The sequence below is a fragment of the Pongo pygmaeus genome, chromosome 19 (assembly GCF_028885625.2).
Source record: "Pongo pygmaeus isolate AG05252 chromosome 19, NHGRI_mPonPyg2-v2.0_pri, whole genome shotgun sequence".
Taxonomy (NCBI): domain Eukaryota; kingdom Metazoa; phylum Chordata; class Mammalia; order Primates; family Hominidae; genus Pongo; species Pongo pygmaeus.
In genome coordinates, this window is record NC_072392.2 from 94,380,079 (window position 1) to 94,519,265 (window position 139,187).

The window sequence follows — 139,187 nt, forward strand, 5'->3', positions numbered from 1 at the left end:
GGCAGGGTTGAATAGGAGTGAGGGGCTCCTAGCCCACACTCTCGCCACTCCCCAGCTTGGCCTGCTGAAAGAGTCACGCCCTCTCCAGGGCCCCCTCTCGGTTTTGCTGCACATTGGAAACATCTGGGGACCTTACAAATGCTGATGCCTGGGTCCCACCCTGGAAATTCTGGTCTAATTGGTCCAGGGTGCAGCCCAGCAGTGGGATTTTTCAGGAGCCTCCAGGTGACTGTCAAGCTGGGGCAAACCTCGATCTGCTTCTCAGGCCTGGTGCTCCCCCAGCGGGGGGGTCCTGCCTGCCCCAGACATTGCCCCTCTTCCCCCCAGCACAGGCCTGGGGCACACAGCTACACGCCCCGCCTGTCAGTCCAAAGCTGGAGGCTGATCCTGTGGGGAAAAGGCTGGAGCCCAGCTTGTTCCCCCAATGCTGGGGTCCATGGAGAGGAAGGGGGCGGACAGTGGGGAAAAGGAGAGGGGAGTTGCTTGCAGGGTGAAGGGAATTGGGGTAGCCCTCAGCCTGCCTTCCTGGACCCTGCAGGCTGCGTGCCCTCCTGCAGTATTTAGAATAATTAGCAAGTGAAAGCAGCCGGTTAGCAGGGGAATGCCAGGTTGGCCTAGAGCCAACCCCGAGGACGGAGAAAGAAAGGGGCTTTGGGAGAAAGGGGTCCGTGGAGGCTGGGCAGGAATGCTTGGGACGTTGCCTGTTTGTGCCCCTGTGTGTGTGCGCCCGTGTGCGAGGAAGTGGCTCTCTGGAGGCGTCGTGCACCCATGAGGGTGTATATGTGGCGGGGACTGAGTTGGGAGGTGGCTCCCGGGCAAAGCAAGGGGGAGGGGATTGAAAGGTGCTGGCTGAGTGTCACCTAGACACAAATTTCCCATGCCTCAGTTTCCCCATCAGAACTCCGGTAGTCTGGCTCCTGCCAATGTAGGTGGGAGGGGTGGGTCTGAGCTCACTCCCTTCCCTGGTGGCCTTCCTCCTGTCCAAACCTGCGTTGGGCCAGGTTGTGTGGGAAGTGGGGGCCCTGGGGCTGGGTCCCTCCAGGAGAGGACCAAGGGAGGGAGGTGCTGGAGACTGGCCCAGGCCGGGGATGGCTGACTGGGGCAGGCGGGCCTGGGCAGGCCCTCGCAGTGGGGGACAGCAGGGGCCGAGCCCGGGGCACACTTAGCCTTTGAGATTCCCTGGGTCTGGGGGCGGGGGCCACTCCTCCTCCCTTTGTCTCCTGATCCCCCAGAGCTGTGGGCCCCAGTCTCCCCATTGCACAGATGGAGGCACTGAGGCCTAGGCTGCAGGGGACATCCGAGAGCCACCCCTCAGCCCCTTCCTCCCTGTGGATGCTGAGGTCGTGGGGAGTTGGTTAGCGCTCTTTGCAGGCCCTAAGTGCCCCCGCATCTTCCTCTCAGCCATCCCTCACTCCAGTAAAGAGAAGCGCTGCCCCTCCAGAACACTGAGCCCTCACCTGTTCCCAGAGAAAGTTTTGAGCAGGTCCATATTTAGATTTTTAAAAATTTTATTTTTAAAAACTTTTCATTGTAAATAACTTTCATGAAAAAGGTTAAATTGCCCCACGGGGCAGGAGGGTGGATGTGGGACACAGCCCAGGGAGTCCGGGTGGAGCAAGGCACGCCCCACGCCCCCGAGGAGTGCAGGCAGGGGCGTGGGGTACCCCGCCTCTTGGTCCCAGTAGTTCCAGCAAGCTCGGCATCCCTCCCAGTTAAGCCTCAGCTACAGCTACACTTACTACATTAGTCTGTCTGTCCTGCCCCCTACAGCTTGGCTGCCCCGGCCCCCAAACCGCCAAACCCAAACTTCCAGCTGCTCTCAGCCTCAAGTCGGGCTTAAAGATTAGGGATTTACGTCCCCTCCCCGTCCCCTAGGGATGGGGCCAGGCAAAGACCCCAGAGGCCTTAGAGAGGATCTCCTTGCTCCACCCTGTGCCGCCACCTCATTTTGGTCTCCTCTCTCTGCCCCCTCCCCCAGTCCATCTTCTGCCCTGCTCCACCTCATCCACTGTCTGCCCCGGCCCCAGGGAGGCTCTGCCGGGAGAAGCCTCCAGGGGGTTAATTTGCTGTCATCTAATTAGCATTTGTTGTACCTGGGGACTCTCTCTGGATAGAGACCTGGGGAAGCAGCGGGGAAGCGGAGGTGCTCTGGGAGGGCCCGGTTCTGTTCCTCCCCAGCCTGACCCGGGCCCCTCCAGGCCTCGGCTCTCATGGTGCAGGGCCCTTTAGCCAGTTTCTGGGGCTGGGAAGACGCGGAGCAATGAAACACTGTGTGTACAAGGCGGGGCTGGGGAGAGGAGGCAGCGATTCTGGTCCTGGGCCCTCGTTTTCAGCCTCCTGGGCTTGAATCTGATGGCAGATGGGGCTGGTGGCCATGTGGCCTGTGGGGCCAGCCTTGGAGCCCTGGCCCAGCCCCTGCCTGGGTGGTGGGGTGTCTGTGGATCTGTGTTGGGGGGCAGTTCTAGGCCCTGACTTGGGCACTGTCCAGAGGTGAGGCAGGGCCTGGCCTCTTACAAGAAGGCCCCCACGCTGGCCCAGTCCTGCAGGTCGGAGGCCAGGGTGGCGTCCCCGGCCTCAAACAGGGGCTCTGGGGGCAGGCAGCCACTGCCGCTCTCATCCCAGGGGTGTTGCAGGAAGGATGTGGCCAGGAAGGTCTCATCGAAGTCCAGGCTGTCGGCAGCCTGCTCCACCGAAGGCCCCCAGGTGGCGGGGCAGTCGATGTGGCGGCCGTGGATGGTGAGGTCCACGTCCACGTGTGAGGCGGGGCTCAGAGGCGGGCTCAGCTCCAGGGCCTCCAGCGCACCCAGCTCCCCGCCCAGAGTGCCGGCGTCGAAGATGGCCTCCCAGTCAAAGTTGCCTTTGAGGGGTTCCAGCTCACCCTGCTCCTCCGGGGTGGGCAGCAGGGTGCTGGGGGGCCGCGGGACCTTGGCCACCCGCTTGGGCAGCGGCTGTTTGCGCTTATGCCCCAGCCTGCCCTCGCCTGCACCCCAGCCCGCCTCCCCGGTGGCCTCCTCGAACTCCCGCAGCAGCTGCTGGGCCTCGGTGTTCACCGTCAGAGGCCCGGCCCGGGGGACAGTGCTGGGCTCCTGCGCGGCCTGGCGGGCAAAAGCTGGGTGGATGTGGACAGGCGGCAGTCGCCGCTTCTTGAAAGCCCCGCTCAGTAACCGCTCCGCGTACTGGGGGTCAATGCGCCAGAAGCCCCCCTTGCCTGGTTCGTCCTTCTCCCGAGGCACTTTGATGAAGCACTTGTTCAGAGACAGGTTGTGGCGGATTGAATTCTGGGTGCAGGGAGAGAGTGAGAGAGAGAGGAACCGCTGGGTCAGTGGGTACAGGGAGATGAAGTGGCACCTGGCGCTGCTGCGCACCCCCCATCTTTTCTCTGGCAGGGGAGAGGAGGGGGGGACAGACACACTGGTCTGCCCAGGCGGCTGCAGCTCTGGGACACCAGCCACAGGGCACTGGGAGCCCGGAGTGCTGTCGGGGGCTTTTGTTCCCTGTTGCTGGGATATCTGCCTGCTCAGTCATCCGAGCTCTGAGCCGCAGGGTGGCTCTCGGTGCCACCCCCGTCGCCTGCCCTCCCTCCCTCACCCTGCCGCTGACAGCCTCTGGCCAAAGCCCTCAGCTCCCCCAGGGCCTGGACCACCATCTCCCTTTGCCTGGGCCTGGCTGGCCCTGTCTGTGAGTGAGTGGGTCCAGGGAGGGGGCTGGGCAGCCGAGAATGGAGAGAGAGGGGGAGAGAGAGAGAGAGAGAGAGAGAAAGAGAGAGAGAGAGCGTGCGCAGGGATGAGAGGTGGGGGATCTGATGACTTTCCTTGTTTGTTGAGCCGGCTGCTGGCCTGGGCCTTCACCCCCCACGGCCCCCTCCCCCAACTCCAGGCTCAGTTGATTATTACCCAGCCAAGAGCTAGCAACATAGCACTCATTCCTGGGGACCGTTTCTCGAAGCCCAGCTGCACAGGCTTAGGGTAGGGTGGGGCTGAGGGTCTCTGCTTTTTCGGTGCAGCTACAAATGACACTGCTCTAGGGTCAGGGGCATTGGAAATGGCTTGGGACTGTGGTCCTGTGGCCTGCCCGCTTTGGGTGCTTCAGGGAAGAGTCTGGGCATCCTTGGGGGGGGGGGCTCTGCCTCCAACTAGCCGTTGATGGTGATGGCTGAAGACTCTTAGGGCACTGCCTACCCAGCCTCAAATCCACCATCCTCCTGCCTTGTCCATTCTTAGGTGCTTAATCTTGTCCAAAGCCTGCTGGGGGACAGGGGTCCTGGGCTGGGACGGCAGGGCAGGTGGGTGGATAATGCCCGGCAGCAAGGCTGGGATGTTTACATGGTGGCCTGGGCCCCTTGGCTGCTCAGCGCCTGGTTCCAGAGACGTGGAACATGAAGCCAGTGTGGGTAGGCAGAGCCCCAGTGGAAGGCACCTGGCTCAGGTAATTGTCCCCCCAGGGAGGTTGGCTGACAGCGGGGGTTGGAGGTAGGAAACTGAGCAGAGGTTGAGGTGGGGGCTGGGACAGCAGCTTTAGGAAGGCCCCTTACCCCCTCCACCCTCCATTGGGACACACCTGGCCCTCACATGCTACCCCTTCCATTCCACCCTCCCCAAGCCAACTGCAAAAGGGCAGGACGTAGAGGCTGGCAGGGAGGCCACGTTCCAGTTTCCGTTTCTGACTCCCGGCCCCGACAAACCATCCCGGGGCAGGGCAGTGTCTAGGAATTCTAGGACTTGGGACAAGAATGTGCCTTCAGTTCATCGCTCTCCCCAAGGAGACTCTGTCCACGCAGAGTCTAGCCCTGGTCTTTGGCCTGGGCCTGCTGGATGAATGGCAGGTTATTTCCCCTTGAATCTCAGCCTCTGCACCCCTAAAGCCCTCCACCTCTGGACATTCTCCCTTCTCTCTCTCTCTCTGGAAGTCAAAGGAGGGGCAGTTGCGAGAACTGGGCTCCTTTGCAGGGCTCCCTTCTGGGGCCCTGGCCGCACCGAGCCTACTTGGCCTGCAGATTTGGGATATGAATCCAGTGCGGCGTGGGGAGCGAGGAGGGAATGGGGAGGGAGCGGCCGCCGCCCGTGCCTCCTCTACCTGCCAGGTGGGATCTGCGTGGCGGAAGTAGCAGAAGTTGTCCGTGATCCACTTGTAGATGGCCGACAGGGTGATCTTGGTGGCCTTGCTGGCCTGCATGGCCATGCAGATGAGCGTGGCATACGAGTAGGGAGGCTTCACGTGCGGGTTGGTGGCGTAGTCCACGTCGTCGGGGGGCGGGGCCTGCAGCCCCGGGGGCGCGCTCCGCGACGTGCACGACGACGTGGGCTTGCCCGGCGTGTGTGGCTGCCCCAGGCAGGCGGGGTCGGCCGCCAGGGGGGACCCGGGCGCCGCTGAACCTGGCACCTGGTGGTAGCCGTGGGGGTCGGTGCCCCCCGGGGGCAGGGCGGGGGCCTTGGCGTTGAGAATGGAGAATTCCTGCAGCCACTGCAGGCTGGTCAGGCTGTCATCCAGGGCGTCGGACTCCTCCAGGCCGCCCTCCGGCCCGGCCTCCTCCGCCGGCCCGGCTCCCGAGAGGCGCAGCCAGCTCTCCGCCATGTCTGCGGGGACTCTCCGAAGGGGCGGTCAGCATCCACGGGCTGAGCCGGGGGTGGCCCGCCGCGCTCTCTGGCCCGCTGAGTCCCGCAGCTCCAGTTACACGGCCTCCCGGACGCGCGCTTCCATCTCGCGACCCCGGGGGCGCCTCCTCCGAATAAGTATGTGGTGCCTGCGAGGACCACGGTGGGAGCTGAGCACTACCCCACCCCCGAGGGGACAGTGTGTGTACGGGGACGCCTCCTTTAACATCATCCCTGCAGCTGGGGAGGATCTTTTAGTGCCGAGGTCTGGGAAACAGAAGCAAGGCCCTGGGGTCCCACCCCCACCAGATCCGCCTCCCTCTTCCTTTCCTCTTCGAGGTTTTATTAGCCAAATAAAGGAAGAGGGTAGGGGCATCCGAGGCTATCCTTTTCTCCCGAAGAGCAGGAAATCAGGACCCCCTTCCTCCTCGCAACAAATGGAAATGGGGCGAGAAGTTTGGGAGGGCAGTACGACGGGGCGGGGGCGGGGGCGGTGGAGGTCCTCTGATCGTTGAAAAGGAATATTATGATAGGGGATCATTGGGAAGGAAGGGGACGGAACAGTAATGGGGGGCAGGAGGCGAGTTTCCCCCAGACTTCTCCGTTGTCAGTCTCTGGGCCCACCACTTCCGTCAAGGACGAATGAGAGAGCGGGTTGGTACCGTCGCCCACCCTTCCCCCTGGCCTGCAGCCCTCCCCATCCCTTACCTGGCTCAGAGCGCAGCCCGGGCCAGAGGAAGGTTCTGGAAGAAGTTGCTCCCACCCCCTGCGGCTCTCTGCCCCCAGCTCGGGGGCCCTGCCAGCGCCTCTTGCCGCCCCCCCGCCCGACGGCGCTTCTCTGAGCTACCGCGGCCCCGGGACCGGCATTAAGTAGCCGCTCCAAAGGCTTCTCCTGCTGCCATGGCGACGCTCCGCCCCCATAAACAGCTTCCGCCACTGCCATTGGCCAGCACGTCTCCAAGGAGACCGCGGGCACTTGCCACTCTCTCTGGCGGCAACTCTCTTCGAACCCCCTCCTTCTGCCGCCCTCTCCCGCGCCACCCAACCCCCTACCCGCCGCTACGTCCCGGCTCGGCTCATTCCCGCCCGAGGGCCCCGCGCTGGGGTCGGAGAAGCGCGCGGCCCGCGGCACCGGGAACCGCTATGGATCCGTTCGTTCTGGGGAACCACGACTCTCGCCCCCACCCCCTTCCTGTCCCGTACGCTTTGAGGCGTCGACTGCTCCTGGGACCGAGCCTGGGGTTGGGGGGCTAAGGCTGGGAGCGGGCTCAGGCTCGGGAACCGTATCCTTGAGGTTTTCTTTCCTCTCCGCTACGAGTGGCACTTTCTCATGTTTCTGCAGCCTTTCCCTCTCCCCCGACTCTTATGGTCTTTCTCTGGTGTCCCAGGCAGGTCTGACTTTCCGATGCCACCTGCCGCTTACATCCACAGAGGCGGCAGACACACCAAGGGGGTAGGGTAATCCAGTGTGTCCCAGTAAGCAGCTCCTTCCCCACCCGTATCCTCGAGGTTCCAGGAAGCTGACATTCCAGAGGCTTCTGCAGAAGCGCACTCACTCCTCTGGAGACAGCTGATGAAGCAGAGCCCGTGGGTAAAACTCTGAAGTCATGGACTTGTCAAATTCTCCTAGCGGGGTCATTTGCCCGATTAATTTCACCAACCTTTAAGTGACAGGGATTAAGAATAGAGGAACTCTGGGGACTGTGTGCCTCCCTCCTGTCACCAGCTTTCCTGCTCTTTAATTAATTATTGAGGAGCTGCAGGGTTGGACGTTCTCCGGTTTAAGGCGGCTGCAGAGGCAGTGGTGGGGGCTGGGTTGCTTACCCCGCCTCTGCCCAGGAGCTGGAGAGCTGGGGTCGGGGAGCCTGGTGCCCAGACCATGAAGAAGGCCCGGCTATGGCGCATCACTCCCCCACCAGCATGCCTTTCTCTAGCCCTTGCCTCTCCCACTCCTCCAACTCCAGATCCTCTTGAGTAAAAATATTAAAGAGTGCTGGCTAAAGTCAGAAACTTTCACAGATAAGCTCACTTTGCAGTTAGCTCTCCTTCCCTTGTAAACAGTTTTATTCATTTTTAAGAATCATGCAGCAATCCATAAATATTGCATTCTTGATGTCCCCACTGTAGTGTGACCACAAGTGTACTCCAGGGAGAGGGGTACACAGATGGCACAAGCAGTATACACATGCACACACCAGGTGTGCAGATCAAAGCAAAGTGAGCGACCAGCGTGCTAAACTCCAGGTGGGCAGGACCCTAACTCCCAGGTGAGCCGGCTTAGAGTGTGGTGGTCTGTGCCCAGGAGATGCCTCAGTGGGTGTAGAAATTCTGGTGGGATGGAGCTGGGCAGAAGGAAAAAAGGGCTCTGTGAGGAAGCCAGGATCACACCACCTGAAGGCAATAGGGAGAGCACAGGCCTAGTGCAGCAGGAAGGAGCCCTGGGTCTCCATAGTTAGGCTGTGCCCTGTGGGAGAAGCCAGGCCCCACCTCTTCTCTTTGGGTGAACTGTTGACGTGACTATGTGACTGTCTCCAGATGAAGGACTAGGGCAAAAGGGTTGGCCACTGACCTGTCCTCATCAGGCTGACTGAGGACCACTCCTTGGATGGAGTATTTCTGTGGGCCAGAGAGCTAAACAACAGCCAAGAGAAGGCAGGGGGAGGGAGGAAGAGGAGAAATAGTAACCGAGAAACAAAGGACATTTCTAACCTAGGTATGCCTTGGACATGGGACTGAGGCCTTGAGGAATCTTTCCGTGCTTCTCCCTAGGAGAGGACTGAGCACCTGCTTCGAGGAAGGACAGGGATCCTCAGGAAGGGGGTCCTGGCCACTGTGGCTACTGTTTACCTGAATCTCCTTCATCTCAGCTCCTTCCTCCCTCCTCCCAGGTAACACCACACTGTGAATACTACCTGCAGGGGACAGGACAGGAGGTGGTCTGTGTGCCACCACCCCAGGGTAAGGGAAGCTCCCTGTCGCCTGCTGCTTCTGGGCTCATATTTCAGGGAAATCAGGAAGTGGGGTTATTGCTCAGCTTATGCATCTTAACTATGAAAGGGGCGGGAAGAATGTAGGGGGAAGGAAAGAACATTAGGTGGGGCCTGAAATGGTAAAGCCTACTGCAGTATTTCAGAGAGGGTGGATGATGGGCTCCCCTCCATCAGGGCAGGATGTGAGCCACAACCACTAGGCAGTGAGACGGTCACTGCACTCCTGGCCTCTGCAGCCACACAGAAGCGAAGGACCCCCTGGGCACCAGGCTCTTTTTGAGGCTATCTGCCTTGGAAACAGCCTTGAAATTTTTTTTTTTTTTGAGACAGAGTTTCGATCTTTTCGATCTTGTTGCCCAGGCTGGTGTGCAGTGGCGCGATGTGGGCTCACAGCAACCTCTACCTCCTGAGTTCAAGCGATTCTCCTGCCTCAGCCTCCGGAGTAGCTGGGATTACAGGCGTGTGCCACCACGCCCAGCTAATTTTGTATTTTTAGTAGAGAAGGGATTTCTCCATGTTGTTCAGGCTGGTCTCAAACTCCCGACCTTAGGTGATCTGCCCGCCTTGGCCTCCCAAAGTGCTGGGATTACAGGCATGAGCCACCGTGCCTGGCCGAAAAGCTTTTAGGGTAACAATTCCAAACCCTAACACAAGTCCACCACAATGGGCATAGCCTATAAGGCTCTCCCACATTTCAACCTCACAAATAACAGTTGTTTCTAGCTTTGCTTTCCAAATAATCTCATGCCCTACTAAACAACCACCTTTTCCAAAGGCCAGCAGACAACACGTCTAAGAGCCACATGGAAGCCACTGATGACACACACGCTAAGGAAGGCGGAGCAGCCACCACCTCACAGTCCAGCCATGCTGTTTCAGCTCTTGCATTTGTGCCCTTGCACTGGACCGGGGCAGGGAGGGCACATGAACAGAACACTGTTCCTGAACTGCCAATCAGCATGTGACTGGCTCCATCTCCCCCTTCAGTAATTAGGTTCAGCAGCTCTGGAAGGCAAGGGAGGAACACATGGAGGATAGGGAGGGCCCTTGAGGTGAAGGCCCTGAGCCCTGATTCCAACCTCTGCTCCCAGCGCACTGCTGCTGGCCACATGCTGCTGCCTGAACTTAGCTCAAGGCTCTCCACCACTTCCTTTGGGGACCTGGGCACCAAACTGAGAATCACTGGTCCACATTTCTCTCAACCATTAACAAAAGGGGGTAGAGATGGGGGCAACAGGGACAAGAATGACACCTCCCAGGTGAGTGAGGATGAATTATGGTAATATATGACCACTCCTCACCCAGTGCTTGGCACACAGAGGTGGTCAACACTTGTGTTTCTTGAAATGTCACCTTAGGATGGAGTCGCAGGCCTCCCTGAATGCACCTGATCAGGAGAAATGCTCCTTAAGGGAAATCATCTTAACTGGGGGATTCTCAGATTCAAGGGCTCCTTCTTTTTTTTTTTTTTTTTGAGATGGAGTCTCGCTCTGTCGCCCAGGCTGGAGTGCAGTGGCATGATCTCGGCTCACTGCAAGCTCCACCTCCTGGGTTCAGGCCATTCTCCTGCCTCAGCCTCCCGAGTAGCTGGGACTACAGGCGCCTGCAACCACGCCTGGCTAATTTTTTGTATTTTTAGTAGACACGGGGTTTCACCGTGTTAGCCAGGATGGTCTCGATCTCCTGATCTTATGATCCACCCTCCTCGGCCTCCCAAAGTGCTGGGATTACAGGCGTGAGCCACTGCACCCAGCCAAGAGCTCCTTCTTAAGCAGACAGGCACGTGAGGCCCGGAAGATTGGCTCTGCCACCAGAAGGAAGGATTGTTTCCTTCAACCAACCTTTTGGTTGCTACCATTTCTTGTCCTTGAGAAAGGTGCTCCTAGTGCTTGTGGAGGGAAAAGCCACATCGGTGCAGTATGGCTCTCCCTTTTCACAGGAGCGGTCCTCCAGCCCTACCCCAAACTGCAGGTTTCCAATTGGTTATGATGTGCCAGAGACCAGGAAATGCCAGACGGATGTTTGTAACAAAGCTGCCAAAACTCTAAGCCTTCTTGTTCTACCCCCTAAGGAGAAAAAAAGGTGTGTAAGAAATTAGCCCATGGACCCCAAGCTCCACCTGAACATCAAGATACAGTGGGGACATTCCAGAGTCCCTGCAAAGGGTCTCGTGAGCTGCAGTTCATTGAGTGGCTTCAGGTCACAGGGAGAAAGGAGGGCTCCAGTTCCCTCTGAGAGGTGAGGGATTGTGGTTACAGGTTGTAACAGCTGTCACAGGAGGGTGAAAAGTCTCCAGCATCTTGCTGAAGATGCCCAGTAGGCAGCAGCTGAGTGAGGATGGATGGAATGCAGGGCAGGAGGGGAGCCCAAGTGCAGAGGCCGGGGCTCAGACAGCCAAAGGGCCCCACACACAGGGCCTCGTCTCAGAGTCCTCCAGGCTGCTGGATGACAAGCGCCGGCGCTGGGCGTTCCGACTGACGGCATTGTCATCAGCCTGCCAGGCACCTGGGGAAGAGAAAATGAACATTACAGGAGCCAGACCTTTGGCCAAATCCAGATGGTGTCTCCAGCAGGGCAGCCCAGGAGCCGGTACGGAAAGAGCAGGATGCGTGTCACCTGAGACTCCGACGAGGGTGCGAGCTACAGCACTCGTGTGAGAACAGAGAGAAGCAGGTGCTGACAGATGCAGAGCCTGCTCCTGCCCCCTGGGCTAGGTACAGTCACTGCCACTGTGGCTCCCGGACAGGGAGGGACCTGAAAGATGTTCCTTGTTTTGTGAACTTACCCTGGGATCCACTTTTGTATTTTAATTACTTGGTTTTAAAGTTTGCCTATATGTTACAATAGACAGGAAAAGGAAATTGGGCCTCACTGAGCTATTTTCATCGGGGCAGGAAGAGGTGGGGGGAAGTGAGAAGACTGTTCTTCTGGCCGAAGTGTTAATGTTTTCTGTGGGGGCCCCGGTGGGGCAGGAAAGGACTGGCCACCCAGCAGGGTTCCTGGGATGGAAGGCTGCCTGGAGGGAGGATAGTGTGAGGCTCCAGTCCCCGTCACCTGCCGTTTTCCTCTCCTCCTGCACCTACGCAGCTGTTGAGATTTGCTACTAGTTGGTGCCATGGGCCCAGCAGACACCAGCCTGAGAGCCTCGGGGTCCCACAGATACCAGCACTAAACGCATCCTCTCCCCAAATCTGCTGCTTTCCCCACATAAGGAGTGCCAGCGCCTATCTGGAAACCCATTCTTGGTGCTTCTCTTTCCTTTGTGCTCTGGATCCAATCCTCTACAACCTCCTGTGGGCTCACTTCCTAGCTGTGTTGTGACTCCATCTGTAGTCACACTAACCTGGGCTCCACTCCTAGCTTACAATGGTGTGATCTTGGGCACATCAATTTACTGTGGGCCTTGGTTTTCTCATCCATCAGATGGGAGAGGAGTACTGACCTCACAGGCTTGCTGTGAGGACTAGATGAGGGAATGCGAGTGTTGGTGAGTATCTGACTCCTAGAATAGCCTGTGCTCAGGCTCCTCCAGGCCATCTCGCCTCTCCCCTGGCAGTCCTCTTCATCTGCCCACAGATGAGCTCGCTCCCTCCAGTGCCCTCCCTCCAGTGAGGCTAGAGCGCTCCTGCCTTGGGTCTCGGCCGCCTCCACTCTCAGGGCCCCCTGGCTCCCTGGGGTAGGGAAGGCATATCGTCCTCTGGACCCTGTGGGCCTCCCAAGCCATGTCTCCCAGTGCCCTCCCCTCACGAGGCATCTCTGGCCGGGGGAGGCCCAGTGTGCTCCTAAGTGCTCCCTGCAGCCTGACCTACTGCTCCATGCACGCCTCATATGGCAGAAACCGCTAGGTCCTGGAGCTCCTCCATGGGACGAAGCTCCTCCTGGGCAGGGGCCATGACTTCTCCACTGTTGCAGTCCAGAGCCCAGCACAACACCTGACCCATAGGAGGACCTGTTCAGTGGACAAGGCTGACCAACTGTAGAGTGTGGCTGTGAGGTTGAGAGAGGCCACTCACAAGTGTCCAGGGTCAGCCTCAGGCCAGCCCAGGACATGAAACCCTTTAATGGCACGTAGAGTCAGCAGGTATAAATGGCTTATTTCCATCAATGCCTTGGTGTGCTAATTCACCTCAGGCTCTAGTAACAGTCTCTCGTGCTTGACCCCAGGGGAACAGTGAGAACAGGAGAGTCTTGGTCTCTCTCTCACATCCAATCTGAATTTGGGATCTTTACTCCCTGGGGGTGGGTACTGGAGCCTGGGACATGAGTCAAGGTGTTTTTTTTCACCTCTAACGGTGGCACTATGTGTCTAAGTGTGGCAGGATAAATATAAGGCAATATTAATATTGCCTTTAAAGTGAGGAACCCAAAATAAAATGAGCTGTTTGTTCATTTATATAATTTGGTAGATCTCATACCTATTCCTCAATGTTTATGGGGCAGGACTCCGGAGCTGCGGCTGTTCAGTAGGAAAGACCAAAAGCAAATGGTAAACAAGAGAGAAGACACACATGCATGCACAAATAAAAACAGCAGCACCACCACCACCACCACCGCCGCCACCACTAGCAAGCCATGGAATGCTGGGCCAGAGAGGCTGCCCAGAGAGCTGTCCTGACTCTGAATTCACAGGAGTCCTTGCTACAAACTCCAGCCTTCTATACTATAGAAGCCTTAGCTAGGGCAGAACATCAGTTACTTGTGGAAGACTCAAGAATCAGATCTGAACTCTGCTCTCCTGGCCTCTTGGTATGCCCTGTGGTGAGGGAGATCCTGCAGCAAGCGGGGGGCACCTTCCCCTGGCAAGGACCCTGAGGGGCCCAGGGCAAAGCCCTGCTGCTGCTCTCTCCTCAGCCTCATTCCCACAGTAAGCCTGGCTGCGGAAAGTCAGTGTGGGTGCTGAGGGGCCTTCCAGAGCAGGTGCCGCCATTTTGTCTGGCTGAATCCAGGCCCCTCCAGCCAAAAAATGGAGCATAGAGATTTAAAATCCTTAGAGGGAAATGGATAAACGTGCTTTCCGTTCATGTCTCGGTTTTTGGGATATCAAAAATGGGAGTATGAAGAGACCTCTAGAGGTAGATTTTGGGAGTACATTCAGGAAAATTTCACAAGCCCCTTTCCTGCCTCTACGAAGCCACTTATTAAATATAAGGACTGTAATAGTTCAACTGTCTTTGTAGAGTTGCTCTCCAGGGGAAGGAGAAACTTAGTTTGAAATTTTCCTTAGTGCCCACAAAGTGCAAGTAGCATCTTAGTCTTGGGTTTTGAGGCCTCTCAAAAAGAGGAGAGAATTCAATTTCAGGTGTCCACAAACCTTTTTAGATTTCACTGGATATGCTCATTCCAGTGGAATGCAGTCATTTAAAAATCATATTGGTATTTCCACTAAAAAGACCCAAATTATCTTTGCCTTTTTTTTTTTTTTTTTTTTTGAGACAGTCTTGCTCTGTCGCCCAGGCTGGAGTGCAGTGATGTAACCTCGGCTCACTGCAAGCTCCGCCTCCCAGGTTCGCCTCCAGAGTAGCTGGGACTACAGGCACTCGCCACCACGCCCGGCTAATTTTTTTGTATTTTTGGTAGAGACGAGGTTTCACCATGTTAGCCAGGATGGTCTCGATCTCCTGACCTTGTGATCTGCCCATCTCGGCCTTCCAAAGTGCTGGGATTACAGGTGTGAGCCAACGCACCCGGCGTTTTTTTGTTTTTTGTTTTTAAGATGGAGTCTCACTCCATCTCAGCCTCCCAGGCTGGAGTGCAGTGGTGTGATCTTGACTCATTGCAACCTCCGGTTCCCTGGCTCAATCGATCCTCCTGCCTCAGCCTCTCGAGTTATCTGGGACCACAGGCGTACGCCACCAAGCCTGGCTAATTTTTGCATTTTCTGTAGAGACAGGGTTTCACTGCATTGCCCAGGCTGGTCTCCAGCTCCTGGGCTCAAGTGATCACTGGCCTCAGCCTCTCAAAATGCTGGGATTACAGGCGTGAGCCACTGCGCCTGGCCTATCTTTGCCTTTTTCCATCACTGACTACCCCAGGGCCTTCATCAACTATCACTTGCCAAGATGACTTTCCTGCCACCTGTGTAACAGTCCATCAAACTCCTCGGAGCCACATCTGCTTAGCGTGGTCTCGCGATTCTAGTCTTGCTACCACCTGTCACTCTTCCTTTATTCCTTTCAGAAGCAATCTCAGAACACACCACTCCCCAGTGAAAAACCAAAAATCCACCGTTGGTCTTGGGGCCCAGGAATACCCAGAAGCTTCTTAGGGGGAGAGGGCTAGAATGACAAAAGTGCCTCTAAGCCCCTCACCAGTGTTACCAGAGTGGTGAGGATGGGAACCAACAAGGTTCTCAGTCCTTGCCACCAGCCAGGTCTCCTGGCAGAGCCCGTGAGCAAGGTGCAGGGCACAGGGACAACATGGGATGCACCCTGGGCTCCATTTCCCACTGGCCCTACATGAAGGGAGTGGCACCCGCTTGAAGAGGGAAATAGACTCAAGCAGAGACTAGGTGCATGTGCAGCTGTCCTGACAGGAGAGAGCTGGCCACAGGAGCAACGAGGCGCCAAGACAGCCAGCGGTATCTCAGCCCTAGGATAGAAAGCTGAACTTACAGCTAAGTGTGAAGAGGCCTATTTATTCCACGGGACCTACCAAAGTGGATATTCCTGTCTGTAACCTAGCAGACACTTCCAGAGAGTTCTCCAGCAAATTTGCTACCAGTGTGATGCTAACAGTGGAACCAGAGACACATTTTGCCTAGAGAGATGTGCTTTTCTCTCTCAAGTAAAAAGGGAACCAGAGGTTTTGAGACATCACTTTCACCCAACTACTGACCAAGGATGCCAATTAAAAACAAATCATGGCCGGGCACAGTGGCTAACACCTGTAATCTCAGCACTTTGGGGGGCCGAGGTGGGCGATCACCTGAGGTCAGGAGTTCGAGACCACCCTGACCAACATGGTGAAACCCCGTCTCTGCTAAAAATACAAAAATTAGCTGGGCGTGGTGGCATGCGCCTGTAATCCCAGCTACTCGGGAGGCTGAGGCAGACAAATCACTTGAACCCAGGAGGTGGAGGTTGCAGTGAGCCGAGATCATGCCACTGCACTCCAGGCTGGGCGACAGAGCGAGACTCTGTCTCAAAACAAAAACAAAAACAAAAACAAAAAAACCCAAATCCTTTACATTGTCCTTGCCACAGAAGCATTCCCATTTTTACTGAACATAAATTAATATAGTCTCACACATATTTTTTTTTCTTGGAAAATCTTAGTATATTGAATACAGCCCCTTATCTTGAGGCCTCTAGTGAGGACAGTGCCTATACCTGAGGCCCTCTCCCAAGAGCTATCACAGGCATTTGATTGCATGTCTGGCACAAACTGTGAGCCCACCATAATCTCTAAATAGCTGGCTCCACAAGTCACCCTAAGGAACCCCAGGGCTTCTCTCTTCCTCCCAGTCCTCACTCTCCTCCCGTGATCCCATGGAGTAACTATCAACAAGCAGGTTAGCTGGGGGGAGTCAGGAAGAGGAGGAGTAAGCTCAGTTTCCACTAGCACTGTTGGCTAAAACAACTCCCAGCAGCTCCCTCTGCCAAAAAAATAGGGGTGGGTAAGGGAGTCCCTTGAGGGAGGCAGGAACCTAAATTTCTCTCCTAAAGCCAAGTAAGGGGTTGACCAGGGTAGAGCTGCCTCAGACACGGGGCACAGCTAAGGCAGAGACATCATCTTCACCCAGCTACTGACGGAGGATGCCAATTAAAACCAAATCCTTTCCATAGCCCTTGCCACAGAAGCAGTCCCGCTTTTGTAAAGCAGAAATTAATACAGTCTCACAAATATTTTTTCTCATAAGATCTTAGTACCCTGGATACAGGCCCTTGCCCATGAGGAATGGGAGCCTTGCTCACAGCCCCAAGCGAGCGCCTCCCAGGTGTGTGCGTGCCCAGCAAGCTTGGACAGGGTGAAGCATTGGCAGGGAGGACAGTGCTGGCACGGAGTGAACATGAACTTTCATACCAAGTCTAGAGAACATACATGAGTTTAGAAAATAAACAAACCAGACAGACAGATTTACATTTGGCAAAATGATGTGAAACACAAATGGACAGATGGAAGCTAAGCCAGCAGTGGGAAGGCAGGGAGTGAAGCAGCCCCTGGGCCCCAGCAGCTCCAGTCCAGGCCTAACGGGCAGGAGGCTGGCCCCGTGGTCAACGCTCCCTCCTCCACGCTCAGGCAGGAAGGGGGTCTTCCCTGGGCCTGTGCAGGAGAAGCAGGGGAACCAATACTGCCTCTTTTGGTCTCACTGAAGATGAAGAGGCCTGGGCAGTGTCTTTAGAACAAACTAAATAGAAAATGACTCAAGAAAGCCCTCTGAAGGGCTGGAGAAAGTATCTCTAGAGAATTCCAGCTTCCCCTGCCATAAGCTTGTGTGGGGCCAGAGCGTGCTTGGACTGTGTCTTGCACAGGCTGATGGAGAGTGGCAACCACAGAGGTCGTGTGGCTCCAACGCCTCCAGCCACGTCGCTGAGCGAGTAAAGCACTGGACCCGTGATGTGGCTGTTCTGAAGGTGAAGTGAGTCTTCGTTCAGGGCATGTTTAAGAGGATTCAAACACCACGATCTGAAGGACAATTTCTGTCGTGAAACCCGGAGGGGACATTTGACTGAGTCTGCTTGGGCAAGATGTGGATTTTAGAAAAACAGTTTTTGGAGCCTTTGAACGGGCACATTAACTAAAAAGGCACTCGGTGCTCAAAGTGTGATTAATGTGATCCTGTGTAAGGCATTACCTAGATTCGGTTTAGCATCATGAGGAGGAATAAGGGGCACACTGACAACCTGATCACCTGTGAAGTTACAGCTCCAGGGAGCATAGAGGAGCCCTAACTTGACCTCTCTGTTGGGATCCAAATCCGGTAGTATGTACAATGCAACTGGTAACCCAAAGCTCACTGGATCACAGAGCCATTCCCTAGCCTCTAAAATGCTGGCTTTCACATTCCTCTCTGATCCTAGCTGAAACACATTTCTTCTGAGGAGCTATAGCTTCACTTTTAAAGGGCACAGGCAATCCTTCCAAGACCTTCGTAGAGAGGTGGTGTCTGTCTGCTCAGACTTCCTGTTGATGAAAACAAGATTGGGCCACCTGACATGGTACCTGCAAGGCCGTGATGTGGGGTGGAGAGTGGTTAGGCCAAATCGTTAAGTTTCGTTTCTTTCTTCCTATCCTAATACTCTCACTCAGAGCAAGCCTGGCTCATTGCAAAAAGCTCGAGGCCTCTCCCAGGCCTTCTTACTTCCTTCAGCAGCTGGTCTCCAGCACTAGCACAGCCCAGGCCTTCCTGGCAGGAACTGCAGGGCAGGAGATGGGTGTACCAGGGTGAGAGCAGGGGTAAGAGCACAGGGATCGTCTCCCACCAAGTTCATGTTCAGCAGACTGCCACTCACCAGGTAAGCAGACCTCAGAGCACAGCTTATTGTCCAGTGCTTTCACGCTTGTGATGTCAAAGTCATTGTTATTGTCACACTCCATACCTAGAAATGCGCATGTCCTCTGGCCTGTAACGGAGTTAATGCAGTTAGAGAGGGGCTGGCTGTGTTTTTCTCTGCATTGCTGTCCTTAAAATAAAAATCTTAAGGATGGAGACAAAAAAAAAAAAAAAATCAAATCGTATGTTAAAAAAAGACAATAATTAAGTGGATAAAGAGTGGACAAGAAAGGAATCACGTTGTGTGGGCATGTCTGTGTTCTCGTACTATCCTGCTGTTTCCCTAGAGCCCTTTCCGTCTGCTGTTCCCTAACAAGTCAGATCACTGAGGAGGGCTGTGGGACACAGGCTCAACAGAGAACACTAGAGCGAGCAGAGCTGGGCAGAGGCCAGGCTGGTGAGGCTGCGACCAACCAGCAGAAGCTAGGGAGGGCCAGTGGGAAGGTCATCCTGCTCATGCCTGCATCTGCCTTGGGTGCGAGCTGGGTGTGTTTAGGACCACATGGCTCTGCAAAATAAGTACATGAAACAACAACTAAAGGTCTTAGGGTCCATAATTTTGCATATCAAATCACAATGACTACATTCACAAAATTATGATTTCCTTTCTTATGAGACCTGAGTTGTTATTTTCAGCGTGTTTTAAGTGGCTAACCAGAAATCTACAGACATGTAAGAAGGGAAGGGAAAAGTTTTAAAAGTTGTTTTTTATCAAGCTCCCCTCTTTTTTTCTTAGTGAAACAGAGAGAAGAAAACAAATCCATTCCACGGGCTAGGGAATGTCAGGTGAAACAACCTGGCCACACTGCACTTCTTAGAAGCAAATATTCTACGGGAGAAGCAATCACAAGGGGTAACTCTAGAGCCTCAAGCACTGAAGTCATCAGCTGAGCTGGTGACACTCCAAACCCCCTTGGGCTAGGGTGCAAGAGCTGACAGAGGCAGCCTTGGTGACCACCTTCTCCTTCAAGCTCCTTGGCCAGGCGGGAGCTGTCAGGTCCACATGCATACCTCCAACACTTCCCAAGCGATGGCCAGCGCTAAAGCAGAAGCAATAGGATGACATCTGCTGGCGCGTCTGCATCCAGGCCGGGCATACGTGTGCTCTGGAGGTGCCCCTGAGGGAGGTGCCTCAGAGCAGCAGGAGGAAGAGCCTGGCTCGTGGAACACATAGTGTTCCCTGCTTGGGGGAGACTTTCCTGCCCCCCTTCTTCCTCCTATGTCCTTGCTCTGTGGGCCATTCCTTCTCTTCTAGCCTTACTGGAAACAACATTCTTCCAACTGAAGATGTAACTGAGGCCTGAATTATGGTAAAGGAAGATTCTTACAACAGCCTTCAAAATACTTGCCTAAGCTGAGCTCCTGAAGAAACTTGGACCTGTTTCCTTGACCACGCCTTTAATATGCCTGCCGGCTCCTGAGAGTCTTCTTTTACAGTAATGTCGGCCATATTCCTAACTAAAGCAAGACCTGACCAGCTGCCAAATAGTCCTCCCCCTCCCCCAAGTGGAAGAAATGGCTACTGCTGTTCAACACTGAGAATGCCAGAACAGCTCTGTGGGGCTCCACCAAAAATCTGCAGCAGGGAGGCTGATGATGGGAGCTGCTTAGAGAGCTTCCGAATCTACTTCAGGTAAATATGGGCCTGTATGTATCTCCTGCAGCACCCGCACCTGACATCCATTGCTCTGAGGCCCAGAAAGAGCTGAGGAGGTCATAGACATCATCAATGCCCTGCTTGCTTTGATGTACCATTAAGAAGACGATCTTTCCTCTAACAGCCCCATACAACTGAGCAGTGCCACCAAGTCATACTGGTACCCTTTTCTTTACCCCTTAAAGAATACCCAGGAAAGAAAGATAACTAAAGGAAGTAAAGAACCAGATCTTTTACCATCTTCCTGCATGGGTGATCCATCCTCTTCCTCTATAACATCATTTCCCTAGGACAGAAGGAAGGCCCTGTGAGTCTATGAAGTGGCAAAATGAGTAAACTGATTGGCTGAAGACAGAACTAATCATCCTAATGGTATCTAACTCCAGGGCCTACGTTAATAGCATATATTTCCATCTGTGTTTAATATGCCTCAGAGGCTGAGGCAGATCTTGCTTGGTGAGGCACCATCTGCCTATAGGGATTAGATCCGAACCACATTACCCATATATGCTCAGAATGGTCTGTCAGGAACACCCTTGTTAATAGTTTAGCTGATACTGTTTCTCTAAGGTGGAAGTAAAAATTACTAAATGAAAGAGCAAATTGTGAGATCATAAGACTTTCAGAAATCCCTTAAGATCCCAAACCCCATCCTGATCCTCCATTCAGAGGAGCTGGCTCAAAAAGAGTTCTAGGGCTGTCACTGTGAGCCAGCGTTCCACAGCACACCACGGTCAGGGCACGTCTCACACTGAACTGTGGTCCTGTCTGCCTGCTAGACTGGGCTCCTAGATGGGTGCAGTGGGCTGGGTGTAGGCAGAAACCTCACCACACAGGTCTGTATAGGTCTGTATGTGCCCCAGCACTAGTAGAGCACCTGTGTCACAGTCCCCCATGTAAATACTAGCGGAATGAAGGACAATATATTCTCAAGGCCAGGGGCTGGCCAGAAAAGTTCCCTCTTGAACTCACTCCACGCCAGTGACCCTGCGAACCAGTGGCCCCACTCACTGGACAGTCCATAGGCCTGGGAGCAGCTGCTCTCATCTCTACCCACATTCCACTTCTCACTGATCTAGGCATGTCCCCTACGAAGGGCTTCGTCAGCACAGTCTCCTGGCCCTGGTTCTTATTGGCATCCCCAGCCAAGGCCAGCACTCCTCTGGCTGTGGGAAGGGGCACCACTCCGTGCTGTTGGGGTTACCTCTGCATCCTGCTCTCCAGCTGGGAGGCCAGCAAAGTTGCTGTCTGGAGACTCCGCTGGCAGCCCCTGCAGAAGAGCACAGTTTTTACAGGCTCTTCCATCAAGCTCTCGTGACAGCAAACCCAAACCTTCTTCAGAACAAAATTGGTGTCAAATAGGAGGGTCAGACCTAAGGGAATGCCTTGTTTTCTGCAGCACTCCTGGCATTTTGGGGGCTTTGCAGTCATGCATGGCAGACCTTTGGTTATGCTACTTTGGACATGTGTGCAAAGAACAGAGAAGCCAGGGCAGTTCCCGTCCCTTCCCTTACCTCTCCTTCTTCTGAGGGGGCCCTGCTGGCAGGCTGGGGGGAAGAGAGAGCCTCTCCCTCCTCTTCAGTGCCAGGGGCGATGTAGGAGCCAGACATGGAGGAGACGGTGTCAGTGCTGATCTGGGAGGATGCCATAGACATGACAGACTGGGCCAAGCTGCTGCTGGCAGGGCCTTTGGAGACAGGGGATGGGGAAAGGAGCCTGGAGGTCAGGCAGGGCTTCTGCAAGCTTTCTGGGGAGCAGAGCCCTCTCCCTGCATTCAGGCATTGAGGAGTGAAGTGGCCGTATCTTGCCCTCCCCTAAAAGTGGTTTTAGGTTTACGGTTTTCCAAAATTCTGCTCCTTTATATTTTAGAGCTCAGAACCCAGCCTTGGGGACAAGACATTTGCTTTTCTCTGTCATAATGCTAAAGGAAACCTTATTACAGCAGGACTGGGGCTGAGAGAATTGACACTGCCCTAGCTACAGGCAAGCCCGGTATCCCATGGTAGGAAAGCAAGTCCTCTTCCCTCTCAAGCCAGGGCCTACTTATCATGCAGCACAGGTACTAGCCACTTCCATGTCCCTTCCCAGAGGAAACGCCACGACACTGTGGGCTGGGTAAGAGGGAAGGACATGCAGCCACTCCCCGCTGCTTATGTACCTTCTGGGGAGGAAATAGTGGATGACAGAGGCGTCCCTGTGCAAGACGACTGGTCAATAGCTCCAGATGACGACAAGGTGAGATTCTCGCTTTCTGGAGTCACACCACATTCCTGGGGGTTGTGGGGGGACACAACAGGACATGGAGCAAGCGCCAGTCACCTGTGCTGGAGGAAGGGGTCAGGGCGGAGGTCTGGGTAGAGATGAGGAGGAAAGGCGACACTGGGAGGGACTGAGTGGCATGCAGAGGCCGCAGCTTCTCTCTTCCGTCCTCACTTCTCAGCCCAAGCCTGGAATGACTGCCTCCCAGGGGAGGCGCACACTTCAGTCAACACCTCCTGCCCAGGGCACAGCATCTGCTGCGGCCATACAAAGACTGCAGCTCGGGTGACACAGGTCACCCTGCAGCTGTGACATGGGGACACCCCAGGTTTCCCCAGGATTATGATCAGCTTTCCTTCTGTGGCAAAAGCATACAAAGCCAGCAGAGGCCTTCCTGCCTGCAGGGTATCTCCACACAGACCCCAGTTAACTCCTGCCCAGCTGCTTTCTGATACAAACACCACCTTGCTCTCCCAGCCTGCTGCTCCTCCCACGTCCCCAACTCCAATCCCAGCCCCCACCTGCCAGGCATCTGGGTGCACAGCCTCACCCATCCAAGACGGATGCAAAGTTCTATGAACTGTGTTTCCATAATCCCTTCCCTTTCCTCCAGGCACTCCTCTTTTGTCTTAGTTCACGCAGTCCTTCTTTTTTTTCTTTTTTTGAGATGGAGTCTCGCTCTGTCGCCCAGCCCAGGCTGGAGTACAGTGAGGCGATCTCAGCTCACTGCAACCCCCGCCTCCTGGGTTCAAGCGATTCTCCTGTCTCAGCCTCCCGAGTAGCTGCATGCCACCACACCCGGCTAATTTTTTCTATTTTTAACAGAGATGGGGTTTCACCGTGTTAGCTAGGATGGTCTCCATCTCCTGACCTCGTGATCCGCCCGCCTCGGCCTCTCAAAGTGCTGGGATTACAGGCGCGAGCCACTGCGCCTGGCCTGTCACACAGTCCTTCTTGCCTGGGCTACTGAAACCCTTTCCTGGCTGAGTCTGTCTCCTGTCTAGTCCAGGCTGCACGCTGTGGTCGGATGGGCCTTTGGGGAGTGAAGCACTCACTGTGCCCCTGGCTTGCTCCGAGCCCTGACTTCCTGCTCTGTGCCTTTGCATGCATTGTCCTCTCCGCATGGATGTTTCTCTCACCTTTTTCTCCATGTCTAAAAAACGTCAAGGTTTAGCTAAAATGCTCCTCCTCCATGACACATTTTCTGATTTCCTCCACTTACAATGATCTTTCCATCTCTCACACAGCAATTGATTGTCTCTGTTTTGGGCACACTTCTTTTTTATAAAATTTACTTAGTCATTTAACAAATACTTACTGAGCAACAACAATGTGCCAGGCACATGCTATTCCCATGTATATGTCCTGTCCCAGCCAGACCTGAGCACCTACGGGCAGGGACCACTTTATTTACCTTCCTATGTCCCGCTACCTAGCTCAGTGCCCTACAGAGAGAAGCTGCATAAACCTTTGTTAAGTGAGGTCTCTGTGGGACGCACAGAGTAGAAAATTCCAGCCTTCTCTTCCATTCTTCCACATGGGCCTCCCGGCACCCCCCACTTACCCCCAGGACTTTCTCCTTGCTGTTCCCAGGCCTAGGGCCCTCTTTCCTCGTATATCTCTGCATAGCTAGCTCTACCACTTCCCTTGGTCTCGGCTCCTGGACCGCTTTTTAAGAATGGCAGCCCCCACTTCCAGCCGTGACACTCCCTTCCCACATGTCACACATGCTGATCCACAGCACCATCTGGCACACGTGTATTTTTTTACTTATTGCCTTTTGTGCCCCCCACCCCCACCCCAGCTAGCAAGAATATACATGCTACAAGGGCAGGGACTTTTGTAGTGTCCCAGCTACTATCCTCAGCATATAGTAGTGCCTGGCAAATAATACAGGCTGCATACACTGTTGAATGCATGAATCCAGTGAAACCTTTGCCACTGCCTCAGAGGGTGTTGACAAGGTGTTTGATGAGTGAATGAGAGCAGAGGGACCTGACGAGGCATGCGGGTAGGAGGGAAGTCCCTGGAGTACAACACCCAAGAAGAGGAGAGGAATGTCAATTACCTCTCCGAGATGCTGAGCCGACGGTCTCTGAGAGAGCTGTGTCTCTGACTCACTGCAGGAACGCTCATCTTCCTCTTCATGCAGCACGGAAGAGTTTTGGGAAATGGATCTGTAGGAGTCCAGTGGAAAAGCAGCTATATCCCAATGTCCATTTAAAGAACAGTACTTACTGCAAGAGGAGCTGAGTGGAAAACCCAAATCTTTTTTGTTTATTTTTTGAGACAGCATCTCATTATGTTTCCGAGGCTGGGCTCGGACTCCTGGGCTTCAGCGATCCTCTCACTGACGCTTTAACAGAGGAGGAGTACAGCCTCCTGAGTAGCTGAGTAGGTCTGGACTAACTTGCCTGGCTCGAAACCCAAATCTTAAGTAGGACTAGGAAGATAGAAAAGAACCAGGGAGGGATGGACACCTCTTTTGGGTGTCAGAAGCACTAAGTTTTACTTTTAGCTCCTTTGACGACTTGCTATCTAAACCTGGGAAAAACCACTGCCATTTACAGGGTATCAATATTTTCATCTGTAAAATACCCTCCCCTTTACTCTGCCACAGAAACCTTGTCATGATTTGTGCCTAGCTGGATTTAGATGTTTAAGAGATATGGATCACAAGGTTCCTTCAGTCTTCAGACTAAGCAATGCTCCCAGGGGCCTAGAAGGCCCTATCCACAGTGTTCAACGTCCTCTTCCCTATATCCCATCCCCTATCCTTGAAAAAAAAAAATAATAATACATAAGAGATTTGTCTCATCAGAGTTTTCCTAAGTACCTACATACCATCTTATTTTCATCTCTTAATGGATGGGATAACCTTCCTGCAAGCAGCTCTGGGAAGAGCCCAGAGGGTTACTCTGCCCTAAGTCCCCAGGATGTGGGCCAGCACCAAGGAGGGTTGAAGCATCTCAAGTATTCCGGGGGCAACAGTGTGGAGCACTGGCTACTCACTTGGAGAGACTCTTTTTGAGTTTGAGTCCCTGGCTGCTGCAGTCAGACAGGCGGTCAAGAGGCGAGATCGTCCTGACGGGCGGCAGGTGGCCATCACTGCCATACGACGGGAGCATTCCTGAGAGGTGGCCATCTCCAAGCACGTGAAGTGGAGGAACTGCTGGGGACGGGGTGAGGGGCCCGTTGAGGGCCTCCAGAAGAGATACTACTTCATATCCTGGTGGAATATTCTCTGAGGACTAGGGGAATCAGAGACAGGTTGAAAAATTAATTAGGTCCTTTTTGTTTTATGATGTGATCATCCTACTTACTCTACACTGAAAAAAATGTTTTATATCTGTTCTTGGGGGGGGGGTCTGGTAAGAACAACTGTTCTAGAGGCAGAGATAAAATATCAAAGAACCACATATTGTAGATCCTGCTTATTGGTAAGCTTTTCCTTAATAATCTCTATTTTTTTTCTGATTATAATGGAAATTTGGAAAATACATAAAAGTAAAAGTAAGGAAAAAAAATCACCAGTAATCAAATCGCCCAAAGTTACTTTTGTTAGCATTCTGGTGTCTCTTCTTCCCATTTTTTTCTGTGTACTATCTACACAGTTTTGATCAATCTGTAAATAACAATTTTATATTCTGCTTATTTTATTATACTTTCCTCTTTTAAAAAAATAGAGATGGGATCTCACTATGTTGCCCAGGCTGGTCTTGAGCTCCTGGTCTCAACTGATCCTCCTGCCTTGGCCTCCCAAAGTGCTAGGATTACAGATGTGAGCCACCATGCCTGGCCAGAACATAAATATTTTCCTTTGTTTCTGAAGCCTCTTCATATATGTCCCCTTCTCATAGATCCCCTAAGTTTTCTAACTATTCTCCTAGTGCTGGGAATCTAGTTGTGTCTAACACATCCTATTGTAAACAAGTTTTGATGAACATCCTTGAATGCCTTTTTTTTTCTAATTATCTTCTTGTTATTAAATTATTAGCTCTTAGATGATGAGGTATAAATGTTTTTAAGGCTCTTAATATATACTGCTGTTTTCTGCCAGTGCCTTTTCTAGTTACACTCCTGTAAGTAATACAGAAGATGTATTCTGACTGCTTCCCCAAAAGCAGGGAGAATCGCTAAAAAGAAAAGTTTTTAAAATTTGAAAGTTGGAAAACAGTATTCTCATATTTGCATATCATTGACTTTTAATGTGGCTGAACTTTTAAAAAAATTCTATGTTGAGTATGTTTTGTTTATGCCCTTTGCCCTTTTATCTACTGTTTTATTCAATATGAGCTATGGCAAAGACACTAGCTTTTCCTCTGATACATACATTGTAAATAATGTATTTACAATGTATTTGTATTTTTTTTTAAAAAACCACTATTTGTTGTCTAACTTTTAATTTTAGTTACCTTTTAGACCTCTGAAGTGCTAAACTTTTTAGTTGGTAAAATGTATGGTTCTTGCTTTCAAGCTTAGAGAATCCTTTCCAATCCAAAGTCAACTAAATAATCATCTATAATTTATTCTAGGTTTTGAATGTTTTGCTTGGTTTGCTATAATGTTTGTTTGGTTTGATGCTTTTAATATAGTTAACTAGTTACTCCAGCTGGAATTTATTTGGTAAGGAGTAAAGTACTAAACTAATTTTTCCTCCTGAAATAGCTAACTAATTATCCCAATACCGTTCACTAAATAATCTCTCCCAGCAGTGCGTTAATCTAAAGAAAGACAGTACCTGCTGCTCTTTAACTGCAAAGCTTTGAGGTTTCACCCTAATATCAGCACTTACACTAGGAAACTGAAGTCAGTTACTTTATCTCAGGCACTGAGGCCACAAAACAGGATAAAGAAAAACAGTTACTTTCTTCGAGGATTCAAATAAAGATAATAATTGTATTTAAATCCAAAATAATCATCTCATTGTTTCTGCCTGGGGGAGTTCTCGCTGGAGTGCAACTGCAAGCAGATGGCTCTAGGAATGGTAAACATTAACTGGACACCAAGTTCCCAAGAAGGAAGAGGGAGGTTTTCATGACCAGTATTCAATTTTCCACAGTAATAAGTTGGTTTTAAAGCATGCTCTCAGCCGGCTTGCTAAATACTGCAGCATGCCCTGGTCTAATTCCTTGCTGCAATGCCACGTAGAGAAGCATGAAAAGTTTAAAAAAACCAATGAGGCATTTGCTTAAGAGGGGCCGTGGTTCCGAGCCCAACTTACTGAATGCTCTTCAGAGTCAGATGTCTGGGATGAGATGATGGGGTTAAAGCTGGTTGGGGACAAGGGGCCCAATTTTTTCCTCATGGCTCGGATCTGAAGCAGTGCCCGGAAGGCTGTGAAGAAGAAAACAGGCAATCAGGACATCCTGATGCAGGATTAAGGATGAACAAGAGCCCAGACAGAAACCATGATCCCTCCCAGAGCGCATCCGTTTGTCAGATCCAGCAGCAGCACATGCTTCAGTGTTTTGTAAATGTCCTCTTGTCCTCTCTCCCACCCACCAGTCCCCCTGCCGCTCTGGGGCTTACGCAGTCGGCAGATGGGACAGTTGTTGGCCTGGTAGCGCAGCGTGTCTGCACAGGTGTTACAGAGGCAGAGGTGGCGACAGGGCAGAATCAAGGTGTCCCGGACATCCGAGAGACACACCACACACTCGGCACTGTTATCACTCACTTCGTCTTCAGCCACCTGGCGGAGGAGAAAGAAATGTAGCCAATGGCACAAAGCCCTTCCTGTCCCATACTTTACTGACAAGGCAGCGTGGCTGAAGAGCTAAGATAAGTAATAATTATGAACAAAATCTGCATTGACATTGGACTTTGTCGTTTACCCAGTGCTTCCACACACTTAGCTTCACTGCTTCTGGGAAGTGTTTATCTAAAATTGAGAGGAGGAGACTAACCACTCGAGCTCCTTCTATAAGGCTCAGAGCTGGGCCTCTCAAGTCTCAGCTGAAGGGACCTAGGGGACCACATAGATAAAGGAAAAGGAGCAAAGAAAGGACCCTGGTGGAAACTGAGTTGGACAGAGCTCTGTGGCAGAACAAAGCCAAATCAGCCTACTTTTCTCATTTCCAAAGTGGTAAAAGCATAATGATCTGAAATGAGGAACAAGAAAATATCCTTCTAAGACCTAACTGATTTCAGAGTTTGGCACGCTAAATTTCTGGACGCTGGCTTATGATTTCTCACTTGGCCTCCTGGAAAGAGTACATTCAGAATTTTGGATAAAAATTACCTTAGAATCTTGTGTGTTGTACTTGTTTTCAATTCCATAGATCTCCTGAAGGAGGTAGCTGACCCCGTCTACCTGAACAGCAAACAGAAAGGTTCAAGGACAGGCTGTCTCTACTGAGAGACAAGAGTGGGAACTCCCTCCCGTCTTACCTCTTTTGGTAACCAAGGACTACCGATTCATAACGAGAAAAAAAATCAAAGGCCTAGATAAGTAAAGGATGCTTTTATTTACTTATGTTTTCTCTTTGAGAGAAGAAAGAAAATCAAATATTTAATTCACCCATCATTATATACAACAGGGAACATAAAATTTCACAAACACAATAATAATACTTGCACTGCAGCTTACTATTATGGACAATTAAGAAGGCATAGACTAGAAAAAGGATGGAAGGGTATGCATTAAAATCTAGGCATTTGCTACGTAATCCAATTTGAGTTCAGACATTATAAAAATAAAGGAATGGAAAAGAGAAAGAAAAAGAAGAAATTGGCAAGGAAAATGATGGGAAGGGAAAATATGGATGCAAAGGGCGATAGCAAGACCTTGAGGGAGAGGCTAATGGTGTGTACCCCACACCATGAAGCCACCCCATCCCCAATATGCAGCAAAATTACACCTCTTGGCCCTGCTTCTTTTTTTTTTTTTTTTTTGAGATAGGGTCTTGCTCTGTCATCCAGGCTGGAGTGCAGTGGCACCATCTTGGCTCACTGCAACCTCCGCCTCCTGGGTTCAAGCGATTCTCCTGTCTCAGCCTCCTGAGTAGCTGGGATTACAGGGCATGCATCACCATGCCTCGCTAATTTTTGTGGTAGAGACGGGGTTTCACCACGTTGACCAGGCTGGTCTCAAACTCCTGACCTCAAGTGACCCACCTGCCTCAGCCTCCCAAAGTGCTAGGATAACAGGGATGACCCATCAAGCCCGGCCAGCCCTGTTTCTTAAAACCCCAACTACCAAGGCCCAATCCCACTCCCATTAACCTGGGCCATGTCAGTGCCTAAGTTGGCCCTGCCCCATTTACTGTTAGGAGCATGCTCTTCTGCGTCACCTCTGTTTCTTAGCCATCTGTACCCCTAAGACATAGCCTTTCTCTGATTTTATATCCCACTCTCCAGTTTGACAGTCTGTTGCTAATGCCAATCTAACAAGAGGAAAATGGACAAACCATTTTCCTCTAGCTACACGAGCCTTTCCATCCCATCCAAGCCTCCTGGAGAACCAGGCCTTCCCCCATGAGGCAACTCACCAAGGCCTGGCCTGCCCAGGTAGTGCCCTGGGCTCAGGATCTGTTTCCTTCTCTGCTGCTCTTAAAACTTGTTTTCATGCAGTGATTATATTGGAAAACTAATTTATACTAGGATATTCTTATTATTGACCTCATTAAAAGAGAGGTGAGTAATTAACCTAAAAGAATGAACAGTGTAGAATTTCAAGTATCTATCATCCATCTGCAGGAAGGCTTTTCTTTGCATCTCGACGAAGCCCAACCCCGCCTCCTACCCAGCTGCTCTACACCCTCCATGAGATGACCTGCCCCTCACCCACCCTCCCTTGCCAATGCCACTGGCACCACTCTCTCTCCTCCCAGTGATGTCTCCTCCTACCTCTACAAGAGTGGAAAGAAAAGTGCTGGCACATGGTAGGGGCTGGGACTTTCTAGCAGACATATGCACAAGGTGCTGATCATTCTGGAAGAGGGAGAATGACTAACTTTGAATTTTAGAAAAAGGAATGGATAAATTAAGCCAACGACTCTAATTACCCTAAATTGGACCTTAATGCTTTATCCTTTCTCTTGAAATGTTTCTCACTCTGGCATTTTAAATAAAAAGAGTTCTCCCTAAACCCAACGTTGGGAAATAAATCTTGTTCTTTCATTTCTCAAGTCCTTTGCTCAGATAAAGGCTCCCTCAACACCAACACTTCTGGAACAATGAAGACCTCAAAAATCAGCATTCCTTTCAGGCCACCCAAGTCGTTTGTAATAGCTTGTAACATTCAAAAGCACTCCCTTTTTTTCTTTTCTTCTTTGATTAAAAAAAAAAGGGGTGGGGGAAGGAGACAGCAAAAAGTAAAAGGAAAACAAAAACAAAAACAAAAAGAGAGGGAGAGAGAAGAAGAAAGGAAAGAATAAAAGGAAGGAAGGGCCCTAATACTAACAGTCTGTAGTCTTCAAATACTTACTACTTGTTTCTGTTTGAGGGGCTTGACACAGAAAGTTCCATCTGTGTGCTGGAATGAAAATATGAAAGTTATGACAAGGAAGGGAGGGTAATAAAGCACGAGGTATTCTTCTGTTACATCTCCCAGTTACAGTCGCCCTCCCTGATCTGCAGTTTCATTTTCCATGGTTTCAATTACCCACCATCAACCACTGTCTGAAAATATTACATACAGTAAGATATTTTCAGAGAGAAACATCACATTCAGACTTTTATTACCTTATAGTTATAACTGTTTCAGTTTACTATTATTCTTAATCTCTGACTGTGCCTAATTTATGAATTAAACTTTATCATAGGTATGGATGTAGTATAGGAAAAACCACAGTGTATATGAGGGTTCTGTACCATCTGCAGTTTCAGGCATCCACTGGGGGTCTTGGAACTTATCTCCTGAGGATAAGGGGGGACTACTGTATACATACATGTTCCTGGACACTCTCAGAGTAGAATTATACAATCCTAATTCTTTAAAGGTCTTATAATTATCCAGTCTAACCTTTCTTTCTTTCTTTTTTTTTGAGACAGAGCCTCACTCTATCACCCAGGCTGGAGTGCGGTGGTGCCATCTCAGCTCACCGCAACCTCCGCCTCCCAGGTTCAAGCAATTCTCCTGCCTCAGCCTCCTGAGTAGCTGGGATTACAGGTGCCCGCCATCACACCTGGCTAATTTTTATATTTTTAACAGGGGCGGGGTTTTGCCATGTTTCTCAGGCTAGCCTCGAACTCCTGACCTCAAGTGATCCACCCACCTTGGCCTCCCAAAGTGCTGGGATTACAGGCGTGAGCCACCGCGTCCGACCCAGTCTAACCCTTTCATTTTAAGGAGGCTGAGGCCTAAGGAGGTGAAGGTCCTGTAGCAAGCTGGTGGCAGGGCTGGACCTACACCCAAGCGTAGCCCAAAAAGTGATGTTCTTTCACCATCATAGCCTCTAAAGCCAGACCCATTCTGCTGAGCTCAGGCACCCAGCAAATGGGTTACATGTGTCTCACATGAAAGAAAGGGCTAAAGGCAATAAAGCGAGGCCCTCTAAAGTCACTCACCTTTTCAAAAGTACCCAGCAGTACATGGCAATGGCCAAAATACTCTGAAAGAAACAAAGGCACGTGAGTGAAGAAGCCCAAACAGCACACCTTGATGCCCGTGACCTTCTCCAGTTCCCTGCAATCTGGCAAACCAAATGTGCCAGTCTGTCCCTAGAAGGGGCACGTTATATAACCCATACTTTTTTTTTTTTTTTTTTGAGACAGAGTCTGGCTCTGTTGCCCAGGCTGGATGCAGTGGCATGATCTTGGCTCACTGCGGCCTCCGCCTCCCGGGTTCCAGCAATTCTCCTGCCTCAGCCTCCCAAGTATCTGGGATTACGGGCATGAGCGACCATGCCCGGTTAATTTTCTGTATTTTTAGTAGAGACGGGGTTTCACTATGTTGGTCAGGCTGGTCTCAAACTCTTGACTTCAGGTGATCTGCCCGCCTCAGCCTCCCAAAGTGCTAGGATTACAGGGATGAGCCACCACACCCAGCTAACCCACATTTTTTTGAGACCGAGTCTCACTGTCACTCAGGCTGGAGTGCAGTGGCGCAATCTCGGCTCACTGCAACCTCCGCCTCCTGGGTTCAAACGATTCTCCTGCCTCAGCCTCCCAAGTAGTTGAGATTACAGGCGCGCACTGCCATACCCAGCTGATTTTTGTATTTTTAGTAGAGACAGTGTTTCCCTATGTTGCCCAGGCTGGTCTCAAACTCCTGACCTCAGGTGATCCACCCGCCTCAGCCTCCCAAACTGCTGGGATTATAGGTGTGAGCCACCATGCCCAGCCAAACCCACACTTTTCACATCAGCCCAGGAGCTTGGAGTCACAGATGTGAGAGGATGCAGAGACTGCCTGACTCATAGTCACAAACACTCGCAAAGAAGGCATGTTGTTTTGGGGCCACAGCTGCTGCCAGGAATATGCCACAAAAGAGCAGTGTGCACAGCCAAAGAGGACAGAAATCGCCCCTACCGTCTCCTTCATCCACCACGGCATGTACCACTAGAGGGTAAACTTCTCGGTCTAGATCAAAGCCAAGCTGAAGGGAAAGAAAAGGAAAGAAAAAAAAAAAAAAAAAAGAGGACTTAACACATTTAGATGGCACAGCTAATCTCAGAAAGGGCGATACTGTCAAGAAGCATTAATCTTATCTCTGCTCCTCATTCTTTAGCCTTGTTAATTACCCAAGTTTGTTAACTGAGGGCCATCAGCTTCTTTTTAAAAATCTCACAGATGTAAATAAGGCCCTCTAACCTTTAGGTTTTTTTTTTTCTTTGAGCATGGCTTTCTCAAAGTATCCTAGGCTAATGGGCTATTTCCATTCCTAGGGAATGGAAAAATTAACAAAGTTAGGTATATCCTTGATGCAAAATAAGCAGAGCTTTAAAAGGACATGATGAAGTCACAAGGCTGAAAGGTAAGCATGGCCTTCAAGCGTCTGAGCAGCCCCTTTGCTGTCGGCCCGAGTCCTAAGTAGCCCCTAGGCCCTTCTGAGTCGATGTGGGAAACCCTCCCCAGAGGCAGCTCACCTCCTCTTCTGCCCACTCGGAGGGATCCACGGTGTGGGAGGGCAGGCAGAACTGCTGACACACTCCTCGCTTGTAGTGCACAGTTTCTGACTGGAGGCTGACGTCTTTGGGAATGTAGCTATTGATACAAGTCGGAGGCAAAGCAAAAGTCAGTATCCGGCACAGATGGGTCTGACAACTTCCTCTGCTCTTGCCTGTTCTCAATTATCAACAGGCTCTAGCGAAGAAAAGAAAGGGTCCTTTATAATCCATTTCCTTTGCTCTTGCTTGGCAACGTTAAACTTTTCTATTCAACCCACACATCCAAAGAAAGGTAGCTTACTAGATTTTTAACAGCATGTTAAGGACCTGAAGGACTATACCACCATTTGCCACTATACCAAGATGGCACAATTTGAAGAGAAAAGGTAAAGGGTAGGGCTTTGTAGAAGAAAATCTAAATTCAGGAACCAGATCTCATCTGGCTGCAGAAAAAGAATGTTTTCCGCCCTTGCTGAGTGGATAAGACATGGACTCTCTCTATCTGGGAAGGAAGTGGCTCTCCTGGTCTCCTGATCTTACCTGGCAATACCATTCTGGAACTCTTCCGTGGCCTGGTAATAGATGGTGATGGCTACCCGAGCATCTGTGTCAAATGTGAACTCAACATTGTAGTGGACTTTAGCTTTACTGGCCTCTTCTCCAGGGCTCTTCACTTCCTCAGCACATCTAGAAAACCAGAGACTCAGCATTTGCAGAGTAGCGTATCAATATTTTAAAATTTACCTTTAAAAAAATTAGCAATATATTGTGGGTTTCTCTGAATGATCATAAGCATAGGTCTACCTCTCCATTCTGAATGATCACAGAGTGTTTCATGACCAATGTTGCTGGGCATTCCGGTTACTTCTGATATTTCATAGTGCTACCACTACACCACTGTGCATGTGACACTTTTGTTTTTCTTTTAATAAAAGTTATTAATCACATAGTTTAGTTTCCTCAAGGCAAAAAACAGCAGGCCTTACTGTTTCCCTTTCCTCCTCTTCAGAGGACACCCCTTTTAGTGATCATTTTGGCATTTACCCACGTTTCTAAAAAATATATTTGGGTTACTACTTCTTGATTTTTCAGTTTCAGGCACTATCTATGCGTTTCCTACTATGGAAACAAGGATTTCTTTCTCTTTCCTCACTCTGCTCCATATAGGAACTCTGCCATCCCCCCAGTGTAGCTGCATCATGATTTTATTATAATAGTCCAGTACATTTGTGTCTGTATTACTGTGATTACACAAACATATAATCTATGATTATTTTTCTTTTCCTGCATAACTTTTTCTTAGTGCTCATCCTGTTTTTTTTTTTTTTTTTCCAGTTGCGTAGTTTCCTATGTACTCATCACAAATTCCAACCCAAGCTCTCTGGGGCTGTCTAAATCTCTAAAGACGTTCAGATGCCCCAAGCGGTCTATTCATTTCATCTTATTGAGGAGGTCCCTTGGACTTGCTCCTATCTGTACTTGGCCCTCTGCACCTGGCTCCCAGCTGCCACCCTGGAATCTCTGCCCCTCCATCATCCTGGTGGGTCTCTTTTGCCTCTGTCCTCCTGTAGAAGCTCATGTTTCCTGCACCTCAAGTCTTCCTCTGTCTTGGGTTATTCTTTCATATCAGTGGAGCACGTGTCCTGCCAGCTTCCTGAAAAAGGGTGTGTTGGGAAATAAACTTTTGAGAGCTTTTATTCAACATTCACACTTCATTGAAAGTCTGGCTGAGCAAAGTATTCTAGATTACAAATAATTTCTAAAAGACACGGAAAGCCTTCTTGCTGCCTTATTTTTCACCTCCCAGCGTTGCTCCCAAGAAGTCTGAAGTCGTTCCAACTGCTGATCCTTCTTCTGAAAGCTTACAGACGGTCCTCTTTCTCATCCACTATGTGGGCACTTGGTGGTCCTTTCCATTTAGAAACTTGTACCCTCTGTTTCTGAGAAATTTTCTTAAATTCTATGTCACTGATGATTTCCTTCCTTTTATATTCTCTGTTCTCTGTAGAACCCATTAGTTGGATGTCAGACCTTCTAAATGGGTGTTCTATTACTTGCATCTTTCTTCTTCTATTTTCCTTCTCTCTGGATTTTTGCTCTACTTTCTAGAATATTTCAAGTTTTCTTCCTATCATTCTACTGAAATTTTCATTTCTGCCCTTGTTTTTAATTTCTAAAAGCTGTTTTTTTGGTTTCATAAACACTTTGTGTCATTGTGTCCATGAAAGAAAAAGATATCTTCTCTCATGTCTTTGAGACTATTAATAAAGTTATCTTCTTCCTGCATAGCTTTTGTTTCCAATTAGATTTTTTTTACTTTATTATTATTTTATATAGAGATGGGGTCTCACTATGTTGCCCAGGCTGGTCTCAAACTCCTGGGCTTAAGTGATCCTCCTGCTTTGGCCTCCCAAAGGTCCGGGATTAGAGGTGTGAGCCACCACACCCGGCCTAGCTAGGTTGTTTTAAAACGTTGGTTTGTTTTGCTACTGTCTTTCCTATTATAGGCATTCCTTACACATCTAAGAATCTGTGGCTGTCTGCTTGTATTTAAGATATTTAAACTGCTGATTAGAGCTCTGAGTGCACAGCAGGACTTAGGGATCCTGGGCTTCGCTGTGGGCTGACCTGAATCTGTTCAGGAACCTCTAATTCTAGTCTCTTAGCTTTTCCTATCCAGGCAGGTCCAATTTCCAGAAAACAGTTTTCCTCTCTCTTGACAAAGGCCTGGCTGCCAGCATTCTAGGGGCAGAGTGGAGAGGCAGCTGGAGGGCTCAACATCCAGTATGTCAGGACCCACTCACCCACTGTTTTGTTTTGAGACAGGGTCTCACTCTTGCCCAGGCTGCAGTGCAGTGATGCGATCGTGACTTATTGCAGCCTCGACCTCCCTGGGCTCAGGTGATCCTCCCACTTCAGCCTCCCAAGTAGCTGGGACTACAGGTGTGCACTACCATGCTTGGCTAATTTTTGTATTTCTTGTAGAGACAGGGCTTTATCATATTGCCCAGGCTGGTTAGCCTGTTTTTAGTACTGGCCGTTAGCTGTGCCTGGGTCTCTCTTGTCCAGAGATTCTCTGTTTTGACCTTTCCAGGGAGAGTCATCCGCCTGCCTTTGGCAAGGTATAGGAACGTAGTTCTGGCTGTGTGGTACAAGGGAGGGGATCTGCCTACCTTGAGGGCAGACTTTCTACCAATCCTCTTCATTTTAGCCTCCCACCTCAACTTCTAGAGGGACCTGGCACTGCTAATTTCTGAACCCTTTGGGGGATAATATAGTATAAATTGGGTGATTCTCAGCTTTTCTTTCTGCTAGTTCAGGATTCTGATTTCCTGGGTCTACTAAGTCATTTAACATTCACTATGTGTTTCCAACTTCTAAAATTTTGTTGCTGTTGCTCTCTTCCCATTCTCCAAACATTTACAGATTTATGCCTTTTTAAAGAAAATTTTTTTATTTTTTATTTTTTATTTATTTATTTTATTGAGACGGAGTCTCACTCTGTTGCCCAGGCTGGAGTGCAGTGGCACAATCTCGCCTCACTGCAACCTCTGTCTCGCGGGTTCACACCATTCTCCTGCCTCAGCCTCCTGAGCAGCTGGGACTACAGGCGCCTGCCACCACGCCCGGCTAATTTTTTGTATTTTAGTGGAGACGGGGTTTCATTGTGTTATCCAGGATGGTCTCAATCTCCTGACCTTGTGATCTGCCCGCCTCGGCCTCCCAAAGTGCTGGCATTACAGGCGTGAGCCACCGCACCCGGCCTTATTTTTTATTTTTTAGATGGAGTCTCACTCTGTCACCCAGGGTGGAGTGCAGTGGTACAATCTCGAGGTTGTCTCCTGGGTTCAAGCAATTCTCCTGCTTCAGCCTCCGGAGCAGCTGGGATTACAGATGCATGCCACCATGTCTGGCTAATTTTTGTATTTTTAGTAGAGACGGGGTTTTACCATGTTGGCCAGGCTGGTCTTGATCTCCTGACTTCAGGTGATCCACTTGCCTTGTTCTCCCAAAGTGCTGGGATTACAGGCATGAGCCATCATGCCTGGCCAGATTTATGCCTTTTAAATACATGTTTATAATTACTTAATGGGGTTTTCAGAGGAAGCAAAAGTAGGTGTTCAATCCTCCATCTTTACCTGGAAATCTGAGAATCAGAATTTATTCCTATAATCACAGAAAAACAAAACAGAGAACACCCTTCAAGTTAACATTGATTGAACACCAGGTGTTTTCCCTTCTGTTACCTTCATTTTGACAACCACCTTGAAAGGTAAAGTTGATTATCACTATTTTATAGATAAAAAACCTGAAGCTCAGACACTCATTCAAGTAAGCATCTGTGGACCTGGGAAGTAAATTGCTCTGCTGCTTTCAAGTCTGGTTCTTCTAGCGCATGACAGCTGCTTCATCCTATTCTAGAGCTGCAGCCAGGCTGCCACGGCAGAGGCTATGACCTCGCAGCAGCTCAGGCCCTTGAATGGTCTCCATCAAATGTGTGAATGTGCCGTATGTGATGAGAGAAACCAAGTGGACAGAGCAGCTGGCAACTGGCAGGCCCCAGAGGCCTCATTAGTCTGCTCTGCTGCTGGATGAACTCCCCTGGGTCGGGTCGGGGGACCGTTCTGCAGCAGACAGGTACCTCCTTGGCTCTCTCCTCCCCAGAGTTGACCTTGGGGTGGAGAGAAGCATAGCTGGGGAACCAGTAGAAACTTCAGGGACAAATAAAATATAAAAAATTAAGAGAGAGAAACAGAAAATAGATTGGTGGTTACTTAGGGCTGGGAGGACTGCTTGAGCCCGGGAAGTCAAGGCTGCAGTGAGCTGAGATCACGCCACTGTACTGCAGCCTGGGTGACAAAGTGAGACTCTGGGCTGGGCGCAGTGGCTCACGCCTGTAATCCCAGCACTTTGGAAGGCTGAGACGGGCACATCACCTGAGGTTGGGAGTTCAAGACCAGCTTGACCAACATGGAGAAACTCCATCTCTACTAAAAATACAAAATTAACCAGGCGTGGTGGTGCATGCCTGTAATTCCAGCTACTTAGGAAGATGAGGCAGAAGAATCGCTTGAACCTGGGAGGCGGAGGTTGCAGGGAGCCGAGATCGTGCCATTGCACTCCAGCCTGGGCAACAAGAGCGAAACTCCGTCTCAAAAAAAAAAAAGCGAGACTCTGTCTCAAATATATATATATATATCAGACAGGAACATCGTGATGCTAATAAGGCTGTTCTATACAAGCATGAGATGGTCTCTGAGTCATCTTCCTTGCCTATTCAGAAAAATTTGGGACCTTGATTTGCCCTAACCAAATTTTTTCACCAGGGAATCAGACAGCCTTGGTAGACATATCATCTAGGGGTGACGGGCAGTGGGAATGTATCAGATTAAAAATTACACTGTCTCAAGGATGGCACCAAGAAGGCAAATGACGATAATTAACACTGATGATGAGGATTAAACAACCAACCCAGGGCACTATGAGTTCCTTAGAGAACAGACACATGAGATAGGGAATAAAAAAGAAAAAGAAGGCTGGGCGCGGTGGCTCACGCCTGTAATCCCAGCACTTTGGGCCAAGGCAGGCGGATCACGAGGTCAGAAGCTCGAGACCATCCTGGCTAACACGGTGAAACCCCGTCTCTACTAAAATTACAAAAAATTAGCCGGGCGTGGTGGCGGGCGCCTGTAGTCCCAGCTACTCGGGAGGCTGAGGCAGGAGAATGATGTGAACCCGGGAGATGGAGCTTGCAGTGAGCCGAGATCACGCCACTGCACTCCAGCCTGGGTGACAGAGCGAGACCCTGTCTCAAAAAAAAAAAAAAAAGAAAAAGAAAATATAGCAATAAAATAAAGGACTTGATATTCTAAGTTCAAATTTCCCATTTTTACACTGGCTTGTTGGAGTAGCTGCAAAAATTCCCATTTTCCCTTAATAATTCTTCTTCCCTTTTAAAAAATATCCATAAAATAAGGATACTGAGCATTTCTAGGCAAGCGAAAGTTTTTCACAAACACAGACCATTGCATCCAGTGCTGAACAACATGAGTGTGGATGGCCTGATCTCAGCAGAAAGTAGCGCTCGCACTCCTGTCTGAGGCCTGGAGAAGCAAGCTCTGGGGCTGCCGGAAACTGCTGTGTGAGTTCCTTGGGAAGTCTGTCCCCCAGCCCCCAACCTCCCCAAGGGAATTTGCCTGGGACCTGGCCCCAGCCTCTGGGAACTTACTTGACAAGCCTCAGTGTGTCCTTTCGGATATTGACCAGGCTTCTCAGAGTCTTCACGGGTTCTTGGGGAGGTGGGGCGGCGTAAGGAAACTGTGTCAGAAACAAAGCAGGAGAGGGTGGTGTGTTTAAAAAGACCCACAGCTATCCCTCGTTTTACAGTTCACCAAGAATAGCCCTAAGAGGTGAGGCAGGAAGGCACAACTCTCCTAATTAAGTGAGGAAACTGAAACTCCGACATACTGAGTCAACCTGCTCAAGGTCACAGCTAGCGGGAAAACTGGGATTCAATTTGGGGCCCAAAGAGCCAGATTTATCTTCTTTTTCCATTATACGAAGCTTATCTGGGTCAGTGTTCAAAACTTGGAGAATTAATAAAAAAAAAAAAACCCACTGAAGTTCCAAATACCAAAGGACACACTGTGGCCGAGTTAATCACAAAAGGCTTTTCCATCTGACCTGAGACGACAGGGAGCCAGACCTGCAAGCCCTTTCCTTCGGTGAGGCCATATGGTATCCCAGGAATTTAGGGGCTGCAAATAAGAGAGAACCCCATCATGTTTACAGAGCTGAAGTTTGCAAACAGTAAAGAACAAATTTCCCCTGCAGCTGATCATATAAAGCAGAGCTCTTTAACATGTGAGCCAAGAGTTATTTTGGGGTCACCAAAGGTTTATGGTTGTCTTCATCATTTACCATCCACTTTTTCCGCCTTTGCCCGTTTAGACCTTTGGATTTGAAGTTCTGAGTTGTTGATAATAAAGAGATAAAGAAAGGGGAAACAGCCAAAAATTTCACTGGGAATTGCCTTCTGAGGATCAAGAATGATTTCAAATGTTCCCAGTATTTTTAAAATGTTATTTGGGCAATCAAAATGTTTTTAACATATAATTCCCAAAAAACCTACTGGTCTCTGCAGCTTTGCAAAACTGTGGTTCTCTTGGCTCAAGAAGAGTCTGCCTCCATAGTGTGGTATCACAAAACAGGACACCCAAGTTATAATCGAATTGTGCCTTCACAGGTTTTTATTGAATATGGTTATTTTACTTGGGAAACAATATAGTTAAACCATAGTTAAGGTGCATCTGACTTTATGTATGCAGTATGATTGCTTATAATTCACAGGTATGAATGTGACTCTTACATTCAACAGAAATTATTTTCATTCAGATTACTCACTTTGTGGGCATGATGCAGTAATTTGCTTTTTCATTGATATATTAACCATACATTCTTTTAAAAATGATAGTTTTTTCTAATTACAAAGTAATACATGTTTAAGCAGAAAACTTGAAAAACACAAAAAAGTACAAAACTATCCCTAATTTTACTACTCAGCAATACCAAAATTAACACTACGGAATATGTATCCCCATCAATCCGTCTATCCATCCATCCGTCCACCTTTATATCTATGTGCTGTTTCAAACTGAACATATTATTTTGCAGTTTCTTTTTCACCTAAAAAGATGTGGTAAACATTTTTAAAGTCTATAATTTTGATAACATGTGCAGATAGCAGCATACTTTAATCAATTCCATATTATTCAATATTTTATGTTGGTTTTACTTTTTTTCGCAGCTATAAATGTTGTGGTGACTATCCTTGTCCCTATATTTCTGCGTGCTTGTTTGATTATTTCCTAAGGACAAATTCCTAGAAGTGGAATTACGGGATCAAAGAGTAAGCATATTTTTAAGACTTTAAAAATTATTTTGCCAAACTGTTTTCCACAAAGCTGACTCCAACTTTGCCCTCCTGCAAGCAGTGCATCAGGAGGCCTTGACATAGGAAAACTGAAATTCTAGTTCAGATCCCATCTGTGGCCTGTTTCTCCTCCCCCAACTTTCCTAGGCTGTCATACTAAAGGAATTTAAAACAATTTTTAAATAAGCTTAAGGAAAAAGTAATTAGGCAGAAAAATCCGACACAAACGCTAGTCTATTCTAAAGCCAAAATAAATGACTTTGGGATTAAAATTTTTTTCTGGAGTAGCAAAGTTAATCATTTTCATTTGTACAGGTACTTGGGCGTTATCCACAACTCCTACCTGCACTTAAAAAAAAAAAAGATGCGTCTTTTCCCTTATTCTTTACTCTTTCTCCTCCATTGCCACTCCCTGCCGCAAAAGAGAGAAAAATAAAAAGAAAGAAAGGAAAAAAAATCCTGGCACTCTTTATCCTCCATTTTGAATATATTTGATGATAACCGTGGCAATGAAACATAAGCTATTTGGCTCTTAAGGAAAGGTATCAATGAGCTCAATTGTTTATAAATCCACCCCTACACTTTAGGCTCTTCCTGTACACACACATACACGCACAAGACAACAACGGCAAATCTGTTCAGGAGAACCTTGTTCGTGGGCTGCTACCTACCAAAGTTTGTGCCTTGCTGGCCTTTCATTCATGCAATCAGAGTCTACATGCAACACTCCATGCCAGGAATAAGGAGAGATTGAAAACCAAGAAGATAAGGCCCTGCTCTTTCAGGAAGCTGCGTTATAAGGCAGCTGACATAGCAATTGTAATATCAAAGAGATTAAACATATGAATATTTTTTGCCACAAAAGGCAAAAATGATCATTTCTGGCTGAGGTAATCTGAAGGCTTCATGGAGGAGGTAGTAGTTGATCTGGGATCTTAAAGGATAAATGAAATTTGCAAATTCAGAGATGACAGAGAAGATGGAGGGGACAGTAGGATCAGAGGCAAATTGAAAAAAAATTTTTTTTCTGCTCTTAGTATTGTCTCCCATTCTTCTATAAATCGATTTTGCCTACCATTACTCTCTAAATTTCTTAGTGAGTTATCTTCCTTTCAAAAATTACCATTTATTGAGTGCTTACTATTGATGACAGTGGTGGGCCGTCCGGAGCAGCCACTGCCATCACAACGGCCGCTGCAGGGAGGTCGCAGGGAGCAGACAGAGCCCCTCCACGGCTTGCCGCCCTGGAGGCCACCCCATGGGGCTGACCGGGTTACCCGCCAGCAGAGGAGCAGCGTGGCAGAAGAGCAGCGCCGTAGGGCAGAGAGGAGCCCCGAGGCGGAGCTGGGCCTCGGACAGTGTCCCGCTTGCACATCGAGCGCCAGGGCCAGGCCTGGGCGCGGAGCTGGGGCCATGCTTCAGGGACCTCGGGCAGGAAGTGGGAGCAGCTTCCGCTTCGGGCACCTGGCCATTGGCGCAGCTACTGTGCCCACCCTGCCGAGGGTGCCAGGTTCCTGTGCCTCGGGAGGAGGCTCTGCGCAGCCCGTCTGGGGCTGCGCCCCCGGGTCTGCCCCACATTGGGGTGACCACTGAGCCTGACACTCCTGGCCAGATGGCCCGGCCCAGGCCCAGGCCCAGGCCCAGGCCCAGGCCCAGGCCCAGGATCCACTCTGTCCCAGGCTGCCCATGAAGCGCCGGGGCAACAGGCGGAGCTTATGGTGATGTCACCCTGCCCCAGACACCGGCCCAGGCCCAGTGAGGACCTGGAGCCCCTGCCCTACCTGCAAGGGGGTGCTGCAGGGGCTGCATGCTCCACAGAGCCGGTGGAAGCCAGGAACAGGCAGCAGCCCCGCCTTGGGCTGTGCACCTGGGGCCTCCCTAAGCTCTTGGAGACACGGAAAAGCCCTCCCACCCTACCGTCCCAGCAGGCTCGGAAGTGCCTGCTCCTGCCGCCTAGCTTCTGCCTGCTGTTAGTGCTGACTCTGATCTTAGAGCAATGTGGGGCCAAGCCCAGGTGCTGTTGCCGCCAGGCTGGGAGTGCACATGCTCGGGGTAGCGCTGACAAGCCAGCCCCCTGCTGCCTCGGCCCCTTCCAGACTTTGGGCACTGATGAGCATGGGGGAAGGGGGAGAGGCAAGGGGGTGCTGAGGGCAGCTTGGTGCTGGCCTTCAGGGAGGACGTGAAGGCTGGGAGCCTGGCTGCCAGTCCCGCCCACCGGAGTGGGAACTTGTGTTGCCTTTTCTAGGCCTGACCATGGCTGCCCAGGGACCAGTCTACCTGCACTTCCTCCCCTCTGAGGCCCATAAAAGCCCCAGGCTCAGCCAGAACAGAGCAGAGGTTGGGACCACCAGCTGCAGAAGAGGAGCAACCTACTCCAGGGCCTCCTCTCTGCTGACAGCTGCAGAGATGTCCATAAGACCAGCTGCAGAGAGGAGCTATGCACTCCAGGGCCTCCTCTCTGCTGAGAGCTCCAGAGAAGACAGGATGACCTTCCTGTGGAAAAGAGCTTCCCACTCCAGGGTCTCTATGCTAGGACACTTCTCAGGACACTCTGGCTGCGGAAAGGAGCTACCCACTGTGGGTAACCTCTGAGCTGTTCTAAGGCTCAATAAGTCTCCTCTTTGTCTTGCTCACCCTACGTTTGTCTGTGTATCTCATTCTTCCTGGTTGTAGGACAAGAATTTTGGACCCATGGAATGGTGGGACTAAAAGAGCTGTAACACAAACAGGACTGAAACATGCTCTTTGCCTGTCATGCTGCAGGCAAAGAGGAGAGAAGAGCTGTGGCCCGTCGGGGAGCCCAGACCTGGGAGCTGCCCAAGCCAGGGCTGTGACTTCCTCTTTGTGGCTCTGTAGTTCCTGGCATCTCCAAGCTTCCGGGTGCCACCACATTCCCTGGTGCCAACTGGGAGACCTGCTTGCAGTGCACCTGGTCCAGCCACAGCCTCGCAGACAGCTGGCACCTATGCTGGCACCTGGGGCTGCCAGCCCCACAGCAGCACCTGGACAGTGGCTGGACTCCATTCTCGCTCACACACCACTTGCTGCTCCATGCCTGACTTGCAGTCTCCCTTGGAGGCGTGGGATATGGGCTGGTAGTGTGAGCTGAGTGCAGCCTGTCAGGCCAAGTGGGTGGAAGAAGCCCAATGTGCCTGAGCTGAACCTGTGCAAGGCACCACTAGCCACAGGTTTCCAGCCAGAAAAGTGACACCCCAAAGATCACATAATACTATGTGCCAGGCACCATACTGAGCTCTTTATTCATATTATCTTATTTAATCTTTGGAGGAATCCTGTGAAATAGTCGTGGTTGTTCCCATTTTTTCAGGTAAGAAAATAGAGGTTGCAAAGAGGTTGAAAAACTTCTCTAAAGTCCCCCAAGTTTCAGGGAGCAGAGGTTCTTTTTCTTTTTTTTTTTTTCCAGTAACTAACATGTCTTAAAGGGAGCAGAGTTGAGGTTTGAACACGTTCTACCTTTATCTTTCCCCAAGATGCTCTGGATGCAGCTTTTTAATCTAGAGATGAGATTTCCAAGGATTAAAGTGCTGGTTATTAAAAGATCTGAAGACACATATTTATTTTCTCATTCCTTTCTAAAGTCAAGACATCAAATAAATGTTTGTGTTTGTCCACACTATCTCCTCAATACATGCACCATTACTAAGTTATATCTAAGACAAAAGATATATCCTGGCCGGGCACAATAGCTCACGCTTTGTACCCGTAGCTCCCAAATTCCAGCACTTTGGGAGGCCGAGGCAGAAGGATCGCTTGAGCTTAGGAGTTTGAGACCAGCTTGGGCAACATGGCGAGACTTTGTCCCCACAAAAAAATAAAGAACTTAGTCAGCATGGTGGCACACACCTGTAGTCCCAGCTACTCAGAAGGCTGACGCAAGAGGATCACTTGAGCCCAGGAGATTGAGGCTGCAGTGAGCTATGATAGCATCACTGCACTCCAGCTTGGGGGAGAGAGTGAGACCATCTCAAAAAGAAAAAAAAAAGAGGCCAAGCGTGGTGATTCATGTCTGTAATCCCAGCACTTTGGGAGGTCGAGGTGGGCAGACCACTTGAGGTCAGGAGTTTTGAGACCAGCCTGGCCAACACAGCGAAACCCCATCTCTACTAAAAATACAAAAAGTAGCCGGGTGTGGTGGCACGGGCCTGTAGTCCCAGCTACTCGGGAGGCTGAGGCAGAAGACTTGTTTGAACCTGGAAGGTGGAGGTTGCAGTTAGCTGAGCTCATGCCACTGCACTCCAGCCTGGGCAACAGAGCGAGACTCTGTCTCAAAAACAAAAAATAAGTATCTTATTTCAACCTAAAACCAGAGATCTCACTCATATGCTAACAGGTAAGTATGAAAGGAAAGAAAACTAATGCCTTCTTGGGACCAAGAAAGATGAAGCTCAGAACAGATTCAGGGCCAAGCATTTTTCTGAAATACTCATGCACCAGTCCACTGTACTTAGCATTAGCAATCGTTTTCTCAGTTCATATCCACAGAGTTTCTCTTTTCTTTTTTAGAGTCTGCAAAGGGTAATTTTCTCAGCCCTAGGTCTACTGAGTAAGGGAGTGTATGGTGACAAGGAAGACCAGATAAAGTCTTTCTGATGTAAGCATCCTGGCATATCCGGAAACAGGAAGAGCTTCCTTTTCTGTCTTGCACACAACATCCCCAGGTCCACAGACAGAGGGAGACTGAGAAGCTTTCTGATCTCTTACCTCAAGCTCAGTATGGATTTATAGAATGGCTTCCTGTTTCTCAGGTATCATTCTGGAGTAAATAAACCCTTAACAGCCTTATGAAGGACAACTAAATGCAGCTTCTAGAATCCTATTTCACTTTTTATAATGAAAACAGGCCTCAGATCAAGACTCATGAACAAAGAATGAAATTTGGTCTGCTCAGGGATTTGCGGACCAAACATTATGTGTGAGTATCTTTATGACAGAAAAGCAAGGCACAGATCCCCCTAATCTATTCATCTAACCAGAAAACTCTGCCAAAAGAAATCCCCTTTCATGGGGTAAAACTTGGGTAACCTGCAATTACAGCTTGGCAAATCATGAAAAAAGAGAATGTAAGGAAATATGTAACTGAGAATGTACTACGTGCCAGGCAGTATGCTAGGTACTTTAGATAGATTCTTTTTGTCCCCCATTTTACTTTACATATTTTTTATCTTTATTTTTAAATTTTTATAGAGATGGGGTTTTACTATGTTGCCCAGGCTGGTCTCAAACTCGAGTTCAAGTGATCTTCTCGCCTCAGCTTCCCAAAGTGCGGGGATTAGAGGTGTAAGCCACCACACCTGGTCTTTTTTTATTTTGGTAAAATACACATAACATGAAATTTACTCTCAATCATATTCAAGTATACAGTTCAGTGGCATTAAGTAACATTGACATTCGCATTATCGTGCGGCCATCACTGCCATCCAGCTCCAGTTTAGGTATGCTCTTATTTCATATTCTCGACAGGAACACCACGCCTGCCACTCTCACCAGCCTGTAAGTTCTGTGTGCATGCTGGAGGACGGTCTAACATGCAGGAGAAATACAGTAGCCGACTGAAAAATGAAGATGTCAGTTAAACAAACTGACATTCTACAGATAAAGAAACTGAGACTCAAAAGATTCACGTAATCATCCAGGGTCCCAGAGCTAATGAGCGGCACAACCACAATTTGAACCCAGGTACATCTGACTCCAAAAGCCATACTCTATTGCACTGCTTCTACTGTAGGGCAAGTCTACAGGCTCTTCTAATCCTAGGAGTGTTCCAGGGACCTGAGCAGAGTTCGGGGAGTCTGAAAGTTATACCATCATGGCAAACAGTACTGAATTCTGTGAAGGTTCTGGAAGCTAGCCAAAAATCTCCTATGGCGCCTATGCTTAGGTGGCAGTATGTACAAAATCATACTACGCACCGCACTCCTTTCCATCTTTAACAGGAGTATCTAAGGTCTTCTTAGAGAAGAGGTTTCTTGGAGCACAGTATGACAAAATCTTTGTAAGATCTAACAGTACCTGCAGAAGATACAAATGTACACTGAGGGCAGGGTGATGTCAGAGAACACTGCCAGCAGCCACAGCCGCAATGGACATGTCAGTCAGTGTTCACCTTCCAGCCAAGATGCTCAAAGATGTGTTACTGCCAGATAGTTCTAAAATATGGCGACTTCTCGGGCGCTAACACCTGTAATCCCAGTACTTTGGGAGGCTGAGGCAGGCAGATCACCTGAGGTCCAGAGTTTGAGACCAGGCTGGCCAACATGGTGAAACCTCATCTCTACTAAAAATACAAAAATCAGCTGGGTGTGGTGGCGTGTGCCTGTACTCCCAGTTACTCAGGAGGCTGAGGCAGGAGAATCGCTTGCACCCAGGAGGCAGAGGTTGCAGTGAGCTGAGATCGCACCACTGCACTCCAGCCTGGGTGACAGAGTAAGACTCTGTCTCAAAAAAAAAAAAAAAAAAAAGACTAAATAAATAATTTTCAAAAAACAAAGACATTTACCCATTCATTCAGTACTCTCACTATGTCCTGAGTACTGAACTAGGCCTGGGGGACACAGTGAAGAGTCAAGCAAACCTCTCTTAGTTCCATCTGTAAAGGGGTGTCAAGCTTGCATCTGGTGCCCTGCATGCTTGGATACAACATCCTCCTGGGACTGGGCTGCTGTGTCTGTCCTGAAGTAAGCCTGAACCTGAGAATAACTTAAATCCCAAACATCTCAAGCCCAGAATGGAAGTAGAGTTTGGCTCAGCCAGAAGACCTCTTTTGGTGGACCTCAGGCGTTTGCTGACGAAGGCTCTGTGTGTTACGTGAGCAACTCCTCTTTGGCTTTTTACCCTGGTGCTCATCAGCTTCCTTTTACGAGCACATCACATCGGCAAAGTGCCACCTGGTGACGAAAGATGAAATTGCCAGACCAGGCCCAAATGCAGGCCAGAAGGGTGCACCTGCATTCACATACACATGGGCACACACGCATTTAGTCTGTGTGTGTGTGTGTGTGTGTGTGTGTATCAACCACATGTTCTAGATTTTTTTTTTTTTACCATTCTGATTTCAAATATTACACTACTCCTACGGTTGTACTATTTTTGCTGTAAAAAAATATGGTCACAGTACATGTGAAAGGACATCTTACTCTGTGTGTAAATTATTAGGCAATTCCTAGTAGTCTACAAAATCACAATAATCCATTCATCCCATCCATAAAAATAGTTAACTTCAACATAAATCTTTTTTTAAAGTATATACTTTGTTTTCATTTGCTATTAGATTCAGGCCTCGTCATATATATATACACGTATATATATGTATATACGTGTGTATATATATACACACATATCATAAGTGAAAACTATATTATCACCATCAATTCTCAGGTAAAGTATTGATACAGTATACTTCCATTGATTACTTTTAATTTTGTAATTTTTATTTATTTTTATTTTTATTTTTTGAGATGGAGTTTCGCTCTTGTTGCCCAGGTAGTAGTGCAGTGATCCCAGCTCACTGCAACCTCCCCCCACCCCTGGGCTCAAGTGATTCTCCTGCCTCAGCCTCCCAAGTAGCTGGGATTACAGGCACATGCCACCATGCCTAGCTAATTTTTGTATTTTTAGTAGAGACGGGGTTTCACCATGTTGGCCACGCTGGTCTTGAACTCCTGACCTCAGGTGATCCACCCGTCTCGGCCTCCCAAAGTGCTGGGATTACAAGCGCCTGGCCTATTTTTATGTTTATAATTATTATTATTATTATTTTTGAGATGGAGTCTCACTCAGCCTCCCAGGCTGGAGCGCAGTGGCACAATCTCGACTCACTGCAACAACCATCTCCCAGGTTCAAGCGATTCTCCCCTGACAGCCTCCCAGATAGCTGGGATTACAGGCACCTGCCATCATGCCCTGCTAATTTTTGAATTTTTTTTTGTTTCTGTTTTTGTTTTGTTTTTTTAGACGGAGTTTTCGCTCTTGTTGCCCAGGCTGGAGTGCAATGGCGCGATCTCCGCTCACCACAACCTCCACCTGCCGGGTTCAAGCAATTCTCCTGCCTCAGCCTCCTGAGTAGCTGGGATTACAGGCATGCACCACCACTCCCAGCTAATTTTGTATTTTTAGTAGAGACGGGGTTTCTCCATGTTAGTCAGGCTGACCTCGAATTCCCGAACTCCAGTGATCTGCCCGCCTTGGCCTCCCAAAGTGCTGGGATTACAGGCATGAGCCACTGCGCCCAGCTAATTTTTGAATTTTTGTAGAGACGGGGTTTCACCATGTTGGCCAGGATGGTCTTGAACTCCTGACCTCAGGTGATCTGCCCACCTCGGCCTCCCAAAGTGCCAGGATTACAGGTGTGAGCCACCGTGCGTGGCCTATTTTTATTTTTTTGAGACAGGGTCTTGTTCTGTCACCCAGGTTGGAGTGCAGCGGCCGATCACGGCTCACTGCTGCCTAGACCTTCTGGGCACAAGCGATCATCCTGTGTCAGCCTCCTGAGTAGCTGGGGTCACAGGTGCGTGCCACCATGCCCAGCTAATTTTTTTTTTTTTCCCCGAGATGGAGTCTTGCTCTGTTGCACAGGCTGGAGTGCAGTGGTACAATTTTGACTCACTGCAACCTCCGCCTCCCGGGTTCAAGCAATTCTCCTGCCTCAGCCTACTGAGTAGCTGGGATTACAGGTGCCTGCCACCACACCCGGCTAATTTTTGTATTTTTAGTAGAGATGGAGTTTCACCATGTTGGCCAGGCTGGTCTTAAACTCCTGACATCGTGATCCACCTGCCTCGGCCTTCCAAAGTGCTGGGATTACAGGCATGAGCCACTGCTCCAGCCTAATTTGTTTTACTTCTAGTGGAGACGAGATATCAGTATGTTACCTAGGCTGGTCTCAAGCCTCTCAAAGTGCCGTGGCGCGAGCCACTGCACCTGGCCCCCTTCTGTTGGTTGTTGTGTGTGTGCATTTTCTTTTTCTGGCTACTTCATATTAATCATAATATTCTGGCTTTTCTTCAATTAACATAAATTATTCAAATAATTTTTAGTCCACCTAACCAATACTTCCTTGGGAGACAGGTCAGGATTATTAAAATAATTAACAGTTTGGGAAACTCTAGAAATAATGAAAGATTTCAAGATGAGGCACTAAGAAAGTATGTAAAGTTTGTTAATGATCATGTAGGGAGGCAGTAACAGAGTTTGCATCGGATTCTCTGTCCACTACTTAGCCAGTTAACTTCTAACTCAGTGATTCTCAAACTTTAGAGGGGCCAAGAATCACATGGGAGTATTTTTTTTTTTTTTTTTTTTGAGACAGAGTTTCGCTCTTGTTGCCCTGGCTGGAGTGCAATGGCACAGTCTCGGCTCACTGCAACCTCCGCCTCCCGGGTTCAAGCGATTCTCCTGCCTCAGCCTTGCCTCCCGAGTAGCTGGGATTACAGGCACCTGCCACCATGCCCAGCTAATTTTTTTGTATTTTTAGTAGAGATGGGGTTTCTCCATGTTGGTCAGGCTGGTCTCGAACTCCTGACCTCAGGTGATCCACCCGCCTCAGCCTCCCAAAGTGCTGGGATTCCAGGTGTGAGCCACCATGCCCGGCCTCACATGGGAGTATTTTTGAAAACTGCAGATCCCAGGGCCCTGTCACTAGAATTCTGATTCAGCTAGTTTGGGGTAGGAACTAGGAATCTGTATTTTAATAAACATTCCAACCAATTCTGATGCAGGTAGGTTAGAGACCCCACTGAAAGAAAAAATGCTGGTCTTCTGCAGCTAATAATTTTTAATTATATACCAAAATAAATTCACATAAAGTTTTTGTTTTGTTTTGTTTTTTAGAGGTCGGGTCTTGCTATGTTTCCAGGCTGGAATGCAGTGGCTATTCACTGCGACTACAGTGCACTACAGCCTTAACTACTGGGCTCAAGTGATCCTCCTGCCTCAGCTTCCCGAGTAGCTGGGACTACAAGCAAGTCATCACAGCTGGCTCATTTCTATCATTTCTTCCACATTAAAAAACATTTATGGATATAGAATAATCATAGCTTTCTACATTTATTAGCTGGGATTCTACTGTAAGGAAGAGCTGTCCTTTATCATTCAATTATTCAATTATTTATTCATTTGTTTAATTATAAATTATGTATTTATGTAATTTATTTTATATTAATTTTTTACTTAAGTAAAAACAAAAAACCCAAAATACCAAAAATATGCTTCCAAAGACAGGAAATCATTTGAGACAATTTATAATTAAAATAGCAAAGTACAGGCTGGGAGCGGTGGCTCACACCTGTAATCCCAGCACTTTGGGAGGCTGAGGTGGGCGGGTTGGTTGAAGCCAGGAGTTCGAGACCAGCCTGGCCAGCATGGTGAAACCCCGTCTCTACTAAAAACACAAAAAATTAGCCAGGCACAGCGGCACGGGCCTGTAATCCTAGCTACTTGGGAGGCTGAGGCAAGAGAATCGCTTCGGGTGCAGCACACCAGCATGGCACATGTAAACATATGTAACTAACCTGCACATTGTGCACATGTACCCTAAAACTTAAAGTATAATAAAATAAAATAAAATAAAATAACAAAAAGAAAATCGCTTGAAGCTGGGAGGCAGAGGTTGCAGTGAGCCAAGATAGTGCCACTGCACTCCAGCCTGGGCGACAGAGCAAGACTCCATCTAAAAAAAAAAAAGCAAAGTACACATTTTGTATATTGGGCAGACATTTAATATTTATGCCAAAGAATCAAATAATAATTACTATGGAAACCAACACCTGGGGTCATATCAAAAACTCATTTACGGTACTACATAATCTCTTTCTTTTATAGGGTTTTGTGTTTAAATTCTATTTCATTTTTATTTGATGCCTGGTTATTTTCCCAGCTTTCTCTGCTTCCCTTCTTCTGAGATACATAACATGTCCAAGGCTTACCAGTGGATATTTTTAGACTGGTGATGGATCAGTGTTGGGGAGAGCAGCTTCGTATTTGCTTGAATGCTGTGAAGTGAATACAAATTTGCCTACTTAGCCAGATTCATCCCTGAGACAGACTGATGTGCCTGCTGTAGATCAGAACAACAATGATCTATATTAACTGCAGTAAACCTCTTTTCACTAATTTTCCAACCAATCCTCATGGGGGGCCAATCACCAGCTTAGAATGAATGGTAATCACAAAGCTGACAAGATAAAAGACATTCTTTGTACTCAAATCAAAGATATGAGGGAGATAGTAAGAGAGTGTCACAAGATGACCTTGCACACAAAAATGCTTTGTATTCAGATCTGGCTATCAAAGAAATCAATCCAAGAAAGCACTCCATTTATAGTCTTCGAACTCCTCTGCTAGGTCTCTTGGCAGGAAGTACACAAGACCAACGTCACGGCTATACGACCTCCCACCTAATGTTGACCTTTTCCAAAATATTTAATTAAGCAATTGCCCAGTTAAGCAATTCTCTCTGTTCACCCTAACAGGTGATAAGAGTACGAAAAACCTACCACAGAGTAAAGAACATCATAAAATGGCATAGATCTTGGTAATGACCATCACAGATCCATTCTATATCTCTCCTTATGTTTTAGGTCTTGACTCATTGTTTGAGAATACTGAGACTGGGCAACATGCTCAGTACCACTCTGTCATTAAACAACCTACATGGCTATGTGAACTGCTTAGATGACAAACGAACCTACTTGACTTCCAGGCCCCCACAGATAGGAAGCCTCCCTTCCCAGCAGGCTAAAACCTTCTACCCAATCATGTTGTGCTTCTAAAATAAAACTACCTTCCAGAAGATGAATTGTTTTTAGTTGCAAAAGATTTTGCCTAACACCAGCTAGTTTTAAGCTGAGTTAAAAGGAGAAAAGAATGCTTTTAATAAAGCAGACACAGTCATCTTTTCCCCTCCAGCGAGTTGGTAAATAATGACTAGTGGTCAGAGATTACTCCTTTCACACGAGCAACCCATCCTCACTGCCTCACTTCCTGATTTCATTTGGTGAGGAGATTCATAACCCAGCTCACAAATTAGAATACACTTTTAAGCAGCAGGTTTTGAGATGCCTTGACACTGTATGTACGTGAAGAATATGCTTAGAGAAGCAAGCACCAGTATCAGACTAAATAGGCATTTAAAAATATAAAACATATATATATATATTTCTTCCTAAGCAAGTATTTGAATGTTCTAATGCCAAGTATTAAGTTTCCCAGATATTTTAAAACAGAGGCATTTTTGATAGGCCAATTACTAAGGGCAAGAGGACCAAAATCTTCCCTACTCTCTATTTCAAAAACAAAAAATAAGAAACTGTAAACTGGTCTTCAAGCTGAAAAACTCCAAGCTGTCCTCTCATGTCCCATTAAAAAACATTGACTCTAAAACTTTATGGGCCAGACGCGGTGACTCACGCCTGTAATCCCAGCACTTTGGGAGGCTGAGGTGGATGGATCACCTGAGGTCAGGAGTTTGAGACCAGCCTGGCCAACATGGTGAAACCCCGTCTCTACTAAAAATACAAAAAATTAGCTGGGCGTGGTGGCGGGCGCCTGTAATCCCAGCTACTCAGGAGGCTGAGGCAGGAGAATCACTTGAACTGAGGAGGCAGAGGTTGCAGTGAGCCGAGATTGCACCACTGCACTCCAGCCTGAGCAACAAGAGTGAGACTCTGTCTCAAAACAAAAAACAAAACGAAACAAATAAAAAAACTACTTATGTAAGATTCAAGATTAATTACAAGAGCTGTCAAGAGTTCTCTCATATTCCTGGAAGGAAAATATGCCCTGAGGTCTACTAGGCTATAAATCTCAGGTCTGGGTGGGGGGCAGTGGCTCACGCCTGTAATCCCAGCACTTTGGGAGGCCGAGGCGGGCAGATAACCTGAGGTCAGGAGTTTGAGACCAGCCTGGCCAAACTGGTGAAACCCCATCTCTATTACAAATACAAAAATTAGCCGGGCATGGTAGTGCACATCTGTAATCACAGCTACTTGGGAGGCTGAGGCAGGAGAATTGCCTGAACCCAGGAGGCAGAGGTTGCAGTGAGCTGAGATCACGCCACTGCACTCCAGCCTGGGTGACAGAATGAGACTCCGACTCAAAATAAATAAATAAATAAATAAATAAAATCTCAACTCTGGTTTGAGAAAAAGAATAATAGTATGAAATATATCAATAGAAATAGTTAAGTTTATAAGCCAAACAAACATGGAATTCAGAGCCCTGGCAAGGTCTGGTTACTCTGGCTAGGCTATGTATTTGCAGATACAGCCCTGGGAAGAAAGCCACTATTCAATCAATAACTCTAATAGGATTTTCTTTTTTTCTTCTTTTTTTTTTTTCTTGAGATGGAGTCTCGCTCTATCACCCAGGCTGCAGTGCAGTGGTGCGATCTCTGCTCACCACAACCTCCGCCTCCCAAGTTCAAGCCATTCTCCTGCCTCAGTCTCCCGAGTAGCTGGGATTACAGGTGCATGACACCATGCCCAGCTAATTTTTTGTATTTTGAGTAGAGACGGGGGTTTCATCATGTTGGCCAGGCTGGTCTTGAACTCCTGACCTTCTGATCCACCCACCTCAGCCACCCAAAGTGCTGGGATTACAGGCATGAGCCACGGCGCCTGGCCAGGATTTTATTTTCTTTAGCTAATTCTGTGGTATAGAAGCCCTAGATCATTAGAACAAAATAGCATAAAATGAAAACCCATAGCATATACCTGATAGTTTTATTTTATTTTATTTATTAGTATTTTTTTTTTCTGTGACAGGTTCTCACTCTGTCACCCAGGCTGGAGTGCAGTGTGGCAATCTCAGCTCACTGCAACCTCCACATCTGGGGTTCAAGCGACTCTTCTGCCTCAGCTTCTCAAGTAGCTGGGATTACAGGTGCTCGCTACCACATCCGGCTAATTTTTTTTGTAATTTTTAGTAGAGATAGGGTTTTACCATGTTGGTCAGGCTGTTCTTGAACTCCTGATCTCAAATGATCTGCCTGCCTTAGCCTTCCAAAATGCTGAGATTAGAAGTGTGAGCCACCGCGCCCAGCCCTGATAGTTTTATTTTCTGAGTTATTAATGTAAAGATGTGTGGAAACCCTAATGGAAAAACCTATTCTGCAGCTAGTTTAATAAGGTGGCACTTGTTCCATTTTGCATTGCTAAGCTTCTAAGAGTCTTGAGAGCTCTGATTATTCTTCAGTCACCCCTCAATAGCAGTGGGCAGCCAAGATTCTGTAAACCAAGTGAACTACTTTCTTTGGCTTTTATGAAAGTCTAAACTCATTTAAAGACCGGATATAGTGAAATGCAGTGGCTAGAACTTTAGGTTCTAGATGGTGAACACCCATACTCTATCATGCTCCAACTCCAAGGTGACTTATGTTCTCTTGTACTGCATCCCACGGCCTCCTACCTGGGATCACTCCCCTGCCCCATGTGGTCACCCGTCACTTCTCAGCCCATCCTTGTAAATCTCCACTCCTTGAGCCACATCATTCATCACCTCCAATTTTCCTTATTCTCAGCAACCTCTTCTCTGTGGTTCTTCCTCTTTTTACTGATTTTCTGCATTTCATTAAGATCCTGGGCTTCTGATCATCTTTCAGGGCTTGTCAGAGGTGATTACAGTCCCTGAAGAATAAATAGGTGTCTTAGCATTAACCACAAGCTTTCTGAGACTAAAAATAGCCAAGTTCCAACTTTAAACAAGGTGCAAGCAAAGATGGTGCAACAGATGCAACAGATAATTCCCCCCAAAGCAATGCATGCTAGTATCTCCCAACAGTGTTAGTTTGGCTTCTAAGTTTATAATTCTCAGTCTGGTCATTAATACAAAGATTCTTTTATGCTAGTTAATAGTCTATAAAGAAAGCATGGCTCCATAATTAAGTGGGAAGTCAAAAGTTCAGCAAGAGGTTTTAGTGACTGGCTTCTAATGAATACATCATGGAAAGGGGAAGATTTACAGTGGATAAACCTGTACCACCTGGACCAAGTAAACAGGGCTGATATCAACAGTAATAAGTCATGTGACATTATGTACGTCTGATATGATGCAACTACATCTGTGGTTTTCTTTCCCAAAGTCTATAACCCTGGTCTTTTGATATTTCAGAAGAAAACATTAGAAAAACCCAAATCGAGGAAAGTTCTACAAAATTCCTAGCCAAGTACATCTAAAAATTGTCAAGGTCATGAAGAACAAGGAAAAATTGAGAAACTAGCACACATTGGAGGAGAGGAAGGAAACATGAGAACAAAAAGTATCCTGGACTAGATCCTAGAACTAAAAAAGGACAATAAGGAAAAGCTGGTAAAATCCTAATAAAGTCTAGTTTTTAAAATAGTAATGTAACTGTGTTAATTTTCAGTTTGGATAAATGTGTTGCAGTTATGTAAGATGTTAACCTTAGGTGGAGCTGGGTAAAGGCTATATGGCAACTCTAATATCTTTTGTGATTCTTCCATATGAATAAATTATTTAAAAAATTAATTCAAGAAGAGAAATGCAGAGATGAAATGGAAAGAGCTCAGGATCTATGAGCAGAAGGCATGGGTCTCAGCTCTTGTGCTGCTGGTTATAGTGACTTTAGACAAGCTGCTTTGCCCTACTAAGCCTCCATTTCCTTATCAGTGAAATGAGCTCCATAACAGCGACCTCAAAATTTGTGAGAGTAAAAGTTGTATTAATCATGGTTTAGTCAGGAAAACAGGTACTACACAAGGTATTTTAATAGGCAGAATTAAATACAAGGAACTGGTTAAATGGATATCAGAGAACTAAAACACGAAAAGGGGGCACAGAGCTGACAGAGAGAAACTGCAGGAAATGGTTTCCATCCCCACGGCTGAGGGAACAAAAGGGAGAGGTTGGGTTCTGAGATCCTGGAACCCCGAGAAGGGACCCTCCGAAGCTGGGACTTAGACTTCTGAGGTGAGGGTACTGCCCAGCTGGTTCTGGGTTTGTTGGGGGGAGAACACAAACAAACAAATAAAAACAACTGAAGGCTGAAACCAACTGCAGCTGGTGGGATGAAAAGGCACTGCTGGGATGGTGGTCATAGGAACAGCCAGGCGCAAGAAGCAGTGGGTCCTTCTCCAGCCCTGTAGACCTGCCAGCACCTCCCACTGGCAGCACGTGGCCAAGTGTAGCAAGCAATGGAGAGAGCTGCAGAGTCCCAGCCCCAGTGTTCACAGGGTGGTGTGGGGCCAGGAAATAACAGTGGAATTGTGGAGACAAATAACTTTGTAAAGGGTAGATGTGACCCACTGATACTTATTACCATTACTTCTGTCAAGTGCTCAGGCTAACTGCTTGCTCTCTCTCTCTCTCTTTTTTTTCTTTGAAATAGAGTCTCACTGTCAACCAGGCTGGAGTGCAGTGGTGCAATTTCGGCTCACTGCGACTTCCACCTCCCGGGTTCAAGTAATTCCCTTGCCTCAGCCTCCTGAATAGCTGGGTCCACAGGCACGTGCCACCACACCCAGCTAATTTTTATATTTTTAGTAGAGATGGAGTTTCGCCATGTTGGCCAGGCTGGTCTCAAACCCCTGGCCCTGAGTGATCTGCCTGCCTCAGCCTCCCAAAGTGCTGGGATTACAGGTGTGAACCACCGTGCCTGGCCACTCTTTCTTTTAAAAATAGTTTACACTGGGGCACAGTGTCCAGGGAAATCGCTTGAGTCCAGGGAATTCAAAGCTGCAGTGAGCCATGATCATGCCACTGCACTCCAGCCTGGGTGACAGAGTGAGACTCCATCTCAAAAAAAAAAAAAAAAAAAAAAGGAATTAAAAAAATAGTTTACAGCCGGGCATGGTGGCTCACGCCTGTGATCCCAGCACTTTGGGAGGCCGAGACGGGCGGATCACAAGGTCAAGAGATCGAGACCACGATGAAACCCCGTCTCTACTAAAAATACAAAAAATTAGCCGGGCGTGGTGGCGGGCGCCCTGTAGTCCCAGCTACTTGGGAGGCTGAGGCAGAATGGCACGAACCTGGGAGGCGGAGCTTGCAGTGAGCCGAGATCGTGCCACTGCACTCCAGCCTGGGCGACAGGGCAAGACTCTGTCTCAAAAACAACAAAAAAAAACAAAAAATAGTTTACACGGCTGAATGCAGTGGCTCACACCTGTAATCCTGGCACTTTGGGAGGCCAGGAGTTCAAGACCAGCCTGGGCAACATAGTGGGACTGTTTCTACAAAAAGAAAAAAAAAAGTTATGATATGGATTAGCAGAGGACATAAACCTCTCGTGTTACCAGCATTTAAGATTTTAATAAGTAGAAAATATGGCTAAGGACTACATTCTATTCTATAATTATAACAACCTTTACCCTAAAGTTCAGTGCTGCCTTCTATAGATAAAGTGGGCTGGGTGTGGTGGCTTATGCCTATAATCCCAGTACTTTGGGAAGCTGAGGCAGGAGGATCGCTGGAGCCCAGGAGTTCAAGATCGGTTTGGGCAACATAGTGAGACACCGTCTCTACAAAAAAATAAAAGATTAGGGCCGGGCGCGGTGGCTCACGCCTGTAATCCCAGCACTTTGGGAGGCCGAGGCAGGAGGATCATGAGGTCAAGAGTTCAAGACCAGCCTGGCCAAAACCCTGTCTCTATTAAAAATACAAAAATTAGCTGGGCGTGGTGGCGGGCGCCTGTAATCCCAGCTACTCGGGAGGCTGAGGCAGAGAACTGCTTGAACCCGGGAGGTGGAGGTTGCAGTGAGCTGAGATCACGCCACTTTCCAGCCTGGGCGACAGAGCGAGACTCTGTCTCAAAAAAAAAAAAAAAAAATTAGCCAGGTGTAGTGGTATGTGCCTGTAGTCCCAGCTCCTTAGGAAGGCTGACGTGGGAGAATTGCTTGAGCCTGGGAGGTTGAAGCTACAATGAGCTATAATTGTGCCACTGCACTTCAGCCTGGGTGACAGAGGCAGACCCTGTCTAAAAAAACACTAAAATGTAAAGATAAAGTATATGTCTGATTAATTTCTGTAATAATCAGGGCTACTATTTTATTTGATTGGCCTGGAAAGACCATCTTAGAGAATGAAGTGTGCTGCTTAGGGACACAATTTATGTGTAATCAACTGTTAAGCTATTTGACTCATAAGTCTTTGACAATACAATACAGACTTTTATATAACAGTTTCATTAACAGTTAAGCCCACTATGCATCTCTTTAAGTGCTGAAAAAGTTAACCAGATTTTTCTTTGAAATGCAAAACCAGTAAGTATAGTTTCCCGTCAGATGGGGTACACAATGACAACAGGAAACAGAGGTGAGAGTGTGCACACTTGGTTTCAATATGTTTCAAAGAAATTTCGAGGAAATTCCTACAACACAGATGCTTCAGTTCCACTACTGAATACCACAGCAGTTCTTCGTACTCTGGTTTGTTAAGAAACATGGCATCAAACAACGAAACAAAAGTTCAAGCACTTAGTGGCACTTTTCAAGTCAGCAAAATTTACATTATAAAGTTCCTTTCTCCAAGCTTTTATATGACTATTTTTATACTTCATTTTTCACTCCCTGCTCTGTATTATAGCTATGTATGCCCAAGTCTGATCTTCTCCATGAAATTATAAACTTGAGGGCAAAATCCATGTAGGAATCCTCTTCGTGTTACCCCTAGTGATTAGACCAGCACACGCAGAAGGCAGAAATAGATGTCTGTAGAATGAATACACGAACAACAAGATCTTCAGAAGAGTACAGCACGTGCCCATGGTGACTCTTTAGATTTTGAATATTTGCCCCTCAGACTAAATGGCAGACTGGTACAATTAATGCTCACAAAATAACTGAAAAACACAGACCACCATGTGTTTTTAAATTAAGGGTTTGTGGAGTAATACTGAGTAAGCTCGACTAGGAGCTGAAACCCTCTGGTTCTGCCAGTGAGTTGTATGAAAGACTGGAAAATGAAGATGAAATGATTTAATAAAACAAGTATGATATCAACAGCCAGAAGACACAGGTTCTTGTTTCAGCTCTCCCACTTTTTTTTTTTTTTTTTTTGAGACAGCATCCGCTCTCTTGCCCAGGGTGACTGCGATGGCCATCACTGCAGTCTCAACCTCTCAGGCTCAAGTGATTCTCCCACTTCAGCCACATGAGTAGCAGCCGTGCGCCACCACACCTAGGTAATTTTTGACTTTTTGTAGAGACAGGACCTCGCTGTTTCCCAAGCTGGTCTCAAACTCCAGAGCTCGTGATCCTCCCGCCTCGGCCTCCCAACATGCTGGGATTACAGGCATGAGCCACAGCACTCAGCCTTCTCTCACTTCATACACAAGACTTTGGGCAAATAACTTAACATCTCTGAACATCAATGTCCTCATCTGTAAAATGAGATTTATAGCTTCTGTCTATCTCATAGGGTCATTAAGATCAAATAAAAATGTTTTGAAAACCATATAGTGCTATAAAAATATGTTATCATTAGTGATCCTTAGTGATTAGCATTAGTGATAACATCTTCATTAAAGAACTTGTAATGCTATTTTGAATGCTTGGAAAAAATAATGCACAAATGAAATACAAGCAATTAGATAAGTATCTCTTATCTACAAATCCCAAAGCACTTGAAGTAAATACAATTAGGATATATCTCACTTGGTTGTGACCCAGAAGAATTATTGTAGATCTACCCTATATTCTATTGGAATTTAACCTCTTGGAAACAGCTACCCCCAGCACCCCCTACCCACGGACACATATAAGTTTCTACCACAGTGACTGAAAGGCTCTCTGAGATTCTCGGTTTATGATCACTAGGGAAATGGAAGACACTGTCTAAGGTAACGTGAGAGTTAAGTAAGTTCTCCTTTTGTCTGTTGTGACTCTGATTGTCTAACAGACAAACGTGACTTCTGAAGCCTGATCCGAAACAATCAGGAGCTGAGCGAGAAAACAAAGCAGAGGTCTGAGGCACAGCTCCTGGGCAGGCTCTCCCGCATTCTGCAGTGAGGCTGCCGCACCCATAGTTTCAGATCTGAGATTAGCGCCTGGCCGAGGGCTGCTTGATGCAGAAGCAATGCTGCCCTGCTACCCCTCCCACCTCCACATCCACAGACAGCCTTGGGGGACACGGCTACCACTTCTCAGTGGTACACATCCACAAACAGGGACTCCCTGGACTACATGGGAACCAGGCCACAGAGAAGGCAATCGCATTTCTATTAATCACTTCTTTCCAAGGCACATTCTGTTTTTCTGTTGGTTTGTTTATCAAGGTATATAATTTATATACAGTAAAATTCAGCCTTTTTGGTGTACGGTTCTGTGAATTTTGACAAACACACACAACAGTGTAACCACCATTACAAACAAAATAAAGAACATTTCCATTACCCCCACATTCCCTTGTGCCCCCTCTGGTCAACTCCTCCATGCACCCCAGTCCCTGGCAACCATTGATCTATTTCTTATCTCTATCGTTTTGCTCTTTCCAGAATGACACAACACTCTCTACAATGCTTAAGTAAAATAGCCAAAGGCCTCATTCAGTTTGCATAGAACACCACGCACTCAGCCACCATAGGAGACTTTCAAATACATCAGAAATAGTGAAGCCAGAGTCTGATGGTGGGAAAGGCGGTAAATTCACTACAGCCTGAGATGACTCTGCAGGCTCTGCTGAAAGACCCCCGAAAGCAGGATGCTTCTTAGTGGGCTGTGAAGTGGATAGTTTAAACCCAAAGACAAATAACTCATTTAAAATTGTCTCTATAGAAATGGCCCATGTCCTCTTCCATGACTGTATAATATACAGTACCAGACACGATTAGGTTTCCTTCCAGTTTAGATAACTCTGCTTTCTTCTGAATTGCTACTAAAACAATAGTAAAGAGATTTAAAAAGAGAGAGAAAAAAATATAAAACCACAAGAGCAGGCCAGGCACGGTGGCTCACGCCTGTAATCCCAGCACTTTGGGAGGCCAAGGTGGGCGGATCACGAGGTCAGGAGATCGAGACCATCCTGGCTAACACAGTGAAACTCTGTCTCTACTAAAAATACAAAAAATTAGCCAGGCGCGGTGGCGGGCGCCTGTAGTCCCAGCTACTCAGGAGGCTGAGGCAGGAGAATGGCGTGAACCCGGGAGGCGGAGTTTACAGTGAGCCGAGATGGCACCACTGCACTCCAGCCTGGGTGACAGAGCGAGACTCCATCTCAAAAAAACAAAACAAAACAAAACAAAACACAAGAGCAGAGGGAATGGGAGAGGACATTATAATAAAAACTTGGAAGCTGAAACACACACTGACAAGTGGAAAGCGATTCAGGAGAACAGAAAAGGCCGAAATCCCAAATGGCAGAAACATTCATGTCACAGAACTCCAGACAGGCTTAGGAAATGGAGGTGTGGGTCCTCCTAAAAATGGGGTATAGCAAGGCTGGAAAAAGGAGACTGGGGTTGGTATGAAAAGCATTTAGACCCCTAGATCTTTTTCCAGACACCATGTAACCAGGAGATCACCTGTCTCTCCAACTTCATCGGTTATCGGGAAAATGAAAATAAATTCTACAAACCTATCACCACGGCTAAGATTAAAAAGATGGAAAATACTAAGTGCTGGAAATTCTAAACACTGCTAGTGGGAAAAAAAAAAATTGGTGTAATCACTTTGAAAAGTGGTTAGCGGTATCTACTACAGCATATTCTATGACTCAGCAGTTCTCCTAGCTATAGCCTTAACAGGTGTGCATACACATACGCAACAAAATACATGCAATAATAGAACGTCCATAGCAGCACTATGTGTAACAGCCAAAATGCCCAAAAAAGCTCAATGCCTGCAAACAATAGAGTGGATAAATTATGGTGTATTCACACAATGAAATACTATACAGCAATGGAAATGAACCGTACACAGCACAGGAATAGTTTGTTCCTTCTCGTTGCTGTACGCCATTGAGGTAGGATGTAGGACTTGACTCAGGAAGTGACACTCACCTCCAGAGGTGGGGCTCGGACATCGGACTAAATTGAGGACAAGCTAAAACAGGGACTAGGCAGAAGCAGCTTTCCGTAAGATAGTCCGTACCTCCCATACCTGTCAGTCAGTGTGTGCCATGTCAGTTTACTATTGCCATGGCAACACCTGGACGTTACCACCCCTTTCCATGGCAATGACCCAATGACCCGGAAGCTACTATCCTTCTTGAAATTTCTATATAATTTGTCCCTTAATTTGCACATAATTAAAAGTGGGTATAAATATGATTACAAACCTGCTCTGAGACACTACTCTCAACACACTGCCTTTGGGTAGCCCTGCTCTGCAGGAGCAGTCACAGAGCTGTAACACTGCCACCTCAATAAAGCTGTTTTCTTCCACCACTGGCTCTTAAATTCTTTCCTGAGCAAAGCCAAGGACCCTCCTGGGCTAAGCTACCATGAGATAAATAAATGTCACAAAGATGCTGAGTGAAAGGAGCCAGACATTAAAGAGCAAATTGAACACAGTTCCACTTACATAAAGTTCAAACCAGGACAGAAGTTAGGACTGCGGTTACCTTAAGCTAGAGGTAACAACAGGAAAGGAGCAGAAGGGGAGCTTCTGGGGGTGCTGGCCATGTGCTACTTCTTCATCTGAATGCTGGCCACAGCGGAGGGCTCACTTTGTGAAAATCAACTGTGCATGGATGACTTGTCATCATCTTTCTGTGTGTATGTTATACGTCAATAAGTATTTTTAAAGAGGACAAGTCAGCCCTAGGTAAATGGATCTAGAATGATCTCCAATATGATATACCATTAAATTAAAAAGCAAGGGCTGAAGTATGTATGGGAGCGTAGTCATGTGCTGGCATCCCAACCTTCCCCAACCCCCTCCCCAGGTCTCTGTACCCCTGCTGTGGAGAGTTTTGGCTACAAACAGCCATAGCTACCCCTTCTCCAAGAACTGGGAACCAAAGCCACCTGATCCAAGAGTCTTCCTGATTCCCTATCTCACTCCAGGACAGCCACCAACAGCCAGTGACTGATTGACAGGGCTGTACAAAAAGCTGGCCCCTTTACCTTGAGATGAAGCATCTCTGTGGTACAAGCTGTACTCCAAAGCTTTCCCGTGGGACCAGGCCAAAATGGGTCTTGGCCAAGACCGCACTCATATTTGGTTTTGCTCTACTGCCCCATCTGTCTTCCTCATCTCTAGAGAGCATTCCCTCAATAAATAGCTTTCACAAAGATCTCCATCTCAGGCTTTGCTCCCAGAGAACCCAACCTAAACCGGTTGATATCAGATGTTGTCTACGGATGGAATTTGGGGGTGGATCACCCACCGGCCAGATGGCAATGAGGACCCATCACTGAGGTGGGTGGAAAGTGGATGGTCCCCAGCATGCTGTAGACATTCTCCTGTGGTGAAGGGGAATAGGAGACACGGGGCTGTATAACATCCAGGTGATTTTGATGTCTTTGGTACAGGAGGTACAGGAGAAACAGTTACAGTAAGGACTGTGAAACTGGGTGACTGCTATTAAGAGGACTGGTTCATTGAAAAGAGAAAATGAGTTTCAGGTGTAGCAATCAAAAATGTAAAGCCAACTATGAGGCTGGATGTGGTGGCTTACGCCTGTAATCCCAGAAATTTGGAAGGCTGAGGCAAGAAGATCACTTGAGGCCGGGTGTTTGAGACCACCCTGGGCAACACAGTGAGACCCCATCTTTATAAGAAAAACTAAAAATAAAGAAATAAAGCCAGCTATGATAGTCAGTAAGCTTCCTTTGGCAATTTTTACTTATTTATTAATTTATTTGAGGTAGGGTCTCAATATGGCACCCAGGCTTGGAGTGCAGTGGTGTGAACATAGTTCACTGCAGCGTCAAACTCCTGTCTCAAGCCATCTTCCCACCTCAGCCTCCTGAGTGCTGGGATTACAGATGTGCCACCATGCCAGGCTACTTTGGCAGCATTTAAAGGCAATCATTTCCTGCAGGCACAAGACCTAATTTTAAGAGTGGCAGAATCGAAAAGGATGAACTCTCAGCCTATACTAGTCTACTGTGCCAGATTCAGGCCCTGGTAGGGAAGGAGTGAACTCTAAGACTTGAGATGGGAATGTCTGTGTATATTTATTTGAGGAACATGAACCCCAGATTCCCTAGGCTTGCAAATAGCCCTCTCCCTTGAAGATGGGAGGAACCTGCTCCTCCACCCCTCATGATTACACAGAGGTCTCAAATGAGGCGAGTAACTTAAAAGACAATGGTCACCCTACAGAGAACCTGCCCCCGCCTTCCTTTCTGGCCACCCAACCATAATTAGGGCCATCATCTGAGTATCACTCAACCGGGGCCTGCTGGACCTGCAAAGAGAGGAGAGGGCTTATCATGCCAGAGGTGCTTGGGACCTGGCCAACAAAGGCACTAGCAGGACCTGGAGGATGTGTGGGAGGGGTTCCTGAGGGTGTTGGAATACAAAGTTGGATGAGGGAGAGCCTGTTGATATGGGGACATTCTCTTATGACACAGAATGAACACCTTGGCAAGAGCCTTGGATCTGATATGTGCTGGGGGAGAGGGGTTCTTGGGAGCTTGGAAAAATGATGGATCACACTAAATGATTCCAGAACTGCCACAGAGGTCTTTAGAGGAAAAGTTCAAAAGGCTTAGTGCCTACTCCACGAGAATGGGTCTGCACATAAAGTGGGAAAATCCACTAGCTGGCTGTGTCCTCTGGGGGGGCCTGAACATACTCTAATTACCACACCCTAGATTCTGCCCCACATTGGTTACCAGCATAGGTTCTGCCGTATGCATCAGTGTCCTCTTCACTCCTACTGCAGCCTGAGGTCAGACCTCCATCAAATCTCAGCTGGACAACTGGTTACCCTGTATCCATTCTCTTGACTCTCTAATCTACCTTCTACACTTCATCTGAGAGATCTTTTAAAATGTGTCTTCTGTGAGCCCCAGTTTAAAGCCCATTAGTGGTTCCCCACACCTACAGGACAAAAATACGAAGCTCACAGGGAGGCATACCAAGCCCCTTGGTCCAGGCCTGGCGTCTCAGTCTTATCTCTTGCGAAGTCTCCTCCCACCCTCTGGATGCTACACCAGCTTATGCTGAATCATCAGCAGTGCACAGACCATTTGTTGGTTAGATGTCTCTGTGCCTCTGCTCATGGGCCCTCCTCCAACTCCTTCAGGGAGGGACTGCATTTCATCGGTATTTCTAGTGTCTAACATCAGCCTGGAGGACAATGGGTATTCCATAGAATGTAAATGATTGAGGGAATAATGAAGGAGTGAGCCAGTCAGTCAGTGATTTGTGTAACAGAGAGGGGAAAGAAGATCAAAGTTGGCAACGTGTAATGATCATTTAAGAAAACTATCTTCTCAACTAGTACAGAGACCAGATTAAAATATGAACAAAGAAGAAACTATTCCTTCCTCTACTTTCTCTTCCTCCTTTTCCCAGTGTACTTATATTCCAAATTGGTTTTGGCTGGAGTGCAGTGGCTTGATCACAGCTCACTGTGGCCTCAACCTCCCAGGCTCAAGTGATCCTTCCACCTCAGCCTCTTGAGTAGCTGGGACTATAGGCACGCTCCATCATACACAGCTAATTTCCTTTATTTTTTGTAGAGGGTCTCACTATGTTGCCCAGGCTGGTCTTGAACTCCTGGGCTCAAGTGATCCTCCCACTTTGGCCTCCCAAAGTGCTGGGATTATAGATGTGAGCCACTGTGCCCTGCCAAAAGCAGCTGAAAGTTAAAAAAAAAAAAAAGGAACAGCTGGCAGGAAGAGCCACATCAATACTAATAGGTATAAACACTGATTCAGCTTCTCTGGGAGTGCCCCTTTTCATCACTGGTGAGCTCAATGTGAAGTGTGACTGCACTTGGTGACGCAGCTTCCCACTGCCACCTGCTCATGCTACTGGGACCCCTGTCTCTCTGAAGATCCACCTACCACAGAAATCCAACTCCATAAAACAGAGGTCTCAGGGCAGGAAACTTCTGGAACAGAAGCCCCATAAAAATCCCCTTTATAGGGCCAAGCAAATGCTTGGACCTATTAATAGCTTTCCAAAGTTCTCTTTCTTTTGCTACTTATTTTCCAAAGGTATAGTTAACCTTCCACAAACTGTTAGGCCTCATATTTTATGCTCTTATATATCTTAAAAAAAACCCAACCCTATACTATTCTCTATAAAAGTAACCAGTTTTTTTCCTGTTATCTCTGGAATCATGAGAGAGTTGAAACTAACTCGAATAAAATCTACAATCTGGTTATACTTTCTTGGTACTTGAAAATATGACTATGATGTTATCTACACACAGCAAAATAGTCTTTGTTAGTATATTCAGTATTCATTTATTAAGTAACTGGGAGCTACTTTCCCTAGAAGGGGGCATTTGAAATAATGTCCTCATCTTTATTAAGGACGAAAAGTAATATAAATTGAATAAAGTGCTTTTTGTAAGCACATAAAAACAAGTTAAATTTCAAAACAACCTACAACAAGCCTACATAATTTCATAAAACTAGGCATTTTAGGTTGGGCGCGGTGGCTCACGCCTGTAATCCCAGCACTTTGGGAGGCCGAGGCGGGCGGATCACGAGGTCAGGAGATGGAGACCATCCTGGCTAACATGGTGAAACCCCGTCTCTACTAAAAATACAAAAAAAAATTAGCCGGGTGTGGTGGCAGGTGCCTGTAGTCCCAGCCACTCCAGAGGCTGAGGCAAGAGAATGCCGTGAACCTGGGAGGAGGAGCTTGCAGTGAGCCGAGATCGCGCCACTCCACGCCAGCCTGGGCAACAGAGCGGGACTCTGTCTCATCAAAAAACAAAACAACAAAAAAAAAAACTAGGCATTTCTTCCCTAGCCCAGTAGCCAAAAGGCAGGAGCAACCCAAGTGTCTGTCTATTGATGGATGAATGGATATACAGTGTATCTATATAATGAAATATTATTCAGCCTTAAAAAGGAAATTCTGATACATGCTACAACATGGATGAACCAAGGACATGCCAAGTGAAATAAGCCAGTCACAAAAGAACAAATATTCTATGATTCAACTCGTATGAGGTACCTAGAGTAGTCAAACTCATAGAGGCAGAAAAGAGAATGGTGGAGGCCAGGGGCTGGTAGGAGAGGGAGATGGGGAGTCAGTGTCCAATGGGGACAGAGTTTCAGTTTTGTGAGATGAAAGGAGTTCTGGAGACTGTACAACAATGTGTGATGAGCAGGGTGGTCACCCCTGGGGAGGGCGTAGAAGTAGGGAGACATGTATTATAAGAATGCCTTAAGTGAAACTCTTTAAAGCCCTAAACCATTTTAAAAGTATGAATATTCATCCCCCAGTTCTTTTACTGTCAGGTTGCTGAAAAGCAGGCCACATCCATACTGAATCTCATACCATTTTGAATCAATTGTTTCTAAAGGTGAATTACTGCATGTTGGCACCAAGAGGACTGAGCTCCCCGGCTCTGCTCCTCCCCATGCTTACTCTGGTTTTCTGTCTTTCTCCACAAGCCCCCAGACACTTCCTGGCACACATCCCAACCCCACTGAGCAGACCCTACCTTTCCTGTAGTTCACTAAAAAATTAAAACCATTATTTTGTGAACTCCCTTAATTTTCCTACTTCTAAATATTCTTCTAAACCTATTTCCTTCCTCTACTTGGAAGTATTCCCACCTCTATTTTTAAAGAAAATTAAAATACTTTTCATTTAAAAATGAAAACATGTTCACTGGAAAAAATTCAAACAACATAGAAGAATATGAAGAGCCGGGCACAGTGGCTCACACCTGTAATCCCAGCACTTTGGCAGGCCGAGGCAGGAGGATTGTTTGAGCCCAAGAGTTCAAGACCAGCCTTGGCAACATAGTGAGACCCTGGTCTCTACAAAAAAAAAAAAAGAAAAAGAAAAAGAAAAAATTTTAAATTAGCTGTGCATAGTATCATGCATCTGTAGTCCCAGCTACCAGGAAGGCTGAGGTAGGAGGACTGCTTGAGCCCAGGAGTTCCAGGTTACAGTGAGCTATGATTGCACCACTGCACTCCAGCCTGGGTGACAGAACAAGCTTCTTTCTCAAAAAAATATAAAGAAAATTTTAGAAAATATGAATTAAGAAGTGAATACCCACCTTCTTGATATATCCCAAGAGTTACCATTGTAACAGTTCAAAATGCATTGTAATAGTATATTTTTGTAACTATAAATATATGTACATAAATGCACACATGTACATATATTATTTTTATCTGAAATGAAATCAGACTCTACATTACATACTGCAACTTGCTTTATTCAGTAAGTGATGTGGTTGAGGACATATTGCCTTCTCGGTGGACGCAGATCCATCTAATTTTTGCTGAATGACAGTTCATGGCATAGGCACATTATAATTTATTTAACCATTCCACTATAATAGCCATTAGATATTTTCTAATTTTGCACTACTACAAGTAATGCTACAATATACATTGTAAATAGGAATCATTTCACACTCTTCAAAATATTTCTGTAGGAGAGATTCGGAGAGGTGAAACAGCTGGGCCAAACGGTATGCACAGCTCAAAATTTAATCAATATTTCCAGGCTAAAGGACAAAAAAAATTGTAGTAAAATTATAAAGGAAGGAAGAAGGAAAGAAGATAGCATGCAAAAGGCAAATAACCCAATCTCAGTTTCTCTCTCTCTCTCCCCTCTCTCTCTCTCTCTCTCACACACACACACACACACACACACACACACACACACACGGGCATGAGAAAGACACCCGTTCCCACCATGGGCTTTAGGCCTGTAGGGCAGTAAGTGCCAGGTCCTTGTTCTGTGACCTATTAGGCCAGTTACTCCAAGTCCAAGGCACAAATAAATCTCCAAACATAACACATGCACAGCATCTGGGGTAAGTGGTGGCCTCTCAAAGAGGCTGTTCCTTGGAGTGTCCTTTGCCTCAACTCACACTGCCGCAGTTCTCTAATCTGCACTGTATTCATTTTATTTTCTGTTTTTTAGACACATTTTAGTCTGATCACACATGGTGCAAGAACACACAAGTCATAAATCAAATGTAGTCAGATGTTAAAGATGGGTCTTCAAATATTACAGCAATGATGCCACACTTGCCTGTGAGCTCTCTGACATAAAATCACATCCACACCTCAGTGGCCACCACATCATTCAGCAAAGCTTCCTTAACTGTGAGCTATTAGAGCATTACTATTTTTTTTCAGGCTCTGAATAGTTCTAGGGATCTCACCAGAGGTTGGAGGACACTGCTCAGCCTTGGCATAGTACCAAAAAGTGGCCAATCGAGGCTTCAAACAAGTCACAACAATGATCATCAGCCCTGCTGCAAGGTTATAAATTGGTCCATAGTTCTAGGGTAGAAAGTCTGCACTATGTTTATTTGCAATGCTGTTAATCCTATTCAGGTATTTCATATATTTTTTCTTAAAATAAATGACTTCCTAACTGGTCTTCTTATTTCCTGTCTTTCTGATTCATTACTTATACTGTGAATTCATTTATAGAATGAAATGTGAATTCATTTAGAATTCGCATTTCTAAAATGCGAATTAGATTGTAATAGTTATCTTTTTTTTTTTGAGAGAGGGTCTCGTCCAGCCCAGGCTGGAGTGCAGCGGCATGATCTCAGCTCACTGTAACCTCCGCCTTCTAGGTTCAAGTGATTTTTATGCCTCAGCCTCCCAAGTGGCTGGGATTACAGGCATGCACCACCATGCCCGGCTAATTTTTGTATTTTTAGTAGAGACAGGGTTTCACCATGTTGGCCAGGCTGGTCTCAAACTCCTGGCCTCAAGCAATCCACCCACCTCAGCCTCCCAAAGTGCTGCCACTACAGGCGTGAGCCGTCAGGTCCCGCCATCATTTTTTGGGTCCTTAAAATATTCCTGCAAGGTAATTTTATAGATGGGGAAACTGAGACTCACTGATTGGCCAGCACCTTAACCAACATGACAAAGTCAGTCAGTGGCAAAGCCATTCATGACTATGACCTCTACTGCCATAGAAGGAAAAGTAAAAACTTTTTTTTTTTTTTTTTTTTTTTTTTTGAGATGAAGTCTTGCTCTTGTCACCCAGGCTGGAGTGCAATGGCGCGATCTTGGCTCGCTGCAACCTCTGCCTCCTGGGTTCAAGCAATTCTCCTGCCTCAGCTTCCTGAGTAGTTGGAATTATGGGAACCCGCTATCATGCCAGGCTAATTTTTGTATTTTTGTAGAGATGGGGTTTCACCATGTTAGCCAGGCTGGTCTTAAACTCCTGACCTAAGGTGACCTCCCCGCCTCAGCCTCCCAAAGTGCTGGGATTACAAGCGTGAGCCACCACGCCTGGCCTGTAAAAAGTTTTGTATTTTTTTTGTTTGTTTTTTGAGACAGAGTCTCGCTCTGTTGCCCAGGCTGGAGTGCAGTGGCACCATCTCAGCTCACTGCAAGCTCCGCCTCCTGGGTTCACACCATTCTCCTGCCTCAGCCTCCCTCAGCCTGTAGCTGGGACTACAGGCGCCCGCCACCACGCTCGGCTAATTTTTTGTATTTTTAGTAGAGACTGGGTTTCACCGTGTTAGCCAGGATGGTCTCGATCTCCTGACCTCGTGATCGACCCGCCTTGGCCTCCCAAAGTGCTGGGATTACAGGTGTGAGCCACTGCGCCCAGCCCATAAAAACTTCTTAATACAATATTGATGGCTCTTCAGATATGAACCCAATTTGTCTTTCCAGCCTCAACTCCAACCAGCATCCCTCACAGTCCAATCTTTATTGACTACTCACCACTCTGAGCACCAAAAGCACACTTCTGCATCTTTATGCTTCCTTGTATTGTTTATTAATTAATTCTGCCTCAGATGCCTCTCCTCATCTCCCCTATCTAGGAAATCCTACTTATCCCTGCAGGTTAAAGGAGTCACCTCCCAGAAGCCCCTTCGCTGGAGAAAGGGCATCCCCACTGGTCTGTGCTCCAGGGCACTCTGTTCCTCTCTCGTAGAACCTATCACAGTCCCTCGCAGTGGGGGCACATCAGCTGCCCCACTCTGCAGCAAGCATCTTCAGGTCAAGGGTCATGTCTTTTCATCTCTGCATTCCTAGTTCCCAGCACAGTATCTGACTCATAAATACTTGTTGAATGAATGAATAGCAACAGGACTAACAGAATCATGTTATCTTTTTTTGCCACAAAGCTCTGTATGTGCAAAACTCTGTGTTACAAATGGATATACTATCAAGTTCCTTTAAATAACTTGCTCTTCCTGACACATGTGATAAAAGTGTTCAATTTACAGAAACTGGATTTGAGTACAACTTTTGGTATATCTGTACTAGAGAAAGAAGAAAAGTACACTGTATGCATCTTATTTCTTTTCTTTCTTTTTTTTTTTTTTTTGAGACTGAGTCTCACTCTCACTCTATCACCCAGGCTGGAGTACAGTGGTGCGATTTTGGCTCACTGAAACCTGTGCATCCTGGGTTCAAGCGATTCTCCTGCCTCAGCCTCCCGAGTAGCTGGGATTACAGGCACCCGCCACCATGCCCAGCTAATTTTTGTATTTTTAGTAGAGGCAGGGTTTCACCATGTTGGCCAGGCTGGTCTTGATCTCCCGACCTCAAGTGATCCACCTGCCTCGGCCTCCCAAAGTGCTGGGATTACAGGCATGAGCCACCGTGCCCAGCCTCCTTCCTTCCTCCCTCCCTCGCTCCCTCCCTTCCTCTTTTCTTTTCTTTCTTTCTTTTTCTTTCTTTTTTTTTTTGACAGGGTCATGCTCTGTCACCCAGGCTAGAGTGCAGTGGCACAATCATGGCTCACTGCAGCTTTGACCTCCTGGGCTCAAGTAATCCTCTAGCCTCAGCCACCCAAGTAGCTAGGAATACACGTGTGACCACCACCCCTGGCTAATTTTTTTTTTATAGAGTCAGGGTTTTGCTATGTTGCCCAGGCTGGTCTCAAACTTCTGGCCTCAAGTGATCCTCCCGCCTCAGCCTCCCAAAGTGCTGGGAATAGGGATAAGCCACCATGCCTGGCACATTTTAGTTCTTAAAATAATGCCAGCGGCTGAGCGCAGTGGCTTAGCCCTTTGGGAGGCCGAGATGGGTGGATCATGAGGTCAAGATATTGAGACCATCCTGGCCAAGATGGTGAAACTCCGTCTCTACTAAAAATACAAAAATTAGGTGAGCGTAGTGGTGCACGCCTGTAGTCCCAGCTACTCGGGAGGCTGAAGCAGGAGAATCGCTTGAACCTGGGAGGCAGAGGTTGCAGTGAGCCAAGATCGTGCCACTGCACTCCAGCCTGGTGACGGAGTGAGACTCCATCTCTAAATAAATAAATAAAAAGAATAATGCCGCTGTGCAGCCCTGATTGCAGGGAGCATGAGGAAGAAGAAACTGTGTCAATGGGGCCCAGCTACAGAACACACAAGAGGATACAGACTATTAGGAGCTAGGCTAAAACTCAACTACTTTCCTTATAAAACTAGAGGAGCGGTTTGAACTCCTGTCTACAAAAGGCAGGTAGAGGCGGGGCACAGTGGCTCATAGCTATAATCCCAGCACTCTCAGAGGCCAAGGCAGGAAGACTACTTGAGCGAAGGAGTTTGAGACCAGCCTGGGTTATATAGTAAGACATTCTCTCTATAAAAAAAATTTTTTTAAAGCCAGACATGGTGGGGCATGCTTATAGTCCCAGCTACTGAAGAATCTGAGGTGGGAGGATCACTTAAGCCTAGGAAGTCGAGGCTGCAGTGAGCTGTAGGTGTGCCACTGTACCTCAGCTTGGGCAACAGGGCAAGACCTTGTCTCAAAAGGAAAAAAAGGGCAGGAAGGAGTCAAGGCATTACTTGACTAATTTCTAAGCCTCTAATAATTTAGAGTTGGGCAGTAATTATCCCAACAAAACAAGATCTAACTCAATAAAGGAGCAGAAAAGCAACACCAGCTCTTCCGCCACCTAGGAAGGGAAGAGATGGTCTTTATTTAACATTTTATAATTGATTCACAGACACCTTAGTTCCTCTATATAGGGGACCAGAGCAGAAAGACCTTCAGAAGCACAGTTTACTACTTAAGACAGTATTTAAAAATCAGTGAAGAGGCCAGCCAAGGTGGCTCATGCCTGTAATCCTAGCACTTTGGGAGGCCGAGGCGGGTGGACTGCCTGAGGTCAGGAGTTTGAGACCAGCCTGGAACAACATAGTAAAACCCTGTCTCTACTAAAAATACAAAAAATTACCTGGGCATGGTGGTTCCCTCTTGTTGCCCAGGCTGGACTGCAATGGCGTGATCTCGGGATCTCGGCTCACTGCAATCGGCTCACTCCAGCCTGGGCAATAAGAGTGAACCTTTGTCTCAAAAAACAAACAAACAAACAAAACACTGAAGAATCCTACCTAGAACGACAAGCAGCTGTAGAAATAACCAACTGGAAAGGTAGCAAGTATAGCTAACATTGCTGCATGCTGCTTTTTGTCCAGCAATTACAAGGAATCTTCCAAGCATTACATTATCCTAAAGTCAGAACTATCTCCATGCTACAAGCAGGTAATCTGAGTGCCTGAGTGATACGTTTGCCAAGGTTACAAAGAGTTTAATGGTAAGATATAAATAAAACTTGAAATCTAGATTCCAACTCTCTTCCACCATCTTTCTGTATGTACACACCCTCTAGTTTCTTTAAATCTGACCCTTAAGACTTGATAATAAATTTGGCTTTGGGCCGGGCTTGGTGGCTCACGCCTGCAATCCCAACACTTTGGAAGGCTGAGGCAGGAGGACTGCTCGAAGCTAGGAGATTGAGATCAGCCTGGGCAATAAAGCAAGACCCTGTCTCTACAAAAAAATTTTAAGAATTAGCCCAATGTAGTAGCATGCACCTTTATTCCCAGCTACTCGGGAGACCGAGGCAGGCAGATCATTTAAGCCCAGGACTTTGAGGCTGCAGTGAGTTATGATCACGCCACTGCACTCCAGCCTGGATGACAGAGCAAGACCCTATCTCTAGGGAAAAAAAAAAAAAATTGGCTTTGATGGATTATCCTAAGTGGTAGATCTGTGGTGCGAAGTACAGCTCAGTCAAATGATACACTTTTTAGTCTGCTCATTCAGAAATGACAGGAAATTGCAGAAGCCAGGAAGTCTATGGCATTTATAGCTTAATATAACAATTAATTTTAACATATTTCACTGCCCATATTCATTCTCTCTGCAAAGAGGAGTCGTTCTTGCTGCATGCTGCTAGATGGCTTTAAAAGGTTGTTCTCTTTCTTGCTCCCCTGTAACCTAACACTCATGTGCTGACATCCAAGATCTTTTGCTAGAGAGTGGAAGTCAGCTGTTTAGAACTCAAGCTGCATGTCAATCTTCAATCTCTGGGCCTTCCCCTAAACAAGCATGTTGTGCAGTAATAGCAAAACCCAGAGAGAGGTCAGCTCAGCAGATGGAATTACACATGGAATACGAACTCTGAAGAGGCGCTCCAACAGAACGCATCACTGCTACTCGTCTACTTTTATTTATTTATTTATTTATTTATTGGGACAGGTTCTTGCTCTGTTGCCCAGGCTGCAGTGATCATAGCTCACTGAAGCCTTGGCATCCTGGGCTCAAGAGATCCTCCCACCTCAGTCTCCTGAGTAGCTGGGACTAGAGGCATGCACCACCATGCCTGGCTAATTTTTATTATTTTATATTTTGTAGAGATGAGGGTCTCGCTATGTTGTCCAGGCTGGTTTTCCATTTCTAGGCTCAAGAGATCTATGGGCTTTGGCCTCCTGAGCAGCTGGGACTACAGGCGTGAGCCACTGTGCTGGCCTCATTCCACTTTCAGATATCAATATTTCAGAAATTGTACTTGAAGATCTACACAATGGACTCACAAACAGGATGTGGGCAGAGTTCTGAGTACACCTGGCCTAACTAGCAAAAATGGCAGAGTGGTTCATGCTCTGGAGCCAGACTGCTAGGTTCCAATCCGGATCCCTTACAGGCTGTGCAGTCTTTAAACTCTCTGTGCCACATGTTCTTCACCTGTTGAATGAGGACCTTTTTCATTATGATGTGAGGACAAAATGAGACAACACAGATGAAAAGCTTAGAACAATCAGCCCTGGCAAAAACTAGGTGTTCAAATGTTAGCCATTATTATTATTATTATCAAATAACCTGTGGGGAAAAGAAAAAGAGAAACATGTGGCATTTATTCTCTATACTACATTTTTATATAGCTATATGAAGTTACTCTGATTTGCTTTCCTAATATAAAATTATGTCTTTTAAAAACATTTGCCAGCACGGTGGCTCACACCTGTAATCCCAGCACTTTGGGAGGCCGAGATGGGCAAATCACCTGAGATCAGGAGTTCAAGACCAACCTGTCCAACATGGTGAAACCCCATCTCTACTAAAAAAACACAAAAATTAGCCAGGTGTGGTGGCAGGCACCTGTAATCCCAGCTACTCAGGAGGCTGAAGCAGGAGAATCACTTGAGCCTGGGAGACTGTGGCTGCAGTAAGCCAAGATCGTGCCACTGCACTCCAGCTTGGGTGACAGAGACTCTGTCTCAAAAAAAAAAAAAATTCACTTGCTCTGTGTAACATTAAGCACACTTAATGATTACTACATAAAAGCAACAACAAAAAACTCCAATGTTGATGTTCTTTTTTTTTTTAAAGTGGCGTTGATTGATTGATTGATTGATTAAGATGGGGGTTATGTTGCTCAAACTGGACTCAAATTCTCCTGGGCTCAGGTGATCCTCCCATCTCAGCCTCAGCCTCCTTAGTAGCTGGGACCACAGGCACATGCAACTGTGCCCAGCTTGATCTTCTTTGGGAAAAAGCCTCAACTTTAAGGTCAAGGCTGCTACCTAGCATTTCAGGAAGAGCTCAGTCATTCATAGGTCAGCATAGGCAAACTTGGGAAAAGTCTGCCAGTCAGCATAAACTTCAAGTTGAACCTAAAGCAGCATTTACTTCAAGCTTGTCCAACCTGCAGCCCAAGGGTAGACGGCTTTTAATGTGGCCCAACAGAAACTCGTAAACTTTCTTAAAACATTGTAAGATTTTTTTGCGTTTTTTTTTTTTTCTTTTTTATCTCATCAGCTATCGTTACTGCTAGTGTATTTCGTGTGTGGCTCAATATGACAATTCTTCTTCCAATGTAGCCCAGGGAACCCAAAAGATTGGACATCCCTGATTTACTTATTTTTATATTTACTTATTTTTATATCATCTTTATGGACTGAAAAGGCCAAAAATTTTTAAATATATAAACTATCTTTACATCAGATGAAAAGGAAAAAGACAGAAACAGACGCAAACATCAAGTCCATGTCATTAATAGAAGAAACGGCTACTTTCATTTTTGTTTTTGTTTTTTGAGACGGAGTCTCACTCTGTCGCCCAGGCTGGAGTGCAGTGGAGTGATCTCGGCTCACTGCAACCTCTGCCTCCTGGGTTCAAGCGATTCTCCTGCCTCAGCCTCCCAAGTAGCTGGGACTACAGGCGCACACCACCATGCCCAGCTAATTTTTGTATTTTTAGTAGAGATTGGGTTTCACCACATTGGTCAGGATAGTCTCGATCTCTTGACCTTGTGATCCACCCACCTCGGCCTCCCAGAGTGCTGGGATTACAGGTATGAGTCACTGTGCCCAGCAGAAAGGGCTACTTTCAAAGCACGAGCTGACTCCCTGTGAGTGAGGAAATATTTTTATCTGGCTCTATCAGAAAAAAAGAAAGATCTTTCTACTCTAACTACCAAGGGAGTAGTAACAAAATCAAAGAGTAGACATTTGATAAGTATTAGTTGACATAACTTATTTGAAGCAGACAAGATTTGGTATTTTGAAAAGTGTACTACTGGACGAAAAATTAGCAGAGGGGTCACTCCAGATAGAAAGGAAGACAACCCGCTGGGCGCAGTGGCTCACGCCTGTAATCCCAGCACTTTGGGAGGCCGAGGCGGGCGGATCACGAGGTCAGGAGGTCGAGACCATCCTGGCTAACACGGTGAAACCCTGTCTCTACTAAAAATACAAAAAATTAGCCAGGTGTGGTGGCCGGCGCCTGTAGTCTCAGCTACTAGGGAGACTGAGGCAGGAGAATGGCGTGAACCCAGGAGGCGGCGCTTGCAGTGAGCCAAGATTGTGCCACTGTACTCCAGCCTGGGCGACAGAGCAAGACTCCATCTCAAAAAGAAAGAAAGAAAGAAAGAGAACAATGAAAACCAACAAAATAATTATTTTTGTGTTAAAGGTCAAGATGGAAGACCATCATCAGATCAATCTTCCTAAAAAAGCAATTTCTCCAGGTCACTCACCTACCTACAAGTCTTAAATATTCCTCACGGTCTACAGGAGAGAGTAAAAAACCTATCAAGGCAACACAGCCGCCACCTACCTTTCTTTTATTTTTTTGAAACAGTCTCACTCTATCCCCTAGGCTACAGCGCAGTGGGGCAACCTCAGCTCACTGCAACCTCCACTTCCTGGGTTCAATCGATTCTCCTGCTTCAGTCTCTGGACCAGCTGGGATTACAGGGGTGTGCCACCATCCCGGGCTAATTTTTGTGTTTTTAGTAGAGATAGGGTTTCACCATGTTGGTCAGGCTGGTTTCGAACTCCCAACCTCAGGTGATCTGTCCACCTCAGCCTCCCAAAGTGCTGGGATTACAGGTGTTAGCCACCGTGCCCAGCCCACCTTTCCAGTCGGGCCAGACTGGTTTCCTTATTTGTTCCAGGGAAGAACAAACCATGCTCATTTCAGCTTTGTATCCACAGCGCTTATCACAGTACCTGACACACAGTAGTTGCTCAGTAAATGTTTGCCAATTCAACAACTTGAATGCTCTTAGGCCTGTGCTGTGCTCTACTCCTGGAAAGGCCCCATCCAACCCACCGTTCTTCAAAGGCCAGTTCAACTCCCTGCACCTCTTCCCAGCACAACACTGAAGCAACCTGCCCTTGCCATTGTCTTCTCCCACTCTCAATTCCCACCAAATTCAATCACTTCTGATCTTTATTGTTAATTAAACATTTCCTGTTTCTGTGTTTTGTCTGCTCCATCAAACTGGCAGAATATTTCAAGGCAGTGAGGAGCACTGGAAAGATTACTGATCTGTGACCAGGCAAACCTAGTTACATGACTTTGAGAAAAATGTATATAAAACCCTTAGAACAGTGCTTAGAACATAGTGTGTACTTCCTAGCTTCTATTATTATGCATCCCTCCAAACACCTCAGTTCTCTCACTTATAAAATAGAGTGATAAGTCCTATGTCAAGTGGTCTTCATATGGAACAGGGGTCTCTAGGACCTTCCTAGCACACAGTAGCCACTCAATAGCCACCTGGCAGCTATTATTACAAAGCCTCCTGCATGATGCAGAGAAGGTGCTCAATAGAAATTTATGAGAAGGAACAAGTGAGAGAAATGTATTCTCATATCAACTCACATATCAAGAGAAAAATTTTCAGTCATTCATTCAACAATCATCTATTAAGGGCTTAACATTACGTGCCAGGCTTTGTTCTAGGTTTGGGATACTACAGTAAAAACAGTCCTTGCCTTATGAAACTTACGTTCTAAAGGAGGAGGCAGACAATAAGCAGAGAAAGAGACAAACCAATAAAAGGTTGGTGTTAAGTGCCATGAAGAAAAAAAAAAAGGTAAGCCCTTGGAAAAGGGTTGCCTAAAGAGGTGACATTTAGGGAGAGATCTGGATCCTCAAGAAAGCTTAATTTGTGAGACTCATCCTCTCCCTCACAAGACTCCAGGAGCTCTTCCAGTCCTCTAGCAACAAGAGACCCCATACAACCAAGGAGGCTGCAGTTTGTCTTCTAGTGCATCTCTCTCAATTCAGACCAAGCTACAAACTGCTGAACAAGCAACTGCAAACTTATTTTTGTTACACTTTTTGAATTGGCCACTTAAGCTCCAAGTGGGAGTAAACTGATTACAGCCATACCACAACTGGTCTGTTCCCCAGAAAGTTCAGATCGCTGTTCTCTCCAAACAGGTAACCTTCAGGATGAGTTGAGTCAAATTTCTCTCCTCCCATAATGAAGTGGCTGGCAAAATAGCTTCCTAGAGAGGAACAAACAGAAAAAAAATCAAACAAGCATAAAACAGTCAACCTAAATCTAGTAAAAAAAAAAAAAAGCTGATTTTAAAAATGTTAACCTTTTGGGCCGTGCATGGTGGCTCACACCTGTAATCCCAGCACTTTGGGAGGCTAAGGCAGACAGATCACCTGAGATAAGGAGTTCGAGACCAGCCTGGCCAACATGGCAAAACCCTGTCTCTACTAAAAATGTAAAAATTAGCCGGCTGTGGTGGCACATGCCTGTAGTCCCAGCTACTCAGGAAGCTGAGGCAGGAGGATGCCTTGAACCCAGGAAACAGAGGTTCAGTGAGCCGAGATCTTACCACTGCTCTCCAGTCTGGGCGACAGAGTGAGACTCCGTTTCAAAAAAACAAAAACAAAAAAGTTAACCCTCTGAATGAATAATTAGAGCAATTTCTAATCCCAAGAGTGTTTTCTTTCCTGATATGGGACAATGGCACAAAATAAGTAAAATCATAGCAGGGAAAACCCCAGATACCAAACATAGAATAGATCACTGTTTTCCTTTTAACATTCTTAATTGAATTCTTCTAATGATCTGTTTAAAATACCTCCAGCCAAAAGACCAAAAGGTCCTACAATGCACATTAATGATCATATATATTTTTTGGTTCCTGACTTTTGCCATTAAATTTGAAGTATTTATTCCATGTATTGAAGAATCTCAGCTACAGGTATCAGCATATACATACACTGTGATATTGTAAAATATATGTTTGATCTTCAACCTTATTTCCTGGAATGCAACTCTTAAAATCCTTGGAATATTCAGGCTGGCATGGTGGCTCATGCCTGTAATCCCAGAACTTTGTGAGGCCGAGGAGGGCGGATCACTTGAGGTCAGGAGTTAGAGAGCAGCCTGGCCAACATGGTGAAACCCTGTCTCTATTAAAAATACAAAAATTAGCCAGGCATGGTGGCATGCGCCTGCAGTCCCAGGTACTTGGGACGCTGAGGCAGGAGAATCCCTCAAACCCGGGAAGCAGAGGTTGCAGTAAGCTGAGATCACGCCACTACACTCCAGCCTAGGTGACAGAGCGAGACTCCATCTCAAAAAAAAAAAAAATCCTTGGAATATCCAAAGTGATGTCTTTTTTTTTTTTTTGTCTTTACATATGCTAATGAATTAACCAGTGCCTGGCAGCCCCTAGGTAGCCTCAGGATGGTGGCTGGTCACTGGAAAGAAAAGGCAGGATTAGAGGGTTGGGACTTTCAGCCCATCCCCCAACCACTGAGGAAGGGAGAGGGGATGAAAGTTAAGTTGATCATCAATGTCCAATGATGTAATCAACCATGCTATGTAATGAAGCTTCCATAAATACCCAAAGGACTGGGTTCAGAGAGCTTCCAAACAGGAGAATACTTAGAGGTTTCTGGAGGGTAACATGCCCAGAGATGGCATAGAAGCTCTGTGCCCCTTTTCACATAACCTCGCCCTATGTATCTCTCTCTGTATCCTTTGTAATATCCTTAATAATAAACTTGTAAATGTGTTTCCCTGGTTCTGTGAGTCTCTCTAGCAAGTTAATCAAACCCAAGGAGGGGGTTATGGGAACCCTGCTTTCTGGTTGGTTAGTTGGAAGCAGAGGTAAAACAACCTGGGGCTTGCGATGGGCATCAGAAGTAGGGGGCAGTCTTGTGAGATTACACCCTCAACCTGTGGGATGGGACACTATCTTCAAGTAGTATCAGAAGTGAAATGAAATGGAGGACACCCAGCTGGTGTCCTCTGCAGAACTGAGTGGTTGCTGGTGGAGAGAATCCCCACACATTCTGCTGACCAGAGGTCACAGAAGTTTTCTGTGCTGCTTGTGTTGCAAGTGTATAGGAGAAGCTGAGTTTTTTTCCTATATCCGCAGACACATACATTTCTTTGCCTAGATTTTCATAAGCCAGCTTATACCTACACACAGAAGTCTCAGTACCCACCCACCAATACTGCTATACCTCCATAACCTTCTATGATGAAGGTTCTTCACACTTTAACTTGCTGCAAAACATTATTGTTTCACAGGAAAATACGAATTTAAATAATACAGCTATCCTTGGCTTTCTTTACCAATTACTACACAGACTACGGTGTAAAATAAGGGGACAATTTAATGCTATGAAAGAAGGCTACACACATACCCTCTCCACCTCAAATTCATTAACAGTGCTAATGGCCAGAACTGCTGGGACATCAGTCATGGCAGGGCCCCTTTGCCCCTTCTTAATCAGCCAGGAGGCAGAAATATTTTCAGTACAATATAATAACCAAATGAAATCACCAGTCAGGGGCCAAAATTCCCATCAGCCTCATCCGGACAAACCAAGGAACTGTGACAGGATATGATGAACTGAGAAGTCACCAAAGGAGGCTTAGGTTATGCTGAAAATTACATCTGGGAATACATTTTAAGTTTGATGATTAAATGAATGCCTCTTACCTCTAATTTCTATTATCTAATTCTCCCATGAAGGTAAGCTGTCCAAAGTAAAGGACACATCCCATAATATACCTTTATCAACATTCTCATATACCCCATTTCTGAAATTAACACAAGGAACTTTTTAAGTGGCAAAAGGCTTGCTTGTGTATAATACAGTGAGGATATACACAAACTCCCTAAATCAGGTGCAATTTTTGTTGAAGATCTGTAGCAGGCAGGTGTGATGGGTCTTGCCTGTAATCCTAAAACTCTGGATGGCTGAGGCAGGAGGATTGCTTTAGGCCAGGAGTTCGAGACCAGCTCAGGCAACTTAGCAAGCTAAGCAAGACCTTGTCTCTACTAAAAACAAAAGAAATAAAAAATAAAAATACAAAAATTAGTTGGGCATGGTAGCATGCGTCTGTAGTTCTAGCTACTCAGAAGGCTGAGGCAGAAGGGTCGCTTGAGTTCAGGAGTTCAAGGTTGCAGTGAGCTATGATTGCCACTGCACTCCAGCCCTAAGTGACAGAGTGAGACCCTAAGGAAAAAAAAAAAAAAGAAAAAAGGAAAAAAAGATTTATAGCAAACTAAAAAAAAAGAAAAAAAGAAAAAAAATGAGATTCAGTACTTTGAACCTGTGGAGAAGCCATAGGAAGGAAGACAGAGAAGAAAATTCTAGCAAAAACTGAACCAAACATTCACTTTTAAAACTTTCTACACAGGGAGCTTTAGTCTAGAAACATCTATTAAACAAAGTAATGTGGATAAAATCACCACAAAGCGAGGCAACTATTGAATTAAACAAGCAGGAAAACATTCTTTGAGAGTAATAATGCAGCCCAAATCAAAGTAATCACTGAGGAACTCCTGAAAGTCACCCATCAAAACTTAAAAAGACAAAGGGCAGCCATCTGATACACTGATACAGCAGAGGAATTCATCATTTAGGAAAGCTTAATTATCAATTATTTATGTCTAGCACTTGCTAGCCCTATTTTCCAAGTGCATAATTTATGGAGAGGGGAGGTACCTAGTTGCCTTAAGTAGAAGCAGCAATCTCAAATAATTTAAGTCATTTACTGATGAACTTCAGCAAGATATATTTCCTATGCATCAGGAATTATACATTTATCATATATTAGGTAAAATTAGTAAAGTTAAAGATGTTACACAGATGGATGGCTTGCCCAAATCATGAATAAAGAAAGGAGGAGAAGAGAGTTTGATGTCTGGAATTGTCTAGGTTGACCTCAGCATGGGACCACTGAGTTTCCAGTACCTGTGAGAGCTCAGGGGAAGGATCTGCGGCAGTAAAAATCCACGGATGATTGGCTTGGAGGTGGCCGTGATTAAACCTAGCGAGAGAGGACCACTAATGATTTGGGGGCTAAAGAGTTAAAAGCAGGCAACAGGGTTCAATTAGAAATGCCCTTTTATGCCATAATATTAAAAGAAAAGAAATGGCCACAAAAGATGTGTAGAGCTAATTGTAGTTTTGCCTTGCATTAAAATCAAGAATAGTCTGGGTGTGGTGGCTTACACCTGTAATCCTAGCACTTTGGGAGGCCAAGGTGGGAGGATCACTTGAGCCCAGGAGCTCAAGACCAGCCTAGGCAACATGGTGAGGCTCTGTCTATTTAAAAAAAAAAATAATAATAATACTATGGTGTATTCAGTCAGTAGAGTATTATGAAGCCATTCAAAGTGGTGTTGTAAATCTATATCTACTGACATTAAAAATGTTCACAATATATTACAATTAGACCCTCGTCTCTGCAAAAAATTAAAAAATTAGCTGGGTATGATGGCCCAAGCCTGTGGTCCCAGCTACTCAATAGGCTGAGGTGGGAGGATCACTTGAGCCCAGGAGGTCAGGCCTGCAGTGAGCCATGACTGCGCCATTACATTCCAGCCTGGGTAAAAGAACGAGACCCTGTCTCAAAAAAAAAAAACAAAAAACAAACAAACAAACGAAAAAACCCACAAAAGCTGTATAAGCTGTATACTTATAACTGGGAATGATTTTCTCAAAATTAAAAAGTTGGCAAAACTGTTCTTACTTTTACTTAAAATTAGCTTGAACACCTGTTCAATCACTCAATTAATAATTCTTTGGCAATATTAATTTCTAAACTTTTGGTTATTAAGGGGGAAATGCATAAAATGTGCAAGATTGTATGAATTAAATAGAGCTCCCCAAACCTTCATCTATTTTTTATTTGTTTGTTTTTGTTTTTCTGTAGAGATGGGGTTTCACCACGTTGGCCAGGCTGGTCTCAAACTCCTGGGTCAAGAGATCTGCCCGCCTCAGCCTCCCAAAGTGTTGGGATTACAGGTGTGAGCCACCGAGCCCAGCCATCCTCATCTTTTAAAAGGAAAACTATATTTATTTATTTGTATTTTATTTTACAACCAAAAATTTGCTTTTTCCTTTCTTTGAAATGAATCCCTCTAGCAACTTGCTTTCATTTAGACAAGTGAGAAAAGCAAATCAGCCTTTTTCAGACTGAATAAAGCTTTCTATTTGCTCAGTCTTTCTAGAGAGACAAATTGGTGCACAGCTATGTATAGCTACTAGATCATCAGATTACCAACACCAAACACATCAACAGTCCCCAAACAAGATGACTTCTAGACAACTTATGCATATTTTTACTTCTTAACACAGTGAACTGTGCTTCAAAATCAGTGGTGGGGGAAAAGAACTCTATTAAAGTACTTCTTTGCCTATTTGTTACCAGGAAAAACATATCACTCACAGATAAACTGCAGAACTCAACTAAAATACACCCGTGCCTATTTGCTAATGGGAAAAAAAACATATGTCACTAGTAGACAAACTTCGAGTGTTCCATTATTAGTGAGCTATAATTTCTTAATCAAAACTCATATTCAGAATTCTTTGCAGGCTTTAAGAAGTCACATCATACACATATCTCCAAGATTATATGTAAACCGTAAGGTATGAGTGGGAAGGAGAAAGGGGAAATTAATGTTGAACAAATACATAGTTTTAGTTTTATAAAATAAAAAAGTTCTAGACATCTGTTGCAAAACAGTGTGAATATATGTAACACTAATGAACTGTATGCTTAAAAATGGTTACTATGATTAAATTTAATGTTATGTGTTTTTTTGCCACAATAATAAACACATAAATATCAAGAAAAAAAAACCATAAAAGGTATGAGCCAGAATGATCAACACTAAGACAAGTTCAGTACAACGACTGGCCTTTAAAGAAAGAAAGGCATCCAGGCAAAAAGTCAAAATTCTAGAGGGGAAGAAAATCGGTGTCATCAGACTTCCCAACAGAAACGCTTTATGTCAGAAGACAAGGGAGTAACATTCTAAGGTAGTCAAAGAAAGAAAAGCCCCTGAGCTCATCTGAGGAGTCTACTAAGGAATAAGCTTCCAGGCCAAGCCCAGTGGCTCACGCCTGCAATCCCAGTACTTTGGGAGGCCAAGGCAGGAGGATTGCTTGAGCCCAGAAGTTCAAGACCAGCCTGGGCAACATAGCAAGACCTCATCTCTACAATAAAAAAATTAAAAAGTAAGCCAGGCATGGTGGCATGTGCTTGTGGTCCTAGATACTCGGGAAGCTAAGGTGGGAGGATTGCTGGAGGTCAAGGCAGGAGTGAGCTATGATCACACCACTAGACTCCAGCCTGGGCAGCAGAGTGAGACTCTGTCTCAATAAAGGAAAAAAAAGGCCAGGCGTGGTGGCTCACACCTGTACTCCCAGCACTTTCGGAGGCCAAGGTGGGCAGATCAACTGAGGTCAGGAGTTTGAGACCAGCCTGTCCACCATGGTGAAACCTCGTCTCTACTAAAAATACAAAAATTAGCTGGGAGTGATGGCATGTGCCTGTAGTCCCAGCTACTCGGGAGGCTGAGGCAGGAGAATCACTCGAACCCGGGAAGTGGAGGCTGCAGTGAGCCAAGATTGCGCCACGGCACTCCAGCCTGGGAGACAGAGCAAGACTCCATTTCAAAAAAACAAAACAAAACAAAAAAACAGAAAGAAAGAAAATACAGTACAGCTCTCAGAAAATAAAGGAGAAGGGGGATGGATAGCAGAGACAAAGCAGAGTATGTTTGCTGACAAACTTTAGGTATAAGTGAGAGTCAAAGGAGATACCTCAAATGCTGGAGTAAAGAGGAGAGGTGAGTGAAGAGGTTACCAATTATATCCATATTATTCACAGTAGGAAACTAACAGACAAAAATAATAATAATAATAATAATGTAATGGTAGTATATAAAGATTAAATAAGGGTAACCATTAGAGGAAAATACAAACCTTCCTAAATCCAAAAAATACACCTTAAAAAAAGAGCAAACAAAACAGACTACATAGTGAAAGACTATATAAATTTTTATATATATTTATACACATATAAAATAACATAAAATGGCCAGCCTTAAGCCAAACATATCAATCATATCAATAAATATAAATATGCTTAATTTATATTATGCTACCACGCACGTAAGGAAGAGTGGCTATGAAGATACATACATATCAATTAATATTTTTAAAACAAGCAATGTAAGGATAAATCATAATAATTTTAAAGCGATTATCTATAGGAGGAGGGAGAGAATGAAGCAGAAGGGACCAGACAGAAGGTGGATTTCTTTGAATATGCATCGTTTTATGTATCTACCACTGGAACCATATAAACATTTTGCATAATTATAAAATTAAAATTTCTGTAAAGCAATCCCTAAAAATCAAAAGTAAAGTGAAACAAATGAATATAAGTGCGTATGTAGTGGAATAACTACAGAAAGAGAAACTATTCCTAACAGCTTTAAGAGACTGTAATTTAACTGTACATCTCAAACAGTTTACAGTAATCATATCATTGGTGGCAGTATTTTCTTCTGAGAATGTGGCATTAAGCAGATGAGTAATTATGTGATATTTCGATTTTATCACACCTAGTGTATTGAGAATCAGAGAGAAAGTTACAGAAAGCCAAGATTAAACAAAAACCATATAGTCCTGAATTTGTATTAGAAGTATGAATAAAAATGCATGATGGGTATTTTATCTTTACAAACAATGTTTCCTAGCTCGGGCCACTGAAAAGGCCTAGAAACAAACACCAACAAAGTAGGTGGGGGTGCCTCTAGCACCCAGCCTGTAGTCTCCAAAAGTCATTTCCCACTAACAGGAACAAGGGCTCTTTGGAGGCCACATTCCAAGTCTGTGGCAGGAAATACACAAGATGGGACTAGAACATCTTGTCATACCAGATAACAAGGACGCTCTCTAAACCTACTAGGGTCATATCCAAGGGACTCAAGAGCTGACTTAAAGAGGTTCCTGCAGAGCAAAGATGGAACACATTAAGCTTCATCAGGATAATAAGGGCAAGGAATAAAATAAGTCTAAGTCAATGAGTTCATAATGATATCTAAAAAAAAAAAAAAAAAAAGGTTACCATTGAAGGATGCTAGTAAACCAATTCATTATTTTGGAAACTAGCCATTAAAGGGAAAGCCTCAAGCATTTATCTTGCCTTTCCTATATGAACTATACCTCTGGGTGAGTGAATAATTAATAGATGAGGGGAGGCCAGGTGCCATGGCTCACACCTGCAATCCCAGCACTTGGGAAGGCCTTGAGCCCAGAAGTTTGAGACCAGCCAAGGCAACATGGCGAGACACTGTCTCTACAAATTTTTTTGTTTGTTTGCTTGTTTGTTAGCTGGGCCAGGCGCAGTGGCTCATGTCTGTAATCCCAACACTTTGGGAGGCCGAGGTGGGTAGATCACGAGGTCAGGAGTTTGAGACCAGCCTGGCCAACATGGTGAAACCCTGTCTCTACTAAAAATACAAAAATTAGCCAGGCGTGGTGGTGGGCACCTGTAATCCCAGCTACTCAGGAGGCTGAAACAGGAGAATCACTTGAACCGGGGAGGCAGAGGTTTCGGTGAGCCAAGATCGCGCCATTGTACTCCAACCTGGGCAATAAAGTGAGACTCTGTCTCAAAAAAAAAAAAAAAAATTAGCCGGCTTGGTGGCAAGGGCCTTGGTCTTAGCTATTCAGGAGGCTGAGACGGGAGAATTACTTGAACTCAGTAGGTCAAGGCTGCAGTGAACCGTGTTCGCACCACTGCACTCCAGCCTGGGCAATAGAGACCCTATTTCAAAACAAAAAGAAAAGGTAGATGAGGGAAAGTTTCTCTTTCCAGAAATATTCTAGCTAATAAACAAAGAAGGAATGATAGGATTAGAATGTAAGTCTTAATAAATTAATAAATCATTCATTACCAAACCTCTCCCCCACAAAAAAGACAACCAGATACATGCTAGTGATAGAAAACGCAACAAAGTAGTCTTACCAAAGTAAGTAGCTTCAAATTTTAAAGCTTTAAAAAAAAAATGAACTTGATCAAGGTGCTGAACCCAACAACCAGCTTATAGAGAATAAAACAGAACATGATTAATGACAGTTCAGGGAGGCAATTGGCAAAACTCAGGCTGCAGAAAACCTTAACAAGAAAAATGACTAGGTTTCCTCAATGAATATATTGTAAGGGGGGGAAGTATGGCAACAGAAAATCCAAAGTACAGACTTCATTTTATTAAACCCTTTAATTTCCACATATTTTACTGTATACAATCAACAAAAACCAGGACTTTCTTGGTTCCAGCTATTGTTCATGCTCCTTCATTGGTTCTTCTAAAATAACTATAAGAAATAAAATACAAGGAAATAATAGATGTTCAAATCATATGGGTTCACAGAAGTACTATTTATAATAATCAAAAGGTGGAAACAAATGTCAAACAACAGATGAAATGGGTAAACAAAATGTGATATATAATGTGTCCGACATACGTCCTTACAATGGAATATTATTCAGCCATAAAAAGAAGTGAAGTTCTGATACATGCTACAACATGAATGAACCTCCAAAACAGTAAGCTAAGAGAAAGAAGCCAAACACAAAAGGTCACATACTGTAGCATGATTCCACGTATATGAAATATCCAGATAGGTAAATCCACAGAGAGAGTAGACTGGTGATCGCTAGGGGATGGGGGCAGGAGAGTGGGGACAAACTGCTTAATTGGTTTTATTTTGAGGTGATAAAAATGTTCTAGAGGCCGGGCGCAGTGGCTCACACCTTTTTGGAGGCTGAGGCTGGTGGATCACTTAAGGTCAGGAGTTCGAGACCAGCCTGGCCAACATGAAGCAACCCGTCTCTACTAAAAATACAAAAATTAGCTGGGTGTAGTGGTGCGCACCTGTAATCCCAGCTACTTGGGAGGCTGAGGCATAAGAACAGCTTGAACCTGTGAGGCAGAAGTTGCAGTGAGCTGAGGATCGTGTCACTTGCACTCCAGCCTGGGTGACAGAGCAAGATCCCGTCTCAAAAAAAAAAAAAAAAAGTTCTAGAACAGAGGTAGTGGATTGTGCAACACTGTGAATGTTCAAAATGCCACTGAGTTGTTCACTTTTAAGATAATTTTATGTTATGTGAACTTCACCTCAATTTAAAAAAATCACACGGGGAGGAAGAATTTAGCAGTCAGGTTATAATGCTGTCATTTGAATTTGTATTTTAACTTCCAAGCATGTATTGTAAGCAAGATACAGAACTTTACCAAAATTATCCCTGATTTTCATCTGTAAGATATCCTCTTATGCCCATTTTTCAGTTGAGGAAACTAAGGATTAGAAGAGTTGAGTGACTCGCACAACGTCCCACAGTTAAGAAACAGCAGACACCAAGAGATGCACGGTTTGAACCAAAGGTCTGGCTAACTCCACATCTCAACTCTGCACCTGTCTCTCCATCTGACAGTGGCAAAGAATAGCATGTGTGTGAGAGAAATGAAAAGAAACAACTCTGTGTGTGTGTGTGTGTGTGTGTGTAAATGTAATGTCTATTATTTCATATATATGTGGAAGACGAGCCAAATGTTTAAGGTTCTTTTTTTTTTTTGAGACAGAGTCTTGCTCTGTCACCCAGGTTGGAGTGCAGAGACGCGATCTCGGCTCCCTGCAAGCTCTGCCTCCTGGGTTCACGCCATTCTCCTGCCTCAGCCTCCTAAGTAGCTGGGACTACAGGCGCCCGCCACCATGCCTGGCTAATTTTTTGTATTTTTAGTAGAGACGGGGTTTCGCCGTGTTAGCCAGGATGGTTTCGATCTCCTGACCTTGTGATCCACCCGCCTCGGCCTCCCAAAGTGCTGGGATTACAGGCGTGAGCCACCGCACCTGAGCTTTTTTTTTTTGAGACATAGTCTCACTCTGTCACCCAGGCTGGAGTGCAGTGGTCCAGTCTCTGCTCGCTGCAACATCCGCCTCCCAGGTTCAAGTGATTCTTCTGACTCAGCCTTGCAAGTAGCTGGGATTACAGGCGTGTGCCACCACACCTGGCTAATTTTTGTATTTTTAGTAGAGACGGGGTTTCACCATGTTGGCCAGGCTGGTCTCGAACTCCTGACCTCAGATGATCCACCCGCCTCAGCCTCCCAAAGTGCTGGGATTACAGGCATGGGCCACCATGCTCGGCCAAGGTTCTTTACAACATAAACAATACCTGACTTTTCCTTTTCCTGTACTGTAATAGGAAAAAAGAAAGAGGGATAATGAATTGATGATAAAATGCTTAACCATATAAAACCCAAATTTTTTTCTTTCTGACAAACAGGAATTGTAAATCAAACCCCTTAGTCTCAAAAACATTTTGTTTTCCACATCAACTTTAAATATTGTGTTTTACGTATCTAGTGGAAGAACCACTAAGTTCAACACACAGCCTCCCTGTTCAGAATAAAATATGGAATATAATGAAACAAAAAACCAAATACACTGCACTGCCCAACTTTATATTTTTGGAAACAAAAGCAAAATAACTCTGAACCTCGGTAAAAAATGTTAGAACATGCAGTGTTTTCAACACATACACAATTCATGTACAACTTTGCAGAGCACCATCAGAAAGAAGTAAGTATAATAACACAGGGCAAGGCCCACACTGGCCAGAGCAGCTCCAGACACTACTCCTTAACATCTGACTTTATCTTAGTCACTATCAGCACTTTCTGGCTCTACAAGAACTCAGGGCAATGCAAAGGGAATTTGTGTTACACTGAGGGAGCCCGACCCTATCAATGGCAATTTTTGAAGCGAGAGCCCAAAATTAACAAATTGACTTCAACAAAGGAAAATCAACTATTTGTTCCTTATAATGTGAACAAAAAAGAAAAATCTCATTTAAAATTCATTGTATTAAATAATTTGCCTAATCATTTTGAATTTAAATTTTTGGGACATATTCCTAACACCACAGTGAAATTAAATATTGAGCAATGGGTTCCCTAAATTATGTCTGCCTCAATGAGATATTGCGACATTTGTTACCAAACCACTATGAATTATAACAATATATAATAAAGGACAATTAAACCCATTTTCCATTTTTCTACAATTCTATGGGAATCTATAGGCTATGGGAATCCTAGTAAATTTTCATATATTTGAAAAAATCTTCATCTATGTGACATTTCAATAACAATAAGCTTTAGATCACAAAAATAAGAAGAAAATTAGAAAATTGCAAACACCTCTAAATATTCAGCTCAATTCTATAATGCTACAGTGCTGCTTTTGTTCTTCATTTTTAAGTTTTCCCCCTAGAGCAAAGGTGCCTAATCTTTTGGCTTCCCTTGGCCACCCTGGAAAAAGAAGAATGGTCTTATGCCACACATAAAATACACTAACACTAATGATAGCTGATAAGCTTAAAAAAAAAAAAAAAAGAAAGAAACCGCAAAAAAACTCATAATGTTTTAAGAAAGTTTACTAATTTGTGTTGGGCTGCATTCAAAGCCATCCTGGGCCACATGTAGCCCAGCCCGTGGGGTGTGGGTTGTACAAACTCGCCCTAGAGCATATATTTATTTAAAAAATTAGGGCCGGACGCGGTGGCTCATGCCTGTAATCCCAGCACTTTGGGAGGCCAAGGTGGGCAGATCACTTGAGGTCAGGAGTTCGAGACCAGCCTGGCCAACTTGGTGAAACCCTGCCTCTACCAAAAACACAAAAATTAGCCGGGTATGGTGGCGGGCATCTGTAATCCCAGCTACTTGGGAGGCTGAGGCAGAAGAATTGCTTGAACCTAGGAGGCGGAGGCTGCAGTGAGCCAAGATCGCACCACTGCACTCCAGCCTAGGCAACAGAGTGAGCCTCCATCTCAAAAATATAAAAACAAAAAAATTACATGTTAGGTGCAATGGCTCACAACTGTAATCCCAGCACTTTGGGAGGCTGAGGTGTGGGCAACATAGCAAGACTCCATCTCCACAAAAAGAAAAAGAAATACACAATACATGTCCTTTGCCAAAAAAATTAGTGTATAGAAGTTAATAATTTAAAATTTAACCCTACTCCATAAGAAGTAACTCCACTATTCACAATTGGGTGTGGCCTTCCAGATTTTTTTATACATATACAAATATATCCGGGTCTTCGTTTTGTTCTATTATTTTTTTTAATTGAATGGACTATTGCACATATTGATCTGCAAGTTGCTTTCACTTAATATACTGTAGGCATCTTTCTATGTCTGTATTTATGGCATGACCTCATTGTTTTTAGTGGCCAAATAATATTAATAACCTCTTTTTTTTTTTTTTTTTTTTGAGACAGAGTCTCACTCTTGTCGCCCAGGCTGGAGTGCAATGAATGACGTGATCTTGGCTCACTGCAACCTCTGCTTCCTGGGTTCAAGAGATTCTCCTGCCTCAGCCTCCCAAGTATCTGGGACTACAGGCACCTGCCACCACACTCAGCTAATTTTTGTATTTTTAGTAGAGACAGGGTTTTCCCATGTTGGCCAGGCTGGTCTTGAACTCCTGACCTCAGGTGATCCACCCACCTCGGCCTCCCAAACGGCTGAGATTACAGGCGTGAGTCACTGCGCCTGGCCTATAACCGCTTCAGAGGACTGACTCTGTATCAGCCCTGTACTAGCAAGTACTACACGGGTTATTCTTCACAACCCTTTGAAGATGTTGCTATTTTCTTTTCATTTTATAGAAGAGGAAACTAATGCAAAGAGGTTAAATAATTTGTCCAAGGTCACACAGATAGTAAGAGGTAGTGGCCCAGCATGGTGGCTCACGCCTGTAATCCCAGCACTTTGGGAGGCCGAGGCAGGCGGATCACCTGAGGTCGAGAGTTTGAGACCAGCCTGACCAACATGGAGAAATCCTGTCTCTACTAAAAATACAAAATTAGCTGGGCATGGTGGCGCATGCCTGTCGTCCCAGCTACTCAGGAAGCTGAGGCAGGAGAATCGCTTGAAACTGGGAGGCAGAGGTTGCGGTGAGCCAAGATCGCGCCATTGCACTCCAGCCTGGGCAACAAGAGTGAAACTCCATCTCAAAAAAAAAAAAAAAAAAAAAAAAAGAGGTAGTGTCAGGTCCCCAAATCCAGCTATATTTATTCCAGAACCTGTGCTCTTAACCATTATACTGTATTCCCATTGAATGTCCAGATTTAATTAACTGTTTCCCTACTGATAAACATTCTCTTTACAGTTTATGTTGCTTCCTGTTTTTTACAAATGGAATTCATAGATGTAGACGTCGTGGGGTTTTTTTCTAAAAAGAAATTAAAAAAAAAACGTTTATTGAATATTCCATTTCCCCCACTAATTTAAATTCTATTCTTATCATGCTAAATATACTTAGATCTGGACTCTTCTATTCTGAACCAGTACAACATAGTCTGAACAACGGTAGCTTCACAGCATTTAGAGAAAGGCATACATCAATGCATCTAAACCCTTCCCACATTCTCAAGTCCCAACCCCAACCCTGTGCCCTTCTTCCTTGTGGCGCTCTCTCAAAACCCTTATGCATTACAAAAGTTTCAACACCTAACAACTTCCCCATATTTCTATCCATACTTTCTTCCAGTCTCAAGGAGGCATTCCTCCTTCCCAAGGTTAACTTCTTCACCTGAGTTCTCATTCCCAACTGCCTCTACCTCACCTGAGACCACATCTGTAACCATTCTTCTTGTTTAACACTTGAGTTCCTCTCTCTCCACTGGCTTCTTACTTACTTCATCCTACAAGCATATACTGGTCTCCCCAACTCAAACAACAAATACCAAAAAAGTTCCATCTGCCATGGCTTACTAACCAGTCACTCGGGCTGGGCACAGTGGCTCACACCTGTAATCACAGCACTTTGGGAGGCTGAGGCAGGTGAATCACCTGAGGTCAGGAGTTCGAGACCAGCCTGGCCAACATGGTGAAACCCCCTCTCTACTAAAATACAAACTTAGCCGGGCGTGGTTGTGGGCACCTGTAATCCCAGCTACTCGTTCAGGCAGAGAATCATCTGAACGTGGGAGGCAGACGCTGCAGTGAGCTGAGACTGCGCCATTGGACTCCAGCCTGGGCGACACAGTGAGACTCCATTTCAAAATAATAATAATAATACAAAAAAAAACCCATTCAGTCACCCACCCACCCACCCACTCACCCATCCATCGATTCATCCTGTCCCTTCACACCACACATCCGGTAATTCCCCAAATCTTTACAATAGTTTCCACCCCTCTACTAAAACTGTTCTCTGGAACACCAATCAAACCAAGTCTTGTCTCACACTTCATTTACCTCTGCAGAATTCAACACTCATTTCTGAGGCTCTCTTTCCTCAAAACCCTGGATAGTTTGTGTCTCTTCTGCCTCTCACTTGTTTCACTTTTCACCATAAAGATGGACATATCTTAAGGGTTCAGCCCTCTCCTCTTCCTTCACACTTTCTCTCTTCTTCACAGAATCGAAGCAAAGGTTTTGACTTACGAGAGAGCTGGATTTTATCCTGATGCTGCTGCCATTCAGCTTTGTGATCCAGGACAAATTATTTAAACTTTTTGAGCTTTGGTTTATTTGTAAAATAGAGACAATAATACTTCTTTCAACAGATTATTGTTGAGATCAAGTAAGATCACATGTGTATAGAAGCTGGCTAAGCCCAGTGGGCAACTGATAAATTTTGGCTTCTCCCTTCCCATACTCAACTCCCAAATCTTTGTCCCTGATCTTCAGCGTTTCAGTCCAAATCTTCAATCACCTGCCATATCTTTTCATCCAGATAGCCCATTTTGCCTCCAACTCAATAACCTTTTCTTCTGGAAGGAGGAGGAATCAAGAGCACTTTATCTGAAGAGCTGGCACCAGAACTCCTCCTAGGGAAGGCACTATCTTTTTGGAGGATGCACCTTAATGAGCTACTTAGAATGGAGAGTGGCACACTAAGGGTACGTATGGGTACTTCTGTTGCTCCTTGATGGAACCTAAACTGCTTGTAATTTGTTTTTCTACTAAGAGATAAGAGTGAAGAGTAAAAAAAAAAAAAAAAGGAAAGAGGAAGGAGACATTAGGACAAAGAAAGGCTGGGGTTGGAGATCTTAAAGAGTCAGTAAAACTCTAAAGTACTGTTTAGGGTAACCATGCTTATGACTCCTCTGGAGTTGTGTGCATTTCTATAATGCATACACCCCAACTCACCATTCCCCACAAATCATTAGTAAAATCTGTATTTTGAATATATCATGTGAATGGAATTTTTTGGAGAAATTGAAGAATGGACTGATGTCACATCTGCAGTGGGGCAAAGACAGCAAACTGGATCGTGAGAGCCAAAATGATCATAACGTGAGTCCTCTGGCAATCCACAGAAACCTTCGAGGGGGCATTAAAATCCTCTATTCTGTGGTTTTGGGAAATAAGTGGGTTTCTGTCTAATTTCCCCGGATCTTGAGGCAAAGTAAAGCAACCAGCCGACATTTAGGACTCACTTCAAAAGCGGTTTCTGCTCCAGAATTCCAATTTTTGTCAATGGTATCTCACTCCTCTGGTCACCCAGGCTAAAAACGTCAGTCATCAAAGAAACAAAAACACTGAACATGTGCTCTATGCAAAGCATCCGGGGTCAAGACCTTAGCCCTTTCCAAGTTCAATTACGGTGGGTTATCTTCTAAGAGTTTCCAACCAAATCTCTCTGCTTCCAGTCTCTCCTCTCAATCACTCATATTTCTTAAAAAGAGATACTGAGCCGGGCATGGTGGCTCACACCTATAATCCCAGCATTTTGGGAGGCTGAGGTGGGCAGATCATGAGGTCAGGAGTTTGAGACCAGCCTGACCAACATGGTGAAACCCCATCTCTACTAAAAATATAAAAATTAGCCAGGCATGGTGGCAGGTGTCTGTAATCCCAGCTACTCAGGAGACGAGGTTGCAGTGAGCCAGGATCACACTATTGCACTCCAGCCTGGGCGAAAGAACAAGACTCCATCTTAAAAAAAAAAAAAAAAAGAGAGACAGAGAGAGAAAGACAAAGGGCGGGGTGGGGGGAGAGAGAGAGAGAGACTCTTCTTAGATTAAAAGATTTAATCCTTTTTTTTTTTCTTTTTTAAAGTTCGGGTCTCACTCTATCACCCAGGCTAGAGTGCAGTGACCAGATCATAGCTCACTGCAGCCTTGACCTCCTGGGCTGAGGCGATCCTCTTGTTTCTGCCTTCTGAGTAGCTGGGACTACAGGTGCCCACCACCATGCCTGGCTAATTTTAAACATTTTTTGTAGAGATGAGATCTCACCACGTTGACTGGGCTGGTCTCAAACTCCCAACCTCAGGTGATCTTCTGGCCTTGGCCTCCCAAAGTGGAAGCATTGCTTGAGCCCAGGAGTACAAGATCAGCCTGGGTAACATAGTGAGACCCCATCTCCATTTGTTTAAAAAATAAAAAAAGAAGTCTACCTTCAATGCATTTTGCTACCAAGAACCCCACCCTTTCAGTTATCAAGCTCTTGTCTTTATTTTATCCAAAAGGTACAAACCCCTCTGTGCTGTCATTTTTAAGAGCTTTATTGAAGTATAATAAACATGGCATAAAATTCATCCATTGAACAATTCAATGATTTTGGCAACCATCATCACGATTTAGCTGAAAACATTTCCATCACCCCAAAATGTTCCATCATGCCCATTTACAATTAATTCCTACTCTTATTATCAGCCTTAGGCAAACACTATTCTGCTTTCTATCTCTATAAATGTGCTTCTTCTAGCCATTTCATATAAACAAACTCATATGATACGTAGTCTTGCATTTGGTTTCTTTCCCTTAGCATAATGTTTTTGAAGTTAAATCATGTTGTATAGCACGTATCAGTAGTTCATCCCTTTAAATTGCTGAATATGGCCAGGCGTGTTGTCTCATGCCTGTAACTCCTGCACTTTGGGAGGCCGAGGCTGAAGGATGGCTCAAGACTAGGAGTTCAAGAGCAGCCTGGGCAACAGAGTGGGACCCCGTCTTTACAAAACATAAATTTAAAAAATTAGCTGGGAGTGGTGGCATGTGCCTGTAGTCCCAGCTACTTGGGAGGCTGAGGCTGGAGGAGTGCCTGAGCCCAGGAGGTCGATGGTGCAGGGAGCTATGATCGCACCATTGCACTCCAGCCTGAGCAATAGAGCAAGACCCTGTCTCTAAAACAAAAACAAAGAAAGAAACAAAAAACTAAATTGCTGAGTAGTGTTTCATTATATGACTGTACCATGAAATAAACAATGGATTTTGTTTATCCATTCACCAGCTGATGTACACTTGGATTATTTCCAGTTTCTTGGCTATTATGAGCAATGCTGCCATGAACATCTGCATCCATGTCTTTGAGTGTACATATGTTTTCATTTTTTTGGACAGATTCATAGGAGTGGAACTGCTGAATCATAAGGCAAATTTATGTCCCACCGTTTAAGACACTGCCCAACTTTCCAAAGTAGTTGTACTATTTTACATTTCCCACAGCACTTCATAAAGATTCCAATTTCTCTGCATTCTCAACATTTGACATTGTCTGCCTTTTCTATTTTAGTTATCTTAATTCTAATAGGTGTGAAATGGTATCTCATTGCAGTTTTAATTATATTTCCCTAATGGCTGCTGATGTTGAGCATCTTTCCATGTGTTCATCAGCCATTCCTACATCTTTTTCGGTGAAATATCTACTCAAATCTTGCACATTTTTTTTTTTTTTTGAGACACAGTCTTGCTCTGTCGCCCAGGACAGAGTGCAGTGGCCCAGTCTCCGCTCACTGCAACCTCTGCCTCCCGGGTTCAAGTGATTCTCTTGTCTCAGCCTCCCGAGTAGCTGTGACTAGAGGCACCGGTCACCACACCCAGCTAATTTTTTGTATTTTTAGTAGAGACAGGGTTTCACCGTGTTAGCCAGGATGGTCTCGATCTCCTGACCTCATGTTCCACCCGCCTCAGCCTCCCAAAGTGCTGGGATTACAGGCGTGAGCCACCGTGCCCGGCCTCTTGCACATTTTTTAATTGGGTGGTTTGTCTCCATAATATTGAATTGTAAGAGTTCTTAATATTGATACACATCCTTTATGTGATTTTCAAATATTTTCTTTCAGAAAGTGGCTTGTCTTCTCAACTTTTTACTGTCTTTTGAGGTGGTACTGTTTTTAATTTCGAAGAAATCAAATTTATTATTATTTTTTACTTGTATGGATTTTGCTTTTGGTGTCACATCTAAGAACTCTTTGCCCAATCCAAATCAAATAACATTTTTCTCCTATGTCTTCCTCTAGGGGTTTCATTGTTTTTGCATTTAGGTCTATGATCCATTTTTATTTTTTTATTAGTGACAGGGTCTCAATCTGTCACCCAGGCTGAAGTGCAGTGGCACAATCACAGCTCACTGCAGCCTTGAACTCCTAGGCAAAGCAATCCTTCCGCCTCAGCCTCCCGAGTAGCTGATATCATGCCACCATGCCCAGGTAATTTTTTAAAAAAATTTTTGTAGAGACACGGTCTCACTCTGTTGCCCAGGCTGGTCTTGAACTCCTGGGCTCAAGCCATCCTTCAGCCTTGGCCTCCCAAAGTGCTGGGATTACAGGCATGAGCCGCCATACCTGGCCCCATTTTGAAAACAGCTTTGTGGAGATACAATTTATATACCACAGAATTCACCTATTTAGTGTGTACAATCCAATGTTTTTTAGTATATTGACCGTGTTATACAACTATTCACCACTATCTAATTTTAGAACACTGCCATTATCCCAAAAAGAAATCCATTAGCAGTCACAGCTCATTTCTCCCTCTCCCCAGCCTCTGGCAGCCGCAGGCACAGCCACTGCGCCACTGCCACTAATCTACTTTCTGTCTCTGTGGATTTGCCTCTTCTGGGCATTTCTTATAAATGAGATTATTCAATAGATGGCCTTCTTGCACCTGGCTTATTTCACTGAGTATAACATTTTCAAGGTTCATCCAGGTTGTAGCACATATCAAATCTTCATTCCTTTTTATTGCCAAATAATATTCTATTGTGCAGACTTACCATATTTTATTTATCAGTAGTTCTATTCATCGGTTGATGAACATTTGGGTTATTTCCACCTTTTAGCTATTATGAGTAATTCATGTGCAAGTTTTTATGTGAATGTATTTTCTTCATTTTTCTCGAGCACATACCTAGGAGTAGAACTGCTGAGTCATCTAGTAACTAACCATCTGAGAAACTGTCAAACCGTTTTCCAAAGTGGCTGCCCCATTTTACATTCACACCGGCAGGGTATGAGGGTTTCGCTCTCTCCATATCCTTACCAGTACTCGTCATTATCATTTTTTAAAATTATAGCCATCCTAGTGGGTGTGAAGTGATATCTAATTGTAGTTTTGATTTGTATTTCCTTGAAAGTTAATAATGATCATTTCTTCATGTGCTTATTGTCCACTGTATATCTTTTTTGGAGAAATGTCTATTCAAGTGCTGTGACCATTTTTAATTGGGTTGTCTTTTTATTATTGAGCATGAGAGTTCCTTATATATTCTAGATAAAAATTCTTGTCATACCTACGATTTATAAAAATTTCTCCCATTCTCTGGGTTCTCTTTTAACTCTATAATCCATTTTGAGTTAATTTTGGTGATGTAAAGAATAGGTCCGAGTTCATTTTCTTTTTTGCTCGTCCCAGCATCATTTGTTGAAACCACTATCCTTTCCCCATTCAATTGTCTCGGTACTTTTGTCAAAATCAACTGAAAATAAATGTAAGGATTTCTGGTTCATAACTCTGTTCCACTGATCTATATGCTCTTCGTTGTGCCAATACCACACTATCTTGATTACTGTGGCATTATAGCAATTATATGCATAGTAACTTTTAAAATAGGGTAGCGATAGTCCTCCAACTTTGTTCTTTTTCAAAATTGTTTTGGATATTTTAAAGTGTCAAACTGTGCCAACCAAATAATTCCTTATTTTGTAGTAAGTTACTTTTTTTTTTTTTTTTTTTGAGATGGAGTCTCGCTCTGTCGCCCAGGCTAGAGTGCAGTGGCGCGATCTCGGCTCACTGCAAGCTCCGCCTCCTGGGTTCACATCATTTTCCTGCCTCAGCCTCCCAAGTAGCTGGGACTACAGGCTCCCGTCACCATGCCTGGCTAATTTTTTTGTATTTTTAGTAGAGATGGGGTTTCACCATGTTAGCCAGGATGGTCTTCATCTCCTGACCTCGTGATCTGCCCACCTCGGCCTCCCAAAGTGCTGGGATTACAGGCGTGAGCCACCGCGCCCAGCCATAAATTGCATATTTTTAAGTGTATGGTTTCAAATCTAATATTAAATTGATACTTCTAAAGCTAGGAGAAACTTATATAAAAACTTTTATAGTTATTCGACAAAGACTTATTGTCCATGCCTTTAAAAACTGTTCTTGCAATAGGAAAGACCCATTTGACAAGAATATGTGTACTCTAAAATAACAAAAATTTGGAGAATGATGATGTAGACAGATGTGATACATCTACGGCCGGGTGCAGCAGATCACTCCTGTAATCCCAGTGCTTTGGGACCCCGAGGTGGGAGGACTGCTTGAGACCAGGAGTTCAAGACCAGCCTGGGCAACACAGTGAGATACTGTCTCTACAAAAACTTTAAACATTAGCCAGGCATGGTGGTATGTGCCTGTAATCCCAGCTACTGAGGAGGCTGAGGCAGGAAGATTGCTTGAGCCCAGGACTTTGAGGTTACAGTGAGCTTTGATAACACCACTGCACTCCAGCCTGGGTGCCAGAGTGAGACCCTGTCTCTAAAAATAAATTATTTAATTTTTAAAAATCTACAATCAGTTGACTTTAAGTAAAGGAGATTATCCTTCATTATGTGGGTGGGCCTCGTCTAGTCAGTTGAAGGCCTTAAAAGCAAAAACCCGGGTTTAACCAAGCTAGCTGGTCAGGACTCTGATTACCATTCTGAATTTCTGTAGTAGCTTTACTTCTTAAAGACTTCAGCAAAACAAATTATTCCTATTTTCCAACTTGCCCAAATATGTGGAGGGAAACAAACTAGATTTATGAGGTACTGTTTATATAAATTGTCTTTATATTATGCCTATTTCTTCCTGGATAGAGAAAACAGGCTTTTATCAATGGCGACTTTTATCAATGTGGATACTTCTGTCAAAAGATGAGCTTTCATAAAAGCAACCATCTCTGCAAAACCATACCTTTCTTTGCTAAACAAATGATCTTGGGCTTTTAAAGATGCAAAGATCTTAGAGAAGCATGTATGACCTCTAACTCAAAAATTACAAAAGTACATCCAAATATAGTAGAATTGTGCTCTACATTGCTTTCTATGCTAATGTAGAAATGCTATACAGAAACTCCCACCATACTTTCTATTACTTAAATGATTAATATTCATACAATTATTAATCTAAAAATCATCTAATGCATAACATTATTCATTGTTGCATTGTTTGCAATAGTAAGATACTGAAAAAACAACTCACAGATGTTTATCAATAGGAGACTATGTAAAAAAAAAGATGGCATATACATACAGAGGAATACTACATAGTTGTTAAAAAGCACAAAGAAACTTATCAAATATGAGACAATATAAAAAGATCTCCAATATCTCTGAAAGCAAACAGAGCAAGGTGTAGAACAGTCTAATAGCATGCTATGCTTGCATTTACACAAGAAACTCTGAAAGAATTCCAAAGAAACCAAAAGTGGTTACATGGGATGGGAGGTTTAGAGGGAGGAAGGAGAACCAGGTGGATGGACAACAGCAGCAAGAACAAGGCTTTCACTGTACGCGTTTTCATTCTTTTAAAGTTTGAACCATGTGACTATATTACCTATTCAAAAATAAATAATTCTAAATAATTTAGTCTATTTATTTCTATCTACCTCTATTTAAGGATAGAAAAAAGCTACAAACCCAAGTCTCAACTTGAAATCAGCCATTCTTGATGGGATTTAAATGTTTCTATTTCAATGTGCATACAAAACTAAGAAGTTCCACTAAAAATACTAAGAAAAAAGCAATTTCCGCTGGACACTGTGACCATCATTACAAGGACAGATGATGGTGTTTCTTTCCGAAACAACTGTTCCACAGTCAGTGCAGTTTTAGCCACTTTCCAGCAAGCCAGATAGTGGTCTCAACTTAACACTCAAACTACAAGGTATGTCATCTGGAGAAAGCTGACTCTGCTACTTGCTTTGTTCCACTGTTAGTACTCAGGATAAGGAGACTTCTCAAAATCAACCCAGGCTGATTCCTCTACAGGGACTTCAATTATGACACGAAATAGCCTTCATTCCATAATCATGGAATGATTGTTTTAAGTCTTGTTTTTTGAGTACAAGTTCAAAACCCAATTCCTTGAGAGGTAGAAGCAGATGGTATAGTATGAAGAACACTAACTGGCTGAGAGACCCTGGCCATACCAATTCATTTCTCTGGGTCTCCATTTTCTTATCAGTGAAATGAATGGGAGGCCAAGGCAGGAGGATTGCTTGAGACCACGAGTTCAAGACCAGCCTGGGCAACATAGTGAGATACTGTCTCTACAAAAAACTTGCCTGGGCATGGTAGCTCACACCTGTAATCCCAGCACTTTGGGAGGCTGAGGCAGGCGGATCACCTGAGAGGTCAGGAGTTCAAGACCTGCCTGGCCAATATGGTGAAACCCCATCCAGCTCTACTAAAAATACAAACAATTAGCCGGGTGTGGTGGCAAACACCTGTAATCCCAGCTACTTGGGAGACTGAGGCGGAAGAATTGCTCGAACCCTAGAAGCAGACGTTGCAGTGAGCCAATATCGCACCACTTCATTCCAGCCTGGGCGTGACAGAGAGAGACGCCGACTCAAAAAAAAAAAAATTAAACATTAGCTAGGCATGGTGGTTACGGCCAAACTCTGTCAACGGTTCCTTTCAGGACTAATACTGTAATCCCATAAAGAGCCAGGTCAATTCAAAGATCAGAAGAAAGGCAATGCCTCTATCTAGAGCATATATGCAAGCTCACATAAGGTTTCAAATACACAAAGGTTTGCTGACAGAGACAGGATGTTCTGATTCTGTTTTCTATGTTTTAGCTTCAACATAAATAATGTGATCCATTTGCTGTAAAGACTTATCTCACGTACAACTTCTGATTTAACATGAATTACAGTTTTACAGTTAAACTTTTAAAAGACTGGTAGAGTGGAGAGGATTATTTAAGACAAAGTATTGAGTGTGCTAATTAACAAAAGTTTTGGTTTGGTCTATTGTCTTTTTATTATCATCATCCAAGATTCATACTTGTACAATCATGCTTTGGGGAACAGCCTTCCAGAGGTTTACCTATGTTAAGTCCCACATGTGAAAGAGCGGTGAATACTTTCCCGAGGCAGCAAACACTATTGAAAATTCCAGGCTCAGCAAAGTATGCTCCATATTTTGATCAATAAAAGCCATGTGGTTTAAGAAAAACAGAGCCCACAAATACTGCTGCATTATTTTTGTCTATTTTATAAAGTTTTCCTCATGCCACCCTAAGAATATTTTTGTCTATTAAAAAACAAAATCTATGCCTTGTTTAGCATTGATTTTATGTAGTCATAATCAGTCAGAGCTTTATTAAAATACTAATGACCCACAGCTCTATCTTAGACCTTTCTAAAACAATTCTTCATCATATTCATCTTTGCAAGGATTCATTCTTTGGCACAAAAGCAGTGAAAAACACAGCTCTGGCAGACACTCTGCGGGGATGCGGGCAGGTTCATTGTCTGGCCCCTGCTTTCACCTGGCAGACACTGGACACACTGCTGAGAAACCAGCTCATCTCATTAGTATGTCTCTATTCTACCAAAAAGAGACGAGGCTCTGCTCCAATTCTGACACCTCATTCCGAGAACACCAAAATCTCCACCGGGTCCTAAGCAGACAGAATGTGGCAGCCATTCATCCCCAGAAGTCTTGAGAATAAAATTAAAAGTAATTAATTAAAGTAAAACTACTTGCAATTAAAAGTAAACACCAGCTAGGTCATGCAATTCACACTGGCCGGTGCTCACATAACTGAACTACCTTCTTGTGATTCTCTGCTTTGCTGTCAAAATCGTCCTCCACCTCCAATGCTGATACCACAACCCAGAGGCTGGAGACATTTAAGTGAAGGGATGATTCTAATAACAAACATACTTCTATACGTTTTCAATACCTCCGCCCTGTCCCAGAGCTGGTCCCACTCCAAAACCCAGGCTTGCCACTACACTAGCAAATGGGCAATCCGAGTGACTGTGATACTCACATTCCCAAACATTTCTCTTACTTTCTTCCCCCCACCCCGCTTCTGACAGCCTCTGCAAAAGCACTAGCACTGCAAATGCCTGCTTGGCTTCCATCCTTCAGCAAGCAATGGAAGCTTTTCCAGGAGAAACCTAATTCTAACCTTTCCAGAGGCCAGGAGACGGCAGCGCAGGGATAGCACCTGGCGCATGTGCCTGTCTGGATGCCGAGGTCGCCTCCCCCGCGGCCCTCGGACCCCGCGAGGCAAGTAGGCTGTGGGCCGGGCCGGCCGGGTCCGTGCGGGGCGCCGACCTCGACTGCGACGCCGCAGCCCCGCTCCCCAGGAGCCTCAGTCCCTGCGGGCACGCGTCTCCGTCACGGGGCCGATTACAATGGAGGCCGCTCCCGTCCTCCCGTGGAGGGGCTCGGTGCCCTCGGTGACCCTGCTAGACCCCGCAGAACGCCCTTTGGGCTAATTCGCCCGGGGCGGGGGAGACCTCGGCCTTCTCGAAGACCTCCCGCGCTCGAAGGCCGTTTCGGAGCGGCCGCAACCACTGGGTCCCGGAAGACCCGCGGGGCCCCCTCAGAACATCCCGACCCGGACCCCTGCCCCTGCCCCTCTCCCTCCTCGCGGCTGCGGCGCCCGCCCGCCCTCACCGGACTTGGGCGGGTAGCGGTACACGGAATTAGACGGGATGTCCACCTCCTCCACGCCCGCGTGCTGCCGGCTCGTCAGGGCCCCCATGGCCGCAGCGGCTGCAGCCCCGGCCCGGCCCCGGTGCCCGCGCCGCCCTCCGCGCTTCACCGTGGCCGCCCGCCCCGCGCCCGGTGCGGGGGCCGACTGCCCGCCGCGGCCGGCTCCGCTGCGGCGCTGCGGCTCTGGCGGCGGGGAGCCCCCGGCGCGCCGCGCACCATCCTCCGCCGGGCACCGCGGCGGCGCCTCTGCCGAGGGGGCTGCGGGGCTGGGCCGGGGGCGCCGCCGCCGACTCAGGCCGCGTGATGTCAGCGGCGGCTCCGCGCGGGGACCGCGGCGGCCCCAGCCAATGGCGAGGCGGGGCGGGAGCGCCCGCGCCGGAGCAGCCAATGAGCGCGGGACTGCAGCAGGAGCCGGCGGCGCGTGCCTCGCGCGGGGAGCCGCGGCTGGACTCAGCGCGCGTGGACGAGGCCCAGGGCCTCGCGGCGGGGGCGGGGGCGGGGGCGGGGGCGGGGACTCGCGACGGGGGCGCGGACGGGGGCGCGGCCGGGGCAGGGCGGGACTGGCCGGAGCGGGGACCCCAGGCGGCGAGCGCTGCGCCGGGCCGGGACGCGTCGCCCCTCCGCGCCTGTTTATCCCGGCTCGGATTACCGCGCAGGGAGCCACCCCCTCCCGCGGTCCGCGAGGCCTGGCCGGGAGCTCGCTCGCCATTGTCCCGGGCGTCCCAAAGCGGGCGGTCCCCGCTCCGCAGCTCCCGCGCCTGGAGGAAGCCTTCCCAGCCTCGCCCCTCAGCGTCTGCCGGCGGAGGTCGTCGCAAACCTCATGCAGAGGGGCAGGGAGAGGGGTCCCACGATGCATTCGCGTCTCTCCTGCCCCATGTTAATGCTGGTGACCGGCTAGGAAGATGCCGCCTCCCTCTCACGTGCGTCTATTCAAAGCGCTCCCAACTCTATACGTGCTGTTTAAGGCTCGTTGTAGCCCTAAAGTTAGAACATCGACTGAGGATAAGATCAAGACATTCAGCCTCTGTCTGTATCTTGGAAACGGGACCCCGGAAACTTTGGAAAGGCCTGAGTGCCAAGAGAGTCAACGCAGGCGAAAGCGAACCGGGCCGGGCAGAACCGGGGGCTCCTCTTGATAAAAACACACACAACAGTGGGAAGCTTGGGCCGGCGGAAGACGTCATTCCCTTGCTTAATTACAGACATTTGTGTTTTAAACCTTCTATTTTCTTTGTGGGTCTGGTGTTTTTTTTCCTGAGGGAGTGGACTGATAAGCAAAAATTTCAACTGCTAGAACATGACTTTCACAACTTTTCAACAGTGTTCGAAGTACAGTTTGGGGTGTCTGGTTCCCTTGATTAGGTTTGTAAAGCTATTTTATGGAGTCTAGGTCTTTCCTGGTTATATTTTGTTTTTGTTTTTTGTGTTTTGAGACGGAGTCTCACTCTGTCTCCCAGGCTGGAGTGCAGTGGCGCGATCTCAGCTCACTGCAACCTCCGCCTCGTGGGTTCAAGGGATTCTCCTGCCTCAGCCTCCCGAGTAGCTGAGATTACGGGCATGTACCACCACACCCGGCTAATTTTTGTACTTTTAGTAGAGATGGGGTTTCACCATGCTGGCCTGATTGGTCTCCAATTCCTGACCTCCGCCCCCCCAAAGCGCTGGGATTACAGGCGTGAGCCACCGCGCCCGGCACATTTTGTATTTTTCATTGCCGTCTTTTCAGCAGCAGCCAACAGACCTGATGCTAATTGCGTTGGTTTCCTCCAGGGTCCCCAGGATGGTGGGAACCCATCCCTGTCATTTATATTGGCTGCTGATAAGGACGGCTTGGGTTACAGGGCAAGTCCCTGCCCGGGCAGCTTCTCCCAAGCACCAGAGCTCTCTGGCAGAGTCTCTGGTCCTAACTACTCCAAGGCTTTCAGTCATCTCTGTGGGAGGGAACTGGTGTCCTCCTCCATACTCCTTTCAGCACACACAGGCCATACCTTGTAACTGCTGGGTAAAGGTAAAATGCAAGTAATGAAGAATCTAGAACCACCTCAAAACACAAGGCCTTCGACACATCACAGAGTAAAATGTTGCCTTATGCTCCTCGGCTCTGTTCAGAAGCCTTGGTTCTTCCTGCCCTCAGCATTTTGTAAACTGGACATCCTTTCCCTTTGTGGGTTTATCCATGTCTGAGAGTTTCTTCTGCTTAGCCAGGGCCAGGCAGGGATGTGGCTTAGTCAAGCAGCCCAGTCCTGTTGCTTATGGGGTGTCTCTTCTGGTCCCACCTTGGCCTGACCCTGGGAAGCCAGCTTCTCCATCTTGAATAATACTCCCCAAGCCTAGAAATTGGTTCCTCCTCCCACGAAGGAGTCATGAGTCCAATGCTTAGAATGGTAAAGAAAAACAAGGCATGGCACAATAAAATTAGTGGATATTTATGGAACACTATGTGCCAGGCTGTTTGAAACACTTCACACGTATTAAAGCATTCAACCCTCCCAACAACCCTATCAAATACATGCTATTTACACCCCGATTTTACAGTCGAAGAGAATGAGGCACAAAAAGAGCACTAGACTTTGAGTTGGACAAATCAAACCCCTAAGCAGCTATGTAACTTTGAACTAAGCCCTTAGAAACTGTCCTCCTCTGAAAATAGCCCAGTCTCCAATGGTTATTGCAAAGATGGAATAAGTGAATCAAGACGCTTTGTTTTGTTTTGTTTTTGAGACAGAGCCTCACTCTGCCGCCTAGGTTGGAGTGCAATGGTGCGATCTCGGCTCACTGCAACCTCCACCTTCCGGGTTCAAGTGATTCTCCTGCCTCAGCGTCCTGAGTAGCTGGGACTACAGGCGCCCGCCACCACGCCTGGCTAATTTTTGTATTTTTAGTAGAGATAGAGTTTCACCATGTTGGCCAGGCTGGTCTCCAACTCCTGACCACAGGTGATCCGCTCGCCTTGGTCTCCCAAAGTGGTGGGATTACAGGCGTGAGCCACCACACCCAGCCAAGACTCATTTTTAAAAGAATGTTGACCAGAGGCAGAAGAGAAAGGGATAGAAGGCAGTTTAGAAACTTCTAGATCAAAGACACTTTTTGTGAATTAATTGAGCTAGAGTTCCACAGTCTACGGTGTAATCACCTAGTGTGAACAATTTTGGAAACAGAATCTCAGCCAGTGCCCCGGGTAAAGGCGAGATAAGCAGCTAGACCCTCAGAGCAGCCGACTCTAGAGGGGCTGAGTCCTGCATTCCTCTGTGGTTCTTCCCTGGCTCCACTTGGCTCCCTCGCCAAAGATCTGGGCCAGGGAGAATGCCCGAGGGAGAAGGCAGCTCAGATAGGAGGAAAAATCCAGAAGTGACTGCACCAAGGGAGCCATAAAAATGTTTTTAACTTGAAAAATGGTCTGGGGAGGGGTTGCACAGTGTGCATAGGGAAATCACATGCAAATACCACACATGCTTTGTGGAAATAACACCCTATCCATTTCCACACTGTGGATGCAGCCCTTGGGAGACTCCCAGCAGACAACACAACATCCAAGGGTCTCAGTGGTTTTCTCTAAACATCCCCGGAAGGCAAGGGGCAAAGCCAAGTATTTTTATCACATTCAAGCTCTTCTTCTGTAACTTGGGTCTAAGGGAGAAAGGAGAAGGGTAGGGTGGGAGAAGTATGGGGACAAGTAATTTTTAGGTGAGCTTGTCCCTTTGGACTTTTCGTTTTGTTCATGTTGCTGTCCTGGTTTCAGCCCAGATGTGCCATTTCCACCCTTGTAACACATGCGGCGATTAGCTTAGTGCAGGAAGGAGTGAGGGAGCCTGCAGGTGGAAACTGACAGACACAGCCCTGCAGCACAGCATTCCTGAGGCAGCAGGGTTTGGGAGGCAAACCAGTATCTCAGGTGACCCGAAAGAGCTAAGAAAGGTCCCTGCCTCTGGGACAGGAAGATGAGAATCTTGGCTGTTCTTAATGAGTACCAGCTCTCTAGAAGATAGGGCCCCATCAGCCACACATGAGCCTGATCCCTCTTTTAGTCCTTGACATGTGGCTTGGGTGGATTGAAGCCAAAACCACCAGCAGAGAATGTCACATCCTGCTCCAGATCAGTGGGCTAGGCTAACGTCGACAGAATAGTCTCATCCTAAATGCTTTGGGGCCCTGCAGACAGTTCCTCTGGCAACCTAAGGCTCTCTGTAGAGGAAAATAATCTAGTCCGTTAGGAAATCCGCAATCAGGCTTTCATATTTTGCTTTCTGCCGAGTGTGAATTCCTCATTGTTAATTTCGTCCTCAACTCTGGGCTGCCAATAAAGAAGAGTTGTTCAAATGGATGCAGACTCCAGTCCAGTTTGTAGCCTATTAATCTATTTTTCAAGTTAAGACTAAAATGAAAGATGATGTTTACACTGCCCAAGGTGTTGGGGATAAGGGGAAGCGAGTGGGGCACCCAGAATGTCAACTTTAAGAAGTTCTCATTCTCAGCCAGGCACAGTGGCTCATGCCTGTAATCCCAGCACTTTGGGAGGCCAAGACGGGCGGATCACAGGGTCAAGAGATCGAGACCATCCTGGCCAACATGGTGAAATCCCATCTTTACTAAAAATACAAAAATTAGCTGGGCATGGTGGCGCGCACCTGTAGTCCCAGCTACTCGGGAGGCTGAGGCAGGAGAATCGCTTGAACACGGGAGGCGGAGGTTGCAGTGAACTGAGATCAGGCCACTGCACTCCAGCCTGGCGACAGAGCGGGACACCGTCTCAAAAAAAAAAAAAACAAACAGTTCTCACTCTCAGTGTCATGCAAGTGCCTCACCTGCCTCACTGTGGTTCCGGCCCTGCTGCCCAGGCATCTGGCATTGGAGAAATGAGGGGCCCAAGACTCTATTTATGTTTACAGACTAGTTTGAAGAAATTGGGAGAGTCTGTTCTATTTTTTGTTGTTTCTATCAAATACCAGACCTTGTAAGCTTGGTTCTACATGTTCACTTCTGCCTTCATTCTCTTCCTCGTTGGTCCTGCTCTTCTTTTGGCTTTGAGCTCACTCCACCTGGGACTACACATTCTGCATCCTAAAGTTGGTGTAAAAAGAATGTGCGGGCCGGGTGCAGTGGCCCACGCCTGTAATCCCAGCACTTTGGGAGGCTGAGGCAGATGGATCACCCGAGGTCAGGAGTTTGAGACCATCCTGGCCAACATGGTGAAACCCCGTCTCTACTAAAAATACAAAAATTAGCCAGGCGTGGTGGCACATGCCTGTAATCCCAGCTACTCGGGAGGCTGAGGCAGGAGAATCACTTGAACCAGGGAGGTGGAGGTTGAAGTGAGCCCAGATTGCGCCACTGCACTCCAGCCTGGGGCCACAGAGGGAGACTCTGTCTCAAAAAAAAAAAAAAAAAAGAACGTGAGGCTAACATTGCAGCTCGGCAGGGCGAGCCCGGTAGCTCACACCTGTAATCCCAGTGCTTTGGGAGGCTGAGGTGGGAGGATTGCCTGAGCCCAGGAGTTCGGCACCAGCCTGGGCAACATAATGAGATCCTATCTCTACAAAAAAATATTTAAAAATTAGCTGTGCAGGCCAGGCGCAGTGGCTCATGCCTGTAATCCCAGCACTGGGAGGCTGACGCGGGTGGATCACGAGGTCAGTAGCTCAAGACCAGCCTGCCCAACATGGTGAAACCCTGTCTCTACTACAAATACGAAAATTAGCCAGGCATGATGGCGTACGCCTGTAATCCCAGTTACTCAGGAGGCTGAGGCAAAAGAATTGCTTGAAGCCGGGAGGTGGAGGTTGCAGTGAGCAGAGATGGCGCCACTGCACTCCAGCCTGGGTGACACAGCAAGACTCCATCTTGGGGGAAAAAAATTTAGCTGTGCAAAATTAGTAGTCCCAGCTACTCAAGAGGCTGAGGCAGGAGGATTCCAGGAGCTGAATTGCACCACGGCACTCCAGCCTGGGTGACAGAGCAAGACCCTGTCTCGAAAAAAAAAAAGAACATTTCAGCCCAGTATCAACTCCAGCTGCCCTTCTTGGAGAAACAGACCAGACCAAACAGGCACAAAGCCCAGCATCTGCCTCTTGCTACCTAGAGAAGTTAGAATGTGGAAGAGGCAGCGCGGTGACAGCCCCAAACCTTTCTTTAACAAAACAAATACTCAACTGCGGTTACTTAGATCAAAAGAAGAAAATAACAAACAGGGTTTCTTGAAAATGCCTGTCCTGGCTAGATGGTCAGATTTGGAAGGAATCTTAAAGATGCAGCCCCTCCCCTGACAGATGAGGCAGCTGCAGCCTCTACAGGCTAAGGGGCTTGCCCAAGATCATACAAGTGGTAGCCATGGCTCAGAACCCAGGGATCCCTGGCTCCCTGTGCACTGGGTCTTGATATGGGAAGCTGGTGCTACGCTGATTTTATCTCTCTCTCTCTCTCTCCTTGGTGAGCCATCTCCTACAACTGGCATAAGAGGACAAGCCGACTTGACGTTGAGCTCTGAAGCTCAACACAAGTGCACACACGCGTTCAGCTGTTGCAATATCAGTGTGAGCATGCAATCAGCTGCACTCACAGGAAAGTTGTCTGTAACCGTGCTCAAGTCAGAATCAGAAAACCACTGAGCTCCTCTCAGCTGGAGACTCCCTGCACCCTCCCTTTGCTCCTCTGAAACTGGAGCTGAGGTCAGGGCTGCAGAACTGAACTGATAAACCAGTCACCTAACTCCTCCCAGGCACAGGAACCAAAGGGCTGCTGAGAAAAGAGAAATGAGAGGCCACTGAGGGTTAGGAGATCAGATTCTTAGCAAGTAGGTTAGAAGTGCCATATGCATGCTAATAGTGTGTCCAGCTAAAGTCTGACTGCCAGCCAAAGTCCACTACAGACAAGCAATTTGTTTACAATGACACATTTATTTCTGAGCTAACTGCTTGTTTATTTATGTGATAACTACTATCCTATTAGGGTATTTCAAAGACTGTGTGTTGATCCTGACAAAGTAATAAACAGAAATACCACTCACTGTTATGGTTCTCACAGTAAGCTATTGGAAGCCTTAGATCTTTTTTACGCACCATGAGGTATATATTTATTACGTTGTTAGCCGTGTCCTGTTATCTTATCTTTTTTTTTTTTTTAAGATGGAGTCTCTCTCTCTCACCCAGGCTAGAGTGCACTGGCCTGATCTCGGCTCACTGCAACCTCCACCTCTCAGGTTCAAGCGATTCTCCTGAGTAGCTGGGACTACAGACGCACGCCACCATGCCCAGCTAATTTCTGTATTTTTAGCAGAGACAAGGTTTCACCATGTTAGCGAGGCTGGTCTCGAACTCCTGACCTCAAGTGATCCACCTGCCTCGGCCTCCCAATGTGCTTGGAATATAGGTGTAAGCCACCATGCCTGGCCCTGTTATCTTTTATTTTATTATTATTTTTATAATAATAATAATATATAATAAATATCTTTGTTTATAAAGATATAAATAAATATAATAAATAAATATAATAAATATAATAAACATATTTGTTTTATTTATTATTATTTTTTGTTGTTGTTGAGACACAGTCTCATTCTGTCACCCAGGCTGGAGTAAAATGGCGTGATCTCAGTTCACTGCAACCTCCGCCTCCCTGATTCAAGAGATACTCATGCCTCAGCCTCCCAAGTAGCTAGCTAGGATTACAGGCATGCGCCACCACGCCCAGCTAACTTTTTGTATTTTTAGTAGAGATGGGGTTTCACTAAGTTGGCCAGGCCAGGCTTAAACTCCTAGCCTCAGGTGATCCACCTGTCTTGGCCTCACAAAATGCTGGGATTACATGAGTGAGCCACCATGCCTGGCCCCTGTTATCTTTTATATTCCAAGATGAAATCTGTGTATGAAAAGAGGTCTGGCAATTTCATTAGCTTCCTCTCTGGTTTTCCTGTTTTCCTACCTCTTGGTCCTCCTTCCCCTTATGCATTCTCTAAATTATTCTCAGGTTAGTGTCACAAATATACAGCTGTCATCATGTTACTCCCTTACCGATATAATTTCAGTGGCTCCCTGTTACCTTACAGAAGACAGGTGCTTCATCCCTGAGCCCTTTCCTCTCTCTGCTTCCCAATATACCCCTGCTCATACCCCAAATGCAGCTTATCATTCCTGCTCATGTATGAGTTTTTTGTTTTTGTTTTGTTTTGAGACAAGGTCTTGCTCTGTCACCCAGGCTGGAGTGCAGTGATGCAATCATGGCTCACTGAAGCCTCCACCTCTTGGGATCAAGCGATCCTCCCACTTCAGCCTACCGAGTAGTTGGAACTACCAGCATACAGAACCACTCCCAGCTAATTTTTGTATTTTTGGTAGACACAAAACCCCTTTTATAGAAGGAGTTTCGCCATGTTGCCCAGGCTGGTCTCAAACTCCTGGGCTCAAGCGATCCACCTACCTTAGCCTCCCAAAGTGCTGGGATTACAGGCGTGAACCACCACGTGTGGCTCCCGCTCATGTTTTTGCTCACAAAAAAACCCTTCCACTTGTGCCCTTTCCATTCCTGTCTGCCAAGGTGAATTCCACTTAGCTGAAATCTTACCTCTTCCATGAAGCCGCCTCTGAGAACTGCTGCCAATAGCTCGCTCTTCCTTCTCAGAAGTTCTATTGCATGAATTATTTTCAGTATAACTTGATATTTATGTGCAAGATGCCTCCAGTCTACAAAGTCAAAAGACATATACAGTTGTCCCTCTGTATCTATGGGGGATTGGCTCCAGATACCAAAATCCTTGGATGCTCAAGTCCCTGATATGAAATGGCACAGTGTTTGCATACAATCTACTATGCACAATGTCGAGTAGGCTTTAAATCATCTCTAGATTACTTATAATACCAAATACAATTCAAATAGTTGTGTTATCTTTTATTGTTGTATTGTTATTTTTTTTTTTTCTAATTTTTTTTTTTTAAAACAGAGTCTCGCTCTGTCACCCAGTCTGGAATGCAGTGTCACAATCTCGGCTCACTGCAACCTCTGCCTCCTGGGTTCAAGCGATTCTCCTGCCTCAGCCTCCCGACTAGCTGAGATTATAGACATGTGCCACCACACCTGGCTAATTTCTGTATTTTTGGTAGAGATGGGGTTTCACCATGTTGGCCAGGCTGGTCTCAAACTCCTGACCTCAGGTGATCTGCCCACCTTGGCCTCCCAAAGTGCTGGGATTACAGATATGAGCCACTGCGCCCAGCCTCTTTTCTAATATTTTTGATCCATGGTTGATCGGATCCATGGATATAGAACTCATGGACTTGAAGGATCAACTTCATAAAGCTCTAGAGTCAAACAGAGCAAGGTTCAAAACCCAGGTCTTCCATTATTGGCTGTGTATCTGAGAAAGTTCTTTGACTTCTCTGAGTTCATTTATGCTTCATCCATGAGAACATCTAAGAGCTGTTTGAACATTAAGTTAGCCAAAGCATGTGCAGCCCTCACACAGTTCCTGACATACAGCAGGTGCTCAATGAATGCTAACTTTTTTAATTAAAAAAAAAAAAAAAGCTGGCTGGGCATGATGGCTCATGCCTGTAATCCCAGCACTTTGGGAGGCCGAGGCGGGCAGATCACTTGAGGCCAAGAGTTCAAGACCAGCCTGGCCAACATGGTGAAACCCCTTCTCTACTAAAAATACAAAAATTAGCTGCATGTGGTGGTGGGTGCCTGTAATCCCAGCTACTCGAGAGGCTGAGGCAGGAGAATTGCAGGAACCCGGGAGGCAGAGGTTGCAGTGACCTGAGATCGCACCACTGCACTCCAGCCTGGGTGACAGGGCGAGACTCCATCTCAAAAGCAAAAACAAACCAAAAAAAAATCCCTTTTTTAACAAAGAGATTAGCTTCCAAAAAAATAATTTTTAAGGCTAGGCGTGGTGGCTCACGCCTGTAATCCCAGCACTTTGGGAGGCCGAGGCAAGCAGATCACGAGATCAGGAGATAGAGACCATCCTGGCCAACATGGTGAAACCCTATCTCTACTAAAAATACAAAAAAATTAGCCGGGTGTGGTGGCGGGCGCCTGTAGTCCCAGCTACTCGGGAGGCTGAGGCAGGAGAATGGCGTGAACCCGGGAGGCAGAGCTTGCAGTGAACCGAAATTGAGCCACTGTACTCCAGCCTGGGTGACAGAGTGAGACTCCGTCTCAAATAATAATAATAATAATTTTAGGCCGGGCGCAGTGGCTCATGCCTGTAATCCCAGCACTTTGGGAGGCCGAGGTGGGCGGATCATGAGGTCAGGAGATCGAGACCATCCTGGCTAACACGGGGAAACCCCATCTCTACTAAAAATACAAAAAATTAGCCAGGCGTGGTGGCAGGTGCCTGTAGTCCCAGCTACTCGGGAGGCTGAGGCAGGAGAATGGCGTGAACCCGGGAGGCAGAGCTTGCAGTGAGCCGAGATTGCGCCACTGCACTCCAGCCTGGGCGACAGAGCGAGACTTCGCCTCAAAAAAAAAATATATATATATATATAATAATAATAATAATTTTAAAGTCAGAGCTTCTGGATTTCCAAGTCAGGATATGTATTTGAGAGTCTGCCCAGGATGAAACCAAGGTCCATTGTTAACTTCTCACTCAAGTGTCACTTGCTAACTAGAGAGAACGTTCAAGTTCACTGAGTTGGGGCCAGCTCTCCAGGGCTCATAGTTCAGGAATTTTGCCAGCCAGTTGTTAAATTGTTGGTAGTGTAATGGGAGTATTTACAACACAGAAACCATCAAATGCTGCGAATCACGGCTTCCTCCCATTCTCCAGAACCAGTTTACCAGCATACCCCTGGTCTTAGGTTTCTTCTAATCCCCTAGAAGGGCTGGGCACATTGCTTCCCATATAGAAAGTGCTCACTAAATGAATGACTATTTAGTTGTTGTTGTTGTTGTTCTGAGACGGAGTCGCCCTCTGCAGCCCAGGCTGATGTGCAGTAGCGCAATCTTGGCTCACTGCAACCTCTGCCTCCCAGGTTCAAGCGATTCTCCTGCCTCAGCCTCCCGAATAGCTGGGATTACAGGTGGATGCCACCATGCCCAGCTAATTTTTGTATTTTAGTAGAGACAGGATTTCACCATGTTGGCAAGGCTGGTCTTGAACTCCTGACCTCAGGTGATCCGCCCACCTTGGCCTCCCAAAGTGCTGGGATTATAGGCGTGAACCACCGAGCCCAGCCAATAATAGTCATTTTTGAGCAATGACTGTCCAAGCACTTTGGAATGCGTTGTCACCCGAGCTGGAGTGCAGTGGTGTGATCACCGTTCACTGCAGTCTTGACCTCCTGCGCTCAAGCGATCCTCCCACCTGAGCGTCATTTAATCTTCGAAACAACCCTAAGAGATAAGTATTATTGTTCCCACTTCCCAGATGGGGAAACTGGAACTCGGGTAGGCACAGGGAGCAGGAACTGGCCCCAGGTTCTTCCAGGTTCAAAGCCCTACATTTTACTCATGGATCATCCATCTCGCCAGTCTCTGTGGGGAAAGCCTGCCTGGCTGGGTGCCAGCCCTACTACCCAAGCTAGCGGAGTGATTCTCCCGGGGTGGTGCCAGTGACAAAGGGCAATGCATGGGGACGTCTCCATCATTGTCACACCACCACCTCCACCTTCACCTTGCCTCTCTCTAGGTTTAATCTTTCTTCCTTTTCCTCCTCACTTCCCTCTGTATTATCAATCTCCTTGCCTGTTTTGGGACTATTTCCTCAACAGGCCCTGGGAAGCTCTTGTCTATGGAAGTCCTTTTTGGCCTTAAGCTTCCCTCTAAGAGCTCTAGCAGATGAGTAACCCGCCCTCCTGTAAACAATGCCACGAAGCCTGTGCGTAGGCAGCTGCCTGCCTTCAGGGCTGGACGGACACCCTGTTTCCTTGCTCAATCCCTTCTGATGACTGGACTCTGTACACATTGTGGTCAGTGGGTCAGCTCTGATGTGGAAGCTCCCAAAGGCAGGACACAAGATTTTTCTCTGACTGTTCCCTGGCCCCAGGGCATGTTGGGCACGGGAGAGTGTGGCACGGACGTTGTTGGTGATGAGGCATATTCTGGCGGTTTCCCAATTTGGTTGTGTACAACCCAGTGCTCTAGTGTTCAGTAAATACTTCCTTCCTCTTTAGGCAGAACACTGGCTCTGTGTTTTATTAACAGCACCTCATGCCTGGCCCAAATAATGATTTGTGTGGCTTGGGCTGTTGGGGTCAGAAATAGCATTCGTTCATCATTCACTCTGGAGGTGCTGTGTTTCTGAAGGAGAAGGGGACCTATCCCGGCAAAAAAATCAGGGGCTTTATGGTAAACAAACTCTTGTCTTCCCAGCACTTGTTTCTTGCTCTTTTTGATTTTCTCTCTCTCTCTTTCACTTTTTTTTTTTTTCACTATACCCGGGCTTCCTGAGTTCCTGACAATTTCTAAAGCCTCAAGCATGATCTCATCAGAAACTCTGGCTTCTTTTAACATTTCTCTCCCTTCTGCTGAGTCCTAGTCCATTTAAATTTCCTCTGTGCCTCTGGGAATTTTTTTTTCCTTGAGACACAGTCTCGCTCTTGTTGCCCAGGCTGAAAGTGCAATGGGCTGATCTCGGCTCACTGCAATCTCTGCCTCCCAAGTTAAAGTGACTCTCCTGCCTCAGCGTCCCAAGTAGCTGGGACTACAGGCATGCACCACCATGCCTGGCTAATTTTGTATCTTTAGCAGAGACGGGGTTTCACCATATTGGTCAGACTGACCTCAAACTCCTGACCTCAAATGATCCGCCCACCTCGGCCTCCCAAAATGCCGAGATTACAGGCGTGAGCCACCGCGCCCAGCCAGACTCTGGGATTTGAAGATAACCAAGTAAAAACAGGTTCATCCTCTTTGACTCACAGCCTGGCTGCCTGTGGAGGCAATGAGGCGCTAGCATTTACCTGACCCCCGTCCTCTACTTTCGGGTGTGCAGAGGCTCTCTTTTGCTGCCCGCTTCAAGTTAGAAGAGGCCATGTGATTCTTTGGGACAGTGAACCATGAACAAAGGTGTATTGCAGTCATGTGTTGCTTAAAGACCCGTATACGCTCCGAGAAATGCGTCATTAGGCGATTCTGTCGTTGTGTGAACATTCTAGAGTGTAGTTACACACACCTAAATGGGCTAGCCTACCACACACCTAGGCCATGTGGCATAGCCATTGCTCTCAGGCTACAAACCTATACAGCATGTTACTATACTAAATACTGTAGGAAATTGTAACAGTGGTTAAATATTTGTGCATCTAAACATAGAAAAGCACTTTGGGAGGCCAAGATGGGCAGATGACTTGAGGTCAGGAGTTTGAGACCAGCCTGGCTAACATGGTGAAACCTTATCTCTACTAAAAATACAAAAATTAGCCAGGCGTGGTGGCAGGTGCCTGTAATCCCAGCTACTCAGGAGGCTGAGGCAGGAGAATCGCTTGAACCCAGGAGGCGGAGGTCGCAGTGAGCCGAGATCAGGCCATTGCACTCTAGCCTGAGGGACAAAATAAGACTCCGTCTCAAAAATAAAATAAAATAAAATAAATAAACATAGAAAAGATACAGTAGAAATACGGCATTCTAATTGAGTGGGCCCACCTTCACAGACGCAGCCCATCATTGACAGAAAGGTCGTTATGCAGCATGTGCTGTGCTCCCAGGCTAAGCGTTTAATTGCCGATGCTCAGCTCTCCAGTCCTCTCATTGTCTGCTGGCATGTTCCATATGGTGCAAAGTGCCAGAGAGGACATCGTTATGGCTTTATGGTTTGTATATTGCAGCTACTCAAATAAAAAAATTATTAATTTGGGAGATAAACTGGGAGATTCAAGGTTCCAAAGGAGGAGAGGTTCACCCCAGGGTCACACACAAGGGGAGCAGTGGAGAGAGTGCATAGGCTGTGAAGGGGGCTGTATTGAGGATTTCACCAGTGGCTGGGAAACGGTGAGTTAGGAGACGTCTTCAGAGGAGGATGAGGACTTGGGGGAATTTGTGGGTTCCCTGGCAGCCTCACAGTGGTTGTCAGACCCTTCCCTCTTTGGAATGTGCCATCACAAGGCATTACACGCACTAGGTGTAATGACAGTGCACTAGCAGGCACACAGTAGGTAGACTGACCATTAGTGCGTTAACACACACACACAATAGGACTGTCAGCACACTAGCAGGCACACACACTAGCTGGCAGGCCTTGACCACGGACAGAGTATTTTTCTCTACACCGTGGAAGAATATCTGAGGTCCTCTTGAGAAGTGTGAACTACATTCAGCTAATTTTTTATATTTTGTAGAAACGGGTTCTTGCTTTTTTGCCCAGGGTGGTCTCGAACTCCTGGGCTCAAGCAATCCACCCGCCTACTTGCCTCAGCCTCCCGAAGTGCTGGGACTATGGGTGTGAGCCACCATGCCCAGCTCTGAGTTTTATTTTTTAATTTGAGAAAAAACAATCATACACCCAAAGTGTGTTTATAATTTACATGCACAATTAAAAAAAAAAAAAAGACAGAGGCCAGGTACAGTGGCTCACGCCTGTAATCTCAGCACTTTGGGAGGCCAAAGCAGGTGGATCACCTGAGGTCTGGAGTTCGAGACCAGCCTGATCAACATGGGGAAACCCTGTCCCTACTAAAAATACAAAAAAATTAGCTGGGCATGGTGGCTAATGCCTGTAATCCCAGCTACTTGGGAGGCTGAGGCAGGAGAATCACTTGAACCCGGGAGGTGGAGGTTACAGTGAGCCGAGATCGCAACATTGCACTCCAGCCTGGGCAACAACAGCGAAACTCCATCTCAAAAAAACAAAACAAAACAAAACGGAATCTCGCTCTGTCACCCAAGTTGGAGTGCTGTAGGGATATCGGCTCACTGCAGCCTCGTGCCTCTCAGGTTCAAGCAGTTCTCATGCCTCAGCCTCCCGAGTAGCTGGAATTACAGGCGCATGCCACCACACCTAATTTTTGTATTTTTAGTAGAGATGGGGTTTTGCCATGTTGGCCAAGCTGGAATATGCACAATTGAAATGATAATAAACAATCACCTGTGTACCTGACACAGAATTTAAGAAGTCCAAGACCTTTGAAGCCTCTTGAATGACCTTTCCCAGATGCATATCCTCCTTTCTTCACCAGACTCAGTGTCCTCCAATTTGCATTAATCGGTCCCTTCCTTTTCATTGGCATTTAATCCTATATGTGTGTATCCCTGAGCAATGCATTGTGGCTTAGCACATTGATTCCACAGCACTTGTGACCTAGTCCCTCTCCCTAACTTCTGGTGGGTGAGCTCAGTGGAGTTCTCTTACCAAGGTAGATTCCTCCAAGCAAGGGCTGGCTCTTTTTCTCTTTTCTGTGACCTCAGACAGCGACTCTGACCCAAACGAGCAACCATAGGTCATAAGGAGATAATCCAAGAAGCCTCCTTACAGCAGAGAACATTGAACCTGGGAAGGATTTGGATAAACAGGAAGAAGAAAGGGAATTTTTGGAAGAGAGAACAGTGCAAACCAAAGCAAGTTCATAGCCACGCACATTCAGGGCATCTATTGGGAGCCGGTGGGGCCTGGGGAGGTGCTAAGCTTGGACAGGCAATGGCTGGAATGAACGTGCTCTGGGCAGTGAAGGAGATGGGGTGCGGGTCATAGCCTTCATCCATGAAAAGCGGCACATGCTGTCAGGTTGGCCCAGAGATGCCTCAGATTCATCAGGTAAGGCTCAGCCATACTGAGGTAACAGACGGTTTTCCTTCTCACCCATACAAAGGCGGCTGCAGTGACTCAAGAAAATCTCCCCTCAGGGCAGTAATATCATGACCCAAATGGGGAATCTTCCATCCTCTCTCCTAGCTGTGAGTTGGCAAACTGTAGCCCTGAGGCTGCTGCCTGTTTTTGTAAATAAAGTTTTATTGAAAATTAGCCAGGCATGCTGGTGCTCCCCTGTGGTCCCAGGTACTCAGGAAGCTGAGGCAAGAGGATGGCTTGAGCCTGGGAGGTCAAGGCTGCAGTGAGGTAAGAAGGACTGCACTCCAGCCAAGTGACAGATTGAGACCCTGTCTCAAAAAAATTTTTTTTTATTGCGACACAGCTGTAGGAATTTTTTTTTTTTTTTTTTTTGAGACTGAGTCATGCTCTGTCACCCAGGCTGGAGCACAATGGCACTATCTTGGCTCACTACAACCTCCATTTCCCAGGTTCAAACAATTCTCCTGCCTCAGCCTCCTAAGTAGCTGAGATTACAGGTTCCCGCCACCACGCCTGGCTAATTTTAAGTAGATACAGGGTTTCACCATGTTAGCCACGCTGGTCTCGAACTCCTGACCATAGTGTGTCCGGAATTGGTGGGTTCTTGGTCTCACTGACTTCAAGAATGAAGCTGCGGACTCTCGCAGTGAGTGTTACAGCTCTTAAGGTGGCGCGTCTGGAGTTTGTTCCTTCTGATGTTCGAATGTGTTCCTGGTTTCGCTGGCTCAGGAGTGAAGCTGCAGACCTTCACGGTGAGTGTTACAGCTCTTAAGGTGGCGCGTCTAGAGTTGTTCCTTCCTCCCCGTGGGCTCATGGTCTCGCAGACTTCAGGAGTGAAGCTGCAAACCTTCGCAATGAGTATTACAGCTCATAAAAGCAGTATGGACCTAAAGAGTGAGCAGTAGCAAGATTTATTGCAAACAGCAAAAGAACAAAGCTTCCACCGTACCGAAGAGCACCGGAGCAGGTTGCCACCGCTGGCTCGGGCAGTCTGCTTTTATTCTCTTATCTGGCCCCACCCACATCCTGCTGATTGGTAGAGCCCAGTGGCCTGTTTTGACAAGGTGCTGATTGGTGCATTTACAATCCCTGAGCTAGACACAAAGGTTCTCCACGTCCCCACCATATTAGCTAGATACAGAGTGTCCATACAAAGGTTCTCCTAGGCCCCACCAGAGTAGCTAGATACAGAGTGTCTATTGGTGCATTCACAAACCCTGAGCTAGACACAGGGTGCTGATTGATGTGTTTACAAACCTTGAGCTAGCTACAGAGTGCCGATAGGTGTATTTACAATCCCAGAGCTAGACATAAAGGTTCTCCAAGGCCCCACCAGAGTAGCTAGATACAGAGTGTCAAGATTGGTGCATTCACAAACCCTGAGCTAGACACAGGGTGCTGACTGGTGTGTTTACAATCCCTGAGCTAGACATAAAGACTCTCCACGTCCCCACCAGACTCAGGAGCCCAGCTGGCTTCACCCAGTGGATCCCACCCCGGGGCTGCAGGTGGAGCTGCCTGCCAGTCCCTCGCCGTGCGCCCGCACTTCTCAGCCCTTGGGTGGTCGACGGGACTGGACGCCGTGGAGCAGGGGGCGGCACTCATCCGGGAGGCTCGGGCCGCGCAAGAGCCCACGGAGCGAGTGGGAGGCTCAGGCATGGCGGGCTGCAGGTCCCTAGCCGTGCCCCGCGGGAAGGCAGCTAAGGCCCGGCGAGAAATCGAGCGCAGCGCCGGTGGGCTGGCACTGCTGGGGGACCCAGTACACCCTCCGCAGCCGCTGGCCTGGGTGCTAAGCCCCTCACTGCCCGGGGCCGGCAGGGCCGGCCGGCTGCTCCGAGTGCGGGGCCCGCCAAGCCCACGCCCACCCGGAACACCAGCTGGCCTGCAAGCGCTGTGCGCGGCCCCGGTTCCCGCTCGCGCCTCTCCCTCCACACCTCCTTGCAAGCTGAGGGAGCCGGCTCCGGCCTTGGCTAGCCCAGAAAGGGGCTCCCACAGTGCAGCGGGGGGCTGAAGGGCCCCTCAAGTGCCGCCAAAGTGGGAGCCTAGGCAGAGGAGGCGCGGAGAGCGAGCGAGGGCTGTGAGGACTGCCAGCACGCTGTCACCTCTCAATAGGTGATCTGCCCACCTCAGCCTCCCAAAGTGCTGGGATTACAGGCATGAGCTACTGCACTCGGCCCCAAATTAAAATTTTTTATTTTGTAGTAAAGACAGGGTCCCACTACGTTGTCCAGGCTGGTATTGAACTCCTGGGCTCAAGTGATCTGTCCACCTCCGCCTGAATAAAATGATTATACTGCTATTTCTTGATTTATCAATTTTAGAAATTATTTACTTTCAATTACAGTAGATCAATATTTACATACTTAAAACTGCTACCTCTACATCTGCTTCCCACCCACCATCCTGCAGGGCGCACCTACGGAGATGGGGCTGAGACCTGGCCTGGGCAGCTTGGGGGCCTCCTGGGGTACTGGTACATGTTCGTAGTCCCAGCTGCCCAGAAAGCTAAGGCAGAAGGATCACTTGACCCAGGAGGTTGAGGCTGCAGTGAGCTCCATTGCACCACTGCACTCCAGCTGGAATGACATTGAGACACTCTTAAAAAAAAAAAAAAAAAAAAAAGGGCGGGCCAGGTGGGAAAGCTGCCTTGTATCTGAAGTCAGTGCCTGCCACAACAATAGGCCTCTTGTGTTTTGGACATGAAGCTATAGTGGCCTAGCTCCAGGCCCATCCATTTCTGTCCTCCCCAGAGAAAGTGGCTGGGAGTCCTGGGTCTGAGCAGATAACTAAGGACCCTAAGAAGGAGGACCCTCCTTAGAAAGCTTTTACTTCTTGTCTTTTCCTTAGCAGAGAGGCAACCTCCTGTGTCCAGCCAAGTGTCTCTTTGAAAAGATTGCCAGCGCTGGGCATGGTGGCTCATGCCTGTAATCCCAGCACGCTGGGAGGCCAAGGTGGGCAAATCACCTAAGGTCAGGAGTTAGAGACCAGCCTGGCCAACATGGTGAAACCCTGTCTCTACTAAAAATACAAAAATTAGCCAGGCCTGGTGGTGGGCGCCTGTAATTGCAGCTACTCAGGAGGCGAGGCCCAGGCAGGAGAATCGCTTGCATCCAGGAGGCGGAGCTTGCAGTGAGCCAAGATCGCACCACTGCATTCCAGCCTGGGTGACAGAGCAAGTGTCTCAAAAAAAGAAAAAAAAAAAAAAGAAGAAAGATTGCCAGGGACTCACCTACCATTAGACACACCTAGCAAGCAGAGGCAGGGCCACCTTATCACTGGGCTGGCAGGTACAGGACAGAAAGTACTCACCAGTCAGAGTGCTGCTTTTAGGAAATGCCATTAACTGTTCTGGGAGTGGTGCAGCCTTTGTCCCTTGTGGGACATGTGACATTTGGCGAAAAATGTAATCTGGCATAAGCCAGCAATGAATTCATCACTGGGGAATTGGCTTTCACCTTCCTGCTGCCTCCAACAGCACAGATTAGCTTTTGTATCTTTTCAGTATCATTGAGGGAGAGCTAAGGGGTATTCCAGGGGGCGGACAGGGCTTACGAAGTCGAATGTGATCATTAAGAGAGCCAGCTCTGGAAGCAGACACCAAGTATCCGGGCTCAAATCTCAGCTCTCTGAGCTAGCGAGTGATGTTGGGCAAATCACTTAGCCACCCTGACCTCGTTCATTTTCGCGTTTATTAACTGGGGATATGCAGAGTCCCACCTAATTGGGTAGTTGTGAGTATTAAATGATGTAACCCAGGCCAGGTGTGGTGGCTCACACCTGTAATCCTACCACTTGAGGAGGCCGAGGCAGGTGGACTGCTTGAGCCCAGGAGTTTAAGACCAGCGTGGGCAACACAGCGAGTCCTTGTCTCAAAAAAGAAAAAAAATTATTAAATGATGTAAAACCCAAATAAAGAATTTGGCACAGAGCTGGGCTCTCAGTGTGCTCCCAATAGACAGAGCTGTTCTCATCACCCAGGAAGACTGGGATGTGCCTGGAGTAGAAGCAGCCCTTCTGCACAGTCTCCTTCCTCTTTGAGGCAAAAGAATAGAAAAGAAAAAAAAATGGCCAGGCGCAGTGGCTCGTGCCTGTAATCCCAGCACTTTGTAAGGTCAGGGTGAGAGGATCGCTTGAGGCCAGGAGTTCAAGACCAGCCTGGGCAAAAAAAATAAAAATAAAAATCAGCCAGGTGTAGTGTTGTGTGCTTGTAGTCCTAGCTTCTTAGGGGGCTGGACTGGAGGATTGCTTGAGCCCAGGGGAGTTGAGGGTTGCTGCAGTGAGCTACTGCACTCTAGCCTGGGCAACAGAGCAAGACCGTGTCTCAAAAAAAACAAACAAACTGGCCGGGCGTGGTGGCTCATACCTGTAATCCCAGCACTTTCAGAAGCCGAGGCGGTCAGATTGCTTGAGGCCAGTAGTTCGAGACCAGCCTGGAAAACATGGCAAAACCTTGTCTCTACTGAAAATACAAAAATCAGCCACGTGTGGCAGCGCATGCCTGTAGTTCCAGCTACTAGGGAGGCTGAGGCACGACAATCGCTTGAACCCAGGAGGCAGAGGTTGTAGTAGCCAAAGTCGTACCACTGCACTCCAGCCTGGGTGATAGAGCGAGAAGTTGTCTCCAAAAAAAGAAAAACAAAGCATAAATTTGCAATGAAAAATAGCAGCAAAAAATAGGTTATGTTAAACAAACAAAGGCTAGCAACAGAGTTGGAAATCCACAAAAGGTGAAGAAAACCATCGCACCACCAGTGTCTCCTGGACCCGAGCCTTCAGGGAGTGTGTGAGTCCAGCCTTGCCCAGCTGCCTTGGCGCTGCTTGTTTTCATTGTCTTCTTATTGGCGCTTTCCCATTCTCCTTTTCCTCTCAACACCTTTCTGCTTCTCCTGGCCACTTTGTCCTTTTGTCCTGGCATCTTGAAGAAACAATAGGGAAGCAAGAAATAAAAATTAGAGGATGGAAAAAAGAAAGGAAGAAAGGAAAGGAAGGGAAGGAGGAAGGAAATGAGCTTTTGGATCAACCAAACCTGAATCGAATCCCAGTGCTACCATCAGTCAGCAGGGGACAGGGAGTGTTCATGACCTTGAGTGGATTTTGTGCCGTCTCTGAGCCTTGGGCCTAAAGGGAGTTCTGAGAGCCCTCAAGTTCCATCTTTCAGCTTTGTTGGATCTGTTTGGATTTAGGGAAATAAGAGGTGGAAAGGAGGAAGAAAGGAACGAGAATTTATTTTTATTTTTTATTGTCATTATTTTTGAGACAGAGTCTCACTCTGTCGCCCAGGCTGGAGCGCAGTGGCGCTTGAACCCTACAGGGTTCAAGCAATTCTTGTGCCTCAGCCTCCCGAGTAGCTGGGATTACAGATTACAGGCACGCACCACCACGCCTGGCTAATTTTTGCATTTTTTTTTTTTTAGTAGAGACGGTGGTTTTACCATGTAGGCCAGGCTGGTCTTGAACTCCTGACCTCAAGTGATCCGCCCACCTCGACTTCCCAAAGTGCTAGGATTACAGGTGTGAGCCACTGCGCCTGGCCAGAACAAGAATTTAATGCACTGCAGAGATGGAGGTTGGGAATGCCAGTTCTCTACCCTTCCCCCAAACCCATTACCCAAGAGAACTGGTGTCCTTTTCTCCCCATCCCCACAGAGGCGGGGAGGGTTCACTCATTTCAAGCATCTCCAGCGGAACTCTTAGTGCCCTCTATAGATCTTTTGGGGAAGGGGCCCTTTGAGAGTCCCACAGAAGTGACAGCTGCAGCAGGAAGGGAGGTAGCATGGGTGAGCTAACCACTGCCTCACTCCACCGCTGGACACTCTTCCCCTCCACTGTCCCTCAGCGGCCCCACCTGTGAAATGAGATTCTGGATTTGGGGGAGGATTGAAATGAGTTAATAGACATTCAAGTCTTAGAGAGCTGCCTGGCTCACAGGAAGTGCTTGGTAACTGGCAGCTGCTCGTTATGGTCCGGCTATTGTGTGCCTGTTTCAGGACTCATTCAATGACTTGCATTCACAACAACCTTGTTATCCGGGAACGGAGGAAATACTGCTAAGATTGTTTCTCTTCTTGGTTGCTGCCTCACCACTTGTCCTGGAGCCCAGACCATTGATGTAACAAGGATTTTCTTTCTGAGGATACCATGTTTTATTTGTGATTCAAGCCTTTTTTTTTTTTTTTTTTGAGATGGAGTCTCGCTGTGTCACCCAGACTGGAGTGCAGTGGCACAAAATCGGCTCACTGCAAGCTCTGCCTCCCAGGTTCATGCCATTCTCCTGCCTCAGCCTCCCGAGTAGCTGGGACTGCAGGCGCCTGCCACCATGCCTGGCTAATTTTTTGTATTTTTAGCAGAGACAGGGTTTCACTGTGTTAGCCAGGATGGTCTCGATCTCCTGACCTCGTGATCCACCCGCCTTGGCCTCCCAAAGTGCTGGGATTACAGGCATTGGCCACTGTGCCCGGCCCATAGAATATTTTTATTGCTCTATTTTACCTACCATACATTGTCCTCTCAGATTAAAATAATAGTACCTTCAGTTAATAATACCTTGCATTTAGGAAGTTGCTTTCCTCCCATCAGCCCAAAGCCCTCTACAAACATGACCTCATTCATTCTCCCAGGAGTGGGACAGTCCTAGGTTTCCCAGCTACTCATCTCCAACCGGATTCTCAGAAGCTAAAATATGGATTAAGCACTTCCATGTCTCAGGACCACAAATCACAGGCTCTGTTGCTTTCCTTCCTTCTTCCTGAGTGACCTTAGGCCCACAGAAGATAACTAGAACCTGAGTCTCTCTGGCTTGGGGGCCTTGCCCTCCATGCCTCGCCCGGGTGCCCACAGCTGGGACCTGCAATTGTTAAACATTACATAAACTGGATAAACTGCCTTGATATCCAGGAAATAACAGGTTTGGCAATTTTGGACTCTTGCTTTCGTTGGGAACTTACTTCTGAATTAAGACCTACGGGCTCATAGGGGACATTCCACTACAGCCAGAAATGTCTCTCCCCAGGGTAGACCCTCCTACTCACGGCCCTGGCATGTTTGACACCCGCATGTACTTGTGAAAACCTGGAGCCCCACAGTGACAGTATTTCCTTCTTCTGGGCTGCTTGCGGCCTGAGCTCCCTGGCAATGTATGCTGCCGGCTGCTCACTTTTGTTTTCACCTTGCAATTACTGGACGGGAAGGCTGCAAGCTGTACTGGACTCTCCAGCCACACGCCAGGTCCCAGCCCACGTGTACTTCAGGGCAATTCCCAGGAAAAAGCTGACTGCTACTTCAAAACAAACAAATAAACAAAAAAACGAACCAAATGGAATGAGCTCATTATAGTACCTGAATTTTTTTTATCAGTACAGAAACATTAACATTAATTGTAATCTTCTTCTTGTTTGTAAACTTTAAAAATACATATTGTCAAGTTTTCTTAGGTAGGGAGTTAAATCCAATTTAGGCAAAGTCAAGACAGAACCACGACGTGCTTTCTTATTATAAGCCTCCTTCTGTTCTGCAGACCTTTAACTGGTTAAAATACACTCTGTAATTAGTAGTTCAGATAAAAAACTCACAAAGTTCTCCAGAAACAGAAACTCTAACAGTGAATCCCTAATAATATTTATCTTCCCAATCTGTTCTGCCCCTTCCCCAATCTGCTTAAACTTCTAGTTCTTTTCCTACCCCCACAATTCTCAAACACAGCCCTGAAGATCAAACCCTAATCCAGAAGATGGAAGCTCAGCACATACAAACAAATTTGGAGCCGGGCATGGTGGCTCACACCTGTAATCCCTGTGCTTTGGGAGGCTGAGGCAGGAGGATCACTTTAGTCCAGGAGTTCAAGACCAGCCTGGGCAACTAAGTGAGATCTCATCTCTACTAAAAATTCAAAAACTAGTCAGGCATGGTGGTGTGTGCCTGTAGTCCCAGCTACTCAAGAGGCTGAGGCAAGAGGATCGCTCGAGGTTACAGTGAGCCGTGATCACGTCACTCTAGCCCTATCTAACAACAACTACCACCAAATTTTGGGCTTTAAAGGGCTACGACTGAGAAACAGTATCTCTGTAGAAACACTCACTGTTTGTTATTGTTTGTTTTTATTTGGTAGACATGGAGTCTGTGCTATGTTGCCCAAGCTGGTGTTGAACTCCTGGCCTCAAGTTATCCTCTTGTCTCGGCCTCCCAAAGTGCTGGGATTATAGGTGTAAGCCATCCCAACCCCAGACTCCACCCCTACTGCCACCCATTGTTTTTTTAAAAGATGGTAGAAATTAAAGCTTCATGTTAGCTTTCGTGACAAGCAAGAGAAAAAAAAAGAAATTAAAGCTTCAGTTAGGTCAACCGATTTAACAAGAAAAAATTCTTGACTTGGCATTTTGGTCACTGAGAAAGTCTCACTTTTTTCCTTGCATATTTCCTTGCATATCATATTTATTGTACATAAATCTTGGCTTCCATCTTCAGAGAGCAAAGTCTTTGGTCTAAAAACTAAGAAAATACTGCTCGATCCCTGCGGTGGGTAGTGAGTAGAAGAGGGCAGGACGCGGGTTCTTAGGGTGCAAGTAACGTTCTGTTAATTGATCTGGGTGTTCACTTGGTGAAAAGTCTGGGAGCTGTACCTGCGACATCGCACTTTGCTAATGTACGTTATATTTCAATAAAAGATTTTTTTTAATTGGACTGCTTGAAAGTTATTTTTAAAAATTACATGCTTTTGAGACTTGAGCAGCTGCAAAGGCTCTGTTTTCTATTTTGATCATTCTGTTTCTCGAGATGACCACATCTTTCAGAGGAAATGAGTCAAAGCCACTCTGTCTTGCTTTTCCAGCTGAGCATGTTCTGTTTCAATGAAGTAATGAATGAACTTGGCCGCACCACCCCCAAGCCTACAACAGCAAACAGAGGGCCCTCGGCCAATCAGCAGGCACTCCGGGTTTTCAAGTTGAGTTCAAACAGGACCACCGGAGGCCAATCAGAGCGCGCGGCCCCGCCCCGAACGCCCGGCCGTGACCAACCACGAGGCCGGATGAGCCAAAACACAGCTGCCGGCCAATGCTGGGGAGCCCCACGGCGCCGAGCTCCGCCAATGGGCGCGGCCGGGCGAAAAGAGAAACAGTGAGGGCCCCCGCAGGCCGCAGAATTCGAATCGAACGTCCTTACGGGAGCCGGGCGCTGGCGGAGCGGCGCCCCGGCCAATCAGCGGCGGTCCCCGAACGTTGGGCCGGCCCAGCCCCGCCCCGCGCTGTTGTTTGTGGTGTCGGCCGGGCCGCGGGAGCCGAACCACAACATTCGCCAGGCGGGCGGCGGCGGAGCGGGCGGCGGAGAGGCGGCGGCAGCGGTGAGCGCGAGCCCCGGAGCCCCGGGCGGCCGGCCTCCCGCGCCCGCGCAGCCCCGCGTCTGCGTCCGGCCGGAGCCGCCGGGCCCCGCGCCGCGCCATGTCGGTGAACATGGACGAGCTGCGGCACCAGGTCATGATCAACCAGTTCGTGCTGGCCGCGGGCTGCGCGGCCGACCAGGCGAAGCAGCTGCTGCAGGCGGCCCACTGGCAGTTCGAGGTGCGAGCCTGGCCGCCGCGGGGCCGGGCCGCGGGGGTCGGGGACGCCGGGCGGCGGCGGGGGCGGGGAGCGCTCCTGTCGTCGGCCCGGAAGGCGATCGGCGCCCGCGAGCGGGTCTTACGCGGGACCGGGGCTGGGGCCGGGACCGGCTCCCCCTGCACGTGGGGCGGCCGAGGGTCGGGGGCCGCGGGCCGGGCGCGGAGGCGGGGAGAGCCGGTGGGGGGCCCGGCCGCTGCGTTTCCTGCCTCCGCCTGGCCCGCCGTGTCACTGCCCTGTTTGTCCGCAGACCGCGCTGAGCACGTTCTTCCAAGAAACCAACATTCCCAACAGCCACCACCACCACCAGATGGTAAGCGGCGGCGGGCAGGGGCGCGGGCCGGGGCCGCTGTCAGCGCGGCGGTGACAGCCATGTTGCCGGGGAGCGCCGCGCCGCGAATGTAAACAAAGAGCCAAAATGTCTTCCAGGAAAGAGCGGCTCCCGGGCCGGCGCTGGCGCCTCCAACTTTGAGGCCCGCCTCTCGGGCTGCTGCTGCTTGGCCTCGGGACTGGTGCCCGGCACTGGTCCCTGGGAGGAAGGGGCGCCAAAGTTGGGGGGAGGGGGGAGAGGGAGAGGGCCGGGGGCCTGGCGAGGGGCTCAGGAACTGGGGGACTCCAGAGCCAGGGGATGGGGAGGGGGCTCGGGTGAAGCCCGGACGTCTGGGGCACCGGGAAGCCCGCGCGAAGGGCCCAGGGAGGGCGCTGGGGGTGCTTGTGTTTATAGGGACCCCCCTCGTGCCGTTGAGTGGTTTCCCCCCTCCCCCTCCACACACACACACCCAGCGCTACAGGGAACAGGAAAGGCATGAATCCACCCTGGCTCAGGAAGCCGGGCTCTACCCACAAAGATCTGTTCAACCTTCCGAAGCCCAAGGGGACTGGGAAGTTGGAAGGACATACATCCCCCCAAGCCAGGAGGACACACAGATTTTGACCCAAGATAAGGCCAGGAATGTGTCTTTAATCTCTGTGTTGAGCTCCACCAGCCCAGCACACAGAGAAGTGGTCCGGGGTCTGGATTTGCTTTCTTTTTCATTCTGGCCCAGGCCCGAGCTTTTGCCCTCCTGGCCATGGGGGGTACCCTGCTTTCTTGAGGCCCAGGACATCCCTCCTCCACCCTACCCCCCTAGTTACCTATTAGCCCTGCTGGGGGAGGAGGCGCAGGGCTCAGCGATAGGGATCTTAAAACATTGTTCCCCAGGAGAGCTGTTGTGGATTCTAGGTGCATTTCTGGGATTTGTAACACTTGGTGCCCTTGCCTTTGGCTCTCTGTTTTCATCTAGTCACAGAGGACAAGTAGAGGTGTCTGTCTTGACCTTTTTAACTAGTTTTTCTCAGAATGGCTGATGCTGTATATAAATCAAGCCGAAATGGCATTTGAGTATGATGGGAGCATGGTGCTGGCCACAGGGCTCTTAGAAACCCAAGAGGGTTTCATCTCCGGGAGACACCGTCCCCTGCACTTGACCATGAGAAATGGCCAGCGCCTGCCTATGCTTGAGTCTCAAAGCTTCCTGCCATCTCCTGTCAGGATCCTTGAGATTTCCTCCCACCAGCTGTGGCCATCCCAAAAAGCTCAGAACTTCCAGATACTACAGCCATTCTGAGAGGCTGAGAACAGGGAGGCTCCCCAGAAAGAGCTGGTCTGACATCCTGTTTAGTTCCTATTGCCCCTCCTCTGCAAACCCCAAGGAGATGCTAAGTCTCTTTTGAAGCTTCCCTCAAGGAAGGCAGCAGGTTTTGGAACACACATAACCAGTGTGTCCAGCAGTGCCCAAGTCTGAGTGCCTTAGCAGCACAGTGGAGGACACCATCCCTGCTCTCAAAAAGTTCGTGGTTTCTTTTTTTTTTTTCTTTTTTTTTTTTTCTAATTTTATTTTTGAGAAAGGATGGGGCAGGGGGAGTCTCTATGTGGCCCAGGCTGGTCTTGAACTCCTGGCCTCAAGCTATCCTCCCGCCTCAGCCTCCCAAAGTGCTGGGATTATAGGTGTGAGCCACTGCACCCAGCTGGCGATTTCTTTTCTTTTCTTTTCTTTTCTTTTTTTTTTTTGAGACAGAGTTTCACTCTTATTACCTAGGCAGAGTGCAATGGTGTGATCTTGGCTCACCGCAACCTTTGCCTCCTGGGTTCAAACGATTCTCCTGCCTCAGCCTCCCAAGTAGCTGGGATTACAGGCACGTGCCACCACACCTGGCTAATTTTGTATTTTTAGTAGAGACGGGGTTTCTCCATGTTGATCAGGCTGGTCTCGAACTCCCAACCTCAGGTGGTCCGCCTGCCTCGGCCTCCCAAAGTTCAGGGATTACAGGCGTGAGCCACTGCGCTCGGCCTGGCAATTTCTTTTAGACAAAGTAAGTCAAAGGAAAAAGATTAAAAACAAGAAACAAAACAAAACACTAGAGGCCAGTAACAGCAAAATGGCAAAACCAGAAGTCATGAGGAACTGATAAATGGTTGTCGCGTACGTTACTGTAGATTCCCATAGTTGGAAGCTTCCCAGTTGATAAGGAGGGTTTCCCAGTTGATAAGGAGGGTTTCCCAGTTGATAAGGAGGGCTTCCCAGTTGATAAGGAGGGCTTCCCAGTTGATAAGGAGGGTTTCCCAGTTGATAAGGAGGGTTCCCAGTTGATAAGGAGGGTTTCCCAGTTGATAAGGAGGGTTTCCCAGTTGATAAGGAGGTTTCCCAGTTGATAAGGAGGGTTTCCCAGTTGATAAGGAGGGTTTCCCAGTTGATAAGGAGGGCTTCCCAGTTGATAAGGAGGGCTTCCCAGTTGATAAGGAGGGTTTCCCAGTTGATAAGGAGGTTTCCCAGTTGATAAGGAGGGTTTCCCAGTTGATAAGGAGGGCTTCCCAGTTGATAAGGAGGGCTTCCCAGTTGATAAGGAGGGCTTCCCAGTTGATAAGGAGGGCTTCCCAGTTGATAAGGAGGGTTTCCCAGTTGATAAGGAGGGTTCCCAGTTGATAAGGAGGGTTTCCCAGTTGATAAGGAGGTTTCCCAGTTGATAAGGAGGGTTTCCCAGTTGATAAGGAGGGTTTCCCAGTTGATAAGGAGGGCTTCCCAGTTGATAAGGAGGGTTTCCCAGTTGATAAGGAGGTTTCCCAGTTGATAAGGAGGTTTCCCAGTTGATAAGGAGGGTTTCCCAGTTGATGAGGGTTTCCCAGTTGATGATAAGGAGGTTTCCCAGTTGGAAGTGGAGAAAGGCACCACAGACTGGAAGTGGGAGGACAAGGTGGGTACAGGGGCCAATGGGTTTTCTTGAGAACTGGCCGAGGGGGTGCATCTGGTTCAAAACCCTGATTTTACAAAAGCAGAGAGAAGCTCCAGAGAAGTTCAGGAACTTGCCCAAGCTCACACAGGCAGGCCACCACAGGCCTGCCAGCCATCATCCCTGCGGTTCTCTGGTGGCTGTTTGAGGAGACAGGCCTCGCTGGCTGGCGGGGAACTGGGGAAGTCGGTCACGCTGCTGTGATGCAATTGGCCTCCACCCCCACCCTTCATTCATTGTTTCCTGCTGCCGAGAAGTCATCCCCAGAGGGTGGGGGGGGGGGGCAGGGAGTAGTGGAGGGAGGAGGGGAAAGGTCTGGGTGGGGCCAGGCCTCTGCATTGAGTCTTTCGGCCTCCCCTGAGGACCCCTAGAAAGGCAAGGGTCAGAGCTCCCTTGGTGCCCCTGGGTGCTGACATGGTGTGGGGCTTAATGGACAGGGTGTGCTAGTGTCCCCCTTCCATGTATCTTACACCCCCCCACACAACCTCCGGTTTCTAGCTGTGAAAGCTCCCTTTGTTTTTGTTTTTTTTTTTTTCCTGAGACGGAGTTTTGCTGTGCTACCCAGGCTGGAGTGCAGTGACACGATCTCAGCTCACTACAACCTCCACCTCCCGGGTTCAAGTGATTCTCCTGCCTCAGCCTCCCAAGTAGCTGGGATTACAGACGCCCATCACCACACCCAGCTAATTTTTGTATTTTTTAATAGAGACAGTGTTTCACCATGTTGGTCAGGCTGGTCTCGGACTCCTAACCTCAGGTGATCCACCCGCCTTGGCCTCCTAAAGTGCTGGGATTACAGACGTGAGCCACTGCGCCCTGCCAAAGTTCCCTCTTTCAAGGTGAAGAGCCCTCAAGTCTTGTTCCCCAGCTCCTGTGCCTGGGGGAGGGGCCAGTGTTGCTAAAATTAGGAGAAATTCAAAGAAGGACTCCTGTGGCTTCCTGGGAAAGGGAGAAAAGCGGCTTTGAGGTCCCAGCCAGTTTTGTGTGGTCTTGTTCTCTGTGTTGCCTCTTGCCCATGCTGCTGACGAGGTGCTCCTGGATGGTACTCCAGCCCCTGCCCCCAGGATAGTGGCAGAAGACAGCAGATGGGGGACTGTAGCTACCCCCAGGAAGAGGACTGAGGGGCTGGACAGACTGAGAAACTGCCAGCCTGCAGCCAAGGGCAGGCCAGCTGTGTGTGCGGCCTGAGGCTACAGACACAGGACATTGAAATCCCTGGTTTGTGTCCTCAGGGGTCCCAGATATAAAGGGGCTCTTGACTCTGTCTGTGCAGCGTGGCCCAGTAGATGTTAAGAGCTTGGGCCTGCAGACTTAGGAGCTGGGGAGGTCCGTCTTCTCAACGTGCCCTCTGCTGTGGGTGCATTTTCGTGCAAGTGACTTGACTTCTGGGCCTCCGTTTCCTCATTTGTCATAAAGAGAATAATTGAAGCCACTAAGTGTCATCGTTAAGCGAGGCAAAGCCTTCAAGGCCTGGTGGCTGTCACCCTTAGTGTGGTGTGAACGCATCCACTAAGGTGGTTTAACTTTTCCAGGGTTGGCACAGGAGGGAGAGCCTCCCCACTGGCCGCTCTCCCTTGCCCAGCAGCCTGGGAGCATCTGAGGGTGGCTGGTGAGGCAGTCAGCTGGTCTCCCTGCCCAGGGAAGGCGCGGAACAGTGGTGTCCTGGGCTGCCCCCTTGCCCTTTCACTTTAATCTGACACCTTAGCTCCTGGGTCAGCAATTAACCATTTACTTTCAATGCTCCTCGGGGTGTCATTTCCAGGCCTCATGAAACCCTGTTGGTTTTGATAAGGTTCTTGGGTTTTGGCCTTGTTTTCTGTTTGTATTGGCTCGGGGAGAGGGCGCTTTTGTCCTGTGGAAGCTGCTTGTGCGAAAATGAATGAAGCTGAAAAATGGGAGTAAAGGAGCGGCTGACCTGGGTAAGCCCCATCCAGTGGCTCGGGGACCCCCGAGGCAGCCTCCCCACACCCGTGTTCTCTCCCCACAGATGTGCACTCCCAGCAACACCCCTGCCACGCCGCCCAACTTCCCCGACGCGCTGGCCATGTTCTCCAAGCTCCGAGCCTCCGAGGGCCTGCAGAGCAGCAACAGCCCCATGACAGCCGCAGCCTGCTCCCCACCTGCAAACTTCAGCCCCTTCTGGGCCTCGTCCCCCCCCAGCCACCAGGCGCCCTGGATCCCGCCCTCCTCCCCAACCACCTTCCACCACCTCCACCGCCCACAGCCCACGTGGCCCCCAGGAGCACAGCAGGGGGGCGCCCAGCAGAAAGCCATGGCGGCCATGGACGGCCAGAGATGAGACTGGACGCCGCCGGGCGCTGGGCTGGAGCTGGGGGCAGCCCAGGGTTGTGGGGACACAGGAGGGCCAGGGAGGGGGGAGCCGGGGAGGGCAGGGGGTTTCCCGAAGATCGCACTGGAAGATTTTATAAAAGAATTTTTGTGGGTGGGGGGGATAGTAAACTTCCTGGGCCACTTGGGTCCTTCAGGAGTTTTTCAGGCAAGTTTTTCCTCTGTTTTTAATATATAACTATAATATATATGAATATATAAATATAACTAATGTGCGTGAGAATGGGCTTGGCACACCTGGGGTGCTCGGGGCTAGGGCTGCCATGCTGCAGAGCCGATGGGAGTGATGTTGCGGGCACAAGGCGTCTGTCAGCTGCCTCCTTTAACAGCCATGCCTTCTGGAATCTGAAAGAGGACACCACTCCTGCAGTCAGCGGGCAGCCACATAGCGGCTGCAGGTCCCGGGAGGGCCTGAGGCCAAAGTTGTGGAAGGCCCTCTTGGTATCAGGGCTCTCCCCATGGCCTCTTCCCGACCTCTGATTGCTGGTTGTGGCCCCATAGCTCGTCACCCCCGTCTCCTGCTGAATGTGCAGGGCTGATGTGGCACTGAGGAGCTGACTTCGGTCAAAGGCCGGGCTCTGCCCAGCAGGGGACGTGACTGCCCTGGGCGCCCTGCCCCTCCCGCTGCGTGTCCAGGTCCAAAGTGGAGAGCCTGCCTTTGGGTTTAGTTCCCGAATTAGAATCCCATCTCACCAGGGTGACATTTTAATTTAAAAACTTAAAAAGAGACTTTTCTAACTTCCCTGGTTTGCAGTGCTTTTATTTCCGTTGGTGGGAAAAGCGGTCTCCTCGGAAGAGGGGTGGTGGGGGTCCCTTGCCATTGGGCTGGTCTGGATGTTTTTTGCTGTGGGATGGTCACACCAGGGGCTCTGACAACAGCAAGGTCCAGGTTGGTGTGGGGAGGGGGAGGGGCCGGGGTCTGTCCTGAGTTTCTGTGACCTTCTCTTCTTGGCCCCATCGGTGTAGCCCCCACCCACAGAGCCCTAGTGAGAAGAGCTGGAAGCCATTTTCATCTGCGGTGGGGAGAGCTTCCTTCTAGCTGGGGGCCTCCTGATGGCACCCCCCCCAGGCCCTCCCAGGAGGCATCTTCCAGCTGGGCTCATCTCCGATACTCCTCCCCTCAGCTTCCCAGGGCCCGTGGAGTGGCCATGACCCAAAGTTCAATTAAGGCTGGCAGGTTCCCAGACGGGCCTGCTTCCATTCCCCCTTCCCCGCAGCCCTGCAGGCGTCAGCATGGGGCGAGGTTACCAGTTCCTGACCCAGCAGCTCGTCCTCAGGTGGTCCTGCTGCGCGGGAGGTCAGCTGCGTGGGGAGCCTGTCCACCTGGCTGATGGGGGTGATGGCCGCGTGGCTGGGATTCCTCCTCCAGCCCTGCCCTTCGCCGCCACACACTGTCCGGTCAGCCCCTTCCTGTCCCGTCCTCCCGCCTCGCCCTCTGCTGGGGTCTACGGAGCCCAAGTCCTGCTGGAACACAGGCAGGACAAGGGTTCTGGAGGTTCAGGCCGGAAGTGAAGTGAAAGTCGAGAGGGGCCGGGCCTGGCACCCACTGCATCCTGCCTCCGGGCCTCCTCGGGCCCCTCACACGGTGGGGCAGCCCCTCCTCCAGTGGAGCGGAACGGTGGGCCCCGCTGCCCCTCCACCCCTGCGTGTGACACGGACGTGCTTGGGAGCTGGGTTCGTCCTTTCAGTTTTGTTTCCTGGTTGGAAACCCCTGAGACTCCTCCCCCTCCCCCCGCCCCTGCCCACCTGTGCTTTCCCAGGCTGGAAGGGGCAGCCCCTCTCAGCACGTGGGTGGTTAGGCAGTGACGTCCCCAGGCTTCCTGGGCCTGCGCCGGGGTCCACCCAGGTGTGGGCCATGCCCAGGTGCGGGAATGGTGGGGGGTTGGCCTGGCCGGCTTGGGGAATGTCGCTCTGGGACCTTCTGTGGGCGTGGGGAAGGCCTGGGTGAGGAGGGCTGGGCTGCACCTCCCTGCCAAGCTGGTGAATTTGGCTTCTAGACCCGGGAAACTGAGCCGAACTTCTGACATTTCACAGCCAGGGTGGGGCCGAAAGTAACAGGAGCCCAGCTGGAGCCAGGGAGGGGCGGCCCTGCCTCTGCCTCCTGCCCAGGGAGAAAGGGGCTGGGGCCCAGGGGTGCCCGCCCGGGGCTCCGCTGTCTGAGCAGCTCCTCTCTTCTGTCCAGCTCTGAGCATGACATCATCACATAAAGACTCCCAGGGTCTCCGCAGAGCAGGCCGGGAGGGAGCGGCCACCCGACCCAGCCAAACCTGCCCCGCTTTGCCCACGCCGGGGTCAGGGGCCAGAAACCTGTTTCTGGGCTGTTTATCGCCACATTTTCCTTTCCTGTGTGATTTTGTCTCCTCACACCCCAAAGCAGGCCTCTTGCCCCAGACATCCCTTTCCCATGCTGGGGAGAT

The 139,187-nt window shown here is 47.4% G+C and overlaps 3 protein-coding genes across 5 annotated transcripts; 1 reads left to right on the forward strand and 2 right to left on the reverse strand.

The window, feature by feature from the left end:
- Positions 1-1,490: 1,490 nt before the first annotated feature.
- Positions 1,491-6,480, reverse strand: FOXJ1 (forkhead box J1). Of its 2 annotated transcripts, XM_054457474.2 has the most exons (3): positions 6,300-6,480; positions 5,074-5,740; positions 1,491-3,278 (listed from the first exon to the last, which is right to left on the reverse strand). In XM_054457474.2, exons 2-3 carry the CDS (start codon positions 5,569-5,571, stop codon positions 2,511-2,513), a joined length of 1,266 nt encoding a protein of 421 aa, XP_054313449.1. In that variant the 5' UTR covers positions 5,572-5,740; positions 6,300-6,480; the 3' UTR covers positions 1,491-2,510. The 2 variants fall into 2 exon arrangements, with proteins under 2 accessions (XP_054313449.1, XP_063513189.1); XM_063657119.1 differs by lacking the exon at positions 6,300-6,480 and having other exon boundaries at positions 5,074-5,916.
- A 1,157-nt stretch (positions 6,481-7,637) lies between these two features.
- RNF157 (ring finger protein 157) lies at positions 7,638-106,130 on the reverse strand. Of its 2 annotated transcripts, XM_054457477.2 has the most exons (20): positions 105,811-106,130; positions 79,934-80,052; positions 39,271-39,359; positions 33,582-33,728; positions 33,021-33,138; positions 32,464-32,530; positions 31,501-31,544; positions 30,419-30,466; positions 28,232-28,303; positions 27,523-27,682; positions 27,215-27,327; positions 25,003-25,241; positions 24,059-24,167; positions 21,890-22,001; positions 21,246-21,418; positions 20,936-21,001; positions 19,969-20,017; positions 18,034-18,144; positions 12,997-13,037; positions 10,983-11,086 (listed from the first exon to the last, which is right to left on the reverse strand). In XM_054457477.2, exons 1-19 carry the CDS (start codon positions 105,896-105,898, stop codon positions 12,997-12,999), a joined length of 1,965 nt encoding a protein of 654 aa, XP_054313452.1. In that variant the 5' UTR covers positions 105,899-106,130; the 3' UTR covers positions 10,983-11,086. The 2 variants fall into 2 exon arrangements, with proteins under 2 accessions (XP_054313451.1, XP_054313452.1); XM_054457476.2 differs by lacking the exon at positions 12,997-13,037 and having other exon boundaries at positions 7,638-11,086; positions 105,811-106,129.
- A 24,568-nt stretch (positions 106,131-130,698) lies between these two features.
- UBALD2 (UBA like domain containing 2) lies at positions 130,699-137,512 on the forward strand. The gene is made up of 3 exons (XM_054458342.2): positions 130,699-131,118; positions 131,405-131,467; positions 136,409-137,512. Exons 1-3 carry the CDS (start codon positions 130,999-131,001, stop codon positions 136,718-136,720), a joined length of 495 nt encoding a protein of 164 aa, XP_054314317.1. The 5' UTR covers positions 130,699-130,998; the 3' UTR covers positions 136,721-137,512.
- The last annotated feature ends 1,675 nt before the right edge of the window (positions 137,513-139,187 follow it).

Bases quoted from the DNA above. Each gene is read 5' to 3' on its own strand.
- FOXJ1 (XM_054457474.2), bottom strand. From the start codon at position 5,571: ATGGCGGAGAGCTGGCTGCGCCTCTCGGGAGCCGGGCCGGCGGAGGAG. The intron at 3,279-5,073 runs GTAGAGGAGGCA...CCCTGCACCCAG, and splicing joins ACGCAGATCCCACCTGGCAG to AATTCAATCCGCCACAACCT.
- RNF157 (XM_054457476.2), bottom strand. From the start codon at position 105,898: ATGGGGGCCCTGACGAGCCGGCAGCACGCGGGCGTGGAGGAGGTGGAC. The intron at 27,683-28,231 runs GTAATTTTTATC...CTCCTCCGCCAG, and splicing joins ACAACACACAAGATTCTAAG to GTGGCTGAAGACGAAGTGAG. The intron at 22,002-24,058 runs GTAATTGACATT...CACAACCCCCAG, and splicing joins CGGCTCAGCATCTCGGAGAG to GAATGTGGTGTGACTCCAGA.
- UBALD2 (XM_054458342.2), top strand. From the start codon at position 130,999: ATGTCGGTGAACATGGACGAGCTGCGGCACCAGGTCATGATCAACCAG. The intron at 131,119-131,404 runs GTGCGAGCCTGG...GTTTGTCCGCAG, and splicing joins CGGCCCACTGGCAGTTCGAG to ACCGCGCTGAGCACGTTCTT. The intron at 131,468-136,408 runs GTAAGCGGCGGC...CTCTCCCCACAG, and splicing joins GCCACCACCACCACCAGATG to ATGTGCACTCCCAGCAACAC.